Below are 144,179 nucleotides of genomic sequence, written 5' to 3'. Positions count from 1 at the left end.
AGTCACACATGGCAAAAGACTTAAGCCATACCATGCCTGCCTGCTGTACCAGTCTTAATCTTGCAGAGCAGTGTTTGGTGTCTGCTCTGTTTCTTCACCTTTCCGTTTATTTATTTCCCAAACATACTCTGGTGTAGACAAAGAAGACAGAATGTGATTTTTCTACACATGCCTGGAAACGGCTCGGGTGAATTCTGGATTGTCCTTTGTCACTAGGGGGCCTCCTGCTGAGCTAAACCAGAGGAAAATGACCCCGAAGCTTGTGACCCCTCAGTTCTGAGTTAACCTACCTCAGACAACATACCCTTCTTTTGGTTCAATATGGTTGCATGGTATGCATAGCATAGGAGTGCAGCTGTGGTTTACCTTCTGCTGTAAAGCATGCCCCAAAACAGGGCCCTCACCCACTGCTTCATTGCCTAAAGCAACCATAGGTTTTTAAAAAGGAAAAACCAGTAAAGTTAACCCTGGTGCCTTGATATTTCCTTGCAGTTTATTTGAATTTATGTACATACATTTAACCCTAAGTTACTCTTCAATGCTAGCTGATTTCTACCTTAAAACAAGAGCTTTTTTGATTATTCTTTTACTTCTGGTTGCTACCTGCTATAGCTGGAAGTTCTTGTACTGAAGTTCTACCCCTGTTTTTTCCAATGGATTGCCCCCAGTAGTTCCAGCAATCTAGCTGATAACAAAAAAAGATAACTATGGTCATCTTATATTCCCCAACATATTTTTGTCTTGGGTTTGTTTTTTTGTTTTTTGGGTGTTTTTTTTGATGTTTTTTTTTAGTTTTAGCCAGACTTGGTCTTAGTAGGAAGTCACAAGATTTAAGTGACCAAATGCCACTGGTCAAGCTGTAAAGAAAGAGTTTTAAAGCCCCATTAGATCTAGAATCAGCCCTTGCTGACTCATCTGCTCCTAAGTGAAAACAGGTTAGAAGCAGAGATCAGTGTCTAGGCTCCAGGGATTTCACAGCTAAGCTAAGGAGTTTGGCAAAGCCCTTAGAGATGACTGCAGGCACAAGGCTAGCCCATGGGGCTGAATTATACCAATGCTATATGAAGCCACCAATTACTGCCAGTGTAGGCTTGCCACAGTGGTTCCAGAGACACATCATTTAGCAACCAAACTGTCCCCTTAAATTGGCTTGCAGGATGAATTTGATCACATCTCCAGCCTGAAGTACTGTAATGGTTTTCTCTGGGTTACCATAACTGAGAAATTCATTTGAGAAACAGCAAGCGCCACAGCAAGACATCTCTTGACAGGCAGAGCTGAGCTTACACTGCTGAACTTCACTCCTCCCAGAAGAGCAGGTTTCCCAACCCTGCTTTTCCTACAAAAAGGAAAAGCTATACTTAGCTACACATGCTGAGGAACTGGCAGGTGAGACTGTTTATTGCAGACTGCCAAGCTCTGAAGTGTTTGCTTTTCATTTTGGTGTGATCTCTTATACACTGCAAAAGATTATGTCCTTTAAATGGACAAGCAAGAAAATAATTAAGAGGCCACCATCCCCAGACCAGTTCAGGATCCAAGTCAGTTCTGAAGGAATGGCTAAACTGATTCCCCAAATACATCTTTAAAAAATAATACCTCTACTAAACTAAAGTTCTTTGCTTTGGCTTCATGCTGCTGCCAACTATGAGGAAAACTGAAGTTCAGTGATCCTATATTTCATAGCTGAAATCTGGAAGAGAGCAGAGGGAAAAAAAAGTAAAAAGGCAATCACTGAACTTTCAAGTCTCAGTTGAACATGCCTGTGACCCGTTGTGGTGGGCTGATCCCAACGAGCAGCTGAGCCCCTACTGAGCTTCTCACTCACCCTGCCCCACAGCAAGAGGGGCAAGAGAATCAAAAGGGCAAAAGCTATGAAAATTTGTGGATTGCAATAGATGGGGGGACTAAGTGAAGGGAAAACAGAAAGTGGGGAAGAAAAAAAAAGTGATGCAAAGGTAATCATTCCCCTATTCCCCCAACAGACTGCTGCCCAGACCAACTCCCTCAGAAAGATTCCCCCCTAATTATTGCTGAGCATAATGTCAAAGGGTGTGGAATTTTCCTTTGGTCTGTTTGGGTCAGCAGTCCCAGCTGTGCTCCCTCTCAGCCTCCTGCACCCTGGGGGCAGGGGCAGAGTGAGAAGCAGGAGAGGCCTTGACACTTTGCACATTGTACTCAACAAACACACTGCTGTGTTATCAGCCCTGCTTTGGTCACAAGCCTCCAACACAGCCCCGTACCTGCTCTTACAAGAAAATTAACTTAATCCCAGCCCAACCCAGCACACCCAGCAAGCTGCAGGCAGTTTTACAGTGAAACTGCAACTCTACAATTAGTACATCTTGGGAGAACAGCTGGCTGCTATTGCATGTGTTAAGCTTAAGGTACAAAGAGAATTAGAATCATAAGAAGGCTTGGGCTGAAAGGGATTTAAAGATCACCTAGTTCCAAACTCCCAGCCATGGGCAGCGACACCTTCCACTTGACCAGGTTGCTGAGGTCCCCATCCAGTGTGGCCTTGAACACTTTGAGGGATGAGGCATCCACAGCTTCTCTGGGCAACCTGTTCCAGTACCTCACCACCCTCACAGTGAAGAATTTCTTCCATTAAACACAGCTTGTTTAAAGTAGCCCAGAGCTACCTTTCTAAAACATTTCAATGTTAAAAGGAGTAAGCATATTTAAATATTTTACACTGCATTTCCTATCCTAGTTGTTGGCTGAAACTGACTTCAATGAAAGGTCATCTTAAGTATGTACACACAGAGGATGTAAAGTTTTGGTCATTTATTTGGTTATGTCTGAATCCTTAAAAGAACATGGTTAAGGCGAGAGATAAGCATATTAGTTACAATTCATATAACAAGTAATAAAAAGATTTGAGTATCTGTACACTACTTTAATTATGGTTACTTAATGACTGATGCCTTGAGCTATATCCAGCTAGGTGGCATTTCTGTGTAAACAGTATTTACTAGAACAAAAAATTAACTAGTACTAGCCTTACTTCTAATATGCTATTTCAAATCTACTCTTGCAAACAAAAAGCAGTAAAAATACTCATTTGTCTTAGAAAGCACAGCATTGTCCTGGGTAACAACATGTAGCTTTGCAAGTGATACCTGGTTCCTTTAGTTGCAATGGCTTATAGTAGTAGTAAGCTAAATAAAAGACCTATGAAAAGAAGTCATAACACAATTGGAATTTCACATTTGTCAAGCATGTAAGGCTGCAAGTTTTACAGTGTGTGAATACACAAGATATGTTGAACGGTGACATTCCCAGCCATTATAGATGCAAATGCTTGATGCAGCATATCTTCTCTCAGCCTCCAGAAAGGCTCATGTGCAGAAGAAAGAGATCACTGAGTATAATAGCCCAAGTTTAGTGGAATCATCATTATATATATGTACACAGACATCCACGGTGCAAGTTTAGACTTCAGGAACGGAGTGATCCATCAGGCTCTTCACAATGCTAGTTGCCATCCTAAGGAAAAGGAAAAGGCATTCAGTTTTGTAAGACAACTACAACAGACCACTCAAGCTTCTGCTCACAGTAGCTTTGTCATTGCCAGCCCTTTAATACAAATTAAAAGCTGGACTTTTACTCCACTATTTTTGACATGTTGCTAGAGAAAACTGCACCAAACTGCACCCCCAGACAAAAGAGAAACCCACAATACTCAGCATTTCTAGCACCTGAGCTATGTTGTTGGTATGTTTCAGGGTATGGGCACATGTGCAAGCAGAGTACAAGCACAAAGGAAGGAGAGAAGGGGAAGATGTGGCTGTTAGACTGAAAACTGCTTTGTAAAAAGAGGATACCAAGCCAAGGGGATTAAAAAAAAAATCCAGGAAAAAAACCTCAATTACACCTGAAGCATTATTAATTTCTAGCAACTTTGGAAACATTTTTGCAGGACAAATTGAGCTGTAGAAAGCCATTGCTGCCAATGGATTAGGAAAAAAAACCCAGAACTATCCTGCCAAGAATCACTTTTATGTCACTGGAATTAGTTGTGCTACAAACATTTTAGTTACAAGGTAACAAATACTTGTGGTATCCAGCCATTTAAAGTCCTCAGAAATTCAGGCTTAGTCACAAAAAGTTTAGAAAAGGGTTTTTCGAAAAGGCAGAGGATCATCACAAACATCAAATAGGTTAAAAACTGTACAAACATCCACCGATTTTACCAAAACATCAGATTAAACAAATTTTCAGACATCCCCATCCCCTCCTCCAATCTTCATGTAAAGTTTGTAATTAGGTCTTATCATGAAGAGATTTTATAGTCACTGTCACCTTGATTATAATTAACACCATGGCTGCATTGTATTACCTACCTCTTTATTATATAGTCATAAATACTGGAAGGCATGACAGTGATGGTCACTACATTTCCAGCTGTTGCCAAGATGTCTGCAACCTGTGAGTCCTGTTAGTAAACAAGAAGTCGTATTAGCAACACAACTCAAGCTCACTAAGAAAGCAGCAGTTCAAGAGCTTTTTCTAGACACATTTCACATGGCTTTGAGACCCCTCCAACTCCTTGTTTGGAGGACTCAACCTTCAGGACAAATCACTGAAATTGCAACAGCACTTTACAGATATTTGGTTAGGAGTATCTTGCATGAACTGACTAGAGAAGGGACACAGACATCATACACAGAATTTCTGCTAAAATTTGATGCAGGCTGGAAGGAGGAAGCTTACCCTTCGTTTTCCCAGCAAGGCTGGACTACAGATAAAAACTGAGGGTCAGTCTCAACAGGTAGAGGCAGAGAGGATGAGAATGAGCTGCCCTGACAACCAATACAAAACTGCAAAGAAGCCCAAAACATGCACATCTCTCCAGTCAAGTTACCTCTCATAACTGAATTTTTGATTTTATGAACATTAAACAATATATTACAACCTTTTCCCTCTCCAAAACACACTTATTACTATACAAACAAAAAGCTCACAGCCATCCACACCCCCCACATAGTACTTATTTTACCTTCAACCCAATTACATTCTGGCCATTTATTTCACAGATGTTGTGCTCTGTCAGAAGTCCATTTCTTGCAGCAGAACTGTCTTTCACTATTGAAGTTATTTTTCCATTCTTGAATATGAAACCAACATGGCCTGTGCTGTCCTTATGCATGGTAATAATTCGTTCAAAAGGTCTAAAAAGACATTTAAAGTACAAAGCAATGTTTTCAGTCTAATAAACCACAGAAATAACCACATGCTACTTTAGCATCTTTAGCTTACAAAAAGTAATTGTACTCTAAGAAACCCATACATTATCTATAATGACAAATTGTTAGTTTTGTTAATATTTTTATATTAAAATATATTTGTTTATAAACCTTACATGTTTCCCCTGTTCTAGAGATATTTCACCCTCTGGATTAATAATATACAAAAATCCCATACAACATCCACCCACCCACCACCACAACCAAACAAACGCAAATATCCACTAAAAATTAAGTTCTTTACAAACATTACAAGGTCAATAAAATAGAACAGGCAGTTTCAACAACTGACATTCTGAGAGTACAAGGCTTCCCCAACAACATTTCTACTGCTGTAGGGACAATAAACCTTTAAATTGTGTCTTAAAAAGGCAGTAGCTATAGGAAGAGGGTGGCATGTTGGGCACAGAAGTGGTAGACAGAGCAGGGAACCCACTACCACAGTATTTTGATTCAGTGATTGAAGTAACTGCCCTGATCAAAACAGCTGCCCTGCTCTGGGTCAGACTTGGTTCTTAAGCAAGAAGGAACATGGAAAAAGCTTTGAGGCATATACTTAGTCACATGAAGTATCATCTATCTTCCTGCAGCCTACAGGCCTTATGTTTAATCTGACCTGTTGTTACTACATACAATTAGCTACAAGATCCTTATTTAATACAATTGAAAAAAACCATATTGGGTCATCAAGCATGCTTTTAATAAAACTGGAATTAATTCATACATAAGCAACAGAGTTCACAAGAAAAGCTGTCATGCTATGTAAAATGTAAATGTATTAATTAATACAGCAAGCATTTTGTTACTATCTTTTATTGCTGACTTTCACTTACACTAAATGAAAAATAATTGTATCTGAAAAAAATCACAGAACTCTTCAATTCAGAGTTTAAATTTAAACTTGTGCCATCACTCACTCACTCACTAGTTTATCTTGGAAAAACATTATGCCTCATCATGCCCAGGAAATTACAAGTTAAGAACCATTTTCATTGTTTCCACAAAAGGGAACATTTCTGAAGATCTTTACCACTGAAGTATATGGACAAACAGATTTTGTTAAACCTGCTCAAGCAAGGGGAGACCCAAACCCCACAGAATTACTCAGAGATGGATAATGACAAATCTGTGCTTGGCTTTACCTGTCCCGAATGATCATTGAAATCCTTTCTGCAGAAGCTTGTTTCAGAACTTTATGTGCTTTATCAGAACTCCATCCTGCACAGTTTTCACCATTGATCTGCAGAACCTGGTCCCCAAACCGCAGACCAGCAAGGGATGCTGGAGAATTTGCCTGAACTAACTGGACAAATATACCCTACAAAAGAGGAAAAAAAAAGGGAGGGGAGGAGAAGGGGAAGTTCTTGCTTAAAGATGAAGACCAGTCACAGAACACACAGCCCCTTAAAGTTTCCCATTCTACACATTATCAGCCAAACAGACCACCCAGAAGGACTTGCTAATTATCTCTCCTTAAGAGGCACTTTTGAAACTTTAGTCTGTTTCTAGATGTATTTAAAATTCTGACAGATAATTAATGCTAGATAAAAGTTCAAAAATGAGCAAATCTGTTCTGTCTAGATCTCTAAATATTCAAGAGAAATAAAGAGACATGAGGGTAACATTAAAGTCTTATGCAAAGGAGTAAAATACTTGTCTGTTTTAACAGGTGTTACAAAGCTATTTCTAGTCCAAGCATCCCTAAAAACAAAGTAAAGCAAATATCAAAGCAAATTATAAATAATACCTTTGGGAGGGAGGGGTGTTAAAAAAAAAACACCACCCCATGCTACTCTAAGAAAACCCCATTTTCTGCATAAGAACTACAGAAAAGTATTTTAACCCTACATGCTATCTTCAGTACAATTTTTTTAAAAACACTCAGATTAAACAGCTAAAATGGTTTAAGCACCTTTTACAAAAAAGATGATTCTCAGCTGTGTTTTTTCAGGTCTTATAAATAAAACACATGGCATTAAACTGCAGCTGTAAATTCAGATCCTAGCTCAGACAGCTGGAAATCTAGTTAAAAGTCTAATAAGGACTTGAATATTCTGGTAATGGATAAGAAACCATTATATAGAAGACTATTTTGTGACCACACACTAACTTCACTACTAATACAGTCCAGCAGTAAAATCTCTAGAGGCAAAAGCAACTTCTACACTTACATTATCAACAGACTTAAGGCGAAGTCCAATTCTGCCATCTTGATCTTTACACAGAATTGCTTCACGGATGCCTTGCTTAATTTCTGCTCTGCGAATTCCAATATCATTTCCAGTCACTGGAGCTACCATGTAATTAGTAGAAGGTCGTGTTACCAGTTGCTGATTAAAACAAAACAGCCAGACAACTTAGTTTCAGCTTTTAAGAGCAGCAGTATGTCAGTTTGTATGAAGTGACATTTTAAAAAAACAACACACAAAATAAGCCACAACACCAGCTGTCCCCCACCCCCTCCCAACACTGGAAATGGACTGCTCAGTTTCAGAACAGACTAAAGACTAAAACAGGCACTGCTACTTAAATAATTCACCTCTCAGTCAAGTATGGTACTTAAGGCAAATGATAGTCTGCTCTCTAGAATGCTAGATACACATTTAGTCTTTACACTTTTGTTTTCTAGAATATGCTTGACTGGTACTTACACCCTGTGGCTGAGCAGCTGCTGCCACTGCTAAGTTTCTCTGCATCTCTTCCTCATTGATGCTCAGGCCCATATACTGAGAAAGTTCTGGATACAATCTGGGGTACAAGCCTACAGGAGAACAACAAAACAAAAATCAATACAACCGTTGGTTCAACAGAAGGAGCAGTTAACTGCTTTTACATGCACAATTACTTCAACAAATCTTGTGCTATTGTAATTATTAATTAATTAATTAATTAATCAGAAAATTATGACAGAAGATCCACTTGAATCAGGATTGTTATTGTGGCCTGGTTTAGAAGAGTAACCAGACAAGCAGAACTTCTGAGATAAAGAACTTAGAGGACTTTCCGTTTCAGTTACTCCATTCACCTTTTACAACACAAGTAACAATAGATGCATGGTGACAAGTTCCAAAACCAACACTGTGCTGTATTCCATGAGGACATGCCCTTAAACACTAGAACTTCTGGGAAAAACTACTCTCCTCCCCACCCCAAAAACCAGGTGTGTTCTTCAACACACACAACAGAGACCTTCTACCAGGTTCAAAATAGCACTGCCTTGCAAGAGGCATTCATGCCAAGGATACTCCAGACCCCAGGCATGGGAAGGTTTCTGCAGAAGCCTCCTGGCTGTAAGGCCCCCACTACAGTCTGCTTTGAATCTTCAAGACAAAGTAGCTGTCATTTTCTCACAGCTTCAAACTGAAGGAGCTTTATACATGCCTCTCAACAAGAAAAGACACACACAGCCTTTAAAATATCCCTCTATACCCAAGCGGAGGGAGGTGCAAGGAGTGGGAGGAAAGGAAGTTGAACTGACAGACTTGTCAGGCCTTGAGCTGAACAACTCTAGAAATAAACCTGATATTGCTCTTGACATTCCACAGATCATTAACTGGTGCCATTTAACAAGTGCCAGTTATGAGAGCTCTTAAGAGTCCCCCTGACATTCTCACTAAGTGAGTGGGGACAGAAAAGCCTGCTTGGAGAGAGGGGGGTTAATGCAAAGGAGGGCTTTGGAAGCAACCACACCCCCAGCACATAAAGCTTAGGTTTCTAGTGTTCATTTATTGGTATAAATGCATAAAAACAGCTATTATAAGAAACCATGTCTGACCAGCAATGGAAAGTAACTTTTCTGGGAAGGAACAAAGGTCATTGCAAGGTGAATGCCAATATGAACAAGACATTTTTTTGCTCTTTAATATGCTGCTTTGCACAAAAGCTGTTTGATTGTATTTCTGGACTAAACTGCTAGCTTATAGCTTCATCAATATTGATTACAAACTTTTGATTAATACATTTTCTATTTTTGCTTGCTTTTTCAAGTCCCTAGGATTATACACAACACAGCACAAGATTTCTGCAGCTACCCAATTTTTTTGTTTTGTTCTTTAGTAAAGACCACAACTCAGGATGCATCTCTGCTGGCTGAATTACATTCTCATTTGAAACAGAGTGCTCCAAATAGCAGAACCCATAGCAGAACACAAAAGCTCTTGATGTTGTAGTCTCCTGTCTCTGTCAGGAAGAAGAATTTCCAGTGGGTCTGGCACATCCTATAGATGATGTAAGGCCTTCTTTCGTTTGGGATATATTGAATGATTAATCACTCTTCAGCCACACAGAGTTCCAGAGCAATTCACAGACAAGTTCATGTCAAAATTATGTTTTGGTTCCTGCTGGCCAAATACTTGCAGGAGAATTGTAACTATGGACAGCAGAAAAAATGCTGCCAAGAAGAGACTGCTGAAGCAAACTCAAATCTGGTCTGGTGAGGTGAGATCAGGCAAGTATCCAATCCAGAAAGGATCTACTGGAGGCAACTCTGGTGAACTATGCAAACTCCTGCCTTAAAGTCATCTTAGACACACAGACAAGCACTCAGAGAAGACCTGGAAACAAAGTTCCATCCACCAAGCCTTAATACCTGATCCACCAGCCTTCCTGACTGCCATTCCAGCACTGCTGCTGGTCTTGCTAGTTAGAGGTTTTAGGCCTTTTAAACCAAGTGTAATTTATTAATCCAGATCTCCAACCTCAAACATACCTGTGCACCTTTGTGGATGTACATGTGCATGGGAGAAAAGAAGGAGAAATGAATACAAGTCATTCAGCTTTAGATTTCATGGATTTCCCACCATACATTTGATTCCAAAATCTGCTGGAAGCTTAATGTTGATTGAACAACAAGATTAAGTGCCACCTTCCTGGACATTTCTCTTGTTGACAGAGATTTGTCTTTGTCTGTTCCTGAGTGAGCTCACGTGTAGAGGAAAGACTCTGACTCACGCTGTCCTCTAAAGTGTACAAATATATATGTGATAAATAAGGACAACTAAGTGTCTGAGGTAAGAGCTAAACAGAGCTCAAATGGTACCAACACCAAATCTTGTTATGTTAGGCTCACTTGGAAAAGGTTTCAAACAGAGAAGGGCGACTCCTAGACACAACTTCCTTTTATAAGCAAACACTGGTTTTCGACTCCTATAGATGCCTTTTTGACCCACAAGGTGGGTGTTAGCATTTCTAAATAGGAAATGTAATTAGGGTAACATTTATTTCCCTCTGTAAATAGGTTAACATATTTATAGCTATTTTTGACTGTACTGTTAACTTTAGGATTTCATAACTGCTTTCCACAAAATTAGGATACTGTACAGTACATGAGCTTACCTCCATCACAAGCAATTGGAGCAGAAGCTTCAGACAAGATTGCTGGATTAGCTGGATTTGAAGAAAAGGCAGTCTGAGCCTAAAAGCAAAGAAACTCACATATGTTATTGTGTATAAGAAAAAGTAAACATTATGCAAGCAGGAGACTCAATATTTTCTTTTTTCTTGTACATGCTAATTGCCATTCATCTTGAAGTAATGAAGTCAATCTTTTTAAGTGAAATAAATAGCTTCAATACAACATGCTGTAATAGTATCAAAACTACTTTGGAAGATCAGCTCACATCTTCTTCAGAGACAAAGCCACAGTGATAATGCAGAAAGGCCTTCCTGTCAACCTGTTCTGTTTATGTCATCAAGCAAGTTAAAAAGCCTTAAAGGAAACATTACCTTTGTCCAACAAAGCTTATAACTAACTTTTAAGGTACAACCTTCGGCAGAGTGTTTTGCTATTACTTTTTTCAGCCAGATAGCAGCAGTTTTACTTCTTCACACCATTTACAGACATTATTAGTGAGATCCATAGTTCTTTTCAGGTGTCAAGTTCCACATAATCCAATGCTACTAGTATAATATCTTCTGAAAGAAATGGACGTTCCAAGATGATTTTTCTACAGCACTTGCCGCTACAGTGAACACATAAAGCCTTATTTCTGTATTGCGGACTGGCTTACTTTACTAAGTTCTCTTATATTTGTGAGTCACTTTCCTTCCTTCTCAATACTTCAGCTCTATTTTTTGGCCTTGTGTGCTCATGACCAACGAAAAACACAGCCTTAGAGAGGCCTCTAAAGCATGATGGAAATAGCTATCCCAATAACTTTCCTGAGGTTGAATGTCAAAGGTGTGGGGGGGAAATTACTCAATGCATAGTGAAACATTATGCTGAACAGGACACATAAATTATCTAACACAGCATTACAGTAAAATTACTTCATGATGTTAAGGAAATGCTTAAAAATAGAAGACTTCTTAGTCCTGTAAGCTCCAGGAAGTTGTCTTTAGAAAAAAAGTTTCACAGCAAGAATGAGTCATTATTTAGCAATATCACGTGTATTTGGAAGCACAGGCTCCAACTCAAATGATGGGCAAAAAGAGCAGGTTAGAATAATGTTTAATGTAACATGTCTGTTTGTTTTAGCCAGCAGTCATTTGAATCTTACTCACTCATTGCAGATACAGAAGTTGTCTTCCAGCACTCTGCCCCCTCTTCTCCTAAGAATGCTCTCAGACTTATTTAAAGAGACAGCATTTTTATAATGCATTTTTTGGGAGAAGGAAACAGTTTAGCTTTTGATGCCAAAAGGTTGAGGGAGGTGATTCTGCCGTTCCACTCTGCCCTTGTGAGACCCCCACCTGAAGTGCTGCGTCCAGCTCTGGGATCCCCAGCATGGGAAAGACATGTTAGAGCAGGTCCCAAGGAAATGATAACAGAAGCAATCAGAAGGATGGAACAACTCTCCTGTGAGAAAAGGCTGAGAGAGCTGGGGCTGTTCAGCCTGGAGAAGAGAAGGCTCTGGGGAGAACTCACAGCAGCTTTCCAATACTAAAGGGGGCTTGTAAGAAAGATGGTGACAGACCTTTTAGAAGGGCCTGTTGCAATAGGACAAGGAGTAAAGATTTTAAACTAAGAAAGGGTTAAATTTAGACCAGATATGAGGAAGGAGTTTTATAAATTGAGAGTGGTGAAGCACTGGAACAGGTTGTTCAGAGAGGTGGTAGATGCCTCATCCTTGAAGACATTCAAGGTCAGGTTGGACAGGGCTCCAAACAAAGTGATGGAGTTGAAGATGTCCCTGCTTGTTGCAGAGGACTTTTACCCAACCTATTCAGTGATTCTATGAAAAGTGTTAGTGAAAATGGAATGGCTTACCGATTACACTTATTATAATTTTCAGTTGTAATATAAAACTCTAGCAGTTGGTCAATAAGAGGCCAAAGGAGCACATTCTTGGCTCCAGGATACTTATTTTTCAGTTCAGCATTACCAGACTGTAGATAAAGGACTGTGGTTAGATAAGAACAATGGAGTGGGTGGACATGACAAGTAGAAATCCCAACACAGCACCCACAACTTCAAAAGCCCCACCCCACACATACAAACACAGATGAGACAAGGCACTGCACTTCAGGATAGCACAGGAGAGTCAAGAAGCTGTTCTTGCAGTTTGCTTGATTGCTTCCCAATGAAAACAGCAAGGACAGAAGCAGAAGCCACCTTAAAACACACTATAACTCCTTGCCATTGTTTAAACAGAGAAGGAATGCAAGTTAGGTTCCGGGAAAAGTAAAATGCTGAAGAAAGAAGGGAAACTCCTTGTGAAATAATCCACGTCAAACTTCTCATAGAGTTTTTAATCCATTAAAGGGCTTTTCATTATTTTGTTTCACAGATATTTTTTAGTCCTCATCATGTCTAATAATAAAACTACCAATATTTTTACACATAAAGGGTTTTGCACAAAGGTGATAATCTTGGATGTACTGTGAGAACTGGTCACTACCATGAAATAGCTGGAGGACAAGTCTGATTCCAGATGGCATTAAGACAGCCTGTGGGGGTTTTTTGTGCTCAAATGACCACAAAAGCTTTCTGCCACAGAGTTGGACACTGGGAATGAGATGCAGCAGATGTATTAGTTTAGTCATCAAGTCAGAGTTGAAGTATGTGAAGAGACTATGTTCATCTACTTAAGACCATGTATCTATACTTCAAAAAACCCAAACATATCAACATATTAAAGACAAATTAATATATAAACCAAAATAAATATACCCAAGTGGTAGTGTAAGCATTAATCATATTATCAAGGTACAAAGCAAACAGTTTGTCTTTTCCCTTTCAGAGTGAGATGGTAAAACAAGTTCCCAACTACAGTAAGTTTCCCCTTTCCTGGATTAAATATCACCAGATATATTATTGTCATCAAAACTCATTTTTAATTTAAAGTCCACCATACCTGAATAACTTTGTCCACCTTCAGATCTTCTAGGGAAGGATAGAGAGACATTTTGATGAAGTCTTACTAGGTAGAGGGCAGACTGAAAAATAACAAATGGGAAAGCAAACAAACAACAGGATTAGCTCTTGGATATTTACTGAGATCAACTCTTTAAATTTTTTTTTTAAATAAATTAACAAGACTAAGTGCTAAATAAGTGTTCTGTGACCTGCCAGTCAGCAGTAAAGATACCTGGCACTACAGATGAATTCCATTAAGACTACCCATTTAATCTGTTATCAACAGCAGCCTTTGGCTAATAGGCTTTATTTAATATGCTTAGCACTGTCAAAGTTTAGGTCTCAATAATGAGACAACCTACACAGAGAAAAACATTTCACAGGAAGCAAAGAGAGACTTTTAGGAGGCCAAGATGCAATTATGATGAGGGCAAAGATGAAAAACCTACAAAAACCCTCCTCCCAACTGGGACAGTATTTTATATACAACTGCAGAAGCTTCCACTCTTGTCCAAAGTATTTAAACACTTCCATCCCTTCTAATATTCCACTGACCTGCTTTCAGCTGGGATAGAGATAATGTTCTTCCTAGTGCTGTGTTTTGGATTTAGGATGAGAATAATATTGATAACACACTAATTGTTTTAGTTGTTGCTAAATAGTGTTTATACTAAGTCAAAGACTTTTCAGTTTCTCATGCCCTGCCAGTGAGAAGGCTGGAGAGGCACAAAGACCTGGGAGGGGACACAGCCAGGACAGCTGACCCAAACTGGCCAAAGGGATACCACGTGGCATCATGCTCAGCAAATAAACTGGGGGGAAATCTGGCCAAAGGCATGGACATTGGTCAGCAAGTAGTGAGCAGTCGCAATGTGCATCACTCATTTTATATATTCCAACTCTTTTAATAATATTTTTTCTTCCACTTCTGTCGCATTAAACTATCTAATTACATCAACCCGTGAGTTCTCACTTTACTCTTCTGATTCTCTTCCCCCATGCTGCTGGGGCAGGGCAAACCAGCAAGCAATTTTGTGGCACTTAGTTGCTGGCTGGGGTTAAATCATGAGATCCAGCAAGAAGCCACTAGAGAGAGCTGGCTTCCCATGTCCATTTACAACGTATTAATTGCAGCAAGAGACCTGTATAAACTAGGAAGACTCAGTCAGTGGTGAGTTTCAAAATACAGAGATTCCAGGCTGGTTCTCATGTGATGTTGGGAGAGCTCTGTGACAACTGATCAGGAAGTAATACAAAAAAAAACAAGGAGGGGGAAGAAAAACCTCCAGCAAAACCAAAAAAAATAAACCACTTCACATGATATTCTAAGGCACCATGCTGACATCCAGCTCTGCTAGAACCAGTCACTTGACACTTCAGGAAACCCCATTTTTCCAGAGCTCATTCACTCACACTCTCACTGAGATCAGCTGAACTTTTGAAACCCACCTTAAAGCATTCCACATCAGCATATGGGAACATTTTAGTGAGAGGGATGGAGAGGGACAGAAACAGAATATAACAAAATGTGATACAGTTTTGCAAGTTACAGAAGGCACTGAGAACACAGTTAATACAGAAGCTTTATTAAAAGTTTTTGGTTTGGGGATTCATTTTCTCATCCAAAGAAAAGAGGTTCTTATTAATGTAGCAATTCAGCAAAAAATTCAGACTAAAAGTGACCACTGCATAAATCCTTGAGCTATTGCTTCTTGAAGTACAGATATTAAGTCAGTTTCTAAATGAACACCACACACACGCCTAATGTGATACTGCAGTAACACAATAGACATCTCTTCATATTACACTAAGTTCATCAACAGCTTTTATGCTTGTTCAGCAGTGCCCAACAGCTCCAGTATCATGTCAAACTGCAATTAAAGCTTAAAAAAAGCATGCCCCAAATGTGACAGAGATCTAAACTGTAAACACGTGGCCTGCTATCTTACAATAATTAATTGCTACTGATTTTTTTGATTAATTATTGCAATTCTACCAAACATAGTTAAAGCCTGGAAACTATAAATAAAACACGCATATTTAAGGCCAGTTTGAAGTTCTGTTTTAATCCACCATTGACATGAAACAGTGAAATGCTTTTGCTCATCCAAAATGGGTAATAGCAAACGTAAGCCGAAGCCCTTGGTCGGGTAAGTGATTCCGGGATGCTCCATTCTGCTGCTCACGCACAGCATCGGACTTGGCATCTCCTTCTGTGCTACAGCTGCCCTGGGGGATTCAGGTGCTGGCCCAAGCACTGGCACATGTTCAAAGTCAGCACACTCCTGGCAGCAGGCAGAAAAAGAGGGCAAGCCAAGGACAGTGTGTTCCCAAAGGAGTCACCCCACGGCAGGGCAACAAGGGACACAACAGCAGCACTTTGCAGGTGGCGATCTCTGGCATCCACAGAGCAGCAGAGCACAGCCCAGAGAGTGCTGGGTCCCCCGTCCCAGTGACCAACTTCCACAGTACACCCTGGCCAGCTTTATTTCTCCTCCCCAGACCAGTCTCTGCATGCAATTACTTGGTTATGTTTGTCACAGACCAGCAACTTCAACCTTCCACTAGTTTATAAAGAGGAGCACAGTGCTTTCTGTAGAAAAGCATTAGCAAAGCTAAACATATACTAGTTTTCAGATTACGTAAGACAACACTCCAGAAGTTTATCCTGTCCCTTGACAACCCCCTCAGCCTCCCCACCCCAACCAAGGGTTAATAAACCCAAGTGTTTGTCACCAAGGATCTTCTGGGCTGGCTCCCTCATCATGAACTCACCAGTTCCTAGTTTTGGTTTTCCAACTAAATAGCTGGCATAACAGTGACCACTGTAACTGCATTCAGTGAGCTCATAACTTTGCATATGGTATTTTCAGTTTCTGCAAAGGCAGTTGCAACGCAAACACCCAATGTTAGATAATGTGAGAGCCAGAAGAATACTGTATTTAGTTAAAAGTAAGATTTTTCAGTAACATCAGCCACTGTCAGGGACCACCAGTAATTGCAGGAAGAACTTGTCCACTACTTCTGTGCAATGTTATTCACAGTACAAACATGAATATCAGCTGGTGCTGTAACAGCTTTAGGCACTGAGAAGTGGATACCAAAAAATGTTAGTCACTACAACCTCCTCTCTTAAAAAACGACACCAATATCAGAATCACCTTCCCCAACCATTTCCATACTTCCACATACTGTGAGGAGACCAAGTGTTTAGGAAAGCAGAAGTGAAAACCAAAGAAAGAGCATGGGGCAGGAGCTGTAACTCAGCTGGTGACCACTCAAAACCTGGCAGTAAAGACTTCTCCCCCCTTCAGTACACTTGGCTGGAAAGCCTGACCGCCAGTGCCAGCACGTCTCACCAGGCAGATGCTGTTTGCCAAAGGGAAGTGCCAGGCCACCGATCGCAGAACTATGAAAGGCGTCACTCGTGACTCCCTGAGCCTGCCAGCAGGAAGTCTTGAGGTGGGAGTGATCCCGAACTGCTTTCGCTGGCGTGCCTGGGAGGACACGGGCTTCCCGACGCTTTTTCCAGGTCGGAAAGCATGAACACAACATAGGATGATCCTGCTAAACCCCAGTCTGGCAGCCTGTAGTGACTGCTGTCTTTGAAAGCACCAGCAGCCAAAACTGCGGGAGGGGAAGAAAAACCAAAACAAAAAGCGCCACCCCGTATGTCTTCCTCCTGTGGCCCGTGGAAATAAAATATTACAGCAGGCCATAACGTTGGCACCTATATCGGAATACTGGTTCCCACTTCTAGAATTTAGAAGCTTATGAACCATCTTATGAACTTATGAATTCATCTTTAAAGCAGATGCAGGACAACACCTCCCAAAGGTCAGGCTGAGACATCACGAACCAAGGAACGGTTTCGTAAGACACGATCTCCACTAACAACTCAGTATTTCCCTTCTGATACATATCTAATTAGCCTGGGAGCAATTGCCCTCATTATCCGCTCAGCTCCGAAACCTGCTGCCTCCATTTCCCACCTGAAGCAGGGCTGGCCTGCCTGAAAAGGCCCGTCCTATCACTCCACCGCTGCAGCACCTTCCAGCCCGTCTCAAGACACGCTAACACCAATGTCCGAGCCTCCCCCGCGGAGCCGCAACGGGAGGCCAGCAGACGCTCCCAAACCCGAGGGCCGGACACAATCAGTCACCCAGGGCCTTATCCACTCGCTGCTTTCCCCGTCCGCGGGCGGAGGAGCCCCTCGGGCCGGCAGCGCCCCGAGCCCGGCTGAAGCCGCCTTCCCCCCGGCCGGCTGCGGGGAGCGGCGGCCCCGCAGGAGCACGACACGGCTCCGCGGCTGGAGCGGGGACCGACACCGCCCTCGCAAGCGGCACAGCGGGGCCGCCTCGGCGCCGGCCGCCCCCTCCCCGCTCCGCCATGCCCGGCCCGCAGCCCCCCGCCCGCCCGCCCGCCCCCGAGCACCGCACAAAGGGTCGCGGGAAGGGGACCCCGCCCGCCGGCCCCTCGCTTACCTCCGGCCCAGGGGGTTGTTGGATGCCGTCCGTCGGGGCCCGCAGTACGGAGAGGGGCGGCGGCGGCACCGACTCCCCTGGATCCCGGCAGCGCCGCTATGAGTGGGGCGGGGGCGGAACTGGTCCGGCCCCGCGCATGCTCCGGCGGCCGCGGGGAAGGGGCCGGGGCCGGGGCCGGGGCCGGCGGCTGTGGGGAACGAAGGGGGTGGCGGTGGCCTCGCGCCCCTCTGGCTGCTTTTTTCACGTAGAATCGTGGAATCATCAAGGTGGGAAGAGACCGTCATCATCATCCAGCCCAGCCGTCCACCCGGCACTACCGCTGTAACCACTGAAACACATCACCCAGCCCTAGATCTAGACGCCTCTTAACATCTCCAGGGATGGTGACTCCATCACCTTCCTGGGCAACTTATGCCGGTGCATGACCACTCTAACAGTGAAAACCTTTATCTAATATCTAATCTGAGTAACCCTGTTTCAGCTTAAGACCATTTCCTCTGGTCCCCTCACTGCAGGCACGGCACACGAGACCGGCCCCCACCTCACCACAACCTCCTGTCAGGGAGCTGTACAGAGTGATGAGCTCCCCTCTGAGGCGCCCCCTGAGATTTCCTTGTTTTTGTAGGGCCTTGGACTCATTCGTTTGCTTTATTTGGTTGACAGCTGTCATCTTAATGGAGGAAAAAGTACGATTTTCTGCTCATTTTCCTACTTTTTTTCCCCCACTGTAATAAAGCGCGCTCCACTGACAGCCCCGTGTCTGCCTTGTTTTGCGTGTCTGCCGTGGATGGGTGAGCTGTGGCACATCAGAGCCGGAGTGACCACATCACCTGTCCCACGCTCCAGCACCTGCCTGAGCCTTCTCCCACGGGCAGGCGTCAGAAGCAGAGCTTTTATCCTGAAGAGGCTCCCCTGAAGGAGCCATGATGTAAAGTGTACCAGCGACAGAGAAATCCCAGAACAAGCTCGGAAAGAGGTTTTCATAAGTCAATTACCATAATTACCCCCATTTGCCTTATTTAGAGTGTGAACTTCTCTGGCATCAATTTTCAGTCTTTCCTTCTTCATTATGATTCTTTGCCCGTTGTCAAATCTTGCTCATCATACAGGTAATTAAATGTGCTAAGTGCCTTAGAGCTTCTCTTCACCTAAGAATCCAGAGTGTTCAGTAGAGGAGTTTAGCAGTCCTCCAGCACCCAGGAAGGAGGTCTGCTCCCACCTACAGTCTCTTTCCGCTGTCCTCAGCCAGTCCCAGCAGCTGTCGAGCTCTTCTGAGGGAAAGCTTAAATCATTGCCCCAGTAGAAATCAAATCCACCAAAAAACATGAACGTTTTTCTGCTGGTTAGTGAGCCATACTAGCAATAAAAGGCTCTCTTAAGCACAAACATGAGCCAGAGCAAGGGAGTGCGTGGCTGGAAACAGGAGGAAGAGGAAGGAGAAATGGGATTGCAAGGGAAGGTTGTTTTGCTTCATTCTGTCAGTGACAGGCTGTTTCATCATATGAGTTGTTTGCATAATCATAACCTTAGTTAAGCTAAACAGAAATTTTGTTGCAATATATATTTTTCTGTTGTTGTTGCAGTATATTTTCCAGTTCTTGATTCTCTCCAGTTGCCAGCACCTTTGGTGAGCCCCAAACTGCGGGGGGCTGGAGTAGCATCCACAGCAGTGCTGGATACAGAGAAACAGCAACTCTCTGGCTGCTCAGGAGGCTCCTCTTTCCATATCCAACAATCCACCAGACTGGAACCTTCCTGCATGCTACCACCTGAACCATTGGCTACTGAGTCATGCAACTACGGGTCATTAAATATATATGAAGTGAAATCCTGGGCTTAGGGTATAAGTTCATAAAAATCCTGTGTTACGTGTCTTCTGGGCCAGGAGGAAGGGAGGAAATCTAGCTTTGGTTTAATAATGACAGATGATTACTGCTTTAGAAGTGCTAAATTTTCTATGTAGCCAAAGGAGATTTTAACATAAGTGAAAGTTAAAAACTGTGTGCTCAGACAAAGTGTGTAACTCTTCATCCTGAAATGAGCTCAGTGCAGTGAAGCCCTGGACCCACCCTGTAGAATGAAGAGAACTGTAGTGTTCATGTAGCATGGAAATTGCAGGTGTGTGGTTGACAGTTTTCCAGGTTTTGCAATTCTGCTGGGTGCCAGTGCTGACAGCTGAAGGGTGGTGTTTTCTTTTGGTTTAATGTTGAATGCTCCTCTCATTGTAAAGACCTTTCTTCTCTCCAGAAAGCTAGGTTGTTATTTGCTGTTTTCTGCATTACTTTATCTCTTTGTGGTCTTTCAAGACAACCTGCTGTTATCCAGTGAGCAGCCTTTTTTGGTGGACGTCAGACCTGCACTGTCAATGCACCTTCCCCGATTTTACCCACAAGACTGTAATGGATATTCATTTTCTTTATGATGATGTCCTAGCCCAAACACTTGGTTCCATATAATCTATTGTTGGGCATATTATGTGTGGGCTATTACAGATATGTAATCTAAGAACCAGCAGAAGTCCAGGTTATGGGCAGTAGCTCTGGCACCATGTCCACATATGGGACATCCACCTTGGTATCAAAAGTGAATCTTATCATCCTCATCTCCCAATATATAATGAAACAGGATTTCAGTAAAGATTTTGAAGAACTGTATAAGGCTGCTTCTTCTTCTTCTTGCTTAGGAACAGGTATTGTACAGGGAAAGATTATGCATTTTGTACTGAAAAGCTTTCTCAAAATTGTTGTTCATTTAAATATAGGAGCTAAACATAGTAAACCAGAAGGATAATTGCTGAAAAATGGGTATGTCTAATCTGTGCAACCGGTGCAGTTTGGCATGTCTCAGGGTCCTCATCCTTCAAACACACAGACCAAAGACAATTCCAGCTACTGGTCTAGTTTTGTTTCCTTCCCAGGGAAACCAAATGTTGGAAAGGGATGGTACGTGCTTCAGTCACTTTGTGACATGAACTAAGCACCTGGGACAAGGCAGATACTTCTGTGCCCTGGAGTTTGGAGGGAAGCAGAAGAAGGGCCAGGCCATATCTTTCTAAGAACTCCACTGAGACTGGGGAGCTCTAAGGAGTCAGAGATGCATTGCCCAAATAAATGGCTCTAGATTAGTTCCCGAGGTATGTGCATCTATTGTTTGAAAGAAGTGGAACAAATGGCCAAGTTATTAGACTTTGCATGTTGAAATTAGAATACCCATGGGCGAGTGTGATAATTTTCCATTGTCAGTGTACTCTGTGTGGGTTTTTTACTGGTCTAGTGCCAACTTTCAAAGAATAATAGAAACCACCTACTGATCAGTATCAGTCTCAGCTGTTGCAAAAAACTCAATAAAATAATACATAATTATTACTGAAAAATTCACATTTCTCCTTTGAAGCTGAGAAAAGGTTGTGTACTTTTGTTTGTAAGGAAGCTCTCCACCCATTCCACAATGAGATATTATTAGTGGTCACTCAAAACATGTACAAATTGTGCAAGATAGCACCCTGTCAGCACTGGAAACAGAATAATTGTATTAAGGTGGCTCCATACCTGGGGTAGTTATGAAGGAGTTAACATGTCTAAGCCAGATGCAAGGAGTGTCCAGACATGTTTGTATTTCTAGAACAAACTCGCCCCCAACCAGCTTAAATAACTGTGGGGCTGCTTTGCACTGAGCTGTGGCTCTAGACATCAAGTACAAGAATTTTTGTACTTTCCATATGGAAACAAGAATTTCAGCATAAACCCCTGTTATGCAGAAGAGATTACATTACAGGAGCTTTGCCCCAGTAAGGTACTTAGCATTAGACTGCTGGGTCACTTTGTACCTCATTCCCTGTTCATATGTTTTTGATCTTGCCTTTTAAGGGCATTATAACATATTACTTTCACTGTGCCCTCCTCAGCCCACAGGGTGGATGGCACTCAGTGAGTGATTTTCCACTGTTCAGTTGGCAGTTTCATGCCCGATTTCCTGTCTACTATTCAAACTCCCCTCTAAAGATGGAAATACTAATGTTGTCACCATCCTTTCTAAGCAACACTCTAACGTCTGAGTGCTGTGCAAACAGTTGCTCATTTATTTTCTTTCCTAATTCCTGGGATACAGACAAGGAATTCAGGTACTCAAGTTGGATATGCTCGTAATACATTATTCTGAGCCTCAGTTCTACAAACTTGTGTCTCATATTTGTGGGAATACAGGAGATATTTTGTTAGAGCCCCACCTTCCTGACTTCACTCACGGTTGCGTGCACCCAACACCTCTGCAGATTAGACCTAGAGCCTCTGTGGGGCAAACAGAAAATGAGCAAAACACAGGAACTGCTTGTGGAGAGCCTGGAGACAGGAGTTATTTGTCATTGCAGGAGAGCTCTGTGGCACAGGTGAGAGAGCATCCAGCTCCACAGCCTGACCGTCCAGAGCATGAGCAATAAGATGTCATTCATTAGACACCTTCCAGCCTTTGCAACAGATGAAGAAGAGGTCTAGCAAACAACAGGCTGCTTCATGAGCCAGTCCTAGGAGACAGGAGACAAGGAGGGCCAAGGAAAGGGTGGATTGGAGCTCTACACAGGCAGGCAGGAGGAGTGATTGTGTTCTTCCTGTGCCTAATCCACAAGTGGGATTTTGCTGGAAAGGACTGAAACAACCTGGACAGTTATTTCCTGCCTCTGGAAAGCATGTTTCAGGATTTAAAAATCTGTATTCTCTGTTTTCATATTGTGAAGACTAGGTAGGCATAGTAGAAATAAGGTGTATATTTCACAGTAGCTGTAATTTTTTCTGTTTAACTGTTTCCCCAGGGATTCAATGTTTTTTCCTTTCTCCTGGGATCTCTAAATTAACATTTTATACATTCATGTTAGATGCATTCTGTTTCAGGCCAAGGTTGTGGTCTAATTTAGGTGATGTTCCATGGTCTAGATGAAGCATGAAGCCAGACAAAAGGGCAGATCACTCTGCCCTCAAAATAATGGAATCATAGAATCAGAGAAGGGTTTGGGTAGGAAGAGACCTTAAAGATCATATCATTTCAAACTCCTGCCATAGGCAGGGACAGTTCCACTAGACTAGGTTTCTCAAAGCCCCATTCAACCTGCCCAGGGCACAGTTGCTTGTGGCAAGTACAGCATGAGGAATCATGAGCTCCAATGCCCCAGTGGGAGTCTGGATTTTTGTCTTCAAATGCCACCAAGGATAAATTTGAGCAGACATCAGCCTCTGGGATGGGGTGGTGGGACAGAAGTGGGCACTTCTCTTACTCTGCTCTGGCTACTGGGGCTGCAACCTCTGGCAGAAGAGGCAAAGGAGAGCTGAGGCCAAGAGCAGCTGCTCTAGCAAGGCTCACTAGTGGCACCTGTTGGAGAATTTTTATGGTACCCTCGAGGTGAATTAAACACACCCTTAGGCTTGAATATAAAAGAAGAAGTTAATGAACAATGCATTGGGTAGAGTCCCATCACAATATGCAGTTCTACATGGGATCTGCAAAGATGTATCACAAACAGATTCCTTATGTACCCATCACCAAATCCAAGAGTATTTGCATGGGGCACCTCAGCCTGTGGATCCACTCCTCACCCAGCTCTGCTGCCCACAGTTTGCCTCTGAGCTTGGATCCCTGAGCCCTCTTATTCCAGAATGGCTGCAAGACAAAGCTGAGACTGTTTCTTATCTCATCACCAAGGGAAACTTCACTCCCTTGGAAGGAGTCTGTTCTGTCTCTGGCATTCCTGCTTCCAGCCAGTTTAACCCCTCCTAGCCCTCCATGCCAGATTATTCCTCAGTCACACATTACCACTGCTGAGCAGGTATAATTAGAATTTCCCTTTTATTTCTCTCACTACTGGAGGTCTTTAGACCGAGCCAAAATTTTTGGGGGAGACTGTCGTGGGAACTTGAATTGCTATGAGCAATTGGGAGATGGCTCATCCAAAGGCATGTGTTGGTGTTGGCACAGTGCCCTTACTTTTCTGGGGAGCTGTCTCCACGCTGACTCAGCAAGTCAGATGCTTCCCATAGCTCCAGGAGTGGTTTTTGGCAGTCTGCCACTGCATTTCTGACCACACCAAACCTGTTTAGCTTATGAGACCAGTCTTGAGCTATATAACTACCGGAGCACCAATGTATGTTTGTTTCTTTAAAAAAGCAATGAATTGTCCCCATTTGTACACTAACCAGCTGCTTAAATGCTTCTGTCTTTTACCTTGTGTTTTGTCTTTATCTTTCTGTTCTCTGCAACATCTACCTGTCACCCCTCTTCCATCAGTTTTTTCTTCCTATGTTACCATGTTCTGTTTGTGTTTTTCTGTTTTAATTTTTGACTTTCTACCTGTGGTTTGTCTTTTCAACTGCAAAACAAAGCTGTAAGAGGTAGATCTCTGATCTTTGCCAATTTAAGTCAAAAATAATATAAAAACATATTGAAAGAAATAAGTAAAATGCAATATTACAGCAATTCTGGTAGTGGAAAATTAATATTACTTATTAAACAGGAGCATAGAGATTTCTTTTTTCAAAATTAGCCATCTGCATTCAGTTGCAATTCAATTTTCTCAGGCCAGAAGGCTGATTCACAGGTAAAACCAGTGGGCTGTGCTTTGGACAGTTTATTTACTCCCATATTCATCTCTTTTTAATCTAATCTGGACAGTTGAACAGCCTTACATTTTGAAGTTGGTTTCATATTATGTCTTACACCACCATTTTCTTTATTTTTCCTTTCTTTTACACAGTGAAGACATTGTTCACTGCCACAGCTCCCTTCCTCTGAAAAAAAAAAAAAAAGAAAGGAAATGAAGAAAGCTTTGACTCATAGAAGTATGATCATGAAGAGGAATGTATCACAGAAAAGAACTGAAGTGATGACTGGCAGATTTCTGCTGCAATATATAAAGGTACTCTTCAATCTTGGCTTGTATAATCCAGTAAATGTTGTATTATAAAAAGTACAATATAGATATAGGAAAAAGAAATCTTCAAGTAAATCTTGAAGTAGAAGTAGTAGTAGAAGGGCATGTATTTTCCCTTTGAAGAGTAAAATGTGGCTCAGTTGCATAACTGTGTGCCACACACTTCTACTTCTTTGCATTTTGTACAGCCCAGTGAAGCTTAGATCTCCATTAAAAAACATATTTATATACAACCATTCTTGGCAAAATTTTCCATACCTAGGCAACAGGCTTGCATAAATCCACCAGGGATGCTCTCAGAGAATGGTAGAATGATTCCTGTGTTCATGTGTAGATCCAAAAGAAAAGTAAAAAGATTCAAAACCAGAGAAGACTGTTCAAGGAAAGCTGGTCATCTGACCTCCCCCATTTTCGGGCTGTGGATCCTTTCCAGCTGCATTGTTAATCTAGCTTCTCCATTTTTCCCAAACTTCTGGAGACTTCTCCAATCCCAAAGTGGCCTAATAGTTGTTGAAATCACCATCACAGGGAAGTCACTGGTGGTTTCCAGCTACTGTTGGCTTCTGTGTCCCCTTAGACCTGTAGTGGCCATAGCCGAGAGAAAAGTCCCCACTGTGACTACAGGTGCCAAGATGGCTCCCAGCCAGAATGTCATCTTGCCAGTAGGATGGTGGACCTTTTGATTTCCTTTCACACTGGAGTGATGGAGGTTGTCCTAGCACAGGTGGTTGCTTCAGGAACCAAAAAAGCGCAAAGCCAACCCCACGGCAACCTGATGTGAGGTTTGCCAAAGTGGCCCAAATCCAGACTGCAGAACCAGCCCTTGCATAGAGAAGATGGAAATAGGTGTTGATGCCATGAAGATTTTTGCCTTTTCTTTTATACCCCTGTTATACCGTTTTACAACTTCTGTATTCCTAGTGCTTTTTGCCTACGTTCTTTGTTAAGCTGAGAGACTAAACACTTTAGAAGCTTCGTAGCTAGAGATCAGTGTGCCCCAGACCCCAAGGTCCTCTCCAGAACACATTCTGTAAACCAAGATAGAACCGTCCGGGGAAGGTTCCTTGGGGAGGGGGGCTCACTTGAGCCTCTCATTGGGGAATCTTTGATAGGTATGCTAATTAGTAAAACCTATAATGATATACCCATTGTTGGGGGACACATAGATAGACTCGGTGGGGTGCATCTCGATGCATATGACCTAGACATGTACATCTAAGGATCCTTAAAGTAAATACCAAGGTAAAATCCCTTTTCCCTTTCTAACCGTGTATGACTCTTGATTTTAAGACCAGGAAAAGGCATCAATGTAAACAACAGAGTGGTTCTTAAGACGCCACCCTTCTTACAGAATAGGTACAGGTGTCATTGAATGTCCGTGGCTTCTAAATGAAGATGTAGACTGAATTGTGAGTGTGATGAAGGAGGGGACATGAAGTAAGTGCTACAATTAATGGATTCCTAACTCAGGCAATGAATCACATAATCTTAGAATGGTTTGGATTGGAAATGAACCAATGTTGGAGAACATCTAGTTCCAACGCCTGTGCCATGGGCAGGAACACCTTCCACTGGGTTACTCAGGGTCCCATCCACCCTGATCTTCAATACTTCCAGGCATGGAGAGTCCACAACCTCTCTGGGCAACCTGTTCCAGTGCCTCATCATCCTCACAGTAAAGAATTTTTCCCTCATATCTAATCTAAACCTACCTTCTTTTATTTTAAAACCATTACTCCTTGTCTGATCACTAGATATTTGTGCAAAAATTCCCTCTCCATATTTCTTGTCAACTCCCTTTACATACTGGAAGGGTGATAGCAAAATAGGAACTAATAAGCTACAGGGCAGTGCACCTCTTTAAAAGGGAGGGAAGGAAGGAAGGAATTCGGAAGGAAGGAATTCGGAAGGAATTCGGAAGGAATTCGGAAGGAAGGAAGGAAGGAATTCGGAAGGAAGGAATTCGGAAGGAAGGAAGGAAAGAAGGAAAGAAGGAAAGAAAAGAAGGAAGGAAAGGAAGGAAAGGAAGGAAAGGAAGGAAGGAAGGAAAGGAAGGAAGGAAGGAAGGAAGGAAGGAAGGAAGGAAGGAAGGAAGGAAGGAAGGAAGGAAGGAAGGAAGGAAGGAAGGAAGGAAGGAAGGAAGGAAGGAAGGAAGGAAGGAAGGAAGGAAGGAAGGAAGGAAGGAAGGAAGGAAGGAAGGAAGGAAGGAAGGAAGGAAGAAGTCAATCAGCGGAAGAAAAGCAAGGTAAAGCAAAGTGAGGCCGAAGGTGCCGTTGCATTCCCTGCTCCATCTGCTGGAGCAGCCAAGAACAGCTTCTCGTGTTCACCCAGACAGCTGGATTGCAGCAATCTTCTCCTGGCTTGTTTCCTAACTACCTTTCTTCAAATAATTATTTGGTAGCAGCTCACTGCATCATTTTTTAAATCACATATGAGATTTTATTTCTCCCTGTTAAGTGTTTTTAGCTCCTGCAACTGTGTGTTTAGATGTAACAGGATAATATAGAAGCTTCTGTTTTGTTATGAAATGATACGATGCAACTCAACTGCAGAGTTTAAAAAAAGGAAAAATTGCTTTAAGAAGACACAGTTTTCTGCACTGGGTGAGTGGTAATAACTCCTCATGGTTTATTTTACAGCCATTTCCTTTTCCTGCTTGGGTTCCCATACCAGTTCTCTTTGTCCCCACTTTCATAATTCCTCTCTTTACCGTTTCTCTTCTGCAATACTTAGAAAAAAGTAACTTTCGTAGATTGTAATATTCTCAATTGTTACTTTAATCATAGGTTTAATAGTTCCCTTTTCTACAGTTTTAAGGAAACTGGTCATGATGGAATACAGCATGTTACTAAAATAGTTTCATTCAAGTAAAGGATGGTATTTCTGATTGAGATTTAGTTTCTAATGCTCGATATTAAAGGGAGGATAGTGGCATTGTAAATCCCAGGTCCAATAGAAAGGTTACCAAACTTTCAGTTGACATTCCTAAAGAACAAAGAAAATCTCAGAGAGAAAATGAACTGATATAGTGCAAGTAAATCAAGCTCATTATCTGATATATAAGCACATTCAGAGGATACTCTGAGATAAATATGGAAATATTAATTTGGTCATTAGAGGAAATATCTGTCCCTACTATTATTTAAATGCTCAGGGGCAATTGTCCTGAAACAGGATGCAAATAAAGCCAGTTCCCAAGCCTGTCCAATATTATAGCCCATCAATGTTGATTATCCTAATGTAAATACAAGGCATTGTCTATGCAGAGTGCTTCACCATGAAAAAAAATTACGGGGTCAAATATATCACAATGATACCATATTACAAAAGAGTTGTAGCTATACAATCTACATACAATCTACAGAAAAAAAAAAAAAAGATTATGATGATGATGATTTTTTTAATTTTTTTTTTTTTTAAGGAAATATGAGCACACTGTTTTCCTGGAGTCAGATAACTCACAAATTCTGCAGAAAGCAGAGTATAATGTAGGCAAAATCTGCCCTTTTAACAGCCATGACAGTTGTTAAAATAGAGCTGTGGAGTGATACTGTAGTAGCATGAATTTATTTTAGATTGTGTAGATCATTAAATAATTAAACTATGACATTATTCTTTACAGCATCTTTAATATAATTTCACTCATATTCTTTTAGATACTCTATTATAATTTAAGTTTACAAAACTTTCCACCTGACCCAGGAAAACCAGGGAAAAGGTGAATCCAGCTAGGGATCTGTTGGAATTATTTCTGGAATTACAGTCTCTCTGGGGAAGATACTACATTTATGGCATGATCACTTGGTAACAGCAGCCGGTTTATGAAGGCAGGCCGGGCAGTCTTGTGCCATGGTGTGTCAGGTCTGTTGTTGTGAGGGGACACGGCAGCCAGTGTTCTCCTCCCTGTGCCTGGAGCATTGCTGATGCCTTTCTGTTTGCAGACATATGATGGCTGTGCCAAGTCAACACTGCTGCTGCACAAGGACCTTCAATTTCTGGACTGTCCCCACAGTACAGGATCCTGTGTGATGACAGCCACCAATCGTCTCTAAAAATAGATGTTTCTTGTGGCTGGTTGGGAGAAAAGCATTAATTCTTGTTCTGTTGAATATTTTCAGTGATGCCAGAAAAGCCAGGTTTTCAGCTTGGCCCTAAGAAACCTCAGTGATCTTACCCAGCATATCTCCATATCTTCATAGAAGATATACAGAGAAAAAGACATAGACACATGGAAGAAATAATGTTTTTGTTGCCTAGAAACAAGAAACAAATCGGCACTCACAGAGCTGAGTGGCTGCTGTAGAACACAACACACAAGTGACACACAAGGAGGTTTACCAGTAGGTGGTGACATATAATTATTTATTAGCTGTTTTCTGGCTGCAAAGGTTCTGAGCTACGGGCAACTTCTTGTTTAATCTTTCCTTTCATATTGCTCCACCTTTCTGAGATCTCCTTTACAAGTTTCACAGCGGCAGAAATGTTTCATAGCTGCAATTGCATCTTCTGGCTGTAGCATGTCAGCCTGCTCCTGTTCCATGAACTGCAGGGCTGCCTTCCCACTGCTGAGCAAAATGCTTGGTTTGTGTGGTTTCAGGGTTTTTCATCTGTTGATAAAAGAAAATGACCAAGTTCTCACAACACATGCATGAGAAAAAAAAGTCAATCCTTTCTTTTTAATATGTACCTCTTACTTACTTCCAGTGAATAAACAAGTTTTATAGTTAGCTGTGTGGAAATCTGCTATTTACTGCCAAATGTAATCAGCAGCCTCTCCTAAGTCCATCACACCCTTCTGTGCATCGGTGCTCCCAAGTTATGAAGCCATCAGTAACCCTGGAAAAATTATTCCACTCAGCTTGGTCTATCTGTTATTTTCTATTTAAATACCATTTAAATACCACGTGTGGGTTGTGACTAATGAAAGCCATATATCTACAGCATATGAGAAGAAGCTTGGGTTTAGATAGTGAGTTTTGGAGCAACAGGAGGAAGCCAGCCTTAAGGCTTCTTTTAGGCTTCAGGAATCAGCACAGAAGTTAGCTGGGCCTGTTTGTTTCATGGGAAGAGTATTGGCTCCATAGAGGCCACAACCCAACTTACTTCACCGGCTGGAGCAGAGATGATAGGTAAGAGTACTCCTGGCAGCCTCTGCCCACAGCCAGTGGGTGTATCTGGGTGAAAAGTGTCTTGGTGCCCTTTGGGGGACAGTGATGCAATGTAACTGTGCATCAGTCTCGACACAATTCCTGGCTCTGAAGACACGAGCAGACCTCGTGAGGACACGGCTGCCCTTGCAGCTGGTGTGGGCAGCCAGGCTGGGCGGGAAGCGGCTGCTGAATGCGCCGTACTGGGTGAAGTGTCAGCGCGCTCTCCTGCCTGCATCCACGTGCTCCTGAGCTGCTCTTTCTGAACTGGTTCTAGCTCAGTGTTCATTAGAGCTTAACCAAAAGATCATATTACAGTTGTTAAAAGGTTTTACATTTCCTAACTGCTATTCGTTGCATTGATGAGTTCTTGATGAACACCCATGCTCAAACCTGCAGTGACAAAGGCTTGTACATTCAAATATATGCAGTGCTTTATTTCTGATGGTGTCACTGGCCTGAGTTGAGTCTTAAGCCCAAGCTGTGTCAGTTTTTTGCATTAATATTCTTCTTACCATTTACACAAGGAGTTTGCTTCACGAAGTCAAGTAGGTATGTTTTTTCTGACCACACCCAAAACTCTTGTAGGTCACCCTCTTGGGCTGAGTCAGGAGAGCCAAACTCACACATTGTGTCACAATGCACAATGTGCTGCAGAAAATGTGCTTTATCTGTCAATCAGTGGGACCACATGGTGCTTTCAGTCCCTGCTGTAAAGACTGGTGGCAACTGCCTGAATTTTGGCTGTTGGAAATGCTGTGTTTGAAGAACACCGAAATACCACACCCAGAACATCAGGGCACTCTACTGGTGCTGCTGAAAAATCAGGAAAGCCTAATGCCCACTAATATAAATGGAAGGAGATTCTCACTTATCATCTGCTAAATTTGGTGGAGTATCTGTGGCTCCTGTTTGTGTTTATCACAAGGACATAAATCACAGGCTGCAGCCTGTTATAGTACAGGCTGGCTTTGGGATTGTAGATTGGCCTATTTAAGACTTTCCTGAGAGAAAAAGCAATTATTTAAGGTAAGCTGCCAAGCAGCTACTGTGCTCTGCCTACACCTGGTTATACTTTTAGTCCTATTATATATGTTCAAAGCAGAAAGTGAAAGAAGGTGGGCAGCTTTAGAGAGGTTACTGCTGCTGTTTGCTGGCAGCAGGATGCCATTTATAAATGATGTTATCTTCACGTTGCAGCACAACAAGCCAAAGCACAGAGGGAAAAGGCAAGTGTGACTGGCAGCTGTAGCTAGGGCAACACAAGATATGGTGACAAGACACAGGCAACTGTTGCTGCTTAAATGTTATTCCTGTGTGTTGGACACAAAACTGACACTAATTTCTGACTTTCTTTTTTCAGTGTTGTTTGGACAACACATGCAAAATGAATTAGACACCAATATCATAAAATTATTATTCTCATTTAGGATGAGGAAGTGACAGGATGAAATCAAAGACAACACCCAAAATTAAAATTTTCCATAATGTGAATGAGCAGGAAATGGGAAAGGAAGGTTTTTATAAAGCAATTATACAATAACAAGCTAAATTCAGCTGATGAAAAAGAAGTTTTTATAGGAAAATAAATGAAACACCTATGCTTAAATGAAAATGGGATAGAGGACTGGAGCTGAAAGGAGTGATTTTTTAGATTAAGGGCAAACCTTGATGCTGTAAATAGGGCTTATTTCTTCAGTACAGTAACTTAAAAATTGCCTCAAATGTAATAGCATGTGCACGGTTACCCCATGTTTCACTGCCTGCTCTGGTTTGAAGCCAGGACAATATTTCCACCTGCCGGATTTGCATGTTAATGCCTTCAAGTGTAGTATTCAATTGCAACAACATGTCCAAATCTTTACTGTTTTATCACACAGCTGTAGGGACACCAAGAAAAACTGGTACAAAAATGAGTCTGAAAAACCTGTTAGTTTCTCTCTGAGAAACATATTAGGCCTTGGATGACTAATGAAACATCATTATACCTGAGCTGCCTCCTTGATGGCTGTATGCCAGGTCTGGGAGCAAGCCAAAGTTTGAATTCTCACAAGTCAACAACAGAAAGGAGAAAAGGGTTAGAGGGGAAAATAAAAGGTGATCCAAGGACAATGAAAAAAACCCAAACCAGTGTGGTTGTCTAGATCTACTTTCTTCTCTTTCTTCTATGATTCATTCTATGATTCTGTGAAAGACCATTTTTTCCCTTTCTTCCAGAGAAATGTTGTTAGAGGAAGTAAGTCCACCTCCGCAGCCATCCCTTTGCCCAACTGCTGAACCCTGCTGTTCCCTCTTGCAGTGGCACACCAGAGCCAGGACAGTCCACAAGGAGAAGGGAGGGGCAACAAGCTGGCAGCTGCAGGGCAGCACGGGCTGCAGCCACCAGTTAGCACAGTCTGAATCTCCTGGACACCGGTCAGTAGCCATTTCATATATTGCTAAACTTGAACTGTAAACTGCAATTGATAAATCTGCAGGATTGATCCAAATACACCTGACTAACCTTCAAATTATCAACTATTACAGCTGTTTGGTTACTTTGGAACTGCTACTGCTACGTGACATCAGGTCAAGGCCAGATCTGCAACTGTCTGCATCAGTCCAGCAAAGCTGTCTGCAGAAAGGTGCCAGAACAGAGAGAGAAGAAGCTCTCTCCAGAAATGGTTAATCAATAGCTTGCTAGGTTGACTCAGTGCCATTAGAGACAGTGGTGCACCCACTGTATATAAATTGTGACCTGTCTTCTGTTTTATTCTCAGTCACCTCTCCTGCCATCCTGGTAGTTACCCATTTTCCACTTGGAAGCTTGTGGGCATTACCAGAAATGTCCCTAACATCCTGGCTCTGGGGAACAGCAGTAATACTTTGTTGTGTGTCTTGGTTTCTTCTAGGGAGGAGGAGAAGGTAAGAAACCTATTGTAACTGCATCTCAGTGTGCCTGCTAGCCTTCATTTGTGTCAAATATCCTGTGTACATCACTAAAAGAACTCAAGTTCTTTTAGTGTCTCAAGACTGTCAGATGGACATATGCAGGATAGCACAGACAATGCTGTACTTCGGTCTTTTGACAGATTTATGTTCCAATCAAATTTTTGTGTATGAACTTTGCAATGATAGTGCAGTGATGCCTAGAGGTAGCTGTAGATCAAAATCTATGCACAAGTGAGGTAATTAAAATATGAATATGTATGTTCTGATTTCCTAAAGTTCTGGGCTGGAGTTTCACCTGTATTGTAATCACAGCTAATACCTACTTACATGTAATTAGAGTTTAATACCTACTTACAAACATTTTTATATTATATCTAGTAACACTGTTTAATACAGGTAATATTTATGTACCACACTATTTCAAATACATATGCCTTAAAAGCATTTATCCTACTGGCATATTTACATAAGGAGCAAGTAAGTTGCTCTAATTTTGTATTTTCAGCAGTCATTTTTCTTGTTTTATTTTAAAAAGTTTAATTAAAAAAAAGGTGAAAATAATTAACTTCATTTACTGGAAAAGCTGAAGTATTATATGAAATTTTTTTCAGCAGTCATGATGTCCTTACACAGGAAAGTTGTTTTCTACTCAAAAAAGAAAATAATTTAAGCATATGCTTCACTTTAAATATCTGCTTAATTTAAAGCATGTGCTTGATGACATTTTGTCTGAAAGACTAGCTCTTATGCTTACTGAGGGTCATAGCAAAATTCCCATATTTTTAGAAAGATCTGGTCTGTTAATGGGATATACAAATAATAACAACATTTCCATACTAAAAAATTTCTTTTGCTTGGTATTCAGATGAAATTGTGGATACAATTGTCCAAAAATGTATCAGACAATATTAGTGTGATGGATTATTTATTAATGTGAAAAATTCATAACTGCATGTTAGCTAATGGCAATAATTTGGCATTTGAACAGGTGAAAAATATACTTCTGATTCAGGGAAAACAAAGATGACATAATCAAACTGTGTTTTAATATGTCCATTAATAGTCAAAGTTGTTCTTTCTTACATAGCTTAGGCCTTAAATGGGAGAAAAATATTTGTAAATAAACTACTTATTTGGGATTTTTTTTTTCTTTCATGTTACACAAAGCCTAGCATCAGCATTTTACATACCTGGTAGTCCTAGAGAAGAGATCTTTATACATAATTTTAAATTCAGCTTTTGTTTGTGTTTTGTAGGCGACAAGGTGAGCCACCACTTGAAAATGGGTTCCTCCCATACCTGGGCTGTGCCTTGCAGTTTGGTGCCAACCCCCTTGAATTCCTCAAAGAAAAGCAGAAGAAGCATGGCCACATCTTCACTTGCCATGTAGCAGGGAAATACATTCATTTCCTCACTGACCCTTTTTCCTACCATGCATTGATGCGCCAGGGAAAACACTTGGACTGGAAAAAGTTCCATTTTGCTACTTCTGCCAAGGTACTGCTGGTTTTAATATCTAACAAGCAAAGTATCTGCTGACATACCCAGTTAATCCCTGTAAACATAACTGTGCCTTTGAAATAGCATTGGTTTCGCATTTCTGCACTTTTACTCGTTTAAAACATTGTGGTCTTGTTTTCCTCTTCCTAAATGGAAAAGAAATTTGCAGTGATTTGGATTGTTCTAAGACTATACATTATTCTAAGACTGTACATTATTTTGTTACATTATTACTCTTCCCTCTAGTAAGCTATGAAGTTATACTTTGGCTTTCATTTCTGTTAGACTTTATCATCAAGGTAATGACGGGCCTTACTTATCATGCATACAATTTATTTTGTGACAGGCTTTTGGGCATGGTAGCATTGACCCAGCAGAGGGAAACACCACTGAAAATTTTCATCACACTTTCATTAGAACCCTTCAAGGCAATGCCCTAGATGCCCTCATTGAAGCAATGATGGAAAACCTACAGTATGTCATGCTGCAGTCAAGAACACCTAAGCTCCCATCTAATACCTGGGTGACAGAAGGACTTTACACATTCTGTTGCCAAGTGATGTTTGAGTCTGGCTTTTTAACACTTTTTGGTAAAGAATTTAATTCAAATAATGATAAAAACCTATCATCAAAGCAGGAAACTGAGAGAGCTCATATCCTAAATGCCCTTGAAAACTTCAAGGAATTTGATAGGATTTTCCCAGCCCTCGTGGCAGGGTTGCCTATCCACCTCTTCAAGAGTGCCCACAGTGCACGTGAGAAGTTGGGAGAGGCACTCCTGCACAAGAACCTCCTGAAAAGGGACAACCTCTCTGAGCTTGTCACCCTCCGCATGTTCCTGAACGACACCCTGTCAACCTTCGATGACATGGAAAAGGCAAAGACCCATGTGGCAGTGCTCTGGGCCTCTCAAGCAAACACCATTCCTGCCACTTTTTGGACCTTGTTCTATCTTCTTAAGTAAGTTCCAATACTTCTTGCTCCCAAACAAGAAAAATGTTTATCTTTCAGAAACCAGTTCATTAATACAGGCCAATTCCACTGCTTGATACCTCAGCAGTGATAAAAAACTGTTTGCAACAGAAATGGTGTGTTGTTCTGGACATCCACAGAAAAGCCCTTCACTCATCTGAGAGCAAGTAGTGGTAGCACAGAGCAATTCTGTAGAACCTTTTTTTTTTGAGAAACAACACTCCAGGGCAATGCTACACTTTGTCAAGAAAGCTTTGGAGTAAATCTATATGATATGACGTTAAAAGTGCTAGTTGCAGTCAAAACATTAATTGTATTAAAGGCTACAAATCTAACTAGACATTTTTAGTCCATCTCACTAGAGCAGGCAAAATGAGATTTAACTTCATTGTTGTTTTCACAGATACTTAATAGAAAATAATTTATATGTCAATAGATCCCACTGAAGCTCTACTGTAGACTGCACCTGCTGAGCTTGTTACTCTTGAGACAAGTGCACAGTTCAGATAATACTATCAAATGTCCATTTTAGAGTGGGCCTTTGTGGATTATCTGCCTCAGCATAATTAGTGCTGAAGTGTGCGTCTAAATTCCTAATGCTTTTATTTATCATATCTACTTGCCAATGCTAATTTTTGAGGTTAATTAGTACTTTTTGCTACAAGAATTAATTTTCTTTAGATTTTCTGGACTTGGAGTCTTTTAGCACCCTGATTGTGCCTTCATCAAGACTCTTTTATTGTCTCTATATATTTCACCATAGCTCATATATTCTGTGTCTGAAAGAAAGCCTAGACAGTGAGGGTACTATGTGGGCTCTTGGTATTAGGAAGATTCTTTTCAGCTAGGCAGAATATTGTCACATCAGCCAGAATAAATGATGTTATAAAACTGATCTATAATCCTGTTCCTAAACTTTCTGCCTGTGGTGGGGCTATTTCCTAATTTACAACTGGCTGGTTTTTTTCTTACTCTTGGCATTGCTTTTTAGTGACAGTACTGTTTATTACCTGAATTACACTCATCAGTTCTGTCCCACTTGTCATTGCAGACAAAATCAAATACTTGAGGTTCCTTTCCTTTTTTTTTCTTTGAAGTTATCATACCTTTGCCAAGACATGAAAAAGTGGAACTGCAGCATTTTGCTGCAACATTTTCATTTTAGAAGGTTGTACCTGTCAGCCAACAATAGAAATTTTAGCCAGGAAGAACTTTAATAGCAAAACCCCTTCTTAAAGAATTCTTAAATTTAAAATTATGTTATACCTTTGCTCTTTTGATCTTAGGAATCCAGAAGCAGTGAGAGCTGCTACCAAAGAAGTGCAACATGTTTTGGAAAGTGCTGAAGAGAGTATCAGCTTAGATGGCAAACATATTTCCTTGAACCGAAAACAGCTGGATAATATGCCAATACTAGGTATGCTTATTTTATAAGGAATCACACTACAATTTCCATGGTATTCTACTTATTACCATGTAAATACTTGCTATGGAATTCCTATGGAATTAGCAAAGAAACAGGAAGAGGAAGCTATATGTTCCTTAGCAATAGCCAACACAACCAGGCTTCCCAATGTCCCAGGTGGTACTGAGAGTACCAAAATTTACATGAAAAGCACTTCTTCGAGGGTAATGGCATGTCTCAATAATCCTATACAGCTACATAACATAGACCCGTGCATAATTCTGAACAATATTTTGTTTGGTTATATTTCTAAATCAAATGAAAAGGTGTTACTTAAATCCCAATTCTTATAATGTGAAGCAATATTTTCTAATACCATTATTTCTATTTCCTCTTAATATTTTTTCAAATTATAAGCACATTTTTCAGAAGTTACAGAGAGTTTTGATAATGTTGCCTTTTAACTACTGTTACTTTAAAAAACCCCTTATATTGAAACAGAAAACCCCCCACATTACTTTTTTCCTGAGTATGGGTTTCTATAAAGAAACTCTTACAGCTTCAGAAAATTCTGCTTACTGAACTGCTTGTTTTTCTTGTTATCTTTTCAGTTTTCACTGGTTTGGTCTTTATCACAGAGTGACATTGTGTTAAACTTTTGAACATTTGGTTTCATCAACTATAAGCATTTTTCTAGGGGAAAGAAGATTGGGTTCTCAGTGGTATCTATAGAAGGGATAGAAATGCTAAAAAGAAATGAGGAAGATACTTTCTTCAGCATTTAGAAAGTTAATATTAAAATTTTTCTTCTAATAAATTCAGGGTTTGATAATGGCTCTGAAATAGATCAGTATCGATGACCTGCCTCCAGGATGTGAATACACTGTTTGCATGGCAATCATTCCTTGTCCTCTCCCAACAGACAGCATCATCAAGGAGGCAATGAGGCTCTCGAGTGCATCCATGACTTTCCGAGTGGCCAAGGAGGATTTCACTTTGCACTTAGAGAACGACTTCTACAACATTCGCAAAGATGATATTGTAGCTCTTTATCCTCAGCTGCTGCATTTTGATCCAGAAATTTATGCTGATCCCTTGGTAAGTATTTTTTTCAATTTGCATTAAACTCAGTGCTGTGGCAGAAGTTAACAGGCCTTTAGATAAAGCATTTGTAGTGGTGCCTCATGGCTGGTTTTCTGTTGCACCCCAGACAGTCTGTTCTTACACGTGAAGATGTAATGATAGGCAAGAAAAAGAATAAAGTCAGTGCAAATACTCTCTGCAAAACGTTTTAGTGTGACCAAAAGGTGTGCCACCAGCCCCAGACAGCCTTCTACTTACTGCCTTCCTCAGTGAGGGAAGGTCACCATTATGGGGGTCTTTGAAGAAGGACAAGGATAATAGTTTCCCAAAGGCACGGAATTAGAATACTTCCAATGCTTCTTCTGCTGCATGAACAAGGATGCAGGTTACAATGCTTATTTTTAGAGGTCAGGACAAAAAAGGAGAGTTATCAGCAAAGAACCTGGGATCCTGTACCACATAACAGAACTTCTCAGAGGCCACTCTTTCTAAAACAAAGCACCATGGGGCCTGGTGCTACTGCACGATGCTTATTTCTAGAGGCATCTCTTTCCCAGCCTGCATTTTGTGTCTTAGCAGCTTTATCTGGTTTTTGGAGGTATTCAAATATCAAGGAGCTCTTTTGTGTGTTCAATTGCAGACATTCAAATATGATCGCTTTCTGAATGAGAATGGAGAGGAGAAGACCGATTTCTACCGGAATGGTCGGAAGCTGAAGTATTACTACATGCCTTTTGGGACAGGCATGGCAAAGTGCCCGGGCAGGTTATTTGCTGTCCATGAGATTAAACAATTTTTGGCTCTGATGTTTTCGTATTTTGAGATAGAGCTGGTGGACAGTAATGTGAAATGTCCCTCTCTAGATCAATCCCGTGCAGGACTGGGTGTTTTGCAGCCATCCAATGACGTTTATTTCAGGTACAGGCTGAAATGCTTATGAATATGTATTTTTTATTATGCATATACACTATGTACTAGTAGTACATAAATACACTGTATATACTAACAGTACTAAATACACTGTATGACATATACTTTTTATACATTTTATATATATATGCAAATGAAATGCTTCAAGTCTTGGGGAAAATCTATATGAAGATGCTAATTCACCATTTTAATGAAAAATGTGCTGGTACCAGTGTGGTACCAGCATGCAGTGGGTTTAATGCGCTGTTTTGATGCAAATGTCTCCTTTTTTACCAACCATTTTGAAATGCAAGTTAAGATTTTCAATTGTGTGTGTACAATAGCAGGGTTTTTTCTGTCAGCAAATACTTTCCCACAGTTAGAATTTCATCAGCTAATTAATCTTAATTTCAAAATTGTACTACAGTTAAAACATATTCTTTTCTACAATTGAAATGTTTGGGGGACAGGGAATGGTGATGGTTATCCCCACAGGTGAAATAAAGTTTTCGTTGTATAAAGGCAGATCTGAAGTGAGGAGGGGAGAGTTCTCTGGGGAAGTACCTTTATGGTTTTATGAAAAACTAGAAGACTTGAAAAAAACTACAAAAATGTTCACGTTCAAGTGAAACTGCAAAACTTGTATTATATTCATTGTAAGATACTTATTTTCAGAGAGTGCTAACTGTGTTAAAATAAATTATACTGGCTGAACCAAATGCATCTCTAGACTGTTGTTTTAATGTCTTAACATTGTCAAAAGTTTATGCACTCATCCAAAGCCACCTAAACCAGTTTTAAACTAGCCAGCTCAAACACCAATTTGGATATAAATAAATATCTACTACATATTCACCATATTCAAGGGTGGTTTTAGCCTCATTGCCTAAATTCCATATTTCAGTAAGCCTCCTTAGGTCTTCCTAGTCTAATTCCATTAAAGTTACCATGGGTAGTATTCTGTGGCATGTCCATGAGAACAATTGTTTCAGGGTTAATATAATTTGCTTCTCTTTAACATCCCTGTCCTTTTCTGCTGCAAACAACAGATGTATGTATGTATTTATGTCACAAAAGTCCATTTTTTAATGAAACATCTTCAGGCTGAAAGAGAGAGCTTTCTTACCATCTGATGCTGAAAAGAACAAATGGACTTAAAACATTTTTTTTATCCTGTTCTTTTCTAAGGACCTGTAGTGGTTTGGTCCAAAATATTCATTACTTATTTACTTTCTGTGAGATAAGAATTAGGAGAAAGCAAAGCAGGCACAAGACTTAAAAGAATATAAAGAAGTTTATTAACAGACCTAAAAAGAAAGGAAAAAAAAAATCATACCACACCTTCAGAACTCTTCTCCTCCCCCCACCTTTCCCCCTTCTCCCACTGCAAAAAGACAGCCCTTGAGATGTCCAGTCAGTTTACCACTTCCATAATAAGCTTGTTTAGTTAATTTAGGGAGAGGAGTCTCTCTTGCTCATGCTATGGAGACATCTTCACAAGAAATTATGGGTTAGCAAAGCATAGTCTCAGAAGCGATCCTCTTGCAAAGGGGTGCTTACAGTTTCCTCTGTGACATAACAGAGCCTATCAGCTGGCCAGTTTGAATATGGACAATTTTTTAAGCCACTTAAAGTTGTGACCACCTCTGTGATCCACACTTAAGAACAGACAAACTCCCCCCCAAGCTCTCTCTCGTTTCCGGCGCTGGCACAGGTGGCTGCAGGCCCCGTGCAGGGGCCAGCGCGCCCGGCCAGGCCCTGCTTGGGCCAGGCCGGGCCGGGCCACAGCCAGCCTGGAGCCATGGGCCTGTTCCAGCCATGGAACCCCCCGCCCCCCCCCCAGCCCTGCTATGTGCAGACAGACCGGCCTGGCTCCCCCTCTCCAGTGTGGCCAAGATTCAGCTAAAGCTGCACCGATGTGACCAACAGCAATAAGCGAAATTCCAGCTGCAAGGCCTAGGTGAGATTAACCCTTTTAGTGCTGTGAAGAGCTGAAAACCTGAGGGAAGAGAAAGAGGAGATGCTTAAGGCTGAAATTCTGTTGTAAAGCTATGATATATCAGAGTACCCATTGTAATTTCATGAAGGTGTGGGGGGGTGAAGCATTCAACTTGTACTTGTGAGCAAAAGCACCCGAGCTTTTTGTAGTTGTACTTGTGAGCAAACTTGTACTTGTGAGCAAAAGCACTCAGCATCTGAGATAGGCAGATGCTGACGCAGCTGTAATTTCATGAGAAGTTTGAACAGGGAGAGATGAAAGCGATGTGGACTTTTGCTCCAAATGGAAAAGGAGAAGACCTCAGTTCCTAGAGATGCTCCCAGAGATAGTCCTAGAGATGAAGATGATGAGGACCCTTTGCTCCCAGGGAAGGAGAAGGGCCTCTGTTCTTAGAGATGAAATGCTCCCAGAGATGGGTGAAGAAAACTTTTGTTTCTGAATGGCTCAACCTTAAAATTGTACCCCAGTAATTCAAGAGTGGACCCTCAAAAGCAGTTGCGGGAAAAGCTGCAAGTCGGGGGAAAGGACTCACATGCGAGCAGAGAACCAACCCAGGCAGCTGTCTCGTTGTGATAATGTTTTCATAGCATGGGCAAGAGAGACTCCTCTTCCTAAATGGACTGAACAAGGTTATTATGGAAGGGGTAAACAGACTGAACATCTCAAGGGTTGTCTTTTTACATTGTCAGTGGGAGAAGGGAGAAAGGTGGGGGGAGGAGAAGAGTCTGAAGGTGTGGTATGATTTTATTTTTCTTCCCCTCTTTTAGGTCTGTTAATAAACTTTTTTATATTCTTTCAAGTTTGGTGCCTGCTTTGTTTTTGTCCTAATTCTTATCTCACAGAAGGTAAACAGTAATGAGTATTTTGGACCAAACCACTACACATGGCTTCAGTATCACGAGACAGTCGCCTGGGTTGGTTCTCTGCTCACATGTGAGAGTCCCTTCCCCTGACTTACAGCTTTTCCCACAACTGCTTTTGAGGGTCCAATCTTGAGCTACTGGGGTACCATTTTAAGGTTGAGCTGTTCAAAAACAAAGGTTGTCTTCACCCATCTCTTAGAGCATCTTCATCTCTAAGAATAGAGGCCCTCCCCCTTCCCTGGGAGAAAAAGGGTCCTCATCATCTCCATCTCTAGGACTATCTCTGGGAGCATCTCTAGGAACAGAGGTCTTTCTCCTTCCAATTTGGAGCAAAAGGGTCCTCATCGCTTCCATCTCTCCCTGTTCAAACTTCTCATCAAATGACAGCTGCTTCAGCATTTGCTTATTTCAGCACAGGTGCTTTTGCTCACAAGTACAGTTTGAACCCTCCACCCCCATGCCTATATGAAATTACAACGGGTACTCTGATATATCATAGTCCATCACCACCATAGTTTTACAGCAGAGTTTCAGCTTCTAAGCATCTCCTCTTTCTCTTCTCTTAGGTTTTTTCAGCTCTTCTTTCTTTATTTAATATCTACAGTACTAAAAGGGTTAATCTCACCCGGGCCTTGCAGCTGGAATTTTGCTTATCGCTATCAGTCATATGATCTTTGCCGGACAGCGGAACAGCTTCAGCTGAATCTTCAGCCACACTGGAGAGGTGTGGGGGGGAACCGGGCCGCGCCCTCTGCACGTAGCAGAGCCATGGGGGGCCGCGGGTGGAACAGGACCACACGGATCCAGGATTGCTGTGTCCCAACCGGGCCCGGCCCAAGCAGGTCCCAGCCTGGACCCAGCCTGGACCGAGCAGGGCCCAGCCCAGGCCCGCTGGGCCCCGTACCGGCTGAGCCCAGTTACCTGTCCCAAAGCCAGAATCAAGAGAGGCTTTCCCAGGGTTTGTCCATTCTTAAATGCGGACCACAGAGGCGGTCAAAATTTTAGGTGGCTTAAAAAATTGCCAATATTCAAACTAGCCAGCTGATAGGTTCTGTTAGGTCACAGAGGAAGCTGTAAGCACCCCTTTGCAAGAAGATCACTTCCAGAGTTATGCTAACCCATGACAGGACCTATGGTCTTACTTTTGTCCTTGACTCAAAAGTAAGTCTCATGACAGAAGATGAGATACAGAACTACTAGATATTTTCAAATTTCACATTCTGGCAAGACATCCAGCCAAACTGATAGAGCTCTTCCTAAATAAGGAATTTTCGATTGAGTTCTAGAACTGCTTCGAATTATCTATTCCTTTTTCTTCTCACTATCCACTGTGTTAAACATTCAAATGTTAATAAAAACACTATGCAGTGTGTGATTATTTTTTACCTTGGTGTTGTCCTCATAATTTTATTTAATCTTTTTGCATTTTCAAGGGAGAACAGAGAACACTGATTTGTTGCCATTTGCACTATGTATAATATTAAACTATTACGTAAAATGCAAGGGGGTTTGAATTATTACTTTGGTTCTCTTGGTAAGGGTAGTATCCAGTACAGCTTGTTTTCATACTTCTGTCAATTATATTTTGCATGATTTATATAAATTATAGCATATTTAATGTAAGCTGATTTGGAAAGGGAATGCTAGCCTGACATGATTGTAATTACATGTGCCTGGCACATGTTACTATCATTAGAGCATCTACTCCTTCCTTCTTAAATAAATCCTGCTTGACACAACAGTTTTTTGAGGACAGCAAGGCTCTGCTATGTTTTAAACAAAATACACTTCCTTGATGAAAAGGAATTCAACATGGCATTACAGCAGCAGAAAAAGGATAAGACAACTGCTAAACTAATTCTAGGTTCCTTCAGAAATTAAGCCTTCTTTTACATCCCATTGTCTCCTTCAAACTGACTGTGCCAGGCTTTTCTGACTGTGGTTTAATGGGACTTTATCAGTTCCTTTGGTCTATGAGAAATTGAAGTACTCAGTAGCTCCTCGAGCTGATCTGACTCTCAGCTTCCTAAGTTTGGGAAAATAATGGAAGATTGGTGAGGAGGGTTGTGAACATGGTCAAATGGCTTGCAAGTGGGGGTGTCAAAAACCACATACATCATACCAGTCATTGTTTATCTGTCCTCATGTGCTGGACAACACTCGTGTTTAGATAACATAGTCTGGTGATAGATTTAGAATCATCCTGTTGAGCATGACTGAGATTCCTGCCTTTCTGTGGGAACCATCAAATGGTGGTAAACTACACCTGCATTTCCCCCCTTACAGGGGGAAAGAGTAGGTTTGGTGATCCCCTAGCACACACAGAGCTCCATGGTGCCTGCATCCCTGCTTGTGTGCCTGGGTGCTGCTTTGGGGATCCCCCCGCTGGCATCACAGTTTAAACCAGCCAGCAACCAAGCACCAAACAGCTAGTCACTCACTCCCTCAGCAGCAGGATCAGGGAGAGAATCAGAAGCATAAAAGCTAGGAAATTCATGGTTTGGTCTTAACAAAACTAAATTTTCTCTGCATTTCAGCCATGGTATTGTGGTGTTTCCTATGTCCTGCCTGAGCTGGCTCACACGCCAAGGAATACCAACAGTAGAGAAATCAAGGGAAGGCAAAAACATCAGAGGATTCACCCTAGAGATTAAAGTCAAGTTCTGAACATTGTGGAGAGGCTACTGACTTAAGTGCAGAATCATCATAAATTGGCAGAGACCAGCACTGTCACCAGACAGGGTTCTGCAAGGGTGGCTCAAGTGCTCCTGCCCAAACTCCTGTGGGACCATGGTCCTCACCACTCAGCCTGCTGCCACTCATCTCTTGCTGGGGTAGCAGTTCTCCATGGATAGCTGGACCACATAACCTGTGGATTGATACTCAGTGTATACAACAGAGGCAACCAGCCTTTTTTGCTCAGTTCTGGACTCCTGTAACCTGAGGACCATATAGCATGCCTTCAGGGAACTCTTTCATATTGACCTCATGTTATGCAGGAGAAAAGACTCAGTATAAGCCCTAAGTATACCTCCACTTTGTGACAAAAGACATGCAGATGAACAGTTTGAATAGTTTGGATATGAATTTCTTTTTTTTTTTTTTTATATTGGGCTATATACAAGTATGTTGGTTTACTGCTGTAGCTGCTAATTTTCTAACCTCAGTTAAACCCCTGTTACTGGGGTTACACAGATGCAAGCAAGGGGAGAAAAGAGAGTACAAAGTCTGTGGCACTATGCCTCAGCTAATGTAATCAAATTCTTCAGCAATCAATACTCATCTGCCTTGCCAGGGTCACAAACACCACAAGGTTATAACAGGGCAATGCTTTTTGCTGCCTCTCCTAAAACCAGTACTTTTCTTAAGACAGGAGAACAACAAAAATATAATACTAAAGACCATAAGAGCAATTAGAAATACATTGGGCAGATCCAGGAAGCAGGCAGCCTCTACTGCGGGCTCTGTGAGTATTTCACATTATATACTTACTATTTAAAATGCATAAAGAAATACAGGCAGAAGAGAAGCAACGACCTCAGCCCCCAGGTGAGGGGGGGTTAACCCTAACCATTAGGATAACTCAGGTATTTTTCTCAGGGAATCTGTAACGTGTTTTCTCTAAAAAAATGTTACAGACTCAACAGGATGATTTGCGTGACTTGCCGTGCCTTTACAGCCAAAGTGCTCTCTTAGTTGAGAAGAGATTCAATTTCAACATGAGATTGAAGTCCCTAAGGAAGAGGAGGTTAGTGAGTTCAGTCTCTCCTACACCCCAGGGGACAACTCTAAGCTTGTGGTTGTCCTGTAAAGGGTGAGTAAGAGTGGAGGATACCTCCTGAGGGACATATAAGCTTTCCATAGCTTAAGCACACCAGGGAGTTTAAATGCCCAGATTTTTTTGGACCCAGATGAGCTGGGCATTGTTGTAGTCAGGTGCCCCTGAACAGTGATTTGGGGATTAGGAGCAAGGGACAGCCAGCTGAGCGAGACCATGTGCCTCATAATCCAGCAGAAGGAGACCTTTTGGGTGAACAGATTGCCTAGGCAGTAAAAATGCTTTACAGTTTTTTCAGGATAAAAGAAATCTTTACTGATCATGGAGATCTTGGAAGTGACATGGTGATCTTACTAATGAAACAAGACACCATGTCAGAAACAAGACAGTTTTACAGTTCTGAAACCATGCTGGCCACAGCTGTTGTAACAGAGCTGCCACTAAGTTCAGGCAGCCACTCTTCAACTTGTCAACAGTGGTTTTGAACTGTTCAAGCCCTTCTTCAATTGTTTTTGTATTTTGCTGTAGGAATATCAGGATAAACTGGTATTTATATTATAAGACGTCTTATGCAAGTTTCTGATGAAATAAAAGAGGAAGCAAAAAGAGGAGAAGTCATGGGATAATTTTTCTGAGAGCATGAAATACATTTTAGTGATAACTATAACTTAGCTGGTAGCGTGCTTCAAGTTCCTTATCGTCGTGGTCTAAAGAGAAAGCTGTGGCAGCATAAATAGGTATTTGCCTTTTATGAACTGCACAGAGTGCTACATCTGCATGTCAACAGGCTGAAGGTGGGACCAAGATCTTCTGATGCTACTGCTCATTGCATGGGATTGGACTAGATGACCTGAAAATGTCCCTTTCAAGCAAAACTATTCTATGGTTCTATGGTTCTATGATGTCCTCTCATTTACACCACCAGGTTGACACAGTTAAAGAAGATACAGAGGAGGCTTGGTCATAATTATATCTAGCTGCATACAGGGGATTTGGTGGTAAAAGCAGTGATTGCCTCCTAATAACCTTGAAATTAAATAATAAAAAGGTTACATACTATTAAATGGACCGCTATCAGTGTAAATACCCAGCTTGCTAACTCTTGTTGACTTGGTTTTCTGCCAAGACAGACAACTCTGTGGGGAACACTTCAAATCAAATGACCTGCAGTGGCCCATGAGTCATAAAAGGAGAGAGAGGTCACTTCAGAACAATTAACTAAAGAGCCACAGATGTTTCAAATGAAAATTTCCTTTTACTTAATTCACCTGTAAATAAGATCCTGTGGGCTCCAATTATCTTTCTAGGGATTACAGTAATTTCTAAAATTTGTCTCATCAGATAGCAGGATCCCATAGAGATTTTGGAAGATTAAAACACCTTGGCTGACTGAGTCTCTCATGTTTTCAGAACTCTTCAGTGTGACTGGCCATGTAATTATTTCTCAGTAACCTTTGTATAACAGTCAATTGGAAAAGGATTGTAAAAGGCCCCCAGTATATGCAGACTTGAGACATAAAAACACCCACAGGAAGAATATTAAATACCATAGGGTGGAAGAAGTCAAGCTATATGTCCCTTCACCCTAGGTATGGAATGAGGTCCAGTTTACCCAGGACAAGAACAAGCAGAGCTTCCTTGGGATCCTTGGGATTTGTTCAAGGCTCCTAAGGAAAAGGCTTGCTCTCAGAGGTGCTTAGCATGTTTCAAAAAACTAGCTGGTTTTCTGTTGGGTTCTGGAGGGCTTTGGGAGGCCTCCATCCTCGTGTTAGCTGCAGGTAAGCACCCTGTGCCGAGTGCTGGCTGGCAGGACCATGGGCTCAGTCCCTGCTGTCACCCTCAGGATGTGCCTTTGCCTCTGCCAGCTGCGCAGGGTCCAGACTCGCCTCTCACTGGGTTTGTAGAGAGTGCCAGACCCAATCTCATCTCAGCCTGTGCTTCACATGGACATCTGGACTCTAAAGGTAAGCCAGATCCTGGAAGGGAATTGGAGACAGATATGAACATTTTGTGCCTGTGAAGGCTATTTTGCTCCCCCGCCACGAACTTGCATGTCTGGTTTGAAGCACAGGGTGAGGAACATTGGCCAAAGGGTTGCATCAGTGGGAGAGAGGGGAACTGAGTCTTGCTGACCTGCAGTGACCTCAGCTCTGCTCTTCTTTAATGATAATTGCTCCTTATGCTGAGGGAAAGACTTCTTTGCTTTATGCAACAGGTCAGCTCGACTGCTCTGCCCAAGTAAGCAAAGCCTTGGAAAGGCAAATAGTTAAGGGGAGACTTTCTAAAAATACATCCTCCACATTGAATTGACAATTTCATGGCTATTTTATTTCTTCAAAGTAAGATCTCGGAAGAAGGAATAATATCCTTATGAGAATTAAAAGCTGATGTTAAAAACAACAGGGGAAGCCATTAATGATGCAATTAAACGAGTTGTGTTCTCTATGTCTCATACTCTTGGTACATCAGCTTCTTACATGCATTATTTAGACACAGAAAACCTGATTAAACAGACCAACACAACTGTTGTCCATTGAAGTTCTGTGTCTGGGCTTAGAAGAGATTCTCCTGTTTCTGTAAAGAGACTGCAGTCAGAGGACTGTCCCTGAAATCTGTTGATTTAATAATCTTGTGAATTTGCAGAAACCATAGCCAGAGGCTAGGGGTGCTGGATGCAGATATAAGAGATACACCACACTGCAGAGGTATCTGCAGATGAGGCTCCCAGTGGAGGCATTGCAGTGCCAGAAGAGAGCTGCCTGGCTGCAATTCAGAAGATCCCAGCTCCCTGCTGAAGTTCCTGGTGCAGGCAGAGCAGAGGTGAGAGATGAAGGGCCAGCCACCTCTTGCCCCATGAGTGGTTTCTAAAGCTAAATGGTGGCAAAAAATACTTGCTTATTCCTCAGTCTTCCCTGCTAAGAATGTTTTTACAGTCTTTATTTATTATTGATATTATTTCCACACAGATAAGGACTTGGTATAAGAATTGTACAAACACAGAACAAAACCACCATGCTTCTCCCAAGGATGTCACAATCCAAGGAAAAGACAAAGTGAAACCATCCATCTAGAAGAGGGCAAGGAATCAATGAGGCAGCATTGCCAGAATGTCAGCTAGTGGTCTGAAGAGACCAAGAGGTCAGTTAAGATCAAGTTTATCACAGGCATCAAAGCATCTTGATCTGGTCAGATCTAAAACATGAGAACTAGACAGTTAATACTAGACGACAGAGAGGTGACGATTAAGGTACAAAGCTCCTTGGAAGAAAAAAAAGGAAAAGTTTATATTTTGTCTCATAAAGAATGCAGGACAAGGTAGCAAGGGAGGAAGAATGACAGCATAGATAAATGCCCTTTGCAGCAAATATATGAATGGATGTAGCAGGAGAGGAGAGGAGAGCACTGGGAAAATACTGCAGTACAAGGAGGAAACGCTTGGGTGAATATTTTGTTAGGAGAATGGTTAGGGAAAGCTGTATCTTATCAGCAGTTATGCAGAAGGCAAGACAACGTTTGAAGGAGTACATGGACAGGGACAGATTGCTGATGGGTGACCAAGGGTAAGGATAGGCTACTGATCTTGAGTCTTGAGCCCAACTAAAGACATTGTGAAGCAGCATCACTTGAGTGAAGCAGGTATAAATTCAGTTGCTGGGGAGCCAGAACAGCACTTAAAAGCAGTGCTCCAGAATGTGATTTTTTAACGTGCATTCAGCAAGCTGTGAAGCAAGAAAGGAACAGAACACAAACAACACAGAAATAAGCTTGCATTAGGGCACAATCGTTAGGGAGGAACAAAAGATTAAGGGAGGGCATGACAGGGTGGCTCTGAGGAGATACAATAGGATGGAGTCAGAAGATGAGAAGAGGTCTTCAAGAGCATGGTTCTGTGGAAACCATGAATCTCAATTTCCAGAGTAGACCTCAGACAGATCCTATTCCAAAAAGTTACTCTGTAAACAAAATACAACAGAGTGAATCCACGTGCATGCACTATGCAAATATTTGCCACCACTCTGATCAAAGTTATTAGGTGATAATGTCCAGCCTTCAACCTGGCCTTGAACAGCGTTTATTAAGGTGTTCCACTACTACAGCTATTGCTAAAGATCAGTACATCAAAATGTACTGTCAATCAGCCTTGAACCTTGTGCAGAGGACTACCAGTGGAGCCATACAGAGTATAATGTGTCTGGAGCCTGCCAAATAGGACAGGCAACCATCACCAGCACCATAGAACCACTATTACAATTTATGTATTGTCAAAAATATGCTGGATAGCAAGAGGTAGCTGAAGAAATACAGATTTTTTACTTCTTATGCTTATCTGGGGGATAATTCTAGTATTTCTGAGGCAGGTTTTTTTCATAACCTAAGAGCCTTTACTTCAAGTTCCTAATTTCAGTGTAATAGAGATTTTTGTAATGAATATGTTGTAAGAATACAAGAAAGAAAGGGAAATAAATGGGTGCCACCTATGTAAATGAAAATATCTTATAGTCTGAAAAATATTAAGTTTTGCTGCCAAAGACTACAGGAAAATAGAATTTTAAAAAAGTTTAAAGTCCTGTTTTGAGAGTGACAGACAGCCAAAGTGAGAGTCAGTTCGCAGGTTAAGAAACATGAATTAAGTTTCAAAACTCATATAGCCAGCGGAGATCTGGCCAGCACATGCAGGCAGCTGAACACCAGCAGCTGCCAAAGTATGTGTGGTTACTTTAGGGTAAACCAAATAAATCTCTAAACTGAAATACGGCACTCACAAGGGGTTTGACTCATTTGTCCCCACACAGGAAGTAGAGACCTTTGAAATACCCTGCAGTAACCCATGTATCTCTAGACTCCCTTCATACAGACTTACAGTCCCAAAAGTCAGGTGTCAGGTCTATTGACTTCATGGTGTCTTCGGAGACTGAAAAGCTCCTGGGATTGACTGTGGGTAGCTGCCTGATCAAGCCCTAAACCTCCACGGAACAGAATGGGAGCTGGGCAGTTCACTCATACACAAATGCACACAGGTAGATACCTACATTTAAGTGTCCTAATCTTGGAACTGAATCCCATTCTCAGAGTTTTAAGGACTATCAAAGAAATGTAAGCTCTGAATTCAGTCTTGGTCATCAGCTTTCAAAAGCAAATTTTTATTTCAACAGAAACAATAGCTATCAAGCATATAAATAATAAAAATGCCCTGGAGACTTTTTCTCTTGATAACACTCTGAAACTAAGTCCTGGAGAGACAGTGGTTTTTGGTTTAGGAATTGTATAGTGTAATTTTTGCATAAACCAAGGGAGTCAAGATTGCACAGATATGGAAAGTACTTTGGCCAACAACTTCTGTGAAAAAACTCCACAAATTGTAGTCACTCAAACCAGCTTTTCATCCACCAGCTACACAGGGTTCATATTTCCTGAATTATGAATTTCAATTGGAAATAAGAAAATTAATTCTTTCCTTCCGTTGTATTCAAAATGACACATTCCTGGTTTTCTTCCCATTTAAAAAGTTTTCATTTCAAAATTACTTCAAGTTAAAAGATTAAAAGATGGAAAGCATATGATTTTACTTAATTTGATCTATACTGGCTGTCACAATGTTTTGGTTTGCTGAAAACTGACATATTTGACTTAGGTCAAATCTACTAAATGGCTATGATCCAATTCTTTCTGGAATTAATTATTTTCATAACTTGCCTAGTAACTAAAACTTCTTTTTAATCTTACCCATAGAACTATTAACTTTCTCCTATCAGGCACTCATGTATTGAAATCTACATAGAACTCATGGAATATTTACTTTTGAAAACATTTACCAACCAATTCTTTGGAGTTCTAACACAGTAAAAGTACCCCAAGACACTTAGTAATGGTTTGCTTCCCATCTTGTCAGTATCAGTTTGAACTTAATCTAAAACTTTCACCACAGGAAAAGAAACCATTGTGTACTGCTCTTGAAATTCTCCTCTGTAACATTAACATGAGGAAAGTAACTTTGTATATTTCTATTAACTTGAATGAACAGAAGAGATGTATCCGAGCAGATTCCAAAAATTATTTTCTATCTGTTGCTGTATGCACAAATACAGATCCATCAAACTATGGAGATGTTTCTGTCTGCTGACATTAAATTTTGGTATGCAGCGTCTCATGACTATCACAGCCATAAGGCACAAAGCAGTTGGTGAGATGCATGTTGCACAAACCATTTAGAATAAATAATCAGGTGCAGTGCTGCATCTTGGTTGTCTACTTTAAAATATAACAGAGAAGAGCTTTCCTAATCACAAATCAAAGTCACAGACTATCTTATAATACTGAATTTTTGTTTTTCTATTTATTTTTATAAGCTTCTACACATTTACATTTGTTTCTGTGTCAGAATTTTATTAATTTACTTGCTTATACAGAGAGCAAAAGAAAACAGTCTCTAGTAACAGAAGGTTAAAAAAAAAATCCTGTCTTGCTCAGCTCATAGATGCATGTCAAATCTACTTCCATTGTTACTTCTTCCCCCCAAAACTCAGAAAGAAACTACTTTCATTAATCATATCATTCAAAGAAATAATTCTGAAGAAACCAGAAGAAAACTAGAAAATTCTTCTCAGTAAGAATTCTACCCTAAATGACAATCTCACTAGCATAAAATACAAAACTAAGTAATATTAAAAAAGTTCATGAATTCAGGATTCTAAGAGCAAAGGTTATGTTTTAGTCTTTGGGGTCATTCCCTTTCTTAACACCTATTCCCAACATTTGTTAAATAAGGGGAAAGAAATCCTTCTTCAAGGAGTTGTCACTGGTGACAGTGGTCCCAACAGGTCCACAGACCTTCATCTTTTCATTTGACATGCACCTCACATCTGTCTGTTTTTCCTCTGCCAGGCGATTCATAGACTCATAGAGCAGTTTGGGTTGGAAAGGACCTTGGAAGATCACCTAGTCCAGACACCCCTCTGCAATGAGCAGGGACATTTTCAACTACATCAGAGCCTAGTCCAACCTGACCTTGAATGTTTCCTGGGATGGGGCATCCACCACCTCTCTGGGCATCCAGTTTTGGTGTCTCACCACCCTTACCATAAAAAAATTTCTTCATCTCTAGTCTGCTCTTTTAGTGTAAAACCTTTACCCCTTGTCCTATTGCAACAGGCCCTGCCAAAAAGTCTGTCCCCATCTTGCTTACAGGCCCCCTTTAAGTATTGAAAGACTGCAATAAGGTTTCCCTGGAACCTTCTCTTCTCCAGGCTGAACAACCCCAACTCTCTCAGACTGCCTTCACAAGGAGAGGTGCTCCAGCTTTCTCTTTACTTCTGTGGCCTTTCTTTAGACTCACTCCTCATTCCTGTGCTGAGGACCCCAGAGCTGCACACAGCACTTCAGGCGAGGTCTCATGAGAGCAGAGTAGAGGGGCAGAATCGCCATTTCTTTTGATGCAGCCCAGGACATGTTTGGCTTTCTGGGCTGTGATTGCACATTGTTGGATCATGGCCAGCTTTTCATCCACCAGCACCCTGCAAGTCCTTCCCCACAGAGCTGTCCCCAACCCCTTCATTCTCCAGCCTGTGTTGATATCCAGGGCTGCCCTGATGCAGTTGCAGGACCCTGCACTTGGCCTTGTTTAACCTCTGATGAAGTGTTCAGAGGAAGATCATAAGAACAGCCACTTGCTGCTCAAGATTTTTTTTGGTTTGTTTGCCTTTTAACTTCCTTATCTATAAAACCCATTGGATCACAGAATGAGAACAAATTCCTGCTGACTTCTACAGCAATTCCATCTGTTCTGCTTTAGAACACAGAGGAACAAGAAAAAATAAAAGAAAAACAATAGAAAGGGGAAGTTCTCCCATAAGATAGGTTGCACTATGTGCAGTTTTTAGCATATCACGGGTTGACAGATCAGCTGCAATGATGGCTAAATTCACATTAATGGGGTAAAAACAGGATGGCAATACTGCCAAAGTGCCCTGAACTTAAGTTAAACACGGTAATTGTCCACTTAGTCAAAAAAGTCAAAAGAGAATCAAGGTCTTTGATATGAAAAATTTAGCTTAGCAATTGGGGAAAAAAAGTGCGGAGTGTAGAAAGCAGAGCCCATCAGTGATGTTTACATGAAATGTGACACTCTTTCATTACTGAGTTGAGGAAGAGTTGTTTTCTTTTCTTCTAATTTATGTCTTCCAAATAATTTCTTAATTATGGACAAAATTATGGCTCTCAGAAAGAAGGTGAGCCCTTGGAATACAAACTAATATGATCAGCCACTCAAGAAACACATTACTCAAGCAGAAGCATTAGCTGCAGAAGACCAAATAAAATGGATGATGTGCAACATAACAGATGAGAGCCTGATAGTACAGAGTGAAACTTTGTTGTCAGAGGACTCCCTCAGTTTCAGTGACAGATGTTTAAGAAGGCAAGAAGAGAAAAAAAGGAACGATATTTATCAGAGACGGGCAGGCATCTTCATGGGAAGTGCAGATTGAAAGCTCTGTGGGTGCTGTGATAGCTGGAATAAGAAAGCAGTGTCTTTCATTGTCACATCTGTTGAAACTTTCCTAGGAGAAAACCTGATATGAATTACAACCTATTTCTTCCTCAGAATGACAAGATAGAGAGGAGAAAAAACTCCCCCTAATCATTTGCTATGACCATGACTATAATAGTATAGTTATGGGGTATAAGGGTATAATTAGTTTTTAACCCTGTGTTGCAGGAATTAAATATCCTTATAACTGTGGACAAGCTTTCTATAACAATGCTACAGAATCTCAAGTTCACAGAATATATTACAAAAATCCATATTATTGACTATCACACTGTTATTCTACAGGAAAGAGACTGATTTATTCATCTAAGAGTACCATGGAATCGTAGAAAGGTTTGGGTTGGAAGGGAGCTTAGAAATCATCTAGATTCCAAACCGCCTGCCATGGGACACTGCTGAAGTCCCCATCCAACCTGGCCTTGACCACTCCCAGGGATGGGGCACCCATGACTTCTCTAGACAATTGGTTCCAGTGCCTCACCTTTGTCACAGAGAATTCTCTAATTTCTTCTAACATCTAATCTAAACCTACTTCCAGTTTGAAGCCGTTTCCCCTCATCCTGTCACTACATGCTCTTATAGTCCCTCTCCATCGTTCCTGTAGGCTCCCTTTGGGTACTGGAAGGCTGCAATTAGGTCAGCCCAAAGCCTTCTCTTTTCCAGGATGAACAATCCCAACTCTCTGTCTTTCCTCATAGGAGAGGCACTCTATTCCTCTAATCATCTTCATAGCAAGTCTTTTAGCAAAATGTAGCTTTCTTAACATCTCTCTATTGTAACAGCAGTTAATAAGTAGTTACTGTGCTTGTACAAAGCCAGCAACGCTCTCCTAGCTTGGAGAGGCTACTCTTCTAAGAAAATTCATAAAATTCAATGCGTGTTTGTTGGTGGCCTTGACTATGAGTAAAGGCCATTTGGAAATCACTAACTCCAGGTCATCTCTACCTTCTCTGTTGCGTAGTCAGTTGGGTAATAAAACCCACAGAGACAACGAAGGCAAACAGACCTTGCCAGGTTGACATGTTCTGATACTGGATATCAGTCAAAGCAATAGGAGATAGAATTGATGGGAACAATAACGCAGCCATGAATCTGATTTTTTATTGTTGCAAAGTTTTATTGCAGTAGAGACTGAAAATTGCACCTACAACCAGGCAGCCAGTATTTTTCAGAACTGCAGACATTCTGAGAGGCAGGAAACCAGCCACAAAAAAACTAGGATGCAAGCATTGAACATAAAGTTCATTATTCTCATGGGTGCCCACAGGCAGGCCAGTAGGAATTGCTTAGGAATACAGAACTTAAAGAGACTTTCTGTACGTGCATAAAATAATGCTTAGATGAGTAAATAAGTGAAGACCTCTGTGTGGAAGACACCACTGCAGGTCAGAGGAAAAACATGAAGAATCAAAGTTCTTCCAAAGTCCTTTCAAGGTTCTTGTTTTCTCACATTTATTTATTTGCTGACACTATGACTTACTACACATCGTTATCATATGTGTGACCTTACCTTCTTTCTTAACTTGGGCCAGGAGATACAATTATAAACACACAAAACCCCAGCAGAACTGTATTCCAAAGGCCAGGCTCTGCAACAACAGGAACACAGAAAGTACTAGCCAAGTCAAACTTATATATTATTGAGTCCTTTGGTGGCAGGCTGTGTGTGGTTTATCCAAACTTTTCCAGTGTTGGGATTTAAGAGAGAGGGGAAAAAAGTGAACCTGAACCCTGAGCAGATCTTTTAAAGGTCTAACTGTCTGATCTCTCCACTGAAACACTCACTCCTTTCAGCAATCAAATCCTGGCTTACAATTTTTTGTGTGGTGACCAAGGTTACCAAGCTGGGTCTAAGGTCTGTGTCTGTTTCCATGAAATGCAGTGTTCAGGAACAGTCCTTAGAAAATGAAACAAATTATTAGACTATAAGAGCAGGAGCAAATAATTTAGTAAAGAACATTTTAACATAACCATTTGCCTATATCCACTTATGCTCCCTTCTCTGTTTTTAACGATTCCTTTTAGACTACAGGATTTGACGGCTGCTATGGGAAAAAGCCATAATAACCATACACAGGAATATAATTTTATAGTTAAAAGGGGTGAAAGCATACATGTGAAAACAATATCAAAACAAGAGAACCAATACTAAAAAAAGTGATAAATAAAAAAGTGGAAACTACTATTGACATGTATTGAGGTACTCATTCATGGACAAAAAGTGGCAGCACTTTTCTGCATTCAGAGCCAAAGCCTTCTCTACTGAAAATTTCTCAACTTATATCAACAATCAGTTTGCTAAGTGAAGAAGAATTCAGATGCAAATAGAAGTAAATATGTTATCTATGTTTTCCTCTATTAACTGCAAGCTTTCAAAACAACTAGCACTTTCACATTCAGGCTGAGGTATTGATTGGCAAAATCTAGTTTAAAATGGACTAAATTGTCATGAAAGACTATATGGACATTTACATTGTGAACATTTGATTACTGATGACTTAGTGTAATTTGATTAGGAACAGTTGTAAGTTAAACAGAAATTAATTCTTTGCACTGAAATAGAACATTTGTCTGTGGTTTACATAAGGCAGGCACTGAAGTTCTGAGGTTTCCTTTGGTGCAAAACACTGTAGATAGCTACTGCCATAAAAAGTTCATGAAAATGAAAATTTAATTTGGAAATCAGAAAATTTATTTTGTCCTCAAAGTGTAATTATTTGGCAGTGTTATGGTTAGAGGTAGTAAACACTATAAATGGGCTTTTCTAGAATAGACAGTCAAAATTCTTATATCAGCACCTAGTAAGACACTAAGAATTCCATGAAATAAATACCATTTTCATGGCCCTGCATAAACAATCCCTTGTATTCAAACTTCAGCTAGAAACATCATATTAGAAAAACAACTCATGGTTATTCCCATTTGTGAATTCTTGCTCATTAGTATTCAAATGGTCTAAGAGCTCACCAAATTCATTTGGACTGAAGAAGGTTTGTAAAAGTAAAATAGTAGCTCTTCCAGAATAATTCCCTGAATGATTTTTTTAATTCCACAGTTAAGAATTTCTCTCTTGGTTTATCTTAATGTAGTGTGAAATAACAAGTCTACCTTCTCATCTCCCTGAAATAGAGCTAAATCACATAGCTTGTAGATCACATATTTAACTCCAGAGCAGACAGCTCCCAGTGAAGGAAAAGAAACCTCCCCATTTCTCAGTTTTAAATGAAAAAGTTTTTAAACACCATTTCTTTGCTTTAACATTCAGATGTGCTGCCAGGGAGCTGTTTGATTATGGGCAGAACAGGACCATTACTAAAGGAGAATTGCAACTAGTCTGTAATCTGAGTTCTTTGATGTTAAGCAGACTTTTTTTGGAAGGCCTGTAACGGAAATTTTGAAGATGTACAGTGATGTATGTAACATCTCCAGCCCTTTGAATATGAAACATATATCAGAATTATTAATTTTGACCAGAAAAAGGCAAAGGAAGTTGCTTTTCAAAAACTAAGCCCTCTTATTTTACTTTGTCTCAGTAGCAAACCCAAAAAAATTTGGTTTAATTAAACCAAATCTTACAGAAAGCCAGCATAACAATGAGAATTAAACAAACAAACAAGAAACAAAACAAACAAACAAAAATACAACAAAAAAAGAGAAGTTGATTTTCAAGGTTGGTTCATTCCAGTAGTTCAACTATTGAAAAACGTTTTGAATTTCCCTTTGAGAATACCTGAACTGAATTTCCAGCTTTGTATAAGCTTCTAATTTGTGTTATCCTTTTCTTTACCAAACAGTCCTCTAATACTTCCTGACACAGTCCAGCACCTTAATTGTGTCTCCCCTGATGGGGGAGGCTTTTTAGAGTCTTTGCCAGGAGTCAGAGATGAACGGGACTTTCAGCCTTCTCTTTCTTCTGTAGTTGTTTATTAAGTCTTATCAGAGAAATACAAGCTACTGTTGTGACCCAGACATAGCATGAAGTAGAGAATGCAAGAAAAGCCGAATTATCATTACACGGTCTTTTAAAGGTAAATCACCCAACGAAAACTTAAAACGAAAGATATTTTCACTTTTCTTCCAGTGTCTAGTACATTGTCTTGTCACGTAGACAGGAACTGCGGAATTCTTTATCCAATCATCCCAAACTACTTCTACTGCAGAATATGGAGTAGTAGAAGAAGAAGGAGGTCTGGAGAACAACAACAATCCTCCATTTTGATGTTTTTTGCTTTTATCTACTTACTATATTAATAAACCCCAAAGCTCTAAGTTTTTCACCCTGTGATAATTTTACATAGTATTCTATCACCTAGTTTACACCAGTGTAGATTCTAATTCTTCCCAGAGGGTAGGCAATTTTCTCCATGGACGAAGGTTAAAAACAGTGCTGTCCAGAACCCTTCAAAACAGGGAGAGAAATAATCTCTGCATTCTGGGTTCCCACAACTTCCCGTGAAGTAACTGCCCACTTTAAATCACCTCATCCCTGTTTTCTTCCTTGTAAGTTACCTGTTTTGAGCTATTTTAAGATAAGAAATTTAACTTAGGACCAAAGACTCAATGGAAACGCTCTCTCAAAAGAAAGGTCTTTAAGAAGCAGCCAGAACCATAAACTTGATCAAATTCACTAATAAGAAACACTGGGATTAAAATCATCTCCCAGTCACAAAGTCAATTCTGTAAACCTCAAATGGGTGTAAACTGTTCTGCTGCACTGTTTTCATCTAACCCCTCCCAGGGCCAGGGTTTTCCAGGCTAAATAGAACCAATCCCACTTTTAATCTTTTCAGGAACACATTCTAATTATACCCATCCTACAGAAACACCACAAGGTTACTTCTTTTGGCATGCCATTGACTCAGTATTTATCCCAGACTCTTGCTACTCACTGTCTCAGCTGCTCAGAGAGCAGCACATGCCTACACTGAGGTCCGCCAGCTTTGCATGAGCAAGGAGGAGGCACATCTCAGTCTCTTCTCTCTGCACAGAATAAGATAAAGACCATGGGAGCTGTAACTTAGTGCAAGCAACTAAGCAGGGAGCTGGCAAATAGCACCTCAGAGTACTTGTGTGCTCTTCCTTGCTTCATTTAATATTGGACATATTTTCACCAAAGAGCAAGTACAGCATGAGATAACTGTTAATATATGCTAATTATACAAGTGTGCCCAGTAGTTTAATTAAAGCAGAATGTTTACAAATATCTCAATGTGCTGCTGAGAAAAAAAAAACCCCAAACTAACAAGGTTGTGTTTATCCAGAATAAATGATTACAGAGGAGTTTTCTTTAAAGAAAACATTCAGGTTTTGATTATTTAGCTCTTGTGTGACAAAGGATCTCTAGGAAAGTCAAGCAGAGGTGAAGTCTAAGCCTTTCATATGCTGCCTACAAGAGCAAGCAGTAGGATTATTACCTGCATTTAATGGAAACTAAATGGAACTCCCAAGCTTACCAGACGTAAGGCTTCCCTCCCTTGTGAGGGAAGATCATCACCCTCTACGAAGTTCTTTCTCCCTTAACTGCATATCCACATAGGTCTGCACTCAATGAACAGTGTTGTGCCAAAAATGCCAAGATGTTAGCTAAATGAGTAATAATTTATGGTAAGAAAATTTATGACATAAAATTATGAGATGGAAGATTCCATAGGCTTTCAGGTACTGAGAAAAAATGAAATAGTTTAAATATAAGCATTGATACATTTTCTTAGTGCTTGACAAAATAATGTCAACTTCTGGGACCCTCAGTTACTCTCAGCTGCTATTAAATACTAAGATTTAACAGGTATTTGAAACAAAGAGACTGTGATAACATGTAGTTGTAGGTTTTGGCATAAGAGGGAAACAATTCAACGATTTAGTGAACCCCTTTTCTTCATACATCACTGCTTAATCAATAATGGTCTTCAGAAGTAATAAGCAATATAACTTTACCTATATTCTGAACTGAAATATGCCCAAACCACAGACTGCCCAAAATTGGTATCACAAACTTTGGCCTTGCATTTATATAGAGAATTGTTAGTATATAGTATATGAAATATATGCATAGTACATGACAATTCCTTTCTGTTAGGCTTAAATATTTGGCCCACAACACAATCACCACTTTATCACAACATAAATTTGGAATAATACAAGAAGTCTTGTCTGCAATCTTTAACATAAAACTTTAATTACTTAGCACATGAAATGAATTATGATTAAAATCATGCAGATATTCAGAATGCAAAACAAAATACTTCAAATACAATTGCATGTTTAAAATCTACTCAGCCAAATATCTACTTTAAGGTAAAAACGTAAGAAATATACTAAGCAATTATAACCTTAACATAAATAAACAAGTACTGGTATTTTCAGAACAAAATAATCATGGAAAACAACAATTTTTAACACATACATCGATATAAGAGATACAGCCCATCTACTCTCCTTCACAGTGTGATCCACTCATCTGATATAAATCCAAAAATACAAAAAAACTGCACACTACTAAAGCACAGCAGCCAGTTTCCCCCAACATAAGACTCCTACCTGCTTACTGCAGTGTTGGGGCAAGTTATTTGAAAAAATATACAATTTCAAAGATTAAGGGGTTTAATTACACAGCTTCCAAACAAGAACAGTGAAAGCTGCACAACCAAATCCCCACTGAATACTACAAAATGCCTTTGGCCAAAATTCCAAATATAAAGAACTGAAATTCAGGTCAAAAATATGTGACCAATCAACACATTTATGCTGTCACTTGCATGCACAAAAGCAGACCAGTTCTGTGTTTGTGCACCTCAGTGTATTTTTATTTGGGGTTGTGTAAGTAACTGTGTAAAGAATCATGTCACTGCACAGGGTCCAACTGCATACTCAGATTCAAAATGACCACAGGCCTCCTCTAAATCACATAATTTCCCCAGATGACAGTGGTCTCTCCCATTTCTCTAACTTCCAAGAAGAAAAAAAGTCATATTTATTTTCATCACAAGTAGTACAACTAGAATACAAATAAGAACATTCTATCATAGTCTGCAGCAGCTGAGGTTTGCATCTCCTGAACTGATTCACTCATATGAGCAACAATACAAGGAAAATTACATAAAAACTAGAATATAAATATTATACTGCACCACGAAACACTACAAATAGAACGTACAAAAATTATATTAGGGCATTAATTATCTGTAAACCTACTAAAAAGAACACCTTAATACAGTTTGCAAGGTAAACATAACCTACAGTCTAAGTTTTCAAATGGCTGTTTGTCAATGCAGCATAGAACATTTCCATAGTGCAAATCTTACCAACTGTATGAAAGATACTGTCCCCTTCAGAAAATGCTCCTTCCCCCACCCCCCTCAAAACAACGAGTCACAAAGTCCTACCTCATTTCACATTTAGTATAAGATGTGGTTTGAAACATACTAACATACAGAAGCTTAATTTTAACATTGAAAAACGTTTGAATAATGCTGAAAAATTAAAATAAAAAAGTTAGATATGTTATAGCTGGAAGACATGAAACTCAAAAATATGACCCCTGGAAATGAGGAAATAAAAAGACACTGATATCTCCTTTCTTTCACCTTTTGGAAACATACTGTATGACACTACAGCAGGGTCCCTGGGCTGTACGACAACCATAAGGTTACTTTAATTGCTGAAGAATCACAGTGTTAAGTATATCTGCTTCTTGTAGCGTCAGGCTTTCATCCGTTAGCTCTTTATTTGGAAAGGTAGTCACAAGAACAAAATCCGTTGTTGCAAAAGCTGGACGGGACTGGATAATGAAATCTCGAATATGCTTAATCCTGTGAAAAGAATATGGATATGAAAACTCTGTATGATTCCATCTGACATATATCTCTGAACATTAAGATGATCAGAGAACACAAAACCATCAAGCAGACTAAACCAATAAGTTCTAGATTTCACATTTCTTCTTGATCCAGATAACTAATGATTGTAGCCTACAATTTTTTGACTCTTGCATTAAAAAACCCCTGAAAAATTATAGTGAATGTTGCTTGTTTTCTCAAGGAAAAGAAACAAAATTTGTAACATGGAATTATATTGCAAACTGATACATAACACAGGAAGGCAAGTAATTTCAACATCACTGTCAAAAGTTTCATTAATTAGTATATTCCAAAAAGGTGAAATTATTAATGGAAGAGAGAATCTTAAAATATATGGTCACAGTAAAGAGAAAGTAGAGGGGAATTACTAATGCACTTCAAAAGCAAGAGGTTTCCCCTACTCTCACTTGGCAGTGAACTTCTGAACAATAGTTAATAAAACAATCACATCAACAAGAATAATTTAATTTTATAAGACACAGATTTAAAAAAAGTACTTTAGAGAAAAAATCCTGAAATTTGAGGTTTTTCTATTAAGACACTAACATGAGAATAAATCTGTGAAGATGTTTTGTAATTAAGTTGGCAAATATACTGCAGCCAAATAAGCAGGGATTTCAGCTTTCTACCAGTCTTCAAGGCCTATGACATAAGTTATGCACTTTAGCAGCTGATTTTGATCATATATATGTCAAAGATAACCATAAAGATTCACAGTCAAGAGAAAGTTAATAATGATTAAAATAAGCTCATGTCAACACAACCTTGGTTGTTACAGATGTTACTGGCAAGTTTACCACTTCTACACTTTCAGGCAGACAGAAGAACACACAACTCAGCCACAGAGGCTCTCAATAAGCCACATGGCTTGTCTCAGTCACTTCTCCAGCAGGTGCTATGAAGAAAGGATCTGAGCCTGTACTCTTAGGATATATTATCAGGTCAAAAGTATCAAAAAATATTGCTGTATCTTCCTCCCTACTGGCATCTCACCTAAAATTTCCTCATTGTAGTCTGTGTACACTGTCAGGTAAAAAAAGCTACACATCGTCCTTATTCTGAGCCAGGAGGAAAAAAAGGAAACAGATGAGCTCTCCATGTAACAACATTAACATGGAATTGGGTCCAGTGCAACACCATCTCCAAGTGAGGATTCAAGTTGCAGCCATGTTCTAACACAATTGTGCAGATTTCAAATCAAGGCTGACTTTTAACACTGTTTAAGCATGGATAGAACTGCTGCCCAAATCTCTGCCCTCTGCCCAAAGTTCTCTCAGCCACACAGTGGAGAGTGGAGCTTTGCAGAACCTTGCACTAAAACAACCTCTTAGACAAATAAATGGGGTTGGCCAACACCATTTGTGGCACTGGCCCAACAGTGTCAATAAAATTGGTGGCAAGCTCTAATCAGCAAAGCTACTAACAAATCTAAAACCTCCATCATGTTCACACATTGCCAGTTCTTAGGAGATGACCATCCAAAACAAAAAGTAGGTTCTCAGTATTATGTCCAACCCACATGCTGGAATTGCAAACAAGCATAAAGTGTCTATATACCCTTCTGCATACGGGCTGCCATCTACACTTTTATCTGTGACATGTTTTGTCACAGCCTCGAGTATAACAAGGTAGAAAGCTGGAATTCTTGATTATGGGCCACAGGATTTCTCTGCCCATAGTGTGGACTATATTCCAATCGAGACTATACTCCACACTTTGTAATAAAGTGCTTTCACAATGTTTCCCAAGTCATCCACCTGGTCCTCCCAAGGAGGGCCCAGGGCTGGGATGACTACATAGTGGGGCTATCCAGATTTCAGCTGTCCTGGGAAGAGTTACGGCTTGTACTATGTCCTTAAAAAAATCCAAGGACATAATTGGTTATAAAAGTTTGTATAAAAGTTGCAGTTATCAAATATATTGTATTTCCAAGTACAGAATTTTTGACAGTCAGTTTATCGTACATCCATGTAATGAAAGTGACACAGAACTATACATTTCAGCAAGGCTGGTATTTCCCCCTTTTTGATGTCTTGCTGAGACTCATTTAATGACAAAACACAAACTTATCAAAATAGTTAATGTTACCTGCGTTGATGGAGAATCAATTTACCTGTGTGTTTGATTAAATCTTTGTATTAATCGGCTTCCATCTGCTAATCTAATTTGAATTTTAGTTGCTGGCATGGAATCATCAATCAGAACAGGTGCATTAAGAATAGATTTCTCCTCCTCCTCTGGGGAAGAAGGTGTGCTGACTATTTCAGGTGTAAGGCTATAGGATTGGAAAAAAACCAAACCAGATGTTACTAACAGAACCGTGACAAAGTAGTCTGAAATTTTCAGTCACAGGAATGAAACAGCATATGAATACAGAGCACAGAACAGAGATTCTAGCTTTTTGCACCTTCCAAGTTTTTGCCCTTCGCCACTGAAAGCTTTGAATCGCAGTCTGGGCTTCACATATTCCTGTTCTTGGTGATCTTCCATATCCAAATTAACCTGGCCACCATGAACAAGTCGCTGCAGTTCCACAGGAATTTCCCTTAATTACAAAAATAAAAATTTTCCAATTACAACATGGACTGCAAAAAAAAATTATCCAAAAAGTACACACACAGTATGAGTCAATAGTAATATTATGTCTACTCTGAAAGTCACGTTTAATTATTTTAGGAATTGATTTCATCCTAAACGAAGGAAAAAAAAAAGTGAATTGACAGTCAAAACCTAGAACATACTGACAGCTGAATCATAGAATGAGCTAGGAAAAAAATGTCAATACAAAAGCTGTTGTAACAAGAACCATTCAGAGTTAAACCCTCAAAGGAACCAAAGCATTCCAAATTTTTAAGTGCCCCATGCATCTGGTGACAAATACAAACTATATTTTATGGGTTCAGGCAAAGAAGAAGTCTGGAACTTTTAATAAGCATGTGGAGAAAGCATTTTACTTCACTCCAAAGACATACCTCAAAAGGGTTGCCATTTTAACTCACCCTCTTTTAACAGACTCAAGAAACTGAGCATTTGTTGGATCTGAATAGGATCTCAACTCGCCATCATCTAAACTGAATCCATTTCTCCACAGTTTCAGCAAAATTTGAACCTATGAAGCAAAACCAGTGAAATAAAAAAGTGAAGACAAATAAGGTAGTACAATTTCATACAGACTAGTTATAGAAATGTTGATCTATACTTAACAGATTTTGTACCAGACCACAAACAAGACGGCAAATGACAAAATAAGAACAATACATTGCACTGTAACTGTCACTGTTAGATTCTTTTTGAAAAATCCCAATAGTTATAGACTACTATCTTCTTCTAGACCATTTTTCTACCTTGGGAAAAAGAATCTCTTAATCTGCTATCCATGACAAAGTATGACATAGTGAGGGTGTAGTGATCTTTGCAGTGTTCTAGTTACTTTCAAAATCAGTAAACATTTTTATTGATAAATTAAGAAATAAACCCATAAAATTACAAATTATTGCTGATAAATCTGTTACAGCAAAACCTACACTTTCCTCAAATTATTACATGCTGAGCTCCAACAAAGCTGAAAGTAGCTCCATTAAGTTCAAATGCTAAGAATCCTGGAAACCAGCTCCCTTTGCTCCCTTCTTATTTTGCTACATCCTACATGAAAGGTCCAGCCAGGACGTTTCAGCTTCAAAACCTGCACCTCTCTTCCTTCTAAGTGCTTTGCCATCCAGCAAAACTAGACTTTCCTAGCCAGTAAAACTGGCTTCCCTTAGAAAACTAATTCTGCTCCCAGTTATGGTAAGTCCACTGCAACAAGATTCTGGCTGGCTACAGCTGGCTGTTACTGGAGAGTAGAACGATTACTGAAGAGTAGAAGTAGAAGCTGTTACTGAAGTTAGCAGCTCCTTGTGTGGCACGACAGCACCCCCTAGCCAGAACCACATCCTTTGGGCCTTAGTAATTTCTTGGGTTTGTTTCTAGACAAGTTGAAGATTTGCTTTAGCCATTCACAAAAATAGCAAAGTGCAGAGAACTTTGTTTTTCCCCACCCTCTCCTTCACACCCTGGTTTTTAAGTGATAGGAAAGAAAGGCCTCTAACCTGCTGCTTCACCTTTCCTAGAATACATCCATGCACTCCAGTCTGAGACTGGCTGCTTTGCAAGCCACAAGAAGAATCCATTCCCAGAAGGATTAAAATGTTAGCATAACTAAGAGAATCCAAGCAACGCCTGATGGAAAGTAACTGAAAAGGAGGTGTGCTAAGAATTTTAAAGTAATTTACATTTGACAATTCCATAATGGAGGCCTTAGGGATACCCAATGAACATCTGCTCTCTGTGGACACTTCAACAATTTCTACTGAACACGTATCTAATATTCAGATATTATTTTTTCCTCATAGACATAGTTACTGAAATACTGGCACTTCAAACTGTAAACATGATTAAGCAGGCCTCTGTTAGAGGTTTTGTTTTCTGCTATTAATTTTACTTACATCCTGATTTTCTCCATATATGTATTCAGAGTGCTTTTGTGATGAGTCACCCAGTCTGTATCCACCACCAGAAAATGACTGAAAAAAATACATAGAAAAGCTTATAAAACAATTCTCTGAAACAGTTTATTAGAATTCTTATCTGGGTAAAAAAAATAAAAAAGCCATCCACAAGCTTGCTTCTGCGATAAAAAGCAAGTACTGTTCTATCATGTATTATCTAAGTGGAAAATTGTATGTAGCAGCCATAATCAGGCTAAGCAAGCTTTGTGTGACACATTTCAGCTTCTGTTCTGTATACTTTTTCAAACATAAGAATCATAGAATACTTCAGGTTGGAAAAGACCTTTAAAGGTCACCAACTGCTCCCCTGTGACAAGCAGGGACATCTTCAACTTCATCATGTTGCTCAGAGCCTGGTCCCCCCTGACCTTGAATGTTTCCAGGAATGGGGCATCCACCACCTCCCTGAGCAACCTGTTTCAGTGTTTTACCACACTCATGGTAAAGAATGTCTCTCTGATATCCTCTTTTAAGTACCCTCTTTTAGTTTAAAACCTTTACCCCTTGTCCTACCAAAACTGGCCCTGCTAAAAAGTCTATCCCCTTCTTTCTTATAGGCCCCCTTTAACTACTGGAAGGCTGTAAGGTCTCCCCGGACCCTTGTCTTCTCCAGGGTGAACAATCCCAACTCTCTCAGGCTTTCCTCATAGGACAGATGCTCCATTCCTCTGATTATTTTTGTGGCCTTCCTCTGGACTCATTCTAACAGGTCCATGCCCTTCTTGTGCTGTGGACCCCAGAGCTGGATGAAGCACTTCAAGTGGGGTCTCACCAGAGTGGAGTAGAGGGACAGAATCACCTTCCTCATCCGGGTGCCCACACTTCCTGTGACGCAGCCCAGGACATGTTTGGGCTGTGAATACACACTGCTGGGTCATGTCCAACTTTTCATCCACCAGCACCCCCAAGCCCTTCTCCAGAGCTGTTCTCAATCCCTTCATTCTCCAGCCTGTGTTGACCCCGGGGGTTGCCCTGATGCAGATGCAGGACCTGGCACTGTTGACCTGATGAGGCTCCCATGAGCCCACTTCTCCAGCTTGTCCAGGTCCCTCTGGATGGCATCCCAGACTTCAGGCACATCAACTGCAACACTCAGCCTGGTGCCACCTGCAGATTTGCTGAGGGTGTGCTCGACCCCACTGTCTGTGTTACTGATGAAGACATTAAACAGCACTGGTCCCTCTATGGATACCTTGTCACCATCCTCCATATGGACACTTAACTGTTGACCACTACTCTCTAGGAGCAATGCTACAGGTAAGAGATTTTGATTTGGGAAGCAAATTTAGTCTGGATTCTCAATGAATCAAATGTAATTGAAAACAAAGCACGTAATTCCAGTTCATGATGATTTCTAATGATTTCCTCTGGAATAGTGTGGTTCTTTTCCTTTATTTTCTAGAGCAAGCTATTTGAGCACAGACAATAGAAACCTGTCTTGAGCAAATCTGCTATTCACAAATCACAGAAAGGGGCACTTGTTCTCCTGTGGTTTTATGAATTTTAGAGACACAAATGTAAAGAGAGATCAAAACATCTCTTAACTTTTACCTTAGCTTTACTGAAATCACCAGATGCTCTCGAGGCTTCATCTAATGGGACAGCCCCATGTTCTTTTGCTTCCTTGAAGAGTTCAGCAACAATTTTACTCGGATTATTGGAAGCCCCAGAAATCTGTAATCCTCTATATTCTGAGTCACCTGAATAAAATCTTTAGAATAGTAATGCACATAAGCAACAATGCTTTAAATGACAAGCACAATTTTTCTCTTTCCATTAGAGGAAAAAAAATTAATGAACAAAGAGACAAATGTGGCACAAAACCTTTTCATTCTGATAAATGTTCCACTTGGTTCTGACCTTCCCAACAATCCAAGCACCACTACACTAAAAACATTTGACTGACAAAGAACCAAGGTGCCTTCTGGAGCAGATCCCAGAGATTAGGGGGCAAAGCTGTAAGTTTTAAGTGAACACAGTCCTGATGCAGCTGAGCACCTTATGTGGCTGTCACCTATTCCCAGAAAGACTGATTTCCTTAGGCGTGTCCTGTGCATGGGACTGTGTCTGGACTGGATAGAATATAAATTCACAGCTAACACCACCTTAGCAGAACAAGTATAAAACTATTCTTGGAAAACTTGAACAGTGCTACAATTTGATTTTTTAATTCAAACATCTAGCATACTTCCATTCCTGACAGTATCAGAAATGGAAATTTTCTAATAAATTTAATTAACCTTTCAAGGCATTTTAAAACCAGCAGAAACTGTTGTGAAAGCTAATTGTAGGCGTTTTCTTCACCACAGCACCATTACTAGGCCTTGAAGACAAACTGTTAAACTACAAATAATTCTGTTCAAAACTGTATCTGTTTGATTATAAGGATCAAGATATTCCTCAAGAATTATCTTGAGAAAGGCATTATAATCTCTAAATACTAATGAAATAGATGCTGTAAAAAAATCTGTATATAAATCAAAACCTGTCAAATCTGAGTGTTTTGTCTTTGATTACAGGAAGCATTAATAATTAATAAATGCTTTCTACTTTCTTCAACTTTTACCCTTAACCACTTGGGGAAAGGCAAGTCAATTAATCCATGTGAAACTATCTCCAAGACCAACGATTTTATAATGTGTTGATTCCACCATATTTTACAATTACCAAAACACAGTATTGGGTACTGTACATTCATACTGTTTTTATAATGCCACATAATTGTCAATCCCTGAGTAACATCTCCTTTGTACATAAATCTGTATTTATTACCCCAACTACCATTTATATGTGTCATAGGTTAGTAAAGGTTGTATGAGGTTAGTACTCATAAACAGTAATGAGTATTTTAGACCAAACCACTACACTATGGAAAATCTTTAATTATTAGATCTAAAAGAAAAGTAGTGGTAAGGAGATGAAACAGGAATTCTGATCAGAATTTGTATTCAAGAAAGAAAGGAAGTACTCAAATATTTGAGCAATAGATACACAGAACAATTCAGGATACTCAAGAAAGGCAAAAAAGGTTTTGAGTACAAGTGTAAGTTACAACTTTGCAACAATACAGGTTAAGGCATCTACAGGTCCTACATCACTCCAGTCAGATTCTACTAAGTATAATTTTATGACAAGAGTGTACAGCTAACACTCTAATAAGTCCCCTAGCTCTTTAAAGGACAGACCTAGCTCACATGCATGAAACAGGATGGAGCACAGTGCGAATGTGACACAAACCCCAACTACTTTCACAATTGTTAAATTATTTTTTCCTTTTTGTTCTAAAAATACCTTTGGTTTTCTTTGTCATCGCTCATGCTTCTCTCTGGTTTTCTCAGCCTTTTAAGAGAATCCAGTTTAAGACTGCCAAGAGAATAAAAAAAAACCATTTGAGGATGACTGGCACATAAACTTCATATCTAACTTCTGAAGCTACTTATTTTTCAAAAACTTAGGATATCAAGTTGTGTTTTTTGGTTTTTGGGGTTTCGGTTGGTTTTTTGGGTTTGGTTTGTTTTTTGTTTTTGTTTTTTGCCAAAGTACACAGCCATGAATGCTTCTCAGTGAACAAGCAGGAAAGGGCACATGCATGGCAGAGTCATTTTGCATTAACAGTTGGACTGCATGTTCACAATAGGCCTATTCCAACTGAACTCTTCTATGCTAGCATAGAAGAGCAGCACTGTTTCCATGCAATTAAAGCACTGCTCATCTGAGAGCAAACTGAAGTCTACTAATTTATCTCTTCCTTCTCACACAGATTGCAGAATGAATGCCAACAAATAACAAGTATTTGCCAACTATCACACTGAAGTATTTGAGATGCAGTATTGCAGCTTTTCCTTTGACTGGGAGTAGGAAGTTTTAACTTCATGATATGTATTGGTAAATGGAGCTATTTGCTTTATTTGTAAACTTTTTTGTATGTAGCTGGTTAGTCATCTTAGGTGGTTTCACCAAAAGAAAAAACCTCAAAACCCCAACACTTCCAAGTGTTGCAAACTCTGCTAAAATCTCTCTTCCGGAAGAGATCTGCATTTGCAGTGCACCTGAAGCATGACTGGTGACTAAGATCTTTTCTGTTGCTTGACCTCCTTAAATACAGAGATCCATATTGGCAGCAGTGATTGAAAAACAAGCCACATACAAGACATGCCATGCATGGCATCACTGTTAGTAATGTTATAAAGACTTCTTTACATTATTTTTAAAAAATAATTAAAAACTGGAAAGATTATTTTATTTAAAAAATCCAAGACTACACTGAATCTTCAAATGTTAAGTGAACTGCAAACACTGTAGGTTAGCAAAAGCTGGACTGAAATATAGGTATGTGCCCAACCCAGAAAAATTCATTAAGAAGCCCTTCTTATTTCTGTCACCCCAATAGGAGCCTACTAAGGAACCTACAAATAATTTTTAGAATCATTATTTGTCTCATCAGACACTGACATAAATAAAACTCTGAAAGCAGCTCACTTGCCAAGTTTCACACAAGCTGCCGCTTTGCTGAACTTTGAAGAAGCAAAGAACTGCAGTAATTTTCTGATACAGCAAATTTCCAAATTCTGTCTGTGTAAAGAAAGAGCAACACAGCATTTTTCTTATAGCATCTTATATGAAGTGGGGTTAAAGTGTTTTGAAATACCTGGAATACCAATTAATACAAAGGCTCCTAAATTAATAAATTTAAAAAGCATTCTGAGAAGACAGACAATGCATTATTGCAGGGACTCACAATTTTTGATTCTGACTTGCTGTAGATTGCTTTTTATACAAAGAGGGGATCAAGTAAGAATGACAAAGTTTTTTGAGCTAATCCACACACGTATCCACACATTTCTGAAAAACAAAACACGTCTTACCTCTGTGATACCTTTGGGTTACTGGTCTTTGTAGCTGTTGGCTTGTCAGAACACAATGACTGCCTTTTAGCTTCATCTTCATATAACTCTGCCAAGGCCAGCTGTAGGAAACAGAATTCTTTTTTGTAAGTCTGTAACTCTAGAACTACATATAGAATAGAAATAAGACAAAAAAGAATGTGAAATATGCATCTCTCCAGAAAATTAGAAACATCAACATGAGGAACCCAAACTAAAATTCAACTTCCTTTCTGTTTTATGGAAAGAAAAAAAAAAAAAAAACCAACTACACAATGCTTAAATGCCATTATGACTTGGAACTTGTACTCTTCTATCCTTTGGTTTCCACTGCTTCACTGGCTATGCACAGCCTGTTTTAGATTCAGTCATGAGAGTAAATACACACAAAGATATTAAGCATCAGCTCATTAATGGTAACAAATTGAAATAAAGCATCTGGCTAACCCTCTGATAGAAAACAATAATAAATTCTACAAACATTTTACATAGAAAGGTAAAAAACATAATTCAAATAAGCTTGTATTGGGATGAAGAACAATTCAGCCTAGCTGGCTTGAATTCAAGACATCACTCCACAAATACTTAAAAAAACCCCAACAACTTATTCACAAAGACCCCTGAAATGCAGCCATTATCACTGGCCAGTCCATCCTCAGAAAGTTATGCAAGGGACCTGCAATGTCCTTTCAACAATCTTTCTTTTGTCCTGGATAATACTCTACTTTGTCAAATCCTTAGTTTTGTCCCCAAACCATTCAGTTCACACTATGCAACTGACATTAACATTTTATCATACACACCAGAAAAGGTACTAGCCTAAAATTTCATTACAGTTTTACATAGAAGGAATACACATTAAAATAAAATGAAACATCATCTGTCCTTGAAAACACACTGCTAGGAACACAGGGTATTAATCCCATATTATTTTTTGTTGTTTCTATAATATTGCGAGGTATTTTCTGCAGAGAAAAAAATAAATACGAGGAATTATATCCATTAAGAAAATTAAATTGAGTAAAGACAGCCAAAAAAAAAACCCGAACAAAACCAAACCTGCTGAAGGCCTCCGTTCTCTTGGAGAAGAAAATACCCTTCAGATACGTAAAGCTGATGGGTAAGTCATAGACAACACACCCCATTACCGTCCCTAATCCAAGGACTGAGGGATGCTGAAAGAGCATAGAAGGGCATAGCCAGGCTTCTGTGCTTTCCTCATAACCCATCTCATATTGTGGCACCACACATCAAGTACAGACCCAGGAGGGTACTTCCTTGGGGTTTAACACTTTATCAGTAGGCAGCTACCCAAGATGCCAGTCTGCTTCAGATTACTAAGACCTTGTGAACCAAAAGTATCAACACAGACTTTATTACTGTTACATATTGAAATAATAATAAAGCAATCCCAATAAACCAGTAACACTGGAGAAGAGAAAGCTCCACAGAGCTTTCAGTACTTAAAGGGGGCTTAGAAAAAAACAGGGAGAGAGACTTTTTACATAGGCAGATCGTGATAGGACAAGGCAGAATGGTTTTAAAGTACAAGAGGAGAGATTTAGATTAGGTATTAGGAAGAAATTCTTTACTCAGAGGGTAGTAAGGCATCAGAACAGGTTTACCAGAGAACCTGTGGATGCCCCATCCCTGGGAGTGTTCAAAGCCAGGCTGGATGGGGCTCTGAACAACCTGGTCTAGTGAAAGGTGTCCCTTCCCATGGCACAGAGGTTGGAACTAGATGATCTTTAAGGTCCCTTCCAACTCAAAGCACTCTATGACTGCAGCAAAAATAATCCGAAAAAGAATCTATGAAAATTCCAAATAGTAACCAAGAAAAAAAACTATACCCATCTTTCTCTGTTAATTATGTATAATTAAACAGAATAGGGGAAGTTTCAGTTACTAAGTTTTACCTGTTTTCCAATCAATTTCTTGTTAAAATATTTCAAACCTTCAAAAAGTGTCAAATCACATGCAAAAAAAGGCATACTGCTAAAAGGGTTGGTAATTAAGCATTTAAATACCAATGCTGAATTATATTTGTGATCACACTCTACTTTTCCCACATGCACCTGGGAAAAGGTCTTGTCCTTAGTCTTACACCGCATCTGCGGAGACTGACACTTTCATGCGGGACAAGACATTCCTATCAAATAATCAAGGAATGCAATGACACTGAAATAGCTTCAAGAACAGTTAAAACACAGCTGGTGAAGTGTCGGGAGAGTCCTTCCCGTTCCTTGGAGAACCGAGCACCCGCCGTTTCCTAAGGGGCCTAGTTCTCTTCCAGAGGCGTCCTTCCCTTCCCAGCCTCAAAAGGGGCGTGGGAGCTGAAGGAAGAAAAGCCGATGGGCTCAGAGGGCACGTCGGGGCAGCCCCGGCAGGAGACCCGCGCACCGCCCGCTCCCCTCACGACCGGCCGGAGGGAAGGCCTGGGGCGCCCCCGAGGGGACGCGACGCTCCGCCCGGCCCAGCCCCGCCCCGCCCCGCCCCGGCAGCGGGGCCGCACCTCCGCCCTCTCACCTGCAAATCCCGGGCGCTGGGCGGGCGGCCGCCGCTCCGGGGCTGCCGATCCCTGCGGCCTGCGGCGGATGGAGCCGCGGGCACATCCCCGTCCGGCTGCGCGGGCGCTGCCCCGCCGTCCGCCATCTTGTGGAGGCGGTGGCGAGGGCCGGGCGGGGCGGGGCCAGCGCCGCCGGAGCGGCCGCCATGGCAACGGGAGGGGCCGTGCCGTACCCACCGCACCGGCCCGAGGCCGGCTGAGGGCTGGCTCCCCGATCATCAGAACTTTACAGTGCTTATGCACTTCAGCAGACAAAACCATCAGCATTCACTGGTTGCGAATTGCATAGCTTGTCTATCAGTTAGTACTCAAAGCCCTGTTTGCTAGTTGTCCGTCTCGCTTCTCATGCTACTTAGTCTGCAGGTACAGTTCTTCCCTCCATTTTGAGGTCCATTTTGAGTCGGCGGTCAAGGAGTCGATGGTCACGGTCGCCCACTGCCAGAATTACCTTTCACAGAATCAAATAGACTGGAGCAGACCTCTGAAATCGAGTCCAACCTGTGACTGAACACCACCATCTCAACTAGACCATGGCACAGAGTGCCACGCCCAGTCTTTCCTTAAACACCTCCAGGGACGGTGACTCCGCCACCTCCCTGGGCAGCCTGTTCCAAAGTCTAATCTCCCTTTCTGTGAATAAATTCTTCCAAGTGTTCAACTCAAACCTCTCGTGGCACAGCTTAAGACTACGTTCTCTCATGCTGTCACCAGTTGCTGGGGAGAAGCTGCCAACTCCCACGTGGCTACAGCCTCCTTTCAGGGAGTTGTAGAGAGTCATAAGGTCACCCCTGAGAGTTCTTTTCTTCAGTCTAAACAACCCCAGCTCCCTCAGCTGCTCCAGACCTTTCACCAGCTTCATTGCCCTCCCCTGGACCCTTCTCTTTCCCCCAGTTACTGCTCAGTTCTCCTGACTTCACTCCTGGTGGCTCTCATCCAGACAGACCCTTCATCCTGGGCTTGTCTTCTCTTTTCATTAAAACAGCTTCATACACTGAGCATGATGCCGTATTTTATGGGGTGTCCCTGTAGTCGTTTGGGGTCAGCATCCCCTCCAAGCTCCTTGTGTACCTCCAGCCTGCTCACTGGTGGGGCAGGGTGAGAAGCAGAAAAAGCCTTGATGCTGTGTAAGCCCTGCTCAACAATAGCCAAAGCACCATTATGTTACCAACACTGGTTTTCAGTGACAAATTCAAAACACAGTATTTATGGAAAATTAACTCCAGCCTAGACAGGATGAAGATCTCTTGACTGTGACCTGAAAGCTGAACTGCAGTACTGGGAAGCTGCAGCTGGAATGGCCAGCTAACCATCCTCAGTTTTTTCTAGGGCTGTTCAGCTCAAACACCTGCTGCTTTATAATCAGTCTCTCTAGACCCTGTTGACACTGGCTTACAGCCCAGAAATGCTGGTAATGGTGGCAAATGGAGCTGAGATCTCATAGAATCGTTTAAGCTGGACTATTAAACTGTGCACTTCATGCCTTCATAGCCATCCAAACCCTCAGTGAGAATGCAGACAAAGCAATCTGTCCCAGCCCACAAACAACACAGGAAAAAACACAATCCGGTACCCAGATCCATCTCAAGGGTCGATGGTGACACTGGTGACAGTGGTCTCTACACTGGTGACAATATTGTTCTTATGGAGTATTTAGATATGAATGATTGGGTTTTCTCTACAGAACTATATTGTGTGCTTGACAAAGAAGAACGGCAGCACTGAGAAGATATATTCTATGTATACATATTTATATAACTTTGCATATATAATACATTTCATGCAGCTCCCACATTTTGAACTTTATATGCTGATGATGTATGCTTGCAAAGAACTCTTTGCTTGATTTAGGAAAAAAAGGAACCTGAATAGAAATAGGATCTCCCCTCAGTTGGCTCCTGTACTTGAAGCATTCATATGAGGACTATGCCAAGCATAAAGCTGTAGTCACATGTTATTTCATTCACCCTTCTTTGGGTTGATACATGGTGCGCAGCTGCTGTCTAAGTCAAAATGTCCTGTGGTGATGCAGATCGAATTAGCAGAGAGGATGTCTAAACTGTAATCACTTTAAAAGCCAAATAACTTTATTACAAAATCATGTTTTTTATAATTTGGCGTTCCATATTTTGACAGGCATATCTTCCCTAAACATTGGCATTATTCCTGTCTGTCTTTCTCTGTGATTGCCTCCTCTGCTTAAGGCTGTCAACAACATTTCAAGAGATCACCTGAATATAGATCAGCACATAATTTTTTTTCTCAGTGAAATTTACATAGTCACAGATATCTGGAAATTTAAATTTGTACAACCCAAGCATCCATTTTAATTTGCATAACATTATTCTTGTGACCAATGTTTTCTCACACAGCTATAGATTTAAAACAATAATTACTACCTGGCAGCTCTAGGTCTTTAATTAAATTTGGTACTGTTTTTTTCTTTATGTCTGAAATACTCTTCAATTATCCTAGATATTTTCCTCGTAGAGACTAAAACTAGCGGCATTTACAGTCTTCTTTTTGGCAGTCAGGTCTTTTTTTCCCAAAATTTCACTACAGTGTTGGTGCTGTCCAGAAGCAAACATAAAAACACAAGTAAAAATAAAATAATAATTAAAAAGTACATATATAAAGTGACAAAGTTCTCCATGCTAGTGTGTGGAGAATGAAGGTAAGTAAGATAAATACTTTTAAATGTATTTCTGAAGTCCCAGTGAACTATAATATTTTCTTGAAATAATATTTTCTTAGAAAACTTGTATCTTTCCTACCCAAGAAGCAAATGAGTAAGTGCTGACATAGCATTTGTATTTAAATTAATTTGCTTTTTTTTTTGCGAAAAATGCGTTGTCCTTTAAACCTGGTTTTGTGAGTAGTGGGCAGCAGTGGGAATTCCCTGATACTATTGCTTCTCCATGAGCTTCAGTCCCATGAAACTTGTGCTGGAAAGGGAGGAATGCTATAAGGAGGAGGGCATTTGTGCTTTGTGATTGTGGAGTAAACTGTGTTAGAGGGAAATTTCCCATAGAAAATAAGGTAAGAACAAGAAAAGGCTTGGGGTGAACACAATGGGTTGTCATGGCCTAGGGTAACAATATACCAGCTGTTTTGTAACTGATAACATTGTATGGCACATTAAAGGAAATTTTTTAGAGGCTGAGAGATTCACCACCAAACACCAAAACAAATAGAACACAGTCTCTTAAAAATCTATGTGTATTTCTAATTTCTGAGCACTACAGTTCTTAAACTCAGTATGTTAAAATATTTTCATAGGCCTTTTGTTGTGGCTGAGGTCTAATATTCTGCTATTTCATCATCATTTCAGCCTAGAATTTCTTTGGCCTAACTCTGCAACTTGCACTGGATTTTGTTACAAACTGTATATTACAATAACTGTAAAAAAGCAACAGTGTCTTCATTTCCCTGCTCCCTTTGGTTGTCTCCAAATGTTTCATCAAGGGAAGCATTTTGGGTTTTGCTGGTTATATTTATCTAAGATGATGAAAAGATTTAATAATGTATCATTCAGTTACAGGATCTATAAATGACAGGTATTTGGCTTTTACTTGATGAGGATTGCACATGGAAAAGTTTTCTGCCAAAACCTAAACAGTAGAATAAAATGAAAGGTTGAGAGAGGAAACAACAACAAAAAAAAAAACCACGAGTCAAATTAAAAAAAAAAAACAACCATCAAAACATAGCAAAAAAACCACTTCAGAGCTTCAGTTGTAGCATAGCTTCTACAACTTCAGTTGTAGCATACAAGAGCAGAATTGAACTGCCTACAGTTACAGTGGACAATTGAGGCTGGTCACTTCAGTACCTTTGAAAGGAAAGTACAAGTCATGACAACCTTAACCTTGCAGTTCACACCTTGCAGTTTTGACCCAAGGGTTCAAAAACACACAGGAGGCAACAGGGGGCTTTAAGGATATCAGACAAACCTTCCGCCTACAATACATGTGAAATAAAAAGTAAAGTAGGTATTTTATTGTATTTTTTAAGGCTATTTTGAGATCAAGCCTTTCTGGTTTTCCTGCAGATGCACTGAAAATCAGGATATTTAAATTCATTCTGCCAGTGCTAATGTATGTTTATTTCATTTTGATGCTCCAGTAGCCATGCCCTTGCCTCCCTCAGGGGAGCTAATGGGTGCAGAGACATAGTACAGACAAAGATGAAGGTTTCAGAGGTTTGACAATTGGTCTGTAGTGCAGCAACTGCTGCAAACCAGATTTATGAGACTGCAGTAGGAAAGCATCTTGAAGAGGAAAAGCAGTGAGGACATATTTACATCGATGTGAGAGCAAGTCTACAGGTGGTGGGTCTGCAACAGACCTTCCACTGCTTCTGCTGTGGGGGAAGCCGGAAAAATAGACATATTAAACAGTTCAACAGAACCAAGGAAGCCAAATTCCCACAAATCTATACCCTGCATTCCTTATTTCCATTTATCCCTGTATATCTCCTCCCATTATATCCCTCTCCAGTTCCGAGCCAAAATATCATCTTCTTCCCTTCTGTCCTCCCTAAGGCCATTTTAGAACCTCCAGCATCTTCTGTAAGTACCATTAGCATTTTTCTGTCCCCAGTGTCCTTGCACTGCAATGACCCATCTCCCCTGCCATGTCTCTTAGATACCTATTTTGACCCCTCACTTGGACCATGGACATCATCTGCTGTGTCTTGTCCAGAGCTGCATGGGCTGGCTGCCTCCCAGAAGAATGTGCAGACTTCATTATCCCTACGTTTCCCTTTTCTGATGTATGAATAAGTTATCTCCACTTCACTTGGGCATCTATTTGGTAGATTTGGCTGTCTAGAAAAAAGGAAGTGGAATCCAACTTCAAAATAGCAAAAAAAAGATGATACATTTTGTCAGCTAAAAATAGAAGGTGCACTCAGCTGGAGTGGAAACATATTCCTGGATGTGACTGTTAGCTGAGATGAATCCTCCCTTAGAAATGTCTCAACAGGTGAAATGTAGTGTGTGTACAAATCTGTTCAGAATCATTAACTTTGCTGGTGAATCCAATTTTTTTTCACTTTCAAAAATATGATGAGCTAGATAACGTGTGAAAAAAATTATGCTAAACCAGAAGTCAACTCCCTGGATCCTTTCTATCGGTTTCAGAGCAAGGTTTGCCTAAGATAGGATTTAAGAGATTTGGATAGACCTCTTACTCTATTTTCCTTAGATGAAATCACATCAGTATAAATTGTTCGGTGGGGTCTTAAAAGAGTTTAGGAAACAACAATCTTTCTTTCTAATACCTCCCCAAATATTTTCAGAGCTTAAATGAAATGTTAAGGGAAAACTTCCTGCCAGCACTACCATGGAAAAGGCATGAGATACCTGCAGGTGGCGCTGATACAACAAGTAAGCAGGATGCGCAGGCTCCGCTTTAAAGCCAGCGTTTCAAAACTTTGCCTTCCAGATGATAGCATTACCACGTCACTTTCTAATTTTAAATATTGACATCTTATTGCTGTGAGGAGTAAGAGCTGTAGCTTTGTACCAATTCCACACAGGTCTAAGTTCTATAAACACAGAGAACAAAAAGACAATATACAGCATTCTGTTCCTCTGCTGGTTCAAGAAAGCAGGTTAAAAACATGTTACATAGCAGTCATGGAAATTCTCAGAAGTTTTGACAAAATACTACTGGTGAACTATAGGTCAAGTTGAGATGGTTTATTTACCTTCAGTATAGTTCTCACCTGCACGAATACCTTTGCATTAATGCAAACACAAAAAGACATGCCTGACATGTTGCACTGTATGACAGGCACTTGAAAAAGAATCTGTAGAGAAATATTCTCTGCATAGAATAGTCCCTACCACTTCAACTTCTTATCTGAAATGGGATCATTTACCCTGTAACTTATTCAAAGAAAAACATATTTCCCATAAACTCCTCTTAATACAAGTGTCCTATGGTTACGCTGTTAGGGAAAGCATTAGTTGTCTTTGATTTTTTTTTCCTCCTGTCTGTCAGAGCAGAACATTACCATAAGTTAAGGTGAAATTTTAGGAAACGTCAGTTAAAGTTCAGGTAACACATTATAAGGAATTTAATCCCAGGAAATACTGATTTGTTCTTTAATTTGCTAGTGGCAATTGCAATGCATGGATTTGTTAAACGGTAAAACTCTTTCTTTTAAGTAAAATTACACACAGCTCTCATGCTTACTTTCCCATTATTTGCACTGACTATTATAAAATTGGATTAAGTCCCCAGTTCTTTTGGAAACCACTACAATTCTGTCTTTTTTTTTTGTTTGTTTTGGTTTGGTTTTTTGTTTTTTTTTTTTTTTTTTTTTTTTTTTTTTTTTTGTTGTTGTTGTTTTTGTTGTTGTTGTTGTTGTTGTTGTTGTTTTTGGGTTTTTTTGGGTTTTTTTTTGTTTGTTTGTTTTTGGCTTTTTTGGGTTTTTTTTTTCTGTTTTTTTTTTTTTCCTCTATAAATAACGCTCCTAGTTGCACAGTAATGCTCAGAAAGGCACATCTAGGAAAAAAATACCCACATTTTACCATGTTCTTGACCCTAAGGGTTCCTTATTCTTTTTGGTCTTTGTTTCTTTTATTGTTCATTACGTCTTGGAACACAGTTTGACCTGATCCTTTTTTCTTCTCGGAGAGTGAAATTAAGAATGCACCTGGGAATATGGGCAATACTTCATCCCCATTCACTTAAGCTTCTGACCTTTAAATCAACGCAAGCTCTAGAAAGTCATCTACAGGCATCCTGTCCATGCAGCCTCTCCTTTCATTTCTGAATCTTGCATTTCTCATCTTTGGCAGTTCTTTAATCTTCTCTCATTGCTGAAAGAGTGAATGGAAGCAATGAGGAGGGAAAGAAGAATTAAAGGAGGTGAATAACAAGAGACAGCTGTTGGCTTCTACTTCATAGCAACAACAGTATCTTCTAGGCCCTTAGAGACAAATGATAGAAATCTGAATCTACAAATCACCCTCCCATTAATCTGCATTAGTGGTGGCAGCCCATGGTGGAGTCCTAGAACCTGCCACACCTTGCAAGCTGAGAGATGATGAACACCACCTGTGCCATTTCAGTACATGTGAACTTTGGAAAAAGACATCACCTGAAAAATATCTATAAAGAATGAATCCTGGAAAAAGAGATGTCTCCACTGAGTCTTTGAAGTGCTCTGTACAAAGCAAAAGCAGGGGAGTTCAGGAAAGGTCACCTGTTGGGGCATAAATTGGTGGATTGATGCTTGCAGGGTTCTGTAAACTAGAGTAGCTGTGAGTCAACTGCAACTTATTGTTGGAAGTAAAATGTTTTTCTTCCATTAATTTTCTTTTTTTTAATATCAGTTTTGGGCCCTGCTCAAATTGGGATGAAAAATTAGAATCCTGAAATATATTCATGAACAAAATTACATAGGTCACTTTTTTTAAAACTATTTCATCATTATTTAGTTTAGATAACTTGAAGTAGCTTGAATTTCCAAATAAATAGCTTAGTAGATTTGGAGTATCCCAGTTACTAACATGCTAATAGATATTTTGACAGATTCAAAATTTGCTGGTTTTCCCCAAAATATTTTTAGGGACAAATATTTGTTGAAACCAAAGCCCTTTCCTCACTAACATGTCAGCTCTGACAATCTTGCACTATGCAGTCAAAAAAATCGCTCAAGTGAGAAATTTCTGCTCAACTGTATTTATAAGAGGGGAGGGTTAGGTAGTTCTGCAGTCCTGCTGCTTTGGTTTTCCCTGCAGATGACTATGAAAATACCCATGTGGAAGTTCTTCACCTAGTAATATAGTCCCTCACCTGAGTCAAGGCACTCTCGTGTTATGTGTCTTGCTGTGGCACTACATTTCAAACTGTCTGATGTGAAACCATATTAACAAGTTGTGGTAGATCTAGTAAAAGAGTAAGGTAGAAATGGTCCCAGGTTGGATAGTGAGGGGGGTTTGTGTGCACCCTGGATATGCTGGATGTCTTCCCATTCACCACAAATTAGGGAAAAGCTGCTGGTTGCTACAGCACTGAAAAGCAACATTAGCAGGGGTCACATTATTAAAAGAATTTCTGAAGAGTTAATTCATACTTCTGTTGTGATTTGCTATTCAGGAACCACAAGCTTTTCATGGGTCCATCTGCCTTTAAAAATCAGGTTGTTGGAAGTTTCCTCTAGTGTGTTTATGTAAACCTTGATTTCTCTCTCTGATTTGTTTTGTATTTAAGTGAAAAGCACTTTAAAATAAAAGCGTCTTCAACACTCCTCATTTTCCATTTTACTGTATAATTCTGTGTGATCATACACTAGTAAAGGCGAAACCTTCCCAAGATGGATATTTCAAGTCTGCACAGTTATGATGGAGCCAAACTCCCTGGAAAGACACTTCCACATGGGGTATTTTACATAGTCCAAATCTCATGGGTGTCTGCACAAGCAGACTGTAGGACATTTCGGTTCTTTTTGAAATTGCTTGGTATTACATGGTATCAGTTTCTTATTCTACTGGATTTTTATTCAATTTTCTCTCCAAACTTTTCAAATTTTATCACTATTAGAAACTGTTGATTTGTTAAGGGCTGCTCTTATGTTGCTCTTCCCTCATGACTGTGGAATTACATTCAGTATTGCTAGCTTCACCAAGTATCTGGCATTGGCCCAAGAGTCAAAGGTACTAGCAAGGTGTAGCACTTTCAGATATGCTGACATTAGTCTAGCAAAGCCAGAACAAATGCTGTGGGTGAGCTCTATCAGCATACCTCTTCCAGGAGAGAAATGATAACAAGATAAAGGTCTTTGATCAACAGAGAGATTTCTTTTGTAGTGATGTCTCTGGCATGGCACATCTGTGAAGCAATTAGATGCTGCATTTGTATTAGGAAACAAATGAACTGATTTTTATTGTGAAAGAAAAGGGAAAAAACATGGTGAATTGCTCAACAGAATATTGTTGCATTAAGTAATTCAAAATAAGCCATTGAGGGACTATTCTATATTTCTCCTATTAGTAATGACATTTAGCTCAAATTGCTTGTCTAAATATACCCTGAATTTTCAAACCCCCTCTGCTTCTGAATGTGAGTGGAGTATTGGATTGCACAGTTGAACTTCTGGATCATTTCACTCATCAGAAGCTGCTTTCAATGCTAAACCAAAGAGGTCACAATGTGGAATCTGTATTGGAGTCTGGAGGTTTGATTGGAAAGTGTGTGGTGGTTTAAGGTGAAATACGGATTACAGGATTCAGGACTGTGATCTGTGATTTGATGAGTTCCTACTTGTCAACCACATGGAGATATCTGTTCATGTGTGTTCTTAGTGAGTGACAAAAATAAAGAAAAATGACTTAGATTACCCATCTTTGAGTGAATACTGGAACCTTACAAAAAGTTCAAGTTAGAAAGTTGGGTGTTCTGATTTAGGTTATGATATCTTGGAAAGGGTTAAAAATAAGAGTGTTGAAAGAGACATAATGTAACAGGAGAGGTTCAGTCATCAGAATAATTATGCTGGTAGCAGAGTCCAAAACTTTTTCACATGTAGAAGTTGGAAAGCCTTCAGGCTGTAATGTGATCTGTGCAGGTTAACTGTCCTGACATAGTCAATTATTGTACCTTTCCTTACAACTGAAGGTGAAGTTTGCCAGAAATCAACAGCTGAAGACTATAGAAAGCAAAATTCAAATGCTGAATTCTATGAATGGTGGAAATTGAGATTTACAAGGAGACATTCTTTGCATTTTAATTTACCCAAAGTTATCAGTTGAACCTGTATTTTATGTACTTCCACGACACCTTTGAGCAAAGTCAGCATGTCTGTCCTCTATGCAATATAACTTTATGACAGCGAGGCTGATTTTTTCCAAGTTACTCAAGTGGCTACAGACACAGAAAGAATGTTTAACAGGATTTGGTGTTTAAATACTTTAAAAAATCTGGTCATAAGTGATTTGCTTAGGATTACACTGCAAACCTGTGATGGAGACTTGAACTGAGGTTTCAGGAAAGGTCTCTCTGAAAAAGTTTAATTCCAGAAGCATGAACTAATAGTTGCCAATTTTTTGCAATGACTTTATTTCCATCAACTTCTGACACAGCACAGGTTCTCTTTTGTTTAGTTTTGCTGAAATTGGGGATGAAACAGCTTCCTTCCTGTTGTAACAAACAACCTCTGCATCCTGGAAACTCACTTCTGATACAGTGTTTCTAACTTTGTTCTTATTCTGAATATACATTAAATTCATTTGTTCTTTGACTTTGAGGGACCATGGCATGAGGTCAATACTAAGAAGTGGTCAGAATTTTAAATATAGATTACAGACAGAGTTCTTGTTGACATTTGAAAAATCTGAGCTCTTCTATTAACTGTATGCATTATAGGTCAGTTAAAAATTAATACAGGATGGAAGTAAATTACTTCCTTCTTCATGGTTTAAGAAAAGGAAAATGAATCTGAAATTGAAAGGTTTTTTAACAAACCAGTCTCATAGGGCTGAATAAATTAAACTGTCAGACTTTAGTCATTACACATCTTCCTGTGTGAAGCATGGAAATTGGAAGCACAGACTGTGCATATTATGTTAATACTATTTACTCTACTTGGTATCCATGACGTATCCTGGTGAGACTAAGCTGCAACAGAATTATGCCTTACAGAAAAGAAAGAGAAATAAGGTTAATGAAACAGCATCTTGGCACTAGAGCTAAGTAAAACACATCTCTGACTAGAGTGCTGAGCAGCACTGGGGGTATTCATGAGCTATTCTGCAGATGCTATGGCTCACATTAGCATGTATAACACCAAATCATCCTGTCAAAGAACCCTTTTGCTGTTCAACGGCGTAACAAGGCATTGATTGTGATTGTTGGATTATAGAGTCTGTCTACTGAGATTCGTGCAAGATGTTAAAATGACACAAAGGACCATATTCTTCACTAGAATCCAGACGTGCTGCTTTCATAAAATACATTGTCCCCAAAATATTAGGAAAGACTACATTTAGGAGTGACTTTCTGTTTTATTATGCTTTAGTATTCTGGAGTGTCTTACATGGTGTTTCAATTTCACAGTAAACAAACTTTTCTGTTTCGCCAAAGAGGTATTTATCTTAAAATCATTTATAGAAGACCTATTGATTTTCCCCAGGGTAGAGTTTTATTTTGTCATATTGAGTGACATCCTGAAACCTGTGGCATTATCTGAGAGTAAGCAATTTCTTTTCAGGTAAAGATGAGACAAAGCTAATGAGTATTTTTGTCTGCTCTACATTGCATTGACTTTGACAGAACAAACACCAAAGCACTATTGGATACTGGACCATTCTTTTATGCTATATTGTAGGTACAAAAATGCTGCTAGCAAGGATTTTCTTGCTATTTTCTAAGTCCATGAGAGACTTTTCTCTCACGCAGAAGAGGTAGCAGGGAATGTAAACAACCAAGCCACCTGCAACCTTGAAAAGTCTTGTTTATGGTATAGTAGAAAAATATTTTGACAATGGATGTTTTAGGATTTTAGCCAATCACCCCAAGGGGTGGCTGATCCTTTGTCCAATTAGACTAAGAAGAAAAAAGTCTATAAAAGAGTTTGTAAAATAATTAAATAAATGAATCTTGCTGCACAATTCCTGCCTGCTGGATCTTCTCTCCTTCTCCTCCCTATGGCTGCGGGACACGGTGATATACCCTAGGGCCCAGGCCTGAGGTAATACTATATAATATAGAACCTGTATAATACAGAGTTAGTGACTATCTCTAGGGCTACAACTAGCCTCCCATCCTCCATTATGCTGTCACCAACTAGTTTTACTTTGGAAAATCTTAGCATTTATTATAGTCACTAAAAGACTGAGTTAGCATTAGTTCACTAATACAACATACATGCAAGCTGTGGTATGGATATACAGGTGATGCTCATGCTCTGGACTTAGCATTGTAGCACCTTGTGCAGTTATGTGGTGATTCTGCAGCTGGAACACAAATGCCCTTACTATATTTGCTTTGGGGTCAACTCCAAGAGTTATAGCACTGCAAAGACAGGTGAGATCATGGCACTGGGAGCCACCAGTTCTGCATTCTGGCTATCAAAATCCAGTTTCAACTTTATAGCTAATGACATTCTGAAAGGGTTTTTATGCCTATTAGTGCTAACCAGTGAGTGAGCAGATCCCCATTGCTGAGCCCTGACCCCAGAACAAGGTGAGCTTCAGAACAGATGGGAGAGGTTGCTCCCTCCAGCCAGCCACAAGAACTTGCTCACATCATCCCAGACCAGTGCTGAGGATTTCTGGACCAAGGCTGTGGTAGATACGCTCTGTGGCATGACTGGAAAGGAACAGCAATGCCTTTTCCTGGCCATGGGATGAATTTTCTGGCTCTGGAAATAGCACTTGTAAAGGAAGTCTGAACAAAATTTTAGAAAGAAATTCTTTACTGTGAGACTGGTGGGACACTGGAACAGGTTGACCAGGTTGTGGATGCCCCAGCCCTGTTAGTGTTCAAGGACAGGTTGGATGGGGCTTTGAGCAACGTGTTCTAATGGGAGGTGTCTCTGCCCTTCGCAGCAAGGGGCTGGAACTAGATGATACTTGAGGTCCCTTCCAACCCTTAATATTGTATAATTCTGTGATTCTATATGAGTGTTCTGGCAAGAGTGAAATGGTGAAAAAAACATCACTTCAGAAAGATTGACCAATTTTCATTGTATTTTTTTTCTTCACAGTAAGGCACAACAACCATTTTCTACCACTTGGGTCCCCAGATGCACGGGCAGTCAAGGCTATTACATATTAAATAGCAGAGTCCTTAGCTGGTGTTGCCGAGTGTGAGAGTTCCAGATACATCCATGGACTGGCCTAGAGATGTCCAAAAATAGATAAAAGGTCAAAAGGTTAAAAAGAAAGGTAAAAAAAAAAATGTATTGTGACAGTAAGTGTGGTGAATGGGAGATGGGAAGAGGGGAGGAGACATTCTTGTGGCTTAAAACAGGCCAATATGTCGCTAAGAGAGGCTCAAAACTCAAGAATTTGGTCTGAGAGCAGTTGAAGTCATGCTAATTTCTGCAAATACCCTATTTGATGTCAAAGAAATCTCTGAAAGAAGTTATGAAGCTGAGTACATTGACAATTTTCTTGCCCTTGGTATGCATCTTGAAGGTTGTACTGTGATGCAATTTGGAGGCAGATATTTCTGCTGAAAGAAAGTAGAATTTTCTAAGCCATTGGTCACAGGCACAAAATGACCTAAAATGAAAGCTGAATTATAGCTCTGGTGCAATATAATATATAAGAATCTATTTTAAAGTGACATATAGCACTATTTTGAGAAGATTCTAATTTATTTTTTTTAATTAGACAGAAAGTGACTGATGAAATTATTTGCATTTAGCACTGTGGAATGCAGTGAACTAATTTATACTTGACATTAATATTTCTGTTTAAACCAACATAACCTATTCTTAATTTGCTTTGCTGATCAAAATATACAGCTGTAATAAATTTGAGGATGAGAGGAAATTACCAAGTTCCAAAAGGCTGTTTCACAGCATGTTTTACCAAGTGAAAATTTGGGCAGAGCATCTAGAGAACCTATAATCCAATTTCTCTTTATTAACAGTAAAGCTAAATGCATTACTTCATTCACTTTAGATTCAACAACAAGTAAGAAAAAGTTATGACCGGATAAATGTAGCATATTAAAAGAAGAAAAACCCAAATATAGTTAAAAATAATACAGACCCCAGGATAATACCTTTGTTAAAAGACATGGAACAATAAAGGAATGTAGGTGACCACCTAATGGGAAAATGGAGGGAACCCTTTAGGGATACCTCAGATACTTCTGCAGCTGACTCAGTGATGAATATACTTAATATACACTTAGTTAATTTTGCTATTTCATTTTAAAATTTCTTTTGAAAGGGTGGTAGGGAGTCACAAAATTCACTGGATAAGAAATAGATTGCTGCAAAATTAAAAAAAAAATCTGAGAAAGAAATAAGATTATGCAATATATGTGTCACTTAGGAGGTTATACTCTAATTAAAAGAATTAATCCTAGGCAAATTTACATGAGAAAGGAAGAAATCATGGAAGCTCAGTGTGGTTTTTGTGCAATGTTAATTTTATTGGACTTTATGCTTTTGTCCAGACAACATAAGTGGGCTGTAGAATACAAAACAAGGCTGGAAAACTGCTGTGCATCTGCTTCCCTTTGTTCTGAGGGAGTGACAAATATGGTTCCCACCAGACTTCAAAAGGCCAGTCTAAGTGGCTGAAAGATACCAAACCCTGGAATTGTATAAATACTCATGAACTATTAAAATAAAATGTTTAAGTCCAAATAACAGGACCTTTCTATAATCTACAAATATTTCACTACATAAACAGACCCCCTCAGCGTGGTGCAGAATGTAAAGGGAGCGAGTCTCCCTTGAAGGAAGACTTCTGCAGAAAGCTGGCATTTGAGTTAAAATTGCTCTTTGATTCAGACTTCACCAATCTGACAAGCCTCACACACTGTGTAAGACACAACAACTGCTTATCGAGCAGGGAAATGTCAAAAAGCAACATGATTTATTTGCCAGCACTACAGGAAATGCACTCTACACTACAATCAGCTTGACCTAAGGCCCTTTAAATTTAACAAGAGAATTTTATAAGTCCTGAGCAACTACGCCTTCAGGAAATCATGGAGAAGAATATGCCGCTTCATCAAACTCTCCTGACTGCACTGGTGTGGTGGTCTTCTTAACATTTTCTCTCTCACCTCCATCTGGTGCTGGTACTAGCCAAATATTGATATACTCCCTTGCTTTCCTGCTGGAAAAGAATGACCAGTTTTATAGCCCCATGTCCTCCTTTTACAACAGCTCCATCAGCAGTGTTAAGAGATCTCTAAAAGTGCTGGGCAAACCTCAGCATCCACACACCAGCGCAGTCAAAATGGGCCACTTGAAGCCATTACACCCAGCTGAGCTCCAAAGGTCAGATTTTGGCAAACAGTCCTTGGGAAGGGAACAAATTGTTATGTTTCCTTTGCATGGGGGAGGTTTTTTTTAAAAGAGAAGGACTCAGGACATTGCATAGGGATGTGGGGCTCTTCCTTTGAGAGAATACCCATGCACTAAATGAAATACAGAAGCATTTTTTATCTCCTCACCTAAATAACAAGGTGCTGGACTGCACCCGCAAGGCAGTGGGAGCTAGTGGAGCTGAAGCAAACAGGCAGGTGACAGAGGGAAAATTTTTTAAAAAGCCAGATCTGGAGGTCTGGCCATCCTATTGTCTGTACTACATTTGAGAAATAAATATATCTGGTTAATATACAGTGACTGGCATTTTCTAAGCATTAAGGGATTTTGGATCCAATGTCTTGCAAACCCTCAGCAGCAGGTGTGATTCCCTGGCTGCCCTTGAAAATCCAACCATGGGAGAGATGTGTTCGTTTTGGAGAAGTATGGAAATATCCTACCTACATTGTGAATAGTATAGCTTTGAAAACAATACCTACATTGTGAATAGTATAGCTTTGAAAACAATACAATGACATTTTTAGGTGGTCCAGCCATGTCATCTCTTATGGTTGGGTTGAGGTAGGGTTTGAGGCTCTGCATCAAACCCTGTGTTGATGTAACAGTTAAGTGTTGGCTCATGCAAATATATCTGGAGAAGAAATGCCTGCAGTCTCACTTTTCCCTAGGTACAACACTGCATAAATATTTCAGCTCTAAGTGCTTCATCAGGCAGTATTGTCAGTGTTTCCTTTGTGAAATGTGGTAAGTCAGAGGGATTTGTCCCATGAAGCACCAAATGAACCCTGCTGCTGTAAGTGACCTTTTGGATATGATTAGTTGGATTTATTTTTAAAATATTATGATTATTTATTCTACAAGTCAAATTTATCTTGCCAGACTGAGGCTAGAATCCAGGTAGGACTGAACCTTGACATTTTAACAATATTTTATTTTATAAACTTCAGGCTATGTTTGGTGAATTTTATTATGTTACAAAACTAGAAGGAAGAGAATGGATAACTTTTTTGCCTCTTTGCAGAGATTTTTATATTGAACTTCATCAAAGGCAGCAGAGCCTTAAAAGCCCATACAACAGCCTATTCTATTCAGTTCCAAGAATATGTCATGTGGTTACATACTGAGCAGGGCTGTGTGCAACAGCAGACTTAGCTGAGCTGACTGAAGAAAATGTTATCATTAGCTCTGTAGGCAAACAACGTTAGGAGACAGAAAACACTTGTGGAAGCCAATATGATTAAATCACTACTTGCTAGTCACGATCATGTTGCCTGTTATGTCCAAAAATATCAATGCAGTTATTGAAGGTAGAACTAACAAAGAGTGCAAGTGTCAAATCTTTGAGGGGGAAAAAGTATCAGGCTTATCCCTTCCTTTTTTTCCAGGCTAAAACAGAAAAAGTCTTGATTAAAGGAAATGATATCATGGGATTTTCTAAGCAACATTCAAGATACAGAATAGAAAGTTCAGCAGTAGAAATGAATCAAAACGTCAAGTAGATATTGTTAGGCAGTCTAGCTTTTGCAAAAGGTTCCTCATGATTTCCATACTAATTAACCAATAGAAGATGATCCTTTCTCTGGCAAATTACCATACTTCATACATATACAATACAACAATCACTGTGGGTTACGAGGTATCAGGCAGTGACTTGTAATGAGTCACCTTAGGACCAGAACTGATCTCACTGTGCAGTCAGCTCTGCCACCCTACACATCTGGGCTGCATCTGGCCACCTGCTGGGACAATCCATGCAATGCTGGGCAGCAGTGCTGCATTGACCCACTTAGGCATCTGGGTTCCCATGATTCTGAGTACCTCTGCAAGACTCTCCTTTTTGTGAGATGTACTGCGAGTTGCATGTAAATGGATGTATGAAAGAGGCCAAGTGGCACTGACTTGCTTGTATCCACTGTACTTAGCATTTTACTACTCTAGAGTAGGTTTTTCAAGGAGAGACCCTGTTGAAACAGTCCCAAACAGAGCAGGCTAGCAATTAAGTAATGTGGCACTCAGGGCTTTGGTTTCTGAATTCACTTCTATGCCCTCTTTTGTTTAACCTAATAGTCCTGACCATGCAGTGCAAAGACATTCAGTTACATTGTTCCAGCTCATATAATGTGCTACCTTCATCCCACTGCAGCGTCCTACTTGGCATTTTACACATAGATGTGTATGTTATTGTTGCTTGAAAGGACTCATTCCTCACTGCACTGCATGCATTATATAAAAAGTTGGTATATAATTTGGTTTTCCAACAGTGAAAAGTATGTAAACAGATGTGTCAAAAACTTCAACCTATGAACAATATCAGCTGTCAGAAAAAAAAATATATGAAGGTTATGTAATGAAATTTGGAGAACCAGAATCAGTTACCAGGCAGTACTTTTAAATGTATCCATTACTAGTGATGAGATTTTAAAGTCTTTCTGCCACCATGCAATGAAATGAACTGTATTGGAGCAAATGTAATAAACACCAGAAATATAATAAGTATTGTAGCCTGCTGCGAAAGGAAATGGTTTCCCTAGCAATAAAAAATGATGCTACCAAAGTACCCTTTCTCTCCTCTTGCTTTCTTGCTGAAAATTTTAAATTCTCATGTTTATTGGCTGACAAGAAGAATCAAATATCTACTATCCAGCTTCAACTGATGTAAACAGATGCAAAGTGAATAGATTTCATGCTGATTAGTGACTGGTAAATTTTATCATTTCAGGCTCTATTAAAAATATTAAAGATTTTAACATTAGTGTGCATTTCCAGATGGATACCATGGGAAAAAAATTGCATTATATAACTGGCATGACATTTGAAATGGAGGACATTGGCATATCATCTACAGTGACTTCAGCTCTCATACCATTAGCTCACATGAATATATTTAATGTTTAAATCAAATTCTCATATTTTGTACTTGGGGGAAGTGGGGAAGTAAGGTTTCATGCTCTCTCCCTATCCTAATAGCTACTAGGAAATAAATATCTTTCAGGTAGTGATTAATTTCTGTATTCTTCTGTTGAAACTTCTTATGAAGAATCAAGCAGGAATTCTGAAAATCTGGTCCCTCTAGGACCTGACTCATCTTTACACTGACACCCATACACCATTCTGACATGAAAGGACTTGAAACGATATACATTTTATTTTTGAGATATAAGAAAAACTTACTTCCTATTCCTGAACACAAAAAAAGTATGTGCTTTGTAGATATAATGTATAAATCTATAATTTAGATTTCTTAAAAAAATATATATTCTCTGGTAAAACAACTATATACAAATTCAAACATTCTGTATTGCTCTCCTTGAAAGAAGTAAACAAAACAAATCCCCTCCCTGCAAGTCTCCTGCCTATAGCTTTTTTGACTTAGTTACGAACCTTGGAGCACTGTGTTGTGGGACATGCAAAGCTGGTTTTTGAAATAATGATCATAAAATATTCAGAACAAAGCCAAGGTGTGCACAGCATACATTGCTACTGTTTTGAAAACATATTCAAAAATATATAGTTAACACATTCTGAAAGGATCTGTTCCTTGTGGGGTGAATAGGGCAAGGGACTAAAGAACAGATTAGGTGAGTGGATGCTGCACAAAGCAGTAGGACAGCCACACTGAAGTGGTCTGCAGTGTTGATGGTCAGGAAGAGTATTTTGCATCCACACTGCACGAATGCAATGGCAGTCTGGTGGACTAAAAGCACAACTGTGATTTAAGTACAACTTAAGAGTATTTGCAGTGCTGCCCAGTGTTTAACACCTCCACTAAATGCACATTTCAGTGTGAAGAAAAAGGACTCCATGCCTCAATAAACATGAGAAATTTTGACGACAGTTTTTCTGAAATACTTACTATGGTTGAAAGTAAATCCAGTATTTAAGAGCTTTACATTAGATTCTCATTCCTGCCATAATGTGTCTGTGTGTGACTGAAAGATAGTACTTTAATTCCTGTTGGGCAATGGATTGGATGGCAAACATGTAAAGTACATTGGCCCCTGAGCCTTTGAGACACTTGGGAAACAGTCCTGGTTTTGTGGTATGAAGTATAGATAATACAGTTTAATTTGAAAAGAAAACTTTCCCATGAAAAGCTGAGCCACAAATATCCTAAGGGAAATGTTCAGATGAATATTATCTGCTTGAATTTCCTCTTTTCCTGTGTGCTCTGTCTTCCAGACCAGCTTGGAGCAGACTCCAAAATTTGATAAATTCACATGAAGTCATCAGTCTCAGAGCCTCTCAAAAGAGCTTGATGCAGAAGACCAGGCTGTTGATATTACTGTATTGCTTTTGAGAGGGTGAAGCTGACAACAGCTCAGCCATGTTTCGGGGATGTGAATGTCTCTCATGTTACATAGAGGTCATCAAAGCAAAGTATTCCTAATACAATCTCTTTGCCATGGGTCTCTGGTTTCCTTCTCCTGAATATGGACTTCAGCTTGGACTTCTCCAGCACAACATTTAAAAATCATAGTCCTTGAATATTCCAGAGTTAGGTCACCTTTTTTCAGACTCTTATTCCATGTGTTCAAGGCAGCTGTCACTGTTGTTGAGTCGCATCCACATGTATTCTTCATTGTAGAGGGAAAAAATAGTTTCATTTTAATGGTTTCACTAGCTAGAAGGCCACAGCATTCGATGGCTCTTTACTCTCAGTAGGACTTTATTTTCACTTTAGCCATCTAAAATAACCCTGTAACTCTTCATGTGATCTATGGAAGGGAGTGCCTTGATGCAAGAGATAGCACAAGCTGTATATATGCTCTTAGGAATGTTTTTCCTCCATTCATTTATGGTGCATTTTCATTTCCTAGTGCTCCCACGCTGTCAGTTTTATTTATTTTTGATAGTAGTTGATACTATGATATGTATTATTTGATCAATCTATTAAATATTAATCTAAGAATTTTTTTTTTTCTGAAGAACACCAAGAGTTGTATAAATAGTGGTTTTTGATGTTCTAAGTCATATAACACCAGCTTGCAGTGCTCTTTCTTTTATCTCTGCCCATATATTTTACTTTCACTACTGCCCTGCACTGGAGTTGGCCAAGGATTGCAATGTCATTGCTAAACCTAAAAAATATGTGAGAATTGAATCACAAAAATAATTTCGACAGGAAAGCAAATCCCAATTTTATATCACCTTTTCTTCTTCCAAATATCCCATCAGTAATTATGGCATGCAATGTGTGTTCACAGGGTGTCCTAAAAGTGGAAGGACTGGTCACACTGAGTGAAGAGTGGGGTAGGTTCACTCAGAGAGGCAGTTTTATCAGATGATTAAAGGGTGAGGGGGCTATGCCTGGTGTGTCACCCCACAGCAGACACAAACCCAGATGGCCAGTCCCAACCCAGCTCATCCCATGGGAAATCTCCCCTCACAGCTTCATAGACTTCCACACCTCCTCCTACTCCAAACTCCCAGTCATGTGTTCTACCTGCTCCATAGGTATTTCTGAGAAGTCACTACATTTTTTTATTGCCTCTCTTGCTTTATTGCAGGTCTTGCTGACTTTAGAGTTATTCTCCCGCCTCCAGCTCCAAAGCTGAGTGCCCTGTCCCAGATGGCAAGGAAGGAGGCCACCAGTCTCACTGTGGAGGATAGTGTCTTGGTAGCAGTGCTATGGCTTCACTGATCAGGGGAGGTTGCAGCAGCCTGGAGGGTGACTGCACACAAAATATGGGGTCCAGGCATGCCTTCAGAAGCCTAGCAGCTTTCAAAGATTCCCTTCCACAATGGTCCTTGATGAGGTTTCTGGAAGGAAGTTGAGGACAGAGGACAGTGTGTCAAGGCACTGCTGAGGTTTCTCTGGTGGCTGAAAAAGCACATAATTGGCAAAATGTCACAATCCAGCTGTGGTGATGAATAAAATTTCCTTTGTGCCTTCTCAGACAGTTTGCAGCATCATGGGAGGGCACTCAAAGGAAACGTTCAGCATTACTCACAGTGCTGATAGTGCTTAGATTGGGTAGTGGCATTTTCAAGTTTTCCGATGAAACTTAAAATATCACAGCTGGCAGCATTTCCAGCATCAGTTGCTAAAACTACTGTGATAAACTGAGTTTTCACTTCTCCTTACTGCATTGAATAAATTGAACTCCCTTCAGCTTGCTACATGCTGAATATTCAAGACCAGACTCCAAACGCTGTGTTTGTCAGAGCAGCGCTGACATTAAAAAATCTCCTCACTAATATATGAAGTAGCTTCACCTTTCTGTCCTCAACCACAAATTCCCTGTCTCCAAATACTGCAGCTGTGCAGTACCACACGAACTACCCGTAGTTTTTCACCCTTGAAGTAGCTTTGTCACTGCTAGAGGTTGTGTATCATTAAATTATGCTTTGGCATTTTTTTGTGTCTGAGGACCTATGGATATGCATTATTCAAAAAAGAAAAAGCTTTTCCAAGACCTAGCTAGGTTTAGCTGACTGCTTGCTCTTCTGGAAAGCAGAAAGGACTTGCATAGTAACCATGACTCAAAGCAAGCATTCTCAGTGATGTTGTCTGATACATTGCATTCAGCAGGCAAAACTAATACAAAACTCTGGTTAACATGAAGTCACAGACCATTCCTGTCACACAGCTTCTAGAATTTCTCTGTTGCCAAGGTCTGCAACATATTTTCCACTCTGTAAATATTCAGCTGTTTGTTTGGAGGTTTTGGGGTTTTCTTTAGCTTTTAAAAAAAAATACTTTCACTGCTTAGGTTGTGTTTAAAGTCACTGAAAGTAGCTACGGCCGCAGTGAAGGCAATGAGAACGCATTCTGATATCATGCGAGGAAGTTCAGTTTCAGGCCACATGAGCCCTTTCCTGAGTGTGATCTATAATATTGCCTGTGGAGTTATTCCTGCCTGGCAGAAGGACTCCATTAGGACATGGTGCTATAACAAGCTCCTTTTTACCTCCACTGTGATCTCAGAGGGACACTCTTTTATATTCTCTCAGACTTCCTTAGGAACTAATTTATCTTTGCAGAGCTTGTCCTGCTCTTTGGAAGGCAGAGGCTCTTATAATTACGAATCTGGCGAAGAACAGGTCTGGGGAAAGTTATATGCCTCTAGAATACTTTTTTTTAAAGTGTATAGAATAAGCTTTTTTCTCCCTCTCTTTTTAAATGTACTTATCATGGTGAATAATTAATATGATCTGGGAGCAGATGGCAACTTTTATCTGAAGTCTCCTATTCCAGGCGGAGGTAAGTGTTCTGATGACAGAAGAAGGAATGAAGCATTGAGAAGCCTAATTTGGGACAGATAAAGCCATACAGGTCAGAGAAGATGCCACATGGGGTAAAAGCAGTTTTGGGGAAGGAAGCAGCCACTGAAAACAATGAATAATTTCCTTTCTGAGTGTCTTTCACTAGGGAGACAAAATTACAAGCAAAATGCTGAGTGGGATTAGGGCTGTCCTCAGGTCCAGGACCTAGTTCAGAGCTATATGTCACTGTAGGCAGAAAGCAGCTATCTATCTGTACAGCACAGCTAGCTCTCTGTATGTGAGCTGGGTACTTCTGGTACAGCTAGGCATCCTAGAAGTGTCTGAGTTTATTCCTTTCCACATGTAGGAACATCATTTTGACAATGGAACCTAGAAATTGAACCATAAAATGTATTTGTTGAAATGCAGCAATGAGCTTTCCCCAAATTATACAAATTGCAAATGGGCATGAAGGGAAGCTGATTTTCTACATAACTGAATATCCAGTTTCAGGAGACTAAACATGAGGCTTTTGCAGGGTAATGGGATTCTAACAGAAGCCCGTAGTTCATGAACACTGCATTGAACCTTATGGTTCATGTGGCCTTGTTGTCTATGAATCAGCACGTTACAATCTGCTAGGCTTTTTTGTTTGGTTGGTTTTTAAAGTCAAGGCAACAATGATGCACCACGTTATCTTTTATATCTAACACAGCTTCCTAATCAAAAGAGCAAAAAACTTGTCTCCTCTACGAGGGGTTTGCACAGAGATGAAACATGACAACAAAGTAGATAAGCAGATGCTTTCACTGAAGTCCCAAGGCTGTGGAAGAATCATCCCTCTCTACCTAAGTCAAACACACTGCAGTGAAATACAGGTTCTTTGTATAAATACTGAAGTGTGAACTAAAGGCTTCTCTCACGTACAAAAAGCCTGAGAGCAAAGCTAACTTTGCTCCATTCACTGAATGAGGGTTCCTTAAGGATATATTCTTACAGTACTAAACTAAAATTCTCTGGACCCCTTCCATGGAAGTGGTGACAGCCGGAACCACATATCCCATGTAATACTCTACTATCTGGTAAAATAGGTGAGCTGCATGTTGGGAATAGTCCTTGGCTTATACCATGTCCCACACTATGCCTGGGAGCTGTGAGAAAAAGTGCAAAACAGTCAATGCCAAATACATGCCAGAGACCCTTCTAGTGTTTAAGAGTAAATACGATTTCTGTTCTGTGCCTGTGGACACTTCTCAGTGTCATTTCACTTTCTAGAAGAGAGGTCTATTATGAGTTCATTTTTTATGACCTATAAATGTATGTTTTTAAGAGAGGCTGGTGTTACACACAACATCTACAGTGAAATTTGGAACAGCTTTTTTTTTCCTTGCTGGCTATTTAAATGGTTTAAAATACTGTCTCCAATGCCCAGCTCTGACGCTGAACTTTTTTGAAAGTGCAAGCAGATGTAGAAACAGAGGTAGATGCTTTTGTTAGCAAACAAGCTACCACTTCTTACTAATGCCAGACAATTTTTGAAAGGAATTTTGTAGTGCTCATGATTAAATGGATGGATATACACACTGGGATAGCTTGTTTTTCCTAACAAAGCTAATCCATGGATCACTTTCAGATGATTGTGTTTATTTTTTCCACACTATTTTGGCTTTCCATAAAGATCTGCTTTAGAAGAGAACTAGGATTAAGTACAATTAAGAACTGATCTAACTTTTCCTAGTAATAGGTATAGGGAAAACAGGTGAACCTTGAGAAAAGCTAAGGATGAACTGTAGTGAAATACACACTTTATCCATTAGACTCACAGCTTTCCTACAGGAATGTACATAGGTTAAAGTAGTCTCAGGAGAGCTGTTATTCCTTGCTAGCAGCAACATCATGCTGTGAATTACAAATATAAAAACATACGTGGTTCACATAGGGCTGTTGTACATATAATATCAATCTTTCTCTGGACACACCTAGAAAAAATATTAGTCCATTAATTTCACTAAGGCCAGTATACCAGTCAGGGGATTGTTTGGAAACAGTAAAAAGAATACAACTGAAATTATTAAATTTAGTTTGATTCACCTCATCCAGTACTTCCCACCTTATCTAATGGTAGAACTTGATAAAGATCAGGACTGTTCATTTTAATTAAACAGATCCATGTAGCTAGAGGAACTGCATTATTTGTAATTCCAAAGAGCTACCAATTCTGCTAGACTAGGTTTGTAACTGCAGTAATCAGAAGCCCAGTTAATGTTAGGTGATCATCCCTTTAAAAAACTTGTGTTTGGGTCTCTCTATGGAAATCATACCAATTTGGATGAATTCAGATAGGTCTGAATGCCCCAAGTCCAACATACCTACCAGACTGGTTCGAGGCTGGTAGCCAAATACCACTTTAGCATGGTGCACAAAAGTACCATTTTATTTTTAGATCAGACAAAAGAGGGGTCCACAAATCCCTGAGGCATGTGGCAAACATCTAAAGTATTCATGCAAGGTACTGCAAGGGGAGAAAGTTTTCTGTCAGATGACTTATAATCATCAGGTTACAATCTGATAGTCAAAAAACCTCTGGGCTAGTCTTTCTAAGCAGTAAGTGAGAACTTCCTGTCCCTCCATGTTTCCCTGGGTCAAAAAACAGACAGCTGTCACAGTAGTAGAGTTTTTGACACCCATGCATGTAGGTACATGTAATAATAGCTTTAGCCATAGAGAGTTAACAGGTGAGATCCAAATATTGTAGTAGAAGAAATCTCATTGCTAAGTTGTGAGCATGTGTGCAATTGTGGGCAGGATTGAAGCCAAAGTTAGGAAAAAGGCATGATTTCAGTGATCTTGCTGTGGCTGCATATAGTGTAATGGCAAAAGCAATTTAGACCATGGAAGTTAAGGGGTTTTATTGACGAGGTAGATCATGTTGTACAGTTCCCATGTGGTCCTATAAGTGCACCATCAGCCAGCTAACCCAGCTAGCAGAAAGTGTAACTCAGATGGATTTAATGAGATATATTTAATAAGTACATTCACAATCAAGTTCAACACACTGGATTTTTTGTTTTCCCCAGGCTTCTGACAAAGCCTGTGACCAGCTGTGAAAGTTAATTGTATGTTATGTTGTAACTGTCTGGGGCTGGCAGAGAACCTTTACCCTATGGTATACTTTTGTCCCTTGGCAGCAACACAGAAGGAAGGAAGGAAGGTTGAATTTCATTTTCCCCTGGTTTGATGTATAACTAGTATGGCAATGTGTTGGGACATGTTTTTATGCTGCAATGCGTTCTAGATGTACTCTTTTAAGATTTTGACTTTTTACTTCCATAAAGTGGAATGCAGACTCTTGAGGGTTCATTTTTGTTTAGCCCAGGTAAATCCTGCAATAGTGCTTGCCTAGTTTGCCACTGCAGTAAACACTGAAGGAAATTTTCCATATTCTTTTATACCCTTACAAGGCTTTGTTTTTCTCATCCAAGACATAACTTTGTGTTTTTTTCTGCTTTGCTGTCTCATACCTTATCACGCCTTTATTACTAATACTTTACCATCCCTTTATTAATACTGCTGTGATACCCATCTATTCCAGTTGCATGGCGGGCAGTATTTGCATTCTAAGCCATCCTATTTGGCTTTTACTGATTGAGTTATTTGAAATCATGGCAGCCATTCTGAGTGGTCTGGTCCAACAGCAATTATGATAATAAAATTATTTGTATCAGTCAGATGATTTGTAAAATCTCCTTTTCTTTGGCTTTGTGAATAGTCTCTGCTGCAGCTTCCTGAGGACTACACAATCACATCAAAACCAGAAAGCAGCTGAATTTTTTTTATGGGGTTTATATTAAGAATGTGCTTGGGCTTTCCTTATCTCATGGTGGGTTATGGGTTTGTTTCTTTGCTCCTGCAAACTCATAGATTGGCATGTCATACCAGAATGAGTGGCAGTGAATGGATCGGATGGAATGGGCATATTGCAGGATTCCTTTCCTTGTGTTTCAGAAGCATCTGTTTTTTCTTTTGTCAAATCAACATTTTATGATCAAACAGGAGAAGGACATCATCTTCTTATCCTGCTTCCCAACATCCCTAATTGATCAAATTTTTTGTGAATGAAAGTTAAATGTTTGCAAAACAGTAATTACTATAATATTTTGTGTATATACCATAGTGTGTATATATATATATATATATATACTATAGTGTGATTTGAAAGTTAAATACTAATTGAGTTACATGACCTTAAGTGAAGAATTTTAAGATACTTTCTTCTGAAGGTCTCTATTATAACCTGCTCCCTACAGATTGTTTAGGTATTAGCTGAGGAGCTTTACAAAAAGTGTGTTCAAAGTTATTAAAGGCAGAATAAAACCAGCCTCCCCAAACTCACATTTGCATGATTTATAATACAATAGAATCACTGAATTGTTTAGGTTGGAAAAGACCTTTAAGATAATTGAGTCCAATCATTAATCTGCCATTGACAAGGCCATCACTTAACCAAGTCCTATGTGCCACATCTACACGTATTTTAAATATCCCCAGGGATGGTAACTCTACCAGTTCCCTGTGAAGCATTTTCCATTGCCTGACCATGCTTTTGGTAAAGAAGTTTTCTTAATATCCAATCTAAACCTCCCCTTGCTCAGCTTGAGGCCATTTCCTGTTGCTCCATCATTACCTGGGAGAAGAGACTGATCCTCACCAGGCTACAGCCTCCTCTCAGGAAGTTGTAGATGGTGATAATGTACCCCTTGAGCCTCCTTTTCTCCAGGCTAAACAACCCCCAGCTCCCTCAGCTGCTCCCTCTGTGCTCCAGACCCTTCAGCAGCTTTGTTGCTCTTCTCTGGACACATTTTTCATAGTCTTAAAAAAAAAACAACAGGCTTTCTGGTAGCATTTTGAACCTAAGCTGCACAGTCATCAGTTTGATCTAAAGTGGATCCTCTTAGACTTGTGGTTTGCTTGTCTGGCTTTGGCTCTTCTGTCTGCTTGGCCTCTGCAAACCTGTTAAAGCTGTGCTCTTGCTCTTGCTCTGGGCAGCACTAGAGCTGAGCTCAAGGGTTCCATGTAAAGAATGTTGCTCCTTGGTCTAACTTGGTTTCCATTAAGCTGGTGAGGCTTTAGAAATAAAACAGAGAAAGCACCTGGGAGAAGCAGGAGCACTGCCTGCAAGTGACAGAAGTTTATAGGGTGTGGGAACTTCAGTTCAAATTGACCCCTTCAGCATGGAAATAGATGTATTGGGCTGGCATCACCAGCACTGTGGGCACCTTGGTACCCCTCTACAGTCCAAGTCCTGCAGGTAGCTCTACTGTGCTCTCAGGTGTAGACCTGCTGTGGCATGGGACCTGCTTGTTAGGCAAATCACCTGCTGCTGGTAAGGGGATGTTCTGTGGCTGCTGGCTCCTAGACTGAGAAAGCAATTAATCTTCAGCTGCAGGTGAGGTTAGTAAAAATCAGACCTTGTAGGGGTGATAAATTACTCATTTAAAAGTTACACTGATAGTCTAGTCCTAATAAACTTTAGTAATTCTCATCCACTCTGATGCTGCTACTTTCCTACAGGAGGCTGATAGGAAGATAACACTGCACTTGGGGAAATCATCTTCTCACATAATTCAAATCAACACTTCACCACAGATACCTTTTAGTGTTTTCAAATAAATGTTATTGGATTGTGTATTTCCTGTGACCGGTTTCACTTTTGCCTGTTGGCATGCCCTCAATACTTCTCTGTGCACATCCCCTCAAAAGGGAAAGATATTTTCCCTTTTTCTGTGTGTTCTTTTTTACCTGTTCTAAATATTTGCAGCTGATAATTTCCCAGATTCCCTCCCAGAGCCCTCCTGTTGATCGACTTCTGCTGTCCCTTCCTGACAATGACTGGTTCAGCCTATGTTCTGTATTCTGCATATCTGCTCTGTGGAAGTGCAAATTCTTCTTCAGCATCACAGAAGATATGTTGAAAGGATCATTATCTCCACTGGATAGGGATCAAGCACTTTACAGAGCTGCTTATCCTTGATATCCACCTGGAAGCTTTGACCACAGGACATGCTCAAATTCTTGTAGATAGAGAGAGTTTTTGCAAAATCACATCTGCTCTGACTGTGGACATCACTTTGATCTGGGTTCAGCCTGCACACCTGATTGCCTCAGCTTCTTAGTTAAAAAGTAGGAGTCCCATGCTTATCAGGTAGTTTGGAGTAAATGTGTTCAAAATTGTGAGCTGGCATAAAATGTTAAGTAATTTATATGGTCGTGGAGAATTTAATCTCCAAATTAGTTTTAGAAACAACTCTGAGCTAAGCAGAAACTGAAAAAAAGAGGCATTTTGGAGAATTCTGCTGCTTAAATCATGGGAAATATATGAATACATACCATCAAGAAATTACAGAATTTTTGTTTAATATAATAGCACTATGACTGTAGTTAACATCCATAGGATAAACTACGAAGTGTTGTTAAAAATTGAATCATCAAGGAGAAAAAGATCATCCATCTATTTCCTAATGAGGTCTTCCAAACAGAACCCTACATAACCTTTACTCTGTAGGTACCTAACCTGCAAAGCGTATTTGTTCATTCACTGCCCACAATACTGTATAAATATTATAAATGAGCAAATGTTACAGTATATACCATAGAAAAATGCATTTCCTCCATTTATTTTCTGTTACTAGATCTTTCCACAAAATTGCAAGTTCCAGAATGAAAGGTCAAATACTATAAAATAGAGATGTCATTAAATATTCCAAAAGATTTCTCTCTAGAGGTACAGCTTCAGAGTGGGTTTCTGATAAATTCCATAAATGGAATTATTTTTATTTTGGTGCTCTGCTTCCTGTATTAAATGAGGGAAGAAGAGGAGTCACCATAACAACTGTTCTACCACCAAGAAAAGCAGCATTTTCTTAGAGCAGTACATCATCATATAAATATATCTATAAATATATATTTGGGGTGTATTGTCTAAGATTGACAGCAATTACATCACTGCTGGCACAATTAAATGAAGAAGCACACCAATATCCTGTGTCCTAGCACTCACAGGGCCATAATTTCTCCTTTTTATTTTCCTCACCTTATTTAACCATGTATATTCAGCAATATTTCTACATGGCACCACATAGTTCAAATGTTTCTATTATTTATTCGTGCAAACCCTAAAAAAATATATTACATGGCACTAACAAAGTTTAGCAGAGAGCAGGATCAGTTTCTTTTGTTCCAGGTGGACCTGGATTGCTCGGGCTATTTGCCTACATGAAGAGCTGTCCTACTGACCTGGCACTTTAGGTAGGTGAGTAGTCTTAGAGGATGTCAAGGCCTGGAGCTTTGATGTAATGTTAATGTCTAATATCACTACTGAGCTTCCTGTGTTAAAAGTGTGTTTACCTCATTATCATCATCAGTTCTTTCTTCCCCTTATAAAGAAAATAACATTTGATACAAACGAGAAAGCAATCTAATCACAGCTGGAGTATTCCCTAGTTCATTCTAAAATTTAAGTGTAGCTGGATAAAATAATTACAACACAGCAGTGTTGGTAAACAAAAGTAATTTACATATAATGTCTCACTCCATACATCCAAAGAGCTCTCTTAATCCCAGGTGGAATTTTCAGTCACAAGATTATGCATGTAATAACAATAGACCTTTTTATCCCTCAAGTCTTCCATTTAGCCTCTGGAGGCAGATAATATCTCATGGCTTGTCAGCATGACAGGGAAAATGCTCTAATCAAACACTCCTGTGGACCATTATAGCACATAATAACAGGGGCTTTTGATGGCTTTATCAGACATGCATTGGAAGGTTCCCTTTCAAAAGACAAACAAATTGTTTTATTGCAAGGCTTTGGGGTATACATACATTAAGAAGGATAGAAACTGAGAGACAAAATGGAGGGAAAAAACTATTGTGTCTCCAGTGACACTGAATAATGTGGTTTATAATATATTATGTCTAAGTTGAAATGTTCTCATCACTGATTCCCAGGGTTTTCAGCATGATTTCCTGGGTCTGCCCTGGGAGCTGGTAGTGTGCAAAAATCTGCAAATTCTCTTATAACCTTTTGAAGTTTAAAAGCTCTCCAGAGCTTCCCCACTTCAGGGGTGATTGTGTCAGGACTTGAAAGAATGAAATCAAGCCAGCGTGGAGGAAGCCGGTGTGCAGATCCCTGCAAGGAAAGCCTGAGGGACCACACGGAGCAGTGTGGGTCACTTTCAAGCCCCTACAGAAGAAATAGCTGTGGAGGATGTTAGATTGTCTAGCTGAGCTGTCTCTAGCTGCTGAGGGGATCTGGTGAGTTCCTGCGATCTCTGAGAATCTGTCATGGACATGAGCAAGTTTGCATATGGACTTTGTACATGCTACTGTTTTGCTTACAGGTGAAAGAAGCAGAAGGTGGACTGTGCTGTGCACACTTCTGGGATGTGGAAAAGGACAAATAATTTTGCAAAGGACTGAAATTATGTCAGGTTGAAGCATGAGCTAATGAACACTGTGTTGTTAAGCTTTTGGAAGACCCCGTCCCTACTATTTTAAAGGATTCTTAAAATATGTGTTCTTTTCAGTCTCTTTACTGTTCCTCAAACAACTTCTCTGTATTTTCCTATACAAGGAAATGATGCTATAATTCTTTAACCTTATGATATAATAATATATTTGAGGATGATCAATACACTCTTGGTTTTAGTACCTCTTTGGTTTCTCAAAAACTAGTTGAGGCTAGATGGGACCTCTGGAGATTGTCAAATCCAAACCCTTTGCTTAAAAATGATCCACTAGAGCAAGTGCCCAAGGTGGTTTTGGATTGGACTTTTCGATATTTCCAAGGATAGAGGCTTCACAGCCTCTCCCTGGAAGAGTTTGGCTATAAACATCCAGTTTATTACAGCTTATCTTCCTGCACAAAAGTGTAGCTTTTCCTATGCTGCCAAGTGCTGATTTTTTTTTAATCTGCACATAAAAATATTACAGACAGCCATTGTTTCCAGCTCAACAGCACATGGTTGGTTTAATAAGAATCAAAGACAATCACTTGCCAGAGACTGGGTAGTGGTGTTCTTGTTACAATCCAGACCACTAGAAAGTTTGCTAGCCAACTTTCCCGAGCTCAACCACAACACAAGTGTGTCTGTGAAGAAGCTAAGAGCAATACCCTGAAACTCTGGCATGTGTTAAAGTATCTTATACTGACCTGAGAATTCGGCTTCCAAATATGTTCACAAGAGACCAGGTTAATGCTGCAGAATGGGTGCACCTGCTTTGAAATGTTACAGGCAAGGTGCAAATGATACTTCATTTATGTGATGCAAGCTTAGCATGCAGGCAGTTTTAATGAATCCCTTTAAAGCAGTTTTAATAAATCCCTTTAATGAACTTTTTAGAAATTCATTTAATGTAAGTCCTCATAAATGATTTCTTCACATTATACACTATCTCAAAGACTGTATGTCATCTGAGCAGATATCAAAATTCTGGGACTGAGCCCACCAGCTGGTGCAGCTGTGGAGGCAATGACAAGGTTGGTGTCACACCAAAGATGCCAGACACTACATTTAGTTAGCATGCCCAGCAGGTGGACTAATTCACAATTAAGCAACCATCTCTTAGAAATCTATTCACCTTTTCCTCTGAGCTGAGGTGTGGGCATGATAACACAGGAAAGAAAAGTGATGGCTTCAGCAAGCACAAATGCAATCTTGAACAACTTAATTAAATAGGGAAGGTGTTATTCATTCCATTCACATAAGGCAATATTCACACTGTAATGAAAACTGTAATAATAAGCCATTGTATTCAACAGGACAAGCTAGTCAAGAAAATACTCTCTCTGTCCCATTTTGACACTTTTGGAAACATAAATTGGTTATGATTAACTCTAGAAGTGTTGCCTTGTCTTTTGCAAAACAGATGAGTGGATTTAGGGATTCGTCCAGCAAAAAGGCAGCCAAGGGCTTTGCTACTGCCAACAAATACTCCTCAATTTCCTCCACATCACTCTCACACTTGACCTCACCTCTGAACTGCAATGAGATCTCGTGCTCCCCCTGCCTCTCAGTTTTCTCAGGTGTTTTACTTGCCAGATACTCTCTAGGTTTGTTAGATTTTGTTTGCTTGTTTCTGAAATATAAACAAGCCTTGTTAAAACCAGCAGACTGATTTCTGTTGCAGTGCAATAGAGCTGTGCCTCCTGGCACAGCAGGCAGGAGTGGGCTTGCAGAGGCAGACTGTGACAAGATCTGCTCCATGCACTGCTCTGCCTGCAGCTCAGTGCTGTGGTTGGGATAAAACCCGCTAGCAGGGTGTCCTGAAACCAAACAATGCCTCAAAGAAGTTAAAAGCAGAGAGAATTGAATAGCTAGCTTTTGTTTTTGTTGGTTTTTGTTGGTTTTGGTTTTGTTTGGTTTTTTTTTTTTTTTTAATTATTAAATGTGTAAGGCTAATACTACAGCTAAAACAGAGAAACACAATACTCTGACTTCTTTAATCGTGGCTCTGGCAGAACATGAAGACAAAAACTCACAGTTTGGCTCACTGTCACATATTTCTCTTTTTAAATAAAGAGTATCTTTAAAGAATCATTTCTAAACCCTGTATCAGCTTCAAGAACAGTCAGTGATACTTTGGAAGGATCCCTTCTCCAAAAATACCATTTCTTCAGCACTTGTGGCTTAAGGCTTTTGCCACCCCTGATGCCCATCTTCAATTTTTTTCCATTCCTTTATTTACCATTTTCACAAATAAATATGCTTCAACATGTTTTTCTTCCCTGCCCTGAATTATTCCAACATAAAATACCAATTCTAAATCCTAATGTTTCCTATCCTACAGCACAAGAAATGTAAGTTATTCACATTCACCTCTGCTAATGTGACCTATGATAAGTGAATAAAAGTTATAAAGATCTGTGATTTTCCCCAACTATGATTGCACTACTTCAATTCTGTCAATAACACTTTCTTCTCCAAGGTAGTGCCATTGATAGGCAATCTGATTTTTTTCATGGCAACCTGTGATTAATCATCTTTCTGCTCATGCCAACATGATCTCCAGGACATTTTCATGATGAGTTTCTAACATCTCAAGCTGGGGGCTAATTTTAAAATAACAAAATGATTCCTTTAAAAATAACTGATATGTAGGAAAACCTAATATAATAGATTTGATAGAGACAAACATATAAGGACAAAAAGGAAAATTATGTTAACAGTATTCACTTTTGTAGATTTTGTCAGCACCCGTGTTTCCCAGGGAAACACTACTGGTTTAAGTGCAGGAAATAATAATTTTCTGAAATTTCTGTGATAGATATGGCAATTGACACTTTAAGAATATGTTTTACCAAACCCAAAGGAGCTATTTTTGTCCTGAAATAGACCATGCAACTGGTAAAATTTTATGGCTTCTAGTCATGACTTTATTTTTCACCTTCTCCTTCAGGGATAGCAAATATAGCCTTATTACCAAGAGGAGCAGCCTTTCCTTGGTGTGACAGATAAAGAATTTAATCATTTGCCTTAGGCTTTGTCAAACATTCTTTACTGCTGTGTTGACAATGAAATGTTGTTTAGGTCCTCAGAGCACTAATTTTATTTTACTTATTTGTTTGGATTGGTAAGGAATGACAAAAGAAATAACTTGTTTTTATACTTAAACATCAACTTAAGCAAATAAACCACTCTTGTGTCATTGGGAGAGAAACTGTTTCCAGAATGCCTGCATGTCAACAGATGAGAAGGGGACAGAAATGAAGGTAACAGGGCCCCATCATTTTCTCACTGAAAAGGTCTCATTCATAATTCGTTCACTACAGAGAAATACTTGCACTTCTCAAAGCTGAAATGGGCACCCAGCACCTTTAATTAGTGCTTCATGGGCAGCAGCACGAACCCCACATGCACGGGGACTGGTCTGTGAGGCTGGATCTTGCCTCAGCTCTGTCTCCCAGTCTTTGCTCTCCATCAATATGCACAGGTAAAAAAATTGTGAAACACCTCTGGAATAATGACACACAAGTGATGTATTTTGATTCCCAAGAGTTGTGTATGAGCTACCCCGCTGGTCTGCTGAGGAGGCTGGCACTGAATCAGACCCCACAGTCAGTTGTGCTCCTCCCAGCCTTTTCCTCCTTCCCCTCTCCTACTCTGGTGGTGGAGGTAAGGTAGAGTTTGACAGCTTCTTGGGTGTTTGAACATCTTACACCTGTATATTTCAAACTTATTCAAAATACAGCATAAGTGCACAAATATTGAGCTCCATCTTCAGTCTGAGTTGAGTTTCTTGCTAGAAAGAGTGTTTCACTTGACTGTTTCTGTGGTTATTTGGGATGAAAGAGTTCATTGGGAGGGAGAGCTGCTTCAAAAGGCACAAAGTTACGCCTTTGGGAGCACTGCTATCTGAAACAGCCTCAAAAGAGAACAACAGATCCTATTCAAGCAGGCTCTGGGCTCAGGGTCAGACATAAACCATAGCTTTAGACCAAACCAGAGCACTGAGTCGGAACGTGGCCAGGTCCAGGAAAAAAGAATTGGCTACAAATCTAGACCTGAGCATCACAGCTCAGAGCCTGTTTCAATGCATGCTTCAGTCTTTATTATTTGTTGCATTCTGACCTAGCAGGATATAAGCAAGTGGCTGCAGGCTGCTGCTGAGCACACTGGGTTGTGTTCTGATGGCAGCAGTGGGGGCACTTCATGCACAGGGCCCTGTTAATTCATACACATGTGCAAATGCAGGGATACCACTTTTGGGATGGGGAGCTCTTGACCCAGAGATTGCTGGAGGCAATGCTGAGGGAGTACCACAGGAGGTATTGCTGTCTCTGCTTTGGTCCCATACCCTCCCAACCCACCTGCTACAAGTTGCTTCTGGAAATTAGAGAGTGAACCAGGGGAAGCTTTTGGCTCCTTTGGTATGGCCAGTCTTAAGTTGTGAAACACAAAGGCATCATTTAGTATATAGATGCTAAGTATCAGCACTGGCATTACGAAGAAGATAAGCCAGAGCCAAGTGCACAGTCTGTGAAATACCCTTTTGCACTGCTTTTATGGGGGCTTTGGGGATTCTGAGTCTCAGAAGTTGCTCCTCTGCCAGCCTTCCTTGGTGGCCTCCTTCCCATGAGAATTGGGAGTGAGATGTGCTGTGGTTATCTATAACTGCACCAGGGCCTGGTGGGAGCCCTGGCCAACCAGTAGAAGTCAAAAAAAAAGGCTTGGCAGGCTCAGTTCGGTACTGGCTGCTGCCCCCAGAGTGATCTCACTGGGAGAACTGAGGAATACTGCTCCCAGAAAAGATGGGATGCATTTTCACACAGTCTGATTTTCCCAAGGAACTACAATCTCAGTCTCCTCAGCAGTGTGAATTATTGCGGGAAGAGGGATGGTGCAGGTGGACAAACACTTCTGTCATTTAAAGTGCACTTGAAATCCTTTGAAAGATAGTAATAGCTCTGTCTTTTCCATTTTAGAAAGACAAGATACCATTTAGTAGCTGATAGGTCTCAAAACAGCAAACTGATGGGATATTCTTTACCAAAAGTGTTGTTAGTTAAGCTAGTACCTTATTTATCCCAGTGGCAGATTTTAACTAAGGTGGAAGCTTTGGGGCTAACCTCAACATCCAGACTGAATTTGTCAAACAGTGATAGTGAGGCCTCCTTCCAAATGCAGTTTTAGATCTACAGAGGAATAGTGTTATGAAAGAGGCTGGTGCTGCACAGATACTATATGGATTACTACATACTCATGACTATGTCTACCATTTTGTGGAAGTCCAGGGAACTGCCTCGGGGAATGAAGAATGAGACATGGCTTGTAGCAGAGCAAAACTGAAAAACAAATTTCCAGGAGAGTCATCCTCAGCAAACCCTTTTCTGAGATTACAGCTGAAGTAACAGCAACAATTGATAAACAGACACTAATCAAGCTAGCAGATTTCTCTTAGTGAGAGTAATTAGCTACTCTGCCAGCTCCCAGTCTGCTCTGGAGGGTTGATTGGCTTGTAGAAAATTTTCATGGCAGACATATGAATGTACACACCCGGACACAGATCCTGACCAGATTATAAATTAGCCTCAACCATGGAAGCTTCCATGCATAAAGGCTATTTTGAGAAAGGGAAGCGCTCTGTACAAAGCCACATAGTGTGATATCTTAACTCCGTGGATGGCAATGGGACATTTTCTACTTATTTTTATGAAGCTAGGATTTTACCGTCGGTTTTACTCACATGTATTCTCTCTCTGCAAGCTTAATCTTCAGGGGGTTTGAACATCTGTCAGACTGAAGTGGCAGAAGGAGATGGGCTGGGTTTTGTGCAGTGAACATGTTTTGGAATCCAATAATGGATTCAGCTAAAGCGTGAATTGCCCCGACAGCAGATACACTTGGGTAAGCACAACTGAAACAAGGGCTAACTCTAATTTTTGAGTCTGATCTGCTGCCCACCTGTAACACAGGGAAAACTCATGGGAGTACACTTCCTCCATAAATGAAGTGACTCATAGGTACCTTTATTTGACTAATCCCTCACTTTTTTCCATCCTAAAGCATACTCCTATGCTAAACTGCAACTGAAGAGTCCATCTGATAGAGCGGATTGGCAGCCTGGGACTAAATAACCATGGAAGCATAAAAAGGAAGGTAAAAGAGAATGAAAAGACAAATATTTACCTTCTGTGGGGTGCATTCACAAAGAACAATGCTTCTGAAAAGCAAGTAACAATTCTGAGTTCTTAAGCAAGTTGATGAAAGAGAGATCATATTTCCAGAGTTCCAATGCTGGGTACTTGGGAATTCTGCATCTGAAAAGTGAGGAATTCAGAATTGTTATTCACCCAACAGAAATACTGGCTGATATTCTTGGATTTGGTAACATTCCTGATTTTCAAACCTTCTGCTGGGTTTATTTTTTAAACAGGTGTTTTTCAGTTCAAGTGTTCCTCTTCTAATTTCTTGATCTTCTGCTCTCTTGGCTTTTTTCATTAAAGAAAAAGATAGATAAATAGCAAAGCTGAGGGAGCTCATTTCACACAAGAAAACACAGTATTTTCAGCAACTGCTGTGTGTTTCTCTCTTTCTTTTGCCACTGCTGTTTTCTAAGCGCTGGCATGAGCAACCCATGTAGCTGGAGGAGGAGGTGTGTATGGTGCAATTTCTGATGCTTGTGTGAGATTACAAAGGCAGCACATAACTGTATGGAGGTGCCTCCAATTGTAGAGAGCCTGTAATGTACAAAATGCTATTTCCCAGCTGTTCCTCTCATGTATCAAAGAGTTTACAATTAAATTACTCAAATCCAAAGCCATACAAGACTTCTACCTCTTGTAGTCAGCAGCTTATACATGTATATGAATCAGACAGTAGAGCTGAAGTCAAAGGTCTGAGTCTTGCAAAACAAAGCTATTCAAGGATGTTAAATCTTCACAAGACTGAAACATGACTGGAAAACCAAATGGATAATAGAGTCTGTGTTAACCAGTAATTTCTGCTGGAAGGATTTTTAACTCATCAAAGTAGAGGAAATCAGCTGCATTAGTGTTTTATACAAACTATTAGGCATGTCTGAACTTTCAATTAAGTAGACTAGAAGAAGAATCAAGTGCTGATTTCATTAGAGTCTTTCATTTATTGCTTACCTTAAGGGTATATATATAATTTGTGAGCTTTTTATTTACAATTGAAAACAAAATAATAAAACTACTTTTAGCTACTTCCTTGTGAAAAGCAAATATTGCATAGCAGGCCCTGCCTTCTTCAATATTTGTACAGATTGGTAAGGCAGGGATTTATGTGTACGTGTCTAACACTGCAGATGTATATACAACATGCATATATATTTTATATCCTAGAAAAGCATGAAGAGAAGAAAGGCTTCCTGGGGTGTGTCAGAATCATTATGAGAACCAATTGATCCAGAATTTGAGACAAGTATTTGTGGCACAGTGTTGTGCTGCGAGAGATGCCAAATCCAGCCCCACATAAACCTATTGAGGTACCAGCCGTGCCTGTGTTAAAGGGCATTGCGCCAAATGTGAAGATACGGGACCAGTTTCTGCAGGGCTCATCTGGCTATTCTGCTTCTCCAGGCTGAATTTAATGAGACATTTGTTCAGTTTAGAGCTCTCCATTTCTGGCTTCTTGAATATTGTTCATTTTCTGTATAGTGGCACAATGTAAACAGAGGGACAGCGTCTTGCTTTTTCTCTATGTATCTCTCTTACAGCATCAAGATTGGGACATCTACTGGGAATGACCAATGTGTGCATAACCTTTTCTTCCCATGAAGAACTCCAAATTCTGCTTTACTACTTCCATTAGCTATTGATAAAAATTGCTGTTACTGTCCCATCTGACTATTTGCAAAATAGGGATGCTGTTTGTGATAGAACAAATATAAGTGCCACATTTGAAGATGGGGAGCAAGTTCAGATGCTTGGTTTGGTATTACTGAGGCAACATTTATTTGGAGGAATCAATATATTTTGTTAGATCATCTGATTAAAGTGGGAAAAAAATTACGTACTTGAAAATATAAAAAGTTAGGAGCCTTTCTGCTTATCCTAGACATTATTGTGTCAGTCTAGAACCCCAGTTTACAAATAGTCTGTATGCTAACTGTACCCTTTGTGTTTCTTTCTGGCTGTATAAGATAAGAGCTTAGCTTGTTTGTGCACAAATGTGTCCACATGGAACAGACATTCTTTAAATCAGAGAGGAAAATTCATGGAAACAGTGAATATGTTAACCTTTAAATTTCTCATGTGAAAACATTTAACACTTTATTTTATATTACTTTATTAGAAAGTAATAAAGAAGGGCTAAAACTCTAGGGCTTTTCTAATAACTCTGCTAGCTGTAACACTGCTGATAACAAGACACATCTGCTGATTGTGCTGTTTTGAGTGCTCCCTCCTTTCACCTCTTGCTCCCATCCACACTCTCATTTTGGCATCTGTAATTAACTGTGGCCTTCAATAATAACTACCATCTCCCAAGCCTATCTTCTTCCCAGGGTTTCAGTAGCAGTATCCATTTCAGGGCCTCAAATCAACTAATGAAGGAAACTTGTCCTGTTCCTATAATAAGTCACAGATAATTACTAGGCCCAGAGAAATGAACAATCAGAAAAAATTAAAAGACAAACACTCAGAAAATGAAGGAATAGCCTGTGTCCAGCATCACTGTGAGGAGGCCTGGGAGCATAGAAGGAGGGTGTTGAGTCAATGATATCCGTGTGACAGTGACACCCTTCCCATCCAATAAACCACAGCTTGCGCTCAATGCCTCATCTATCATCGCATAAGACATGCTGTTAATTTTTAAGGAGTGAGTAACAAGAACAACTCCTACACGTGCACACCCCCTGCACAGGCACACTTGAAAGGCAGGAGCATCTCTTCCCCATAACTGCCCTGGAGGTGCTTCTTTTTAAGGAACCACGCCATGGGACACGTGGCAGTCCCAGCTGCTGCTGTGAATGCCCCATGGGATGCAGCTCCTACAGGGTCAGCTCCCGGTCGCACAGAGGCCTCTTAGTAACCCACGGAGAGAAGAGGAAATGAAGGGAAGTGAGTGATAAAGCACGAAACCAGGGGTACCTTCATGCAAATCCTTCCTGGCCCAAGCTTTGGGAAGTCTGACAGAGGCCGAGGGAGTTGCCGTGGTTCCGCAAATCGCGCCGTGCCAAATGCGTGGGGAGGACCTTTGGCAGCAAAGCCTTTATCCGCAGCGGCTGCTGCCTGTCCCTGCAGCTGAGCCCCGTCTGCCCGCACGGCTGGCACAGCTCGCCCAGGGGCGGGAGCCAGCACAGCAGGGCAGAGGCCAAGCGGGGCAGAGCTGCTCAGGGAACTCAGCCTTTGGCAGAGACATTTGGCACGATTTCCCGCGGTATGGGATATCTGTGGCGTCAGGGGAGATAAGCTCACCTGGCTTTTGAGACCGCACCAGTCTTCAGAGCTGACAGGATTAAAAATGCTTAGGGTTTGGTGCAATAAGCTTGGCTGCTGCCAAGCATAAATGGGAAAAATCTCACCAGTTTGTTATTTAACGATGAACAGTCTTCATGTTCCCATTTTAACTGGACAACGCTCCCTTGGGAATTGTGGCAGATAGACAGAGGTCTCAACAGCAGTCTGGGCTCTGTTACAGCTGCAGATGACGGTGAGTGCAATCAGAAGCACGCTCTGCCCCACTTGTGCAGCAAAATCAGTCAGGCTGGAATGTAATCCCAAGGCTGACTACACTGTTTCAATCCAACTTCCCCAAATCGGTGCCATGCAAAGGAAAGTGATGACAATTACAGAAAAGTAGAACCATATTTCCTTTGAGGATTGCCTCCTTTCCCTAAGAAGTATGTCAATTTAATGTTACCATTAAGTCCTGTGAGTGGTACATGTCAAAATGCTAGTGCTCACTGTTATGTTTCTGTAACTCAGCAGAAAGCTGCTGGTAGAATTGACAGTGATTCTTATATGTGAGACAAATACTGATGTCTTGCTAGAGAGATTTGCATTTTTCAATCAGAAAAAAAATAATTAAAGGAGACGGTATTATTAAAAGGGCATTAGCAAAGTTTTCCTTCTCTAGACTGACAAAACCCCCTGAGAATACAAAGGACAACACAAGGCAAACATCTGTTCAAATAAAGGGAGTTAGAGAACTGCCTTTTATTGCATTGAAGTAATATTCCACCTATAAAAATTAACCACTCTATTTTTCCCCACACTTTATACCATCCTCAGTTCTTCTTAGGATTATGTTTACTGGAAAGTTTTGATTGTGTCATTTCTTTTCACTGCAAGCTAATTTATGGTTCCATGTAATTTAATCACATTTTCTTCAGCCTTCTACTACAATACAAGTCTGGGACAAATGAAAAGCCATCATTCAGAGGAATAACATACCTCCTTAACACAAACTGACATAAGAAAGCAGGCTAGGGCTCAGACAATCCCAGACCTGCTCCATTAAGAGATGACATTTTTAACAACAGATCTGTCGGACCCCACTGGAAATAATGGGCCCTCATCACGGCACAACAGGTGATTATGTTCTGGAAATGTTCCAGTGCCAGCTGTGTAGCTGCGTGTTATTTGTAACCTCTGTAATTGCAGCTTTTCAAAACCATTTTTATTTGGAAAGCCAGTATAGAGGACAAAAAACAGCTAAAAACAACCTACCACCATTTGTTCAGAGAAGGAAAAATCAGCATATCAAAGCCTGAATAGTAGTGGCCTGTTTTTCTGAATTGCTGGCTTAGACACCCTTCTAACAAACCCCCAAACCTTAATGTAATCATTGTTACATGTTTTCCCCTTTCCTCATAGTCCAGTTACTGTTCCTGCTTACAAATGAATGGATCAACAAGCATCTGCTTAATGCCTGCGAGGGCAATTCCTTCTGAAATATTAAAAGGCTGAGAAGCTGAGCCTGTTCATCAGGGTTGCTTGAGCAGTAAGTAGAGAGTCTTCTGTGTGTCTGGGGTTGAACCAAGCAGGAGTCAGAGAAATGAGACATCTGCATTTGCTCCCAACTAAGCTTCATGTGTTTTCTCAATTGCAGATGCTTTTAAATATTCTGTTACCATCAGGCTGTGCCAAGAATGAGCCTGAGCAACCACATGAGCCCACTACCACCAGCTCTGGACCCTGTTGCTCCTCTGGTTAGGTCACTATTGTCACACCAAGTCACCATTCGTTCAAAACCACCCATGGAGGGAAGACAATAATTTCCTTTTCTCTGTACAGAGCAAAGCAAACTTTTGACCTCCACATAAATTCTAATTCTTTTGCACTGTTCATCTTGCTTGCCTTGGAACCTCAGGAAAATTCTAGTCCTTGGATTTCTTTCCTTAGGTCACATCTGAATATAGATTTAGAAATTAGTGGGAGAGGGTTACTCTGCCCCCCAAGTTACGAAAATTGCCTACCCATTACGCAAGTGATGGATTACTAAAGGGCATGTGGGTAGTTGTATTCCTGGTGGAATAAATAATCTAGGCATGAATCACCTTTTCTCCATTGCTGTATATTCAGAGCAAATACTTTTATATCCACCAAATCATTTCTCAAACTATCCGAGAAAAAAAGTATATAAAAAGAAGTCACATGAGAACGGAAGGAAGTTTAAAGAGCTTTCCTAGGATTTTTAGTTGCCAGGGTAACCATTTTACTCTGTAATCAATATGTTTGGCATGTTTCTATTGCTTTGTGACTGTTCCCACAGACAACATTGAAAGGTGTTTGGGGAAAACACTGGAAGCAAAGACAACTACTAACTTTGGGATAAAATTATTTGGATATGAGAAAAGGAAATAACTTATCCCCCAAATAGTCTTTAGATTATATCTGATTTTCTTGAGAAATAGCGGTGTAATTTTGTTTAATAGGTTTGCAAGATTTGAGAGGATCCTTTGGAGTATATGAGTTTCAGCACAATGCCTACCAGGCTGCACAAAAGCTACCTTTTAATTTTTTCCCCATGTTAAATGCATTGCATTGTACACAGTATTGTGTCAATCAGTGAAGAATGACCTTTTGAGTGAGCACCTCCTAAGTTTAAAAAAACACACAGCAAGCCCACCACCAAGCTGCTTTAGCAAAATAACTGACCAATGTTGCCTATTTAAATTTATTATTGGTAAGACAATGCAAATATTAGCCACTGATCCAATGGACATTGTTAAGAATTTTAGGAGTATTTTTGCAGTGTTTTCTGACTGAGCCTTTCAGAGTGTTTTAGTAAATACAGGTAAGCATTATTATTAATCTAAAGGCAGACATATACTGGCAAAAAGCAATAAAACTATTTCCTCAACTCTTTCACAGCAAAGCAGGACATGGCTTGTTGCTACAATTATGGTTTATTCCTCTGTAGACATTTCCACCATTCATGTGTCTGCAGCTGCATGGAGCAGAAGCTTGTGACCCAATTCCTCTTACTCATCTCCTCCTGCCCTGTTTCTTCTCTTTCTTGGAGTGGTGCATCACAAGGCCTGCATCACACATCTGTGATGGAGCTGACCCAGGTTAAGGAGGTTGCATGACCTAATGCCCTGTGTTTCAGAAGGAAAGCAGCAAGGGAGCTTTAATACTTTTGCCGTTTTTCAGAACCTCCTCCTACCCCCGCGTTCTGAACCCATGAGACATCAAAATGTTAGAATAACTATTTATTCAGTTCAGCCTATTTTTTAATGCAGTCTTTTTCAAACAGAGAATCTTCAAAAACTTCACAGCTCAAGATAAAATTAGAAACTGCTTTAAAGAACTTGCTGCAGAGATGGCAAGATTGCAAGAGAGAAGACATAACAAGATATGTCAGAGCAGAAAAGGAAGAAGATTTTATTAAAATCAATGTCTGTAAGGATGGGCATTTCCCATAGCTACAAGGCAAAGTGAAAGGGGGAAAAAGAAAAAAAAAAATGAAATCAGCTATTAATTTTATCCATTGGCATTTACTTAGATCATAAAACATCCTTCCATTTGTTTCTGGATGGTATTGTGCAGATTTTGTGATGTCTGCAGATGCCCCACGTGAAAGTTTCTCAGTTCAACCAGTTCTTACTGAACCAATCCAAATTTTCTTTCTCTGAAAAAATATCAGAGGTCTTGGTGGTGAATTTAGTGACAGGTGACAGATGCTTCTGTCATTGATCATGCTCCTGTTAACTGGTGGTGTGATAAAGACTGTTCCCCCTCCTGGGAATTGCTGCAAGGCAGTTCTGAGATATTCAAGTCAGGTGTTTGCTTCATCTGTGGCCCTTGTGTTCCTTCATCTTACATTGTCTTTAAGTAATAATTGCTATTGGTTTTGCTTTCTGTTATAATTAAGGACTTGTTTTGTGGCTATACCAGTGGGACCAGGAGCTCAGGTACCATTGCCTGAGGAAAAATAAGCCTGTGGAGTACAAGCCTGTCATGCCAGAGCCTGTTGCTTCCGATAAAGAAAAGGCAAACATTATTTTTGCAAAACAAACTGTAAAGGCTTCCCGTCTCTGTTCGGGAAAAAGGATGGACAGCCTGTTTACTGTGAACCACATATGGTGGCCTCAGCTTCCTCCAGGCAGGTCAACACTGCAACTCCTGGATCTGCCCTGACCCCAGCATGCACCCAGCTATGTAAAGTAATAGGCAATATCATGGCTTTTACAGGGTCTGTTGCAAAAGGCACTATAGCAGTGCAGGTGGCTGTAGCTACTCTTTCTCTTGAAAAGAACTCAGGCAACCAGCTGTGGTGGTTAGCAACCCAAGTTCAGCATGTAACTTTCAGTCGTGGTGAGAACCCATGATTCCCTTGTTTTGCTTTTTGCATGTTTTCCCCTGATTGGTTAATACTTTGCCTCTCTGCGTTATGTATGAAGTTAGGTGTATCCATTTTCCTTCTTTAATATGTATTAGTTCTAGAAAGTTCCTTGTTCCTCGATGCCCCTTTGGATCCTTCCCTGAGTCCCTCCTATGTGTTGTTCCCATTGGTTCCCTTCCTGTCACCTGTTTGTCTCTATCCCATTGGCTGAGATCCCTTTCCCCACCTATCTGTACCCAGTATAAGATCCCTGGACCCTCCCACCAATTGGTGTCTTTGTCCCTGTGATTTCACAGGAATAAACCTGTGTGGAACACATACAGAGAGTCCCCTCTCTTTCTTCTTTGCCTTGGCCTGCGTGCCTGCCTGACAGCGACAGGAGGATCCAGCCCTTTGGGTGAGGAGCTCTGCCCCGTTTCATTGTGTGCTGGGCACTGAGTGCTGCCTTCCAGAGGGGTTTCAGCGTTGACCTCTGGGCTTCTTCATGTCGGCACACGAGGGGTAAAACCCCCTTCTGCCAGCTCCCCGTGGCTGGAAACCCCTCCAAGGCACCACTCCAGACTGAGCTGAGACATTTGGCAGTTCATCTGGGCTGTCCCCTTGGCTGTTCCATCTAGAGCATCAGCAGTACAGAGCTGGCTCTTCCAGGGCTGGGTTGGATGCTCTCATGGTGTTTTCCCATGCCATCAGTGATAGCCTTCAAGCCCTTCCCAAATTATTTCTTTTTTTTTTTTTTTTTCTTTTCCTTACATCTCTGAGAAGCTCATCCTGCATGAAGAAAAAAAGGCAAAACTACTTTCTTATCCTCACACTTGAAAACACAAAAATCTCCAGCCCTTTCCCTTTATTTTTTTTTAACTGTGTGATCAATCTCCTGATGTGGAAGCCTCATCTCATTTTTTTTTTCTGCTTTTTCAGGTTGACAACACTGTGCAAAAGTCTGTTTTACCAGCAGGAAGGAACTAGCAATGTGATGGTACCAGTTTTTTTGAGTCTAACCCCACGTGGCCATTCTTATGGGAAGGACAGTAATGTGGACAGGGTACCTCTTTCCCTCAGAGACATTCCTGATTTCTAATTTCTCTGCTGTACCACATGCTTGTCTAGGCTACATATTAATTATTAAAAAATACATATTAAATGAGAGTTAGGCTTGAGAAGATACACCATTGTGTCGAGGTAATAAAACCTTACAGGGATGTTATAATTATCCCATAAAGAAACATGACAATTCCAGTGACTTGAGATGAAGCATAAAAGAAATTAAATTGGGTTAGAGATAGGCAAAATGTCTCCAGATTACCTTTATGAGGCTCTCTAGTGAGTTCTTGAGAATTAAAAAAAAAGAAAAAAGAGATCAGTTTAAAGTAAAATATCTTCTTCATAAGCAAGTGATCATTGCTTTATGTTCCTATGCTTTACAAGAACACTATACCTAAACCAGACTAGCTGTTGGTGTTTGAAACTTAATTAATATTGCTGATTGCAGTGTCTAGGTCAACTCTGTCTTGGTTTACAGTGCTCTTGAGAGACAGGCTGCAACACACTGGAGCTCCAGTGAGGACATAAACATGACTTTTGTTTGGACAGAACTTTCCCAGACTTGCTGAGAGTGTGTTCTTCTTGGTCTCTTCTCGTAGAAGAAATTACATTGTTCACACTTGACACTGTTGTGTTGTCTGCAGATGTTTCTTAATTGGTTTCAGTTTAAGTGACACCCCTATGAGACCTACAAAAATAAAAATAAACCAAAATTTGATTAAATGTTATGGAAAAAGAAGCTAAGTATAAACCACAAAGATTTGATGAGAAAGGAAAAAATAAGTCATAGTGGGATATAAGATGGCTTATTACGGTGCATTTTCATTTCCATATTGCATTTGAATTCAGTGGTATTGAGATATACTGACTGTACAGCCAAAATCATAACAATATCAAACTCAATCAAACTTCACAGGTTCAAACCTTTCCAAGAGCAGCTTGCAACTGTGAAATTATCTATTTATCCATGCAACTGCAAAGCAACCTGTCTGCACACAAAAGGTGGGGAAATGTCAACAAATACCTGTGGTGATTGCCACTAAACTGGAGTTACAAACTGGTTGGAATGCTACAGTCATGCAGAAGAATATGTGGGAAAATGAAAGGAGGTGACTTAATCAAAACAACTTTTTCTGTGCATGTGTTTATGTACATAGGCATGTGTGCCTGAAGTAATAAACACAGTGTATGTCTGGAGGAGGACAAATAGGGCAATGCCAACCTTGTTTTGATGTTGTGTTTAGGTACCAGGCAGCAACCAGCTCAGGTTTAGCTGAGCTCAGAAACCAGCTCAGTTGTAGCCACAGTTCAGTATCCAAACTGATTTTGTGTTAATTCCCCCCTTGTGTATTGATTGCCATCTGTTCTCACTGTTGCTTTTTTCATGTTTATATTCACCCTTTATTATTCCACGTTGCAGTATTCTCATTTATTAGTAATGTCAGGATTAGTGTCACCACAAGATGAGCACCACACTCCTATTACCACTCTCTGTTCCTCTGGTTCTGCCCCATTGCCATATGCACATGTGTTGGCTATATAATTTTACTTGTTCTTCAATTAGTTTTGTTCACAGATTGAAGCATCCAGGGGACTCCCTGGTTTACATGATATATGATATTCCATATGTTGTTCTATATTACCCAATATGATGCAGCAGAGGAGGACTCATCTTGACTACCTTTCTGATACTGAGTTTCTGTGTTGGTTTAACTTCTCAGATCAGCTGAAATGTGGCAACGGCATGATGGGTTTTACTTGTGTGCTCCCTATTTATGCTGTAGGTATCTATTTTGCTACAAGATTAGTCTGGGCTGCTGCAGTTGAGACAGTCAGAGCCCTGCCAGGGAGGGAGAGAAGGCAGCAGCAGGGAATGTTTGTGGATCCAGGGCTGAGCTACTCAAGGACAGATGCTGCAGCAGGGAGGCTGCCACACAGAGGGTCTGGAGGCTTCTGAGCAGGGCAGGAAGCGCAGAAATGCAGCCAGACTTCAGGGGTGATGGAAAGAAAGAAGCTTCCCCAGCTGTGTAAAGTTTCTTGCAATTAGGAAGTCAAAAGTTTCCAGTCTGTCAACAAGACTGAAAGAAAGGACCTAATCTGAAGAGCAGGGGGTTGGGATGTGGAGAGAAGAATATTTATTTACGAGATATTATTTTCTAATCTGTTTCAGATGCAGCTGATTTGGGTTTCCTTGGCTGCAACGGTGACTAAACTCTAGCTTGTCTTTTAGTGAAATGTGTCTGCAGAGACTAAAACAGTTTTCATGTGCTCAGCAGAAGGAAAAGGTGTAAGGAGATCGACCTCACAGCTCAGCCTCACATCTAGTCGTGTCATGTTAATTCGAGTAGAGGTCCTTTTTCACCTTTTTATATCTAATTCAAATCCACTCTATTATGCTTTTCTTGAACAAAGCAGACAAAATCCAGCCAGGCTTTTAGGACAAAAGCAGTCCTCTGCTCCAGAAACCAGCATCAGTCCTGGCACTAGTTTTTACTTTCTTGGTGGTTTGTGCATATATATAAGTACTTAAATCATTCTCAGCTCCTTTCTGAGGACCCTCACAGAGAGAGAAAGTCACTTCAATAAATCATTCTCTATTTAACAGATGAGGATTCTCTACAAAGCCAGACTTTCTATTGCAATTAACTGTTAGGGATGTTGTCCATGCAGTTTATCTTACATCAGTCTTAATCTGTTAGCAACATCCATACGGATCCTTCATGATTTTCAGTCACAAGTGCTACTACCATAGATACAATCTGTGCCCTTGGATATTTTAATAGTCATCAGTAAGTAATAATCATCATAACTACAGTAGTAGTTGCACTTTTTTTAAAATAGTACTTCTCCCACCTTCTTGTCACATGTAAATCTCAGTGCTGCTTCAGGGATTTGACAGTCTTCTTTTTCCTGCTCTTTCCTTGGTTTGATTTTTTGATCCATCTAAGTGTAGTCCAGACTCTGTGCTCACAGCCATTGCCTTTAGGACACGACTGTTCTTTGTACGCCTTTAAAAGGGAGGTTGTTAGAGCCATCGATCAAAATGCATGGTAAATTAAAAGTAGGACTCTCCCTGCTTTTAGATATTGTTGTTTGCCACTGTCTACTTTGCCCTCAGCCATTACCCTGTACCTTTTAATCTCTGCAAGCTTCATTCTATTCAGGTGGCACTTCACATCGAGGTGCTAATGAGCCTGCAGCTCAAACAATGACACATATGTTGCTAATATAAATGCTAAGCACACGCGTTTGCATGCAAAGTATGTTTTGAAAAATGGGCTGATTATCATGAAGAGAATCAGGAATGTGCAGATGGCCACTCCATCCCCATCCTGCTCTCAGCAAGTGACCCCTGCTCTGTTGTGCCACGAGAGTCCGTTATTCCCAGCTCACAATGCTGATACAGCCAGAGTTCCCTCTCCCATCAGAGAATTTTTCCTCTGAGTGTGTCAATATCCCCATCTCCTTCATTTCAGGGGTCACTGTGGCTCAGATAACAGAACTTTTATTTACAGAACATGAATGAAATTTGGCAAATCCTTGCACAGCATTATAAACTCATTGGGTTTAAAGTATTTTCTTTGTGTTGTTTTCAAAGATTGCCAAGCTACTGGGCTTGGTATGAGGTTCCTGCACGGTCATAGCAGAACACAGCACACTAGAGATCATTTTTCATTAATGCCACCACTATACATTTCTAAGACATGACAACATATAATTCCTTCTCCAGCATAGCTGAAAAGCAGAAGGACTTGGAACATCTAATCAAATTCTCACATAAGAAATGTGAGATTTCTCACCTTCCCATCCCATTCTTCTGCAGATCTTTCACCTGTAGCATCCTTGCCTTTCTGGCTCACATGCTGCTCTCCCACCACAGGTGTGTAATATCACAGCAGTACAAGCTCTCTCTCCTTCAGCCCTTCTGACTTAAGTATTGTGGCTACCTATCTCCAGTCAGATGTTTCTTTTTTCTCAAGCTTTTGTGTTATCTAAGCCTCATGTTGCAGTTTTTCCATATAATTCTGACCTCTTGTGTCTTTGAGGATGCTAAGTCTGCCCTCTCTCACTTGCTACATATAATCTTGCTGGTGGTATCTCTAGTTCCTCAGCCAAATTCACTTTTCTTCTCATCTTGACAGATTTACAGTTTCAGGCTCTGAACTCCCATTTTCTTCAAAGTCCAGAGTCTTTGGTCAAAGCTGGAAACAAGAGGGGTGCACCTTCTGCCTATGGTGTTGCCACCTTTCTCCCATCCAAATCTGGTAGGATGCAGAAGCACACCCCTGTTGCACATGAGCTTCCCAGAGCTGCCCTGCCCCCCTCCAGCCTCCTGGTATCACCTTCTCTTGTCAAATTTTTTAATCACACTCTTTAGCCCCCCACGTGGTTACTATTTCTTCTCCTGTTTTCAGCATGAAAATCTTCTGCGCTTTCTTCGCCATTTAGCACACGAGCTCCCATCCCCGTGTGTTTCCCTTGCATGTTCCCATTGCAAGGACTAGGCTAGGCCTTGCCTAGGAGAGGTCTTGGCACCAGCACAGCTGTCATTGGAGAGGGGCAGGTGCTGCTCAAGGGAACATTAACACTTCACACCACTGGTGAAGACCCCTCTCTCTGCTCACATGGGTGCCAGGTGTGCCTTTCCTCTGCACTGCCTATGCTGGTGGGAACGGGTGTACAAACCAGGAGAGCATGTCAAATTTAATTTAAATTTTATACATATTCCCTATAATAATGAGATTGCAGGTACAGGCATACTAACCATTATGTTATACGAAAATTATATTTCCACATTTTCCAGATGAAACATCATACAGATTTCATCTCCTTTTTTTTCTTCTGGAAAGGTCTGGAGGAGAATAATTTTTTTAATCTACTTTCAATTACTACAATTGCACAACCATAAAAACCCTACTAAGATAAAAAAACCTCTGGAAACTATTATAGACCCACAGAAATGAACTCTTAAATTGCTGTGCTACATTTATTACCTAGCTCAGTAGGCTCTCAATGGTTTACTATAATTTTAAACTCAATAAAGAGTGCATTCCTCAAAGGGCAGAAAAGACTTCATACCATTATTTTATTGTTTATCAAGTTAATGCAGAATCATTTCATAATGAATACACTGTTAGTTTCTAGAATTTTTCTATTTTAAAGCAGTTTTCTGGGAAAATAAATGCTGGTGAAACTGAAAATCTCTACTCTTTGACAGTTTCATTTTATACCATTATTGTTTGGTTGTTTTCTCCCCTAGTGCGATACTGACCTGTAGAAACACTATCCAAGTTACAAGCACATTTAATTTAGGTATTCCTATCACCATTTCTGTATACTCTAAGTGACTATTGGAAAGATGATGGTTGGTTTGCTGAACATTTCATTTACTAAAAAAACCTGTTTACATTGTTTGTCCACAATTAAATCTTTTTAATAGAATATTTCATTGGATATAAAATAAAAATTTATTTCACTGAGGAATAAAGAGCAAGCTCATTTTTGTTTCATTTAAATTCTTTTTTCCCAACCCAACCTCAGTTAAGTTCTGTACTGATGAATCCATCCTTTACAGTTTTACTTACGAGTGGTGCTCCAGTGTTGGTAGAGAAAATTTGTGCAGGCACAGTGGTCACGTTCTTGTATGAATTGTACAGATGCAATGTAGGGATCCTAGAGTCCACCATCTATTTTCAAGTGTTTGGCACATATACATAAATGTATATAAACAAAATACTAATACAAAATAAAATACAAATTCCTAAACACCTCAGTGATCATCCCACTGTCACTAAGTACAGAAGAGTTTAGAGTCTGGTAACTGCACTGAGAAATTTCCTACCAAGTTTCTGAATCAAATTAATTTGATAACAGTTGAGATCACTGTTTTGTGAGAAGTTTTATCCAGTCAGTGGAAAATGGTTTAGTCTGGTTGTCAGTGTCAGGACATACATGCAAAGATGCGCAGGTTTCACATTTTGGGCAGGTTCAGCATAGTGCTGGACTGACTGCATGGACAGAGCCAGCTCTTCTTTCACTGGTAGGACCTCCAGCTTTCCACCAGGACTCACCCTGACTTGGAAGGAAAGGCATGACAGATGGAGAATCCTCCCACCAAAAGTACAGAGTCATTGTAGATAAATTTCAGTACACAGTTTTCCATGAAAACATCAAAAAAATTGTGCGGGTTGATAGCTCAAAACCTCCTTTGAAAAAAGAGCTAGCAAGGACAAATGTCCAAACAGCATACTTGCCCTGTTTTCATCCTCACCCAGTGCTGTGAGACTGGCAATCCCTCCCTTCAGGGAATTCTCCATGGTTCAGTCAGTAGCTTTTAACCCCTAGACATTCTTCAGAGTACAAATGACTGTAGTCTGGCCCCTGCTCAAAAAGCCAGTTCAAACCATCATCCCAAGGCCTAAGATGTTCTGCAAGCATGTGTGCTTACACCTATGTGATTTTGTGGACACATACCCATCACTGGCAGTAGGAAGACAGAAATGAGTGTGTTCTCAGAAGCCACAGTCCCTCTTGCAGGATTGCTGATGAGGTCAGAATTGGCACTTGTGAGGGAGTCACAATCGTTTCACTGTTACCCTGTCATGTGTGCTGTGTTTTACCCATTTGGCAGCACTTTGTTCTGCAGCCAGTATTAGTACTGTCTGTCAAGAGTGACTTCAGTGTGGGTCTAGAGCCTCACAGAACCCTCCTGGAGATGGTTCTCCAAAGGCAGATATACAGTAATAGAGGAGAAACTTTGTTCAGTCAGTCAGCACAAAAGTGGATTGGCAGGAACTTAACAATGCTTGCTACCCGTGAGTAGCTTCGAAAGCCTACAGACCATCAGATGCCTTGCCTACTTCTTGAAAGGTTTGCCATCAAAAAAACCCCAAAACAACAGATCTCCTTTGTAATTCAAGTTTTCTTGTCTGTAAAAAAAAAAAGAGACTGAGTGTGTGTAGAGGGCAGGGGAAGAAGAATTTGGGAGTGCTTTTAAAGCAAAAATGAAGAAATAGCGGGGAAAACTGCAGAGAAGAGTAAGAGCTGAACTCTTCCCTCTGCAGGATAGAGTGCAAGAAGATAAACAGTGAAGAAGGATTTCTCCAGGACAGCTGACTTTACAAAATGAATTGCTAAGTCATGTAGTGCTAATGGCTCTGAAGACATCAGCCATTACAACCTCATATTTAACGTATCTAATGATGGGGGAACCTCACCCCCGTGTCTCTTTATCCCCAAGTAGGATAAATCACTGGGTTACATCCCAGATGTCCTCTTTTGGCCCAGTAATAAGTGTCTGAAGTGTTATCTTGAATCATACCTTCACTGCTTTGTTCACATTATGCTAAGCAGTTTTTCACACAGTTTCTTGTAGGGCAGTAAATGAAGGGCTTAGTTGGTTGGTGTGGCTACTTGTGAGCCTCACCAGTCTGGGTTATCCTGGTGTGGACTCTAAATCTTGTCCAGTCTAACTTGGAAAGGTAAAAAGTAGCTGAGTACAAAGAAATTGGATGAAGTGTATCCTCTCATAGCCACTACCTGTGTGCAGCAATGAGTTGTGCAGCAGGAGCAGTGGAATCTCCCCAGCTTGTCCCAGGAAGTGGCTCCCTTGATTGCAGGAAGCAATTTAAAATCTTTAAAAAGGTTGCTTACTTTGGAAAGAATTTGAAGTCATAGGCCATGAAACTGGAGGTGTCAGGTTTGGTTGTTCCCTCATGCTAGGGGGACACAGGATGGGGGAGGCAGGATACCTTTTTGGGTGCACCAGCTTTTTCTACATGAGGAGGTGTTTTTTACTTGTTTCTTTGTAGATAAACAATTTGAACAGAAGAGAATGTGATGAATAACTCCAGGTGTGTTTTGGTTTTATGTGTTTGTTATGTTAGCTGCACCAAAGAAAGATGTTGAAATAAACCTTTTATTTAAAGGAAGATTTATTTATAAGGTGGGATGCATGTACTCTTCCTGTCTTGCTGCATATATCTTGGTCTTACCTCAGCTCTTCGACTTCTTGTAATTTTCAGAGAGCATATAAAGTCCAGTGTTTGTTAGTAAAGAAAGTAATTCAGATCCAAAGAAGGCTTGTGGATGTTTCTCCTTTACACTACCCCTTATTATTACATCAGGCTTTTCTTTGCCATTTACAGGTTCGTTCTCAACAGCTGAGAAATGTTGTATTTTGCAGACCATGATTCACTATCACCAGACAGAAGGGAAGCTGAATGGTTTTGAAAGTCTACCTGTCATATAAGGCAAATACCATTGTTTTCTTTCAAACCAAAAATGTCAAACACAAAAGGTCAGCTCAACCCTAGCAAAACCAATACTCTCATGGCCTGTGTATGCATTCGGCGCTCTGTTTATATTCCTCAGATCTTAGCAGCTAAAGTGAGACATGAAAAGGGAAGAAGGAGAGACCAGTGGCTCCTGGGGTGTTGTGGTACTGTTCCAGTGGCCTCTTTGAAGGAGATGATGCTTTAGCTCACCCCAGGAACAGCCATGGCTGGTGACACTTCTTTAGACTGGATGTACCTGGTTTTCCTGCTCAGCTGTAATTTCTTTCTTCAGCCCTGAAAGTTTTCAAGGGGGAGGTCACTGCTGCTGCAGCAGGAATCACAGACTGAAATGTCAGAGAGCTCAGATATCCTGTGGAATGCACTCAAGTTCCCATGGACCAGTTTCATAACTGAACAAAGAAGATATTGTAATAATTAGAAGAACCTTGTGATTATAGTCACAAGATACTAGCAGATAAGAGTTGAGTGTGTGCTGCGATATGGTCTCAAACAAAGAACATCTGCTTACTGGCTGTGGAAAGTCTCTGGATGGAGTCTCCACCTTTTCACAGATTAAAATTAAAACAGAAGAGGGAAAAAGTGAAATTAAATGCTATGTTGATGCAAGCTGGAAAAAATTGTGTATCAAAAGAGACACTTGGCCATTTTCATATGAATTTGCTTCTAGAGTGAAGAAATGTGTAGTGGATAGCTAGTGTCATGCTTTAGTATGTTTACTCTGGTGAAATGTTCAGCAGTTCTTCCAAATTTTAGAGCAGGCAAGACAAAAATCACTGTAATAGGCAGAGTTTCACAGAGTTATCAAAGAAGGAGCTGTGTGCCTGACCAATACAGGCAAGTTTCTTAGAAGAGAGATGTAGAATGCAGAATGCAAGCTAGGGTGTACATGTACATGTGCATGTGTGTGTGTGTTTAAGAAGACTGGAGCAGGCTGTTATCCTGAGTCTTGACTCTTGCCACTGGCAACGCTGCAGGCTGAGAGTTCTCTCTGCATAGATGGTGAGAGTAGCAGAGCCTCCCCTACTCGTGTGGGATTTGGCATCTTGTTATCCCTTCCACAGAGGATAATGGGAACACGGTCTCCCAGAAATAGCAGGATTTACAGGGTGACTTGACAACGGAGAGGGCATTCGGCTCCCCTGTGGTACTCCTGCTCTCAAACAGCTGAGCATTACAGTTTAAGAAAAGCTCGTCTTTTGCCTCTGTTCAGGATCCATGTATTTATGCAGGCTGTGTGTTCAGAATAGAGATGAATACAGAATGCTGTAAACAGTATTCCAAGGCTCAGTGATAAAATTGATCTTTTCCCCCTCTGGTGGTGTCACTGATTCCACTTCCTTCCTGTATTACTTCAGCCATCACTTTCTCTCATCACAGAGGCTGCACCTCTGTGGTGTGAATTAAACTTAAAGGCTTTTTTCCAGTGTTAATGAGGTGAGGTGCTTTTCCTGCTATGAACACTTGGTGTGTTTCTGTACAAGAACCTTGCATGGCCTCAGCACTTTTGCTAAGCTGCATGGCATTATTGATTTCTCCAGCTTCTGCTGTGAGGGGTTTGGGGTAAAAAGCAGTGACTCAGCTGATGTGCTCAGTGGGGCTGTTTTACATGCTCAGGCTGTGCTGCTGTTGCTGTCGAGTGGTTAAAAAAAAAAAATCACAGACAGGCCTTTCAATTTGTTTGAAGTAAAGTGCAGGCAGCAGCAAGGTTTTCTGGCAACTTTGCAGAGATTATTGCAAATACTCTTAATGGCAGGACTGATTCTGGGGGATAGGCCTGTGTGCTTCTACAGCACCAGAAGGGGAGACAGCAATCAAGACTTCAACTTCCCTCTTGGGTGGAGCATGATAACGCTGAAGCCAAGAACAATCCCACCTGGAGAGCTGGGGTGTTTGGGAGGGGAGATGCCTGGAAATGTTGGTGCAGCTACTGAAACAGTTCAATGAATATTGGGGTAGATTTGTGCTGGTGATCTCAGCTCTCTATCTGCATCTGCCTGCCTGGCTATGACAGTGATTTAGTCAGGGTGACAACACTCTTAATGTGGTCCCATGGAAACCTGCAGATGTGAAATGCTTGCTATCTCAACCCAGAACAAAGCTGAGACCTCTCTGAAGTTCTCACAGACAGGAAATTCAGCAAGTATTCAACCTGAGGAAGGAGACGGAAAAAGTACAGCTGTCCTGGGAGGAGAAGTGGGGATTGTTTATCTGTTTCTGAAAGATAAATAAGCTGTTCCTGTCTGTGATCTTGCTTATTTGAAGAGCAAGACTCCTAGAAGCTTTTAAATCACCACAGATTCATGGAAGTGTAGGTTAGAAGACACTATGTGGAGCTTTCTAGTTCAAACTCCTGCTAAAAGTATGTTTATCACCAACACTGCATGAATTCATGGCTTTGTCTAATACTTCTAAATATGGAAAAGCTCAAAGGATGGAGATACTACAACCTCACTGGATGTCATGCTTTCGTGCTGCACTGTCACCTCAGTAAAGATGTCTTGTCTAATGCCTGTCCTGAACCATCAAACACAGAGCTTGTGGTCCTCCACTACAAAGGATTTGCATAATCTCTGCAACACTGGTTATATTCAATAACCTGTGCTATTTTTTATCTTCATTATCGACATAGATGAAGGGATGAAGTGCACCCTCAGCAAGTTTGGAGATGACACTGAGCTGAGTGGTGCAGTTGACACACGTGAAAGATGGGATGCCATCCAGGGGGACCTGCACAAGTTCAAGAAGTAGACTCTCAAGGTTTAACAAGACCAAGTGCAAGGTGCAGCACCTTGATCAGGAGGACCTACTGTCTTTATGCATGCTGGGGGATGAACAGATCAAGAGCAGTTCTGTGAGAAGGACTTGGTGTTGCTGGTGGGTGAGAGGCTGGACATGACCCAGCCATGGGCACTCACAGCCCAGAAAGCCAAACCTGTCCTGGGCTGCATCCAAAGCAGTGTGGGCAGCAGGGTGAGGGAGGGGATTCTGCCCCTCTGCTCTGCTGTGCTGAGACCCCACCTGGAGTGCTGCATCCAGCTCTGGGCTCCCAGCACAGGAAGGACATGGACCTGTGGGAGCAAGTCCAGAGGAGGGCCAACAAGATGATTAGAGGGATGGAGCCCCTCTCTGATGAGGAAGGGCTAAGACAATTGTAATTGCTCAGCCTGGAAAAGGCTTCAGGGTGACCTAATTGTGTCCTTCCAGTATCTGAACGGAGCCTACAAGAAAGGTGGAAAGGGACTATTTACAAGATTGTTTAGTGACAGGACTAGGGGAATGGCTTCAAACTGAAAGTAGATTTAGATTAGATGTTAAGGAGAAATTCTTCACTGTGAGGTTGGTGAGGCACCAGACCAGGTTGCCCAGAGCAGCTGTGGATGCCCCATCCCTGGAAGGGTTCAAGGCCAGATTGGATGGGGCTTTGAGCAACCTGGAGTAGTGGAATCTGTGATTGGAACTGAATGATCTTTAAGGTGCCTTGCAACCCAAACCATTGCATGATTCTGTGATTCTGAAAAGCTGTAGGCTCCTATTGGAATCCCCCCAGCCTTCTCACACCAGACTAAACAAGCCCAACCTTTCATTACAGGGTTCATCCTATTGGGACTCTCCTGTTAACCTTCCACTGGATAGTCTCCAGTTTCCCCAAGAACAAACAACTTGGAAGCCTGAGAGCCCCACCAATGGAGCAAGACCAGGACTTCTGTGTGTCTCAGGATATGGAGCTGAAACACTCAGGCTTCCCACCACAGTGCTAGAAGCCTGTGCTGTGACACCACAGCTCTCATCTCCCAATGTTTATCCGGGATTCAGGAGTCTGCAGCAGGTAGCCAGATATACCAAGAGGCACTTAGGCAGTTGCACACAGGAGACAAACTGGGTGCATTGAAACAGAACTTTTTTTTCACTGAGAATTTATGTTTTGACACCCTGATGTTCTTCAATTCCAGTAAAACTTCTGAAATCATACGGGTTACTTCAGGGGAAGGGTGTTGGCTGGAGGAAGGGACTTTTGAGGGGCTTAACCCATGCATGCACTCTGAATTGCTCAATAGCGCTGCCTTGCAAAGCAGAAATGGAAAAAAACAGAGAACAGAGTGACCTGAATTCAAAGAGCCTGACAACAAGCCCAGTTGTTGAAAGACTGCGACACAGAAACCTCACAGTGGGATCTCTGAAGCAAGGAGACCTAGGATCTTGGGAAAAAACCATGGACATACTGACTTGTTGTCCATAACAATCTCCTGGGCATCACTAGATCCATTATATGTTGTTGAGATCTCAAACTGCCAAATGTAGGAAAAATATTTTCATTTGTATTTAACAGTTTTGTAATGTCAAGAAAACTGTCTTACCCTTCTGAGTCCTAAGAGAGCTGCTGTGGGGAAACAGCTGAGCTGCTTTCTTTCAAAGACTGTACTCTCCCTGGATTTATGCATTCAATGACCTTGGCAGACGTACAGAAGAACACTTTACCATAGCAATGGATTGTTTTTCATTTCTTTCCAGATAAGGCACAAACAAATTTTTTCTCATCAAATACACAGATTTTGAAATTCCACTTTTTTACTCCCTCTTCAATGAAAGGATTTTTAAGTGCAGAGAAAAACCACATACTCCAGCTGTATGGTTTCTCTTGCCCTCCTACAGCATCCCAAGATAGTAGATAAAAAGATGATGTTTGAATTCTCTTTTCTGACTCCGGCATTTAAATTGCAGTTGAAGTTTCTATCTACATTGGCAATTTTAGCTCCTTCATGATTAAAACTGATTCTTATTAGCTAGACATGGGAAGATGTGGTATGTTTTCCTTCATCTGAGAATATGCAGGAATATTATTGAGACACAGATGATGGGAATTTGGAGGATTCCGAACTTCAACAGAGTATTTGCTATGCTGAATCAAACAGGTTTTCTATCCCACACCTCTGCCCCCCAGTCAAGACTGCTGCATTTGGTAATGACTGGGATTCATGTGAGGAAAATGACAAAACCTATCCATGACTGATATTCCATGCCAGCAGTGCAACACTGTAGGTGGAGAGAAGACAATTTCCTTCTGACCTTGGAAAAGAGCAGCTTGAGCAATGAAGTTACTGTTATGAAGTCCAACAAATGCTGTAGTTAATTTTAAAAATCTATCCCTGCGTATGGAAAAAGAAGTTAACACTGGATGTGAAGGCTATAGTATAGTCAAGAAACACCAGCCAGTACTGTTATTGATATTCAACAGATTTTAATTAAATGTCTGGACATTTACATATTGTAGAAGCTTTTCTTATAAATTGCAAATCTTTTTCAAAGTTGGTTGACCTTCATTCTAGCCCAATGCCTCCACACATTTCTAACTAGAATTACTCCTTCTTGCTGGGAATCTGCCTGCAGGATGTACTCCTACAAGCTTAGCAGAAGCCGTCTGTGAGTACAATGAGTTCTTTCCCTAGAGACTTCCACCCTGGAGTCACTCTAAAAATCCTTGGAGGATTAGCCTGCAGTTATCCAGAAAGATAGAGAACTGCTCATGTTTTCAAAGGAACACTTGTGTGTTTTGCTCTTATCATGATATTAGTAAAAGCCAGCAAATTACAAAATGTCTCTTAAGCTCACACAAGCTGTTATGGTCATTGGGTGTATAAATGCATCCCAGAAAGCTGGGTTCATTCAATCCCTTAGCCCCACCACTTTTCTTTTTAGTCAAGCATTACAGTTACAGTGTTAGTGATGAAAATACCTGATTGAAGCCTTTAGATTAGAAATTAGGTGGCTTTGCTAAATTGTCTGGTCTGTAGTCATTGCCCTGAAAATGATAGAATTCCTTTTGGATAATCCTGAAAGTGTGATTATAGCAAGTTCATCAGTTGTAAAACAAATATTTATGTTACACATTTTAGCAACATCAGTTTTTTACTCCTAACCTGTGTGCATGGCTCTTCATAGACAGTGGCATCAGCAGCCACTCTAAAAAGGTTTGTTCACAGAAACATGACTGATGCCAAATATTTGCCAACTTCCAAAAGATTTCCTTATTTACCTTTTTGTTAAATAGTGCTAATGTGATTTTCATTAGCCCCTCCTGAAGGGCTAATCAGCACAATTTACCTGTGCGCACATCACACCGAGGGACTTCTCAGTAGATTATTGACACAAAGAAGTACCAGAGCTACCATTATGACAACACATATTTACACAGAAGGTGTGGTGTAGTACACAAAAAAGGTCAAAACCTTTTGAATTAGAGTATAGCTCTTCTGGCTCAGTTGCTCACTGGTTTATCTTCAGAAGGAGTTGCTGTTCCTTCAAACAGTGTAGCAACGTGAAGGCAAAATGGAAGCTGCCATGTTTCCCACAGAGATAAACATCACTGATCTCCAGCTGTTCAGTAGTGCAGTAGTTCTCATGAGTGCAGCCCATTGCTTTTGTTCCAGGTCTGGCTCCTACTTTGACTGTGACCTGGCTATTGCCCTGTGTGGGAGAAGGAAAGCAGGTTGTGCTGCCAGCAGTTTCCCCCACCAGCCTGTCCCTGGACAGGCTCCAGGGGCTTCACACACACCACCATGCCAGCTGGGCTGGCCAGGGTCCAGCTGTGGCTGTTTCTCTGCCTTTCTTCATGTCTGGTGTATCCTCACAAGAATTTCTGGCAAGCAACAACCACCGAGGGTCTAAATTCATCACACTTGTTTGCAGAGAGCAGCCTGGAGATCTACATCTTCCCATGCAACCCAGCTGCTGAGAAGAAATACAGACCTCTGGGCCAGACCTGGGTTTAGTCATTCCCCCTCTTTCTTGTCTGGTATTGCACATTCATTCCTAAAATCCTGTCCACCCTCCCACATAGTGGGGAAGAGAGCCACAGCAGTCAGTGCCATGGAAGGATGTGGGCACCGGTGACACAGCTGGGGCGAGACATCCATGCTCACCTGGACATGCTGCTCCCTGAGGCTGTCAGCTTGCAGGCAGTGGGTCTTGGAGAAATCTACAGAAAGAGAGGAGACTGTAATTTATAAAGCTTGTGAGCCTTAGTGAGAGGAGGGGGACATTTGGCTTACACCAACCTTACTTGGGAAAGTAGTTCACAAGTAAATTTATAATGTACAAGTGCATTTATTGTTTCCCCTCTTGACTGGGCCATAAAAGAAGAATAAGTACAAGACAGACAGAAAGAGAAGAAGGTAGGTATTTTTGTCTGCTGGGCTTTCACTTTACAAGCCATATATTGGTCTAAGGCAGTCGCTATTCAATTTCAACTCAAAATTCAATTGATAAGAAACAACCTTGTAAAACCTTGTCTTCTGCAGGGGCATTTTTTTCCTTAGGAAAAATATTCTGTAATGCCTTTAAGCCACCTGCAGGCAGACAAGAAAGCAAGATGAAGGATTTTCTCCTGAACTGAGAGCTTTGTGAATGAGACCTGTTCTTCTGAGCTTGCAGAGACACACCGTAGTCCACCTCCATTTAAAACCCCAGCGCAATGTCTACCCAATGAAAATCTCTTATTATACAGATGCAGATGGGACTCTGCTAAATCTTCTAAGCTCTGATGCAGTTTGCTTGTCCTCTGAAACCTCAGCAAATTAATAGTACCTCAGCCTCTTACAATTGGAACATGGTTCTCCTCATTTCAGATAAAAAGCACAGAGACAATAAATGGCTTTACATGCACAAAATAATCTCTGTCACACACCTAGACTTTGAACCCAAACTGATGGTGTCCCAGATGGAAGTCTGTCCCCAGAACAACATACTGGTGAAATAGTGCCCATGGACACATCCTGAAGCTGGATGCTGTGCCATAAATGCAGTTCATTGCTCACAGGGATGGCAAGGATTGCTGCAAGTGAGCACAGTCCTCTTCTGGGGCTCAGAAGAGAACTGGACTAATACCTATTATTTTCGGCACTAGAGTTGTTCAAGAATAAGGAACCCTGAGGCCAAAACCATTAAAAACTTGGAAAAGGGAAAACAAAGACCTAGGAAGAACCATTTGCATTCATACTAAATATCATGAGGGAGTCTTAAATTCTTGGGGTTTATACATGCTGAAGAAACTTTGCAGACCTTACTCCCCTCTCCCCCTTAGCAGAAGCCCAATGTAAAAATATAATTGAGAGATTAAAAAGACCTCCCCTTGCATGTTTTCATATATCTGTACTAACTTCAGCTCTCTCTAAACAAGTATCTTGCTGGCCCCAGCTGATCAGAGGCTCTCTGTGAGCACACTGGGCTGGCAGAGCAATGCTCTTTCTCAAGAATAGAATCTTTTCACAGCTGGGTTCTGGCTTCTGTGTGAAGCCTTTCAAGTTTACAGCTCTGCCATGGCACTTCTGCTCTGAGAGGTTTCTGCTCTGGTAGGTTTGGTACCCGTGCTCAAGGCTGACCTCTCCTTGTTTAAGTTGGAACCCATGCTGGCTTCAGCTGGCACAGATGGAGGGTCCATAGCCACTTGGATATGTTTTGTTTGGGAATAAGGCTGTCTGCCTCTCTCAAACAACCTCTTGGAAAAGAAGAACTAATCTGCCCTCAGCTTTGGTATCTTAAGTCCTCAATGGACTCCATCCCACTTTTTTCACAATCACTAGTGTAGATTAAAAGGTGCTTGAAGGAGCAGTAGTTCAGCTGCTCTGCTTTCCAGTCTTTGGGAGTCTTGCTTTTATTCTCTAGGCCATAGTTATTCATCAATCTAGCTGTGAAAAGATGTGAAGATTAATTTAGATGTGTTCTCTTTTACATACCAAAAGCAAAGTTGTGGGGATTTTGTTATTTCACAGTTGGGTTCCCAGACAAAAGTATGATTGAAATCTTTCGGGTTTATTACAGTTATGATAATAATGTAGTCTACTTCCTTAAAAAAAGAATTCTTTTAAACAAACATTTTTCTGCCAACACTGTAATTCTAGAAATGGTATACTGCTTCTAATCTTATCCTCATTCTAACAAGCTTTGGTTAATTCAGACTTCTTTGCTTTATAAAAAGGGTTTCCTTTGATGAGTCACCATCCCTGGAGGTATTTAGATGTGTAGTTATGGCACTTAGGGACATGGTTTAGTGGTGGACTTGGCAGTTCTGGGTTAATGGTTGGACTCAAGGATTTTAGAAGTCTTTTCCAACGTGTCTGATCTTATGGGTCTATGATGCTGCTTTGTTTCAGCTGCCATGTTGTGTGAGCTACAGTGACCTGATTCCCAGGGTTAGCCAGCAGGTTTTCTCAGTGTGTTTCTTCTATCTCTTTTCCTTCCCAAGACACTTTGGAAGTCTAATTACAGACAGGGTAGGAGTAAGAAGTGGGTAAGGGGACTGGGAGGGGACAGAGCTGAGTTGGCATTACCTTGTGGCAGAGCTCAGCAGGGGGAGAAAGGCAGAGCACTGCAGTCTCTCCATCCATCTTCTACCTTACTGCCTTCACAGCAGTTTTGGGAAACTATCCTGGAGGAGATCAGATAGTTTCTGCAGTACCAAGAAAAGAAAATATTTAGAAATTTTGCTTCAGTCAGATGTACTTTCTTTCTCTCTCTCTTTTTTCTTAATGGAATCTCTTGCTTAAACATTTCTGTCCCTTTGTCTCCAGTTTCTGTTCTGCTCTTGAAGGCAGAAATTTTGCTCAAGAGATTCATAGCAATAGAAAATAGAAGACAAAAGTTTCATTGATATTTTAGACAACAAAGGAAAAACTGAACAAGAAGGTAATTAAAGTAAAATCCTGAAAGCTCTTCATTCTACAAGGTAAAAAAAGTGTCTCTAAATCCCAGTTTAATTTTTCTTGTCATGTTGACTATCCAGCTCCAATGAATAGACAAAATGTTCTAGTGTATCTCCCTTTATGTACATATATTTAATTCTTTTTCCTGTACTTATATTACAAAAGGTTGAGAAGATGGAAGTGGTTATGTGCACAAAAGAAGAGTATTTGCTCTGCAGTCTGATGCGTATTAGGTTTGAAATCTGTTTGAAATAATGAATTGCAACCTACTGTAATTAAATATAAAACATTAATTGAGTGTTATTAGCTAAGGAAACCAAGAAGAGTTTGGAAAGTTTGTATTTCCTTTCACAGACATTTCCCTGCACGCGAGAACTCTGTATGCCAGCCCTTAAAGACTCCATGTCAATCACAAAAGACACTTTTCATTTTCAGATGGGAGAATTGCATGTCTTTACTCAATGTAATATTATATTATTTGAAGTTCAGAATTATTGCATGAAAAGCTTGTGCAAGAATTTTAGCAGTAAATCCCATATTTCTCTCATTGGAGATATTTTGCTATGCATCAGTTCCAGCAGAAAGATTAATATGAGCGGTATCATTGAATTACTTAAATACACAGAATATTCATGATCTATATTGCATGATAATTTGGCTCTGAAAAGCCACACCACAGATTATTATCTTGAGCACTCTGGCACTAAGAAGATTCCTTCTCAGAGCAAAAATTCCATCCAATAGCAAGTAGCTGAATTTATTACATGTAGCTCAGATCCTAATTCTTAAGAGTTAATTGATTCTGTCCCATGTAGTACTTTGAAGGGCAGTTGATGAAAATTGCTTTGGGGCAGAAGGTATCTGTCTTTGGGAGACTAATGAACCTAAGGCTTCTTTAGGTTGGAGAAGCACAACATTGCCCAGGATGGGTATGGTAGCAGATGATTACTGTAGCAAAACATCTTTGGTTGCATGGTACTGTGCACCACCTATTTTCTTTTTTTTTCTATCTCCCTGTTGCAAGGAATTTTCTCACTCTAATATATCACTGGGTTGCATGATGTGCCTTCCAGGATCCAGCAAGGTACAAACCCAGGTAATATTGCTCTTTCCGCTTTTACTCACACTAAAAGCAGCCAGTTGCCCAGCACACCAAAGCAAATAAAACAATTCCTGAAATCTCAGTAGCTGCTGGGCTTTTGAAAGGAAAATATTGTGAAGGAAAAATCTTTCCTTCCAGGCTCTGAGGAGAGAGAGACTGAAGAATGGCTCCAGTGTACAATGAGAATTTGCCTTGAGCAGCATCCAAATGCCAGATTTCACCAGAAGTGCAAGACTTTTCTGCACCTTGAGTCAAGCCAGAGTCTAATTGTTATAGATATTTGTATTAGGACACATAGCAGCACACCCTGCAAAGTAAGGAGGCTCCGTAGCCTCCACCTTGCTCAGAGAGCAGCACCAGCAGTACTCTACTAAGCTGTATGCAGAATGATGTCATTAAGGTCCTCCTAAGGAAGGTTTTTACAGGATTTCCTCCCCATGTTAGTTTTAATTCTGTGACATGGATTAGGACTAAAGCTGAAGCTCTTCAATCCCTTTAGCCTATTACTTCCCAACTTCTCAAGACACACTGTCAGTAAAAGATAGATGAGTTCAGGTTTATGTCTTTAGCTCCCTGTCTGCCTAAGTGCAGGGGAGTGTTTGCATGGGTTTTGTGTAGCTATCCTTAACCAAACCTCAGTGTTCAACCTGGTTAATCCTCATGACTTCTGTGCACACACAATCCAAACAGCCATCTTTCCCAATATTTTACTTTCTTATTTTCTGTTTGTATAACTCCTGTGAGGTTTGCAGGCTGCATCTAGTTCCCTCAGGGAGGTGGCAAAATCACAGCAAATCAGGCTCTTTGCTCTAAAATTTCCCAAAGATCAAAGTTTAGTTATCATTAGAATGTAAATGTCACAATATTATGAAACTGGTGCATCAGGAAAGAACATATCTCCCTCTTTGAAAGTGTTTCTATGTGAAGTGACATTTTGGTAACATTTGAGCATTTGAGGTAGGACTTGTGTTTCTTTTTTAATGATCTTTCCTTTTTTTTTTTTTATTTTGTTTTTGTGTTGTGTTTATAAGTATGCTGCTCCCACCTACTAAAATAACATTTAAAATAAAGTATTTCATGAAATCTTCTCCTTTTTCAAACTGACTCAAACATCCACCTTGTTGTTTTATTTAATGTGTTTTTCAAGGCTAGAGAAATTCGAATGAGTTCATGAATATTAAGAAAGCATGGCTCCTAAGCTCTTCATAAATATACTCAAATTATCAATATACCACAGCAAGAGATGGGTTGCTGGGTGTTTGGGAACACGGGATCCACTCGAAAAAATATTGGTGAAGAAACAGAAAACATGAGCTGATGACATGCTACATCTCACACTGGAGGTGCTCTATGCCAGTCAGGATTGAAGCATCTCACAAAAGCAGCCATTAAAGTAATTAAACTAATGGGACAGAGATTTCCAAAGATGTATTGCTTAAAGCATTGACTGTAGGAACCATGTAGTGATTATATCAGGTAATGTTGGTACATCAGGTGATTACTTTAAGCCAGCAGCCTGAAAATAATCATCATTCATCAGCAGCCAGGTTTAATAAATTATTAATGACGTTTGTCAGCTCAGCCTGCAATAAGTATTTATTATTAGTATTGTTTTATCTCAGGGACCTAGAGACACTGGTCAGACAGTCAGTGCTGGGCTGCAGATGGACATCCCACCTGCCAGTCCCTCCATGGTGCCATGGGTCAGCCTCCAAAGCATGGTCAGATCCTCCCCTCTAGCATGGCCTTCATGTGTGCAGGGAGAGGTGGGAGCAGCTCCTGCTACTTTCTAGTGCATTAAATTCAAGTTAATAATTTTAAACAAGTGCATTTCTCTAACCATAATAAATATGAAAGCAAAAATGGAGAAAGTCAGTGCAAACTACTTGGGTGGCACAAGTTTAGGAATTATATTCTTTTTCCATAAGCATTAAAAACCACCTGTATTTTAAATTATATCTTTTTGAAGATCAAAATTTGCAACTGTTGAATCTTGGCCTGTAAGTTTTAGTGGAATTACCCCTGAAGGATCCTAATTAGCTGATGCTTCGGAGAGGCTACCTGAAAACAGAGGCTAGACAAAATTAAGAGAATAAAAGCAGGCATTTATTTGAAGGGCCTTCAAATGTAAACCTTGGGCAGTCAAAAGCTCCCGAGGGGCTCCAGCCAAGATGGATGATGGGTCACAGGTTTTTCACACTTTTATAAGTTTGGTCCATTTGCATATCAGGGTTAATTTTCCAATTACAATTTCAGGTAATGATGTCATTACCCCAAGTTTGTTTCCCATTTCTAGAGGTTTAGTTTACATATTTCAGGGCCTGGAACAACAAGGTGTCCTTGAGTCCAGGCCCAGAGAGGGTTTGTTATGTCTAACCAGAATGGCAGCACAGTAGCTAACAGGCTACGTGGAGTTTTAGAATTACACACTAAAGCAGTACAGGATCTGAAAAATATAAAAGCTAAATCCTAAGGCATCATCAGGACAAAACTCCTGAAGACCAACAGCACATTTTGGTTTTTAACTTTACCACTCAGAGACTCCTGCAAGTCAGGAGACAGCCTGTAGCTGTTTTAATACAAAATCTTTAGTGGCAGTGTGAGTGGCCATTAAAGAGAAATTTATTAGAGAGTGGATCTTGTAAAAAAGAAAACAAGTCCAGACTATATTTTTTTGCACATTTTGGCTTGGACATCTTAAGGAATACTTACTTGCACTCTTAACTGGCTTAGGTGTTTGGTTGGTTGGTTGGGGTTTTTTTCATTATAGTGCAGCCAGAATTATATCCTGTAACAACTCTGATAAGACTTGGAAAGGAAACATATATTCTAAGAGTTTTAACTTGGCTTGCTTAATTTTCCCGTTTTTAAAATAGCATTTTTCAGATTATGCTTATATTTCGAGGGGTTTTTTCCCCTCTGTAGATAAACACTATCAGCTTACACCTTCATATCACTGTTAGTGTGCAGCAGGCTGCTTAAGTAAATTCTGTTGTCCGGCCTCTGTTGTTACAAACTCATTTTTGTTTTAATATGACTAAATTGGTGTGGAAAGGTAGGAATATTGCCTGCTATTGCAATGTTTTAAATACATTGTGTATGGAAAACCTAAGTGATAAAGAGCTTAATTAAGTGTGATTTATATTGATCTATATGATCATAAAATCACCAGAGTTTGGAGCAATCTAATTTGTTTTTAATAAGTGTTGCCTGAATGACTAGTAATTACAGTCATAAACCAATTACTGAACTAAAGCACAGTAAATTTAAAAACAAAACCAGTCACAAGATATTTCATTAGGAAACCCGCTAAGTTAAAACAAAAATTAATTTGTGTTTATATGACACTGGAACTTCAGTAGCACCTGTAACAGGTGAATTTTCAAGTAGTTTCCCGTTCTAAACTCACATTTTTGATGTTTCCAGAAAAATTTATGTTTTGGCTTAACAGTTGTAAGCATAGTCCCAAAGCTGTCTTGTTGATTTAAGTGGACACTGTTAATATTATTTCTGTGCTGTGTGTGGGTAAGAAACCCTGAGTAGACCCAGAGGTTGGCAGGCTGGGGTGAGGCCACAGTGAAGGACTCTGGAGAGCAAGTTTACGGATTAATAGAGCAGGAATTGCCCTTGGCAAAGCCAACAATTGTTGACTGATATATGAACTAGACAAGTAAGAAGCAAAATCATTATTTTCACTCTTTCAAGTCAAATACACTTCAGCAGGAATAAGGCAACATGCAGAGGTCAGGCTGTCTGAGAAATGATGGGAGCCCCACCCACAGTAGCTGGACACACACACATATAGCACTATGTGTCATCTGTCTTCTCCTGAAAATAACTTCCTTTTTAATTAACTTATTTCTAAGGAATTTGAGAGGAAGTTTAGAGCGTGATGGCAAAAGGATAATGAAATCATAGATGTACTAAAATTTCCACTGTGTGACACTTAATGGTGCCTGTTATAAGAATCAGTTGCTAGAGGGACCTAGGTTCTTCTGAAAGCTTGTGCTCCCGGCATGATGACACTGGGGCTCCATTTCTGAGGGAGCGGAAGAGAAAAGGGAGTTACGAGGAGAAAGTAACTACTCCACGTGGTGAATGGAGATTGACAAACACTGTAGCTGTCTTTATGTGATCTCTGAAGACAACACTGAGGGTTACACATCTGTAACCCTCACAAGTTCCCACAAGTGTATCAGTAGGGTCTCTCCTTAAAATTTGGCAATGACTTACAACAATAACTTATTACCGCAGCCTTAGGGTATATCACCGTGTCCCGCAGTCGTAGGGAGGAGGAGAGAAGATCCAGCAGGCAGGAATTGTGCAGCAAGATTGATTTATTTAATTATTTTATAAACTCTTAAAGACTTTTTTATTCATAGTCAAACTGGACAAGGATCAGCCACCCCTTGGGGGTGATTGGCTAAAATCCTAAATCATCCATTGTCAAAATATTTTTCTACTGTACTATAAACAAGATTTTTCAAGGCTGCAGGTGTTTGGTTATTTACAGTACTCTGCTACCTCTTCTGTGAGAGAGAAAAGTCTCTCACGGGCTTAGAAAATAGCAAGAAAATCCTTGCTATGACCATTTTTGTATCCACAATAACTCATTGAAAGAGAAAATTATAAAACGTTATTAGTACTAGATCATCAATCTTGGGAACTGCAATTCCTTAAGAGCTTTGAAGAACCATGGCTTTTTTTAACAGATAAAAGAATTAGAAAAATCTGAAAATGGAGCAAAACTGTTTTGGTTATGCCAGAGCAAGCAAAGAGCCTGACAACTGCTGCACGCTCTAACGCAGCAAGGTGCCTGGTCAGAATGATGTCTGGTGAGGTTAACCATTAGCTAATACAAGGTCAGGTATATTGAAGGGACAGCTGGGTACTAAGCTGGGTGTAAATATTCCAGAAAAAGGGGGTCCTTAATAAGGATTGTTCAATGGAATGTGCAGGTGACCCAGGGCAGCTGCTGATGCCATCACTCCCCAGCCCCATTCTGTCACCAGGATCTAGGTTAGCCTGAACACTTTGAGCAATGTGTTGCTTTCTTCCTGTTGTTTTGTGGACTGTTTTTTTAACATGGATCATTGCAGCTGAAGTGGGTTAGGAAGAAATGGCATGTGGTGTTGTGCTAACAGGTCTGGTGGCTTTCTGCCTTGTGTATGGCAGGAAGGTGCAAAGCTTTGGTCAGGGGTAACTTCAGACATGGCCTGTGAAGCTCAGCCATCGCTCCAACATGTGCTAAGACTGCACAAAGATAAGAGAATACCATTAACACTACATCAATGGTGCACGCAGGGTTATCTTGGCTATGCTAATCACTTCTGCTAGGACACCTTGGAATGAGTAGGATGAAAATCTCTTCATCTGACAGCTGCTTAGTGTACCCAAGAAAAAGTTAAAGGCAGACACACTCACAGTCTCTGTGCAGGGAGCAAAGCTGTGGTAGTGGGCTCTTCAGCCTGGCAAGCAAACATACAGCACAACCTCCGGGCTGCACTTTGAAACTGGACAAATTCAGACTGCAAAGGAGATTACAATTTATCTAAGCAGGGGGTTA

The 144,179-nt window shown here is 40.4% G+C and overlaps 3 protein-coding genes and 2 long non-coding RNA genes across 8 annotated transcripts; 3 read left to right on the top strand and 2 right to left on the bottom strand.

Moving 5' to 3' along the window:
- Window positions 1–2,775: 2,775 nt before the first annotated feature.
- On the bottom strand, window positions 2,776–18,147 carry SDCBP (syndecan binding protein). Its single transcript, XM_069004801.1, has 9 exons — window positions 18,033–18,147; window positions 13,547–13,628; window positions 10,587–10,665; window positions 7,904–8,013; window positions 7,424–7,582; window positions 6,395–6,570; window positions 5,006–5,177; window positions 4,350–4,441; window positions 2,776–3,492 (listed from the first exon to the last, which is right to left on the bottom strand). The coding sequence occupies exons 2-9, from the start codon at window positions 13,595–13,597 to the stop codon at window positions 3,438–3,440; spliced, it is 894 nt and encodes a 297-aa protein (XP_068860902.1). The 5' UTR covers window positions 13,598–13,628; window positions 18,033–18,147; the 3' UTR covers window positions 2,776–3,437.
- A 14,686-nt stretch (window positions 18,148–32,833) lies between these two features.
- Window positions 32,834–39,611, top strand: CYP7A1 (cytochrome P450 family 7 subfamily A member 1). The gene is made up of 6 exons (XM_069004799.1): window positions 32,834–32,996; window positions 34,280–34,520; window positions 34,870–35,483; window positions 36,782–36,912; window positions 37,823–37,998; window positions 38,624–39,611. The coding sequence occupies exons 1-6, from the start codon at window positions 32,917–32,919 to the stop codon at window positions 38,921–38,923; spliced, it is 1,542 nt and encodes a 513-aa protein (XP_068860900.1). The 5' UTR covers window positions 32,834–32,916; the 3' UTR covers window positions 38,924–39,611.
- A 7,249-nt stretch (window positions 39,612–46,860) lies between these two features.
- On the top strand, window positions 46,861–51,618 carry LOC138105924 (uncharacterized). Its single transcript, XR_011148797.1, has 4 exons — window positions 46,861–47,310; window positions 47,398–47,496; window positions 48,176–48,352; window positions 48,499–51,618. It is a non-coding gene; the product is annotated as an uncharacterized lncRNA (long non-coding RNA).
- An 8,847-nt stretch (window positions 51,619–60,465) lies between these two features.
- Window positions 60,466–114,062, bottom strand: UBXN2B (UBX domain protein 2B). 4 transcript variants are annotated; one of them, XM_069004797.1, is made up of 10 exons: window positions 113,777–114,062; window positions 110,850–110,980; window positions 71,346–71,446; window positions 69,772–69,843; window positions 68,032–68,191; window positions 66,418–66,495; window positions 64,933–65,042; window positions 64,341–64,478; window positions 64,047–64,208; window positions 60,466–61,885 (listed from the first exon to the last, which is right to left on the bottom strand). In XM_069004797.1, exons 2-10 carry the CDS (start codon window positions 110,937–110,939, stop codon window positions 61,723–61,725), a joined length of 1,074 nt encoding a protein of 357 aa, XP_068860898.1. In that variant the 5' UTR covers window positions 110,940–110,980; window positions 113,777–114,062; the 3' UTR covers window positions 60,466–61,722. The 4 variants fall into 4 exon arrangements, with proteins under 4 accessions (XP_068860898.1, XP_068860897.1, XP_068860896.1 ...); XM_069004798.1 differs by lacking the exons at window positions 110,850–110,980; window positions 113,777–114,062 and adding exons at window positions 63,171–63,184; window positions 73,890–74,019 and having other exon boundaries at window positions 61,728–61,927; XM_069004796.1 differs by lacking the exons at window positions 110,850–110,980; window positions 113,777–114,062 and adding an exon at window positions 73,890–74,019.
- Window positions 114,063–117,708: 3,646 nt separating this feature from the next.
- LOC138105923 (uncharacterized) lies at window positions 117,709–122,375 on the top strand. Its single transcript, XR_011148796.1, has 4 exons — window positions 117,709–118,875; window positions 119,397–119,454; window positions 120,436–120,521; window positions 121,241–122,375. It is a non-coding gene; the product is annotated as an uncharacterized lncRNA (long non-coding RNA).
- Window positions 122,376–144,179: the final 21,804 nt, after the last annotated feature.

This window comes from Aphelocoma coerulescens, chromosome 2, assembly GCF_041296385.1.
Source record: "Aphelocoma coerulescens isolate FSJ_1873_10779 chromosome 2, UR_Acoe_1.0, whole genome shotgun sequence".
Classification (NCBI taxonomy): domain Eukaryota; kingdom Metazoa; phylum Chordata; class Aves; order Passeriformes; family Corvidae; genus Aphelocoma; species Aphelocoma coerulescens.
Note: the sequence above shows the minus strand (reverse complement) of the source record. Positions and strands in the feature narration are given on the sequence as shown.

Excerpts from the sequence above, each read along its gene's own strand:
- CYP7A1 (XM_069004799.1), top strand. The coding sequence starts at position 32,917 with ATGTCCCTAACATCCTGGCTCTGGGGAACAGCAGTAATACTTTGTTGT. Across the intron at positions 34,521-34,869 it reads ATTTTGCTACTTCTGCCAAG|GCTTTTGGGCATGGTAGCAT; the intron begins GTACTGCTGGTT and ends ATTTTGTGACAG. Across the intron at positions 35,484-36,781 it reads ACCTTGTTCTATCTTCTTAA|GAATCCAGAAGCAGTGAGAG; the intron begins GTAAGTTCCAAT and ends TTTTGATCTTAG.
- UBXN2B (XM_069004795.1), bottom strand. The coding sequence starts at position 73,474 with ATGCGGTGTAAGACTAAGGACAAGACCTTTTCCCAGGTGCATGTGGGA. Across the intron at positions 71,447-73,279 it reads AGAAATTGATTGGAAAACAG|CTGGCCTTGGCAGAGTTATA; the intron begins GTAAAACTTAGT and ends TGTTTCCTACAG. Across the intron at positions 65,043-66,417 it reads TATATGGAGAAAATCAGGAT|GTTCAAATTTTGCTGAAACT; the intron begins GTAAGTAAAATT and ends TTTGCTTCATAG.
- SDCBP (XM_069004801.1), bottom strand. The coding sequence starts at position 13,597 with ATGTCTCTCTATCCTTCCCTAGAAGATCTGAAGGTGGACAAAGTTATT. Across the intron at positions 7,583-7,903 it reads CAGCTGCTCAGCCACAGGGT|CAACTGGTAACACGACCTTC; the intron begins GTAAGTACCAGT and ends TGTTTTAATCAG. Across the intron at positions 4,442-5,005 it reads AGAATGTAATTGGGTTGAAG|GACTCACAGGTTGCAGACAT; the intron begins GTAAAATAAGTA and ends GTTTACTAACAG.